Here is a 140,001-nt window from a genome sequence, read left to right on the forward strand (position 1 = left end):
TTTTTATATTTTTTTTCGGCATATATATATATATATATATATATATACTTTTTGTCACTTGAGCTTCTAGCTCTGTTCTTGGTTTACCGGTGGAGCATTAGGACGCATATCGTCCGTGCCTCCGAGCTAAGCGTGTTTCACAGGCGGCTAGAAAGCAACAGCGCGCGATACGGCTGAGTACCAGCAATACCGTCAACTAGCGAAGTAATTTTTTTAAAGCCTCTTTGAAACTGAATGCAAAAGGTTTACTCCGACTTGACACAACAATTACTAATAAAATAACATAGACGTTTCGCCTACTATGCAGGTGGCATCCTCAGGTTGTTGCAAGCCGATGCGTCGCGCCGAATGAACCACGATTCCAGGAGCTTTCTTCCTCCACCCCCCCCCCCCCCCCTCTTCGTTCACGAGCCAGCACGTCCCATTCTTCAGGTCAAAGCCGTGCGCTGTTGTCCAGCAGTGTTCAACAAGGCCCGCCTTTAAGCGCGTTGCATGGGCTGCTTTAGCAACATCCTGTTTTACAGCGAAAGCTGTTATGAGATCACAAGGGCCGTTTTTGGCGCCTTAGTTGTCCGCCGCCGCCGCCGGTGTCCGTAACCACTATCGCTCGAAATAAGAAAAAAAAACGAAAGTAGAAAAAATTTAAATGATGAAACGAGGTTCGAACCGGGGCTCTCTGCGTGGGAACCTAGTATTACCTCAGAGCCATGCCGGTTCTTGAAACTGCTTTGAAAAAAGACCCTATACAGGCTTCATGTCACGAAGGAACCACATTAACATATGCAATGTAGCGTGGTAGAAGAGTAAAATGACAACCACGTGTCACACAACGCGAATTCTGTAACCAGGTATCACACAATGCGAATTTTGCAACGAGTGGGTTGTTGATTGCTTCCAACCCATTACAAGGGGCTCTGCCATAATTCCTCATCGTCATTAGCCACAGCATCAACAAAGTGCACATAATGCTTTACAGGTGTTTAGCAGGTACCACGGTTCTGCGCACAATAACGAAAAATTGCATAGTGGCTGCTTCCCTACTTCACAAAAATTATGATTTATAGCGTAGTGGGTTCCTCGCAAGTACACTTCTATTGGTTGCCAAGGGAGCCCATATCTCCCATGATCCATTTCCTCAGGGTCTCAATAAAGTTAATTCCCTCTCTCTATCTCTTTCTCACGTTAGCATACATGTTATAAAGCGTGGTGGGAGAGTGAAATAACGACCGGGCGTCACACAATGCGAATTACGCAACTAGTGGGTCCTTTAAAGCTTCCAACCCATTACAGAAGGCTTAGACATAATTCTTCATCGTCATCAGCCGTCGCATCAAGAAACTGCACATAATGCCTTACAGATGGTACCTCGCTTCTACGCAGAATGACGAGTAATGTCGTGGTGGGTGCTTCCCAACTTCACAAAAATTATCATTTGTGGCGTAGTATTAGTAGCCACAAAAGAGTTTATAACGGGCTCTAGATATGCCGCTCTACGAGCTTTCGCTGTGACTGTGCTGCGCTTTCCGCGCAGGCCTGGCGTTTTTTCCTGCCTATTTCGCCGATGTAAGTCGCGCGCGTCGCAATCCCTGCATTGTACATATATAACCCGGCTCTGATATAACACCGCAGGTGTGTGGTCTGGGTTTCACGGACATATGTTCCAAGGTATAACGGGGCTTAAAAACGGTTTGTATGCCCAGCGGACGCAGAGCTCCCGAACAGTTTGATACACCTTACCACAGGGAATACACACAGAGGACGTCGCCTTCACTCGTGACGAACTCCCTGTTGCTCTTCATATGCATTTCTGGGTATCGTTAATAAGCATCCTAGGATACTGCTGTCGTTCCAGTGCATCAACTACGTTTTCCAGTTACGGTATCCTAAGACGTTTATGGATGCGACAAAATAAGGCGTACACAACGATTGCTTGTGTTGGCCCCCCTTTTGGGCTTCCTTCGTCTAGGGTTTGGCCACGTGCAAGTTTGACTACTCGCATGCCTTTGTATAGTTTCTGCGGATTCACACTTAATGTTTTTAATGAGAAAATTTTAAGCTTTTAATGTGCACCCACGTACCGCCACATTATTACACCTCCTAGCCATATACATCCTCGCTGTAAAATTAAAAATATGTTTTACGTGCCAAACGATGATATATAATAATGAGTTACGCAGTAGCGAGGGATCCCGAATTGTTTTTTACCACTTGGTGTTGTCTAAAGTGGTCTAGAACCACCCCTAAAGAACACAGGGGAAAGCAGATGCTGCTGTGAACAGCTAGCTCAGCCAAATCTTGCAGTCGTTCGCGGCACGTAGAGTTTACAAGCGGAGCGCGAAGTTGCCACTTTCGCAAGTGCCCTCTCTTTATACAGAGGCCCCGTCCTCACTCACTTCGGTGGGAGGGGCGCCAGCTGTACGTCGTCAAACAACAGATTGCAGCTATTGGCTGATATAGCTGACAAAATTATGAGCGGCGTTTGGATTAGATGCGCTTCTTGCTACGATGTGTCGTCACGTGCTGGCGTAGCATAGAGTCACTCTAGCGTAGCATAAAGTTATTGTATATGCTACCTAATATGAGTTACTTATAGCTACTTAAAGGTAGCATATACAGTAACTCTAGCGTAGCATTAGCGAGCGCGCACGTTGCGCCATTCGTCAACTTTGATTGGCCCAGAGGGCTGATTGGCTTAAAATGCCGCCATTACGAAATCTGACAATATACATAAGTTGCAGCTACGTCACACCGTGGAACTCTGGGATACGATTTCGCGGAATGCGCCGCCATTACCGAGCACATGGCAGCAGGCGACACCGACTCAAGCTGTGCGGCTCTCGCATTTCCCGTCAACGCTGCACATCGCAACGGTGATTTGTGCGATATTTGGCTGCTTCACGAGAAGTGTAAGTCAATAATGAAAAAAAAAAAAAAGACCAGACTCGGGGACATACTGTTTGCCAAACGTGGAACCCGTGCGACCGCACGAAAGAGCTGTCCGAGAAGCGGAGCCGACATGACTCATGCGCGCGTAAACAGGAAGGACTAAATGCTTCTGGTTCCCGCCCTAGCTTGCGTAGCCGGTGACGTAAATTTGATGTCAGGTAGGACGGCATAAACACACGACGGAAGACTCTCCTGAGAGCCCCAGCTGTATCCTCCTCCGCAATGCAATAGCGCAAGTTATGAAAGCGTTGCATAGGCGACTCGCACCGCGGAGAACCTATATACACGGCGCGTCGTGGTGAGGCGCGGAAGATGATCTTCACTGCAGAAGCTGGGGATACATTTAAATTTCACAATCTAATTTTGTGACTTGCGTCGAACAAAACCTTCGCCATATTTGTTGGTTTCTCACTGCGCTGCCGGCAGTGAACGTGCACAAAAGTGGTGGGGGCTCAGTCCCACCGACTTTTGGGAGTGCCCCCCCCCCCCCCCCGGTAGATACGCCTATGTCGCACGTAATGGTTGAAACAACTTCGCACGAGTCACCTAGCGGCGCTCTTCGCCGCCTGCATTTTGCGGCGCTCAAACTGCACAGATTTCATCGCTGATTGCACCATGGCCCAATAACATGTTTGGCACCCAGTCGGGGTTTGTTTCACCGAAGAGCTAAGAGGGCCTCCCGAAAACCAAGGCGCACTAGTACATCAGCGAGACTATTCCTGTCGCAGAGGCAATCGGCTCCCGCGCTTCGGTCATCTGGGCGCGGGCGGAGCATCGCCTGCCTTATGAAATTTTCAAAATCTTTAAAAGGAGCTGAACCACCTTTCCAAGTAATCATCGAATAACCTCAGTATCGGAGTTTATTGTCTCACGGATCGATTGCTGCAAAAATGTTTCGAATCCGTCAAGCGAAATTACAAGAAATTGCCGCGCGCTTCAAGCGCTTTCCTGACGAGCGCGCTCGAATACACAGGCAGCGATCGCACGGGGGAAGAATACGTCGGCGCACGTCATGAAACGTGCTCGCTCTCTACCGTTCTGATCCCAGGAACTATACATAACTTGCAAGTGACGTCAGTTCCCGTCTTCCGTCCGCCATCACCGAGCACATATACGTCTCAGTGACCGCGCTGTGTTTACGTTCGGGAGCGGATCGTTCGGCGTAGTGCGCGTGTTTTGATCGTTCGCCTTGCGCTTATGACGAACGAGAATCGTTCAGGACATTATCCGGCGATTTTTTGGCCATGTCAAAGTAATGGTGCTTTTATGTTCCTCAGACGCTCCTGTTACGGGCCCGATAGCAGAAATACTCGGCAAATTGGAGAATAATTTTAAATAAGCAAAAAAGCGCAACACCGAAACCGAAACCCAACCGAGTGTACTGTCTACGTATGACGTAGACGTTGTTACGAACGAACCGGAAGGCGAGTTTGTAATATGCAGAGCGCTCAACGCATGGCAACGGCAGCGGCGCGCTATTGGCTGCGCGCACACAGGGACGCCGCTGCGGACTCCGCCTAGCAACGGCCGCCACGACGAGACGACGCGCTCTCCTTCTCGGGGTGTCTTTCGCGGGAATTTTAAACGGTGAACGCGGCCGCCGGGCCCCGTGGAATTTTCGTCACCGCTTGTGAACTGCTACTGCTCTCACGTTGACCGAAGACGCCGTCGTCGCCGTAGGGTTCGACTGTGTTTTGTGCATTTTTGTTTTGTTATAACGGTGAAAACGTTCGCCCATGAACATTTGTGTTGTCGCCACTGTCTTTTGTGCCTTGGCGCTGCAGCAAGATGCGATCGGCCGTTGTGTTCTACTGTGCGTTTACGCTTTTTGTCTTTTTTTTAACAGTGAACACGCTCGCCCTTGAATATCTGTGCTGTCTGCTGTGTCTTTTGAGCCCTCGCGTGTTGTCGCAAGAGATAATCGTTGTTGTGTTGGACTGATTGCTTTTGTTTATTTTTTTAACGCTGAACACGCTTTGCCAGTGTTTTTTTTTTTTTGATCTCCCGTTGTCTCAAGACGTGATCGCCGAGGGTTCGAGTGTGCGTTGTGCTTTTTTATTATTTTTTTTTTCGCGGCTGTTCTTGCCAACGCATTTCGCAGCCCTGCAACGCCGGTGTTGTACGGCTATGACCACGGAAAACAGCGCATGAAGTTAAATTACCACGGAAGGTGCCGCAAGTTATTTTTGAAGTTATGAAACACCATTTTTTGTATTACCTTTCACACCTTGTTGTTGACTTCACGAAGTCTACAACCCACGATGTGTTTGTCTTCAAGCCGTAATATTCTACACAGCTGCAGGCGTCTTGTTCATCAGTGATGTTCGCCCGAACCACGTCAACGTCAGGCGATGAACTGTCATTGTCTTCAACGCATTCGATCGTGCGGCGCGCCGACGTCTCACATGCGCTGTTTTCCGTGGTCATAGCCGTACAACACCGGCGTTGCAGGGCTGCGAAATGCGTTGGCAAGAACAGCCGCGAAAAAAAAAACAATAAAAAAAACACAACGCACACTCGAACCCACGGCGATCACGTCTTGCGACAACGGGGGATCACAAAAAACACTGGCGACAACACATATATTCACGTGAAAGCGTGTTCAGCGTTAAAAAAAATAAACAAAAGCAATCAGTCCAACACAACAACGATTATGTCTTGCGACAACACGCGAGGGCTCAAAAGACACAGCAGACAGCACAGATATTCAAGGGCGAGCGTGCTCACTGATAAAAAAAGAAAAAAAGCGTAAACGCACAGTAGAACACAACGGCCGATCGCATCTTGCTGCAGCGCCAAGGCACAAAAGACAGTGGCGACAACACAAATGTTCATGGGCGAACGTGTTCACCGTTATAACAAAACAAAATGCACAAAGCACAGTCGAACCCTACGGCGACGACGGCGTCTTCGGTCAACGCGAGAGCAGTAGCAGTTCACAAGCGGCGACGAAAATTCCACGGGGGCCGGCGGCCGCGTTCACCGTTTAAAATTCCCGCGAAAGGCACCCCGAGAAGGAGAGCGCGTCGTCTCGTCCATAGAGTTTCCTACAATAGAGTTTCCTCGTCGTGGCGGCCGTTGCTAGGCGGAGTCCGCAGCGGCGTCCCTGTGTGCGCACAGCCAATAGCGCGCCGCTGCCGTTGCCATGCGTTGAGCCAGTCTTGGCGGTGCCCTCGTCTGCGTCACTTCCGCCGCCTTCCCAATACTGACGTCACAGACGCAATGTTGCCAATAATTGTGGGAAGCCAGGAGGGCGTTTGCAGACAATCTTTAAAATTCATTTGCAAACAATCTGCGCATGTCTCAAGCCTGTAATTTGGCATAAATGAGGGAAACGTGCAAAGGAACGTACCCAGCGAATTTCATTGAGATCCATCGACCTCGAAAAATCGCCGGAGTGCACGAATTTTTTCAGAAAGTTCAGTATAGCTCGAAAAGAACACGTAGGCAAAAAGTGCTAAGGCTTGCTTAGTAAAATTTGGGGTTTGTATGTGGTGCAATGTCGAATATATTGGACATCAGGACCAAATAACGCGGCGAAAATAACGCAATTACAAGGTACTTTAAAAATGATAAGGTTAAGAATGATAAGCAAGCAAACAAACTTCAGAAATGCAAGCCAAATTACGTAGTTTGACGAGTGCTGCCGTCAAACACGCCACTGCTGCGCTACTCGTTGACTGCATCGCGTAAAATCGATTCCCGAAATGCGTGGGATCTGCCGAATATTTTTTATTATTAGGCTATACTTCGTTAAAACATGCACCAGACAGGAGAGAGTAGGCTAATGCTGGCACGGGAAGCTTTAATTATGCCAGTGAATTCAGTTCAAGATGGCCGAAAGTAATTCTCAGATGGTAGCAAATACCATTTGCTACCAATTTCAGTCAATTAATGTTACTGCAGTCTACGGGAAATGTCTCTGCTTTTTCTTCGAAAACGTACAGGATGAGCGCGCAGATGCGCTGAGTGTTATACTTTTGGGCAGAGCTGACGCGGAATGGCGGTGGATAAAGATCCCACCTTTGCTTCCGAATTAATCTTATTCGCCTGGCTGATCATGCTGTAGCTTCCAACGACCTTAACAGCTTGGATTAAGGCGAGTTTACAGAGCGATGCGCAGGAATAGTTCAGCGACGTTATACTAGCCCTGAAACTATCTATTATACGCAAATAAATCCATTCTCGCCGCCTGTTGCGACTAGCCGCTGCCAAACTATCATCGCGATGCCATCTTCTTTTTCGTTCGACGCAATCGACGGAACAAATAAAGTTTTGTTCGACTAATGCGCGGTTTAGTGCGTACACGTAATTCTGACGTCGTAAGCTTCGCGGTTTGGTGACGTTGCGTGACAGGCAAGCTATTTTAATGCCGATCGACAATTAATAATCAAGACCGAAGAACTGATAGCGAGCAAAGGCAGTATCAGAAATAATTTAGTGCCTTGATGTTCTACCTACCTAATACGTTGGGAGTCATTACGAGATGGGACGTTTTTGCTCCTTTCGTTGCATCGCGCTACGAACAGGCGCTGTGGGCATGACGCAGAAGGCTTCGACCAATCATAAACAGCAATTGGCTCATACGAGACAGAAAAAAAACGCGGACAACTTTGTTGCTATGCCAGTCCACATCTTGTTGTGGTTGTTGTAGTGGTTCTTGAGGAAAAAGAAAAGGGCGCTAATTTCTGTCTGCCTATAGGCGACACGGCTAAGCGCCCTTTAGGGGTAGGGGGATGGCAGTGGCGTAGCCAGGAATTTTGTTCGGGGGGGGGGGGGGGGGGCGGGCTCACTTTGCAGCGCGACCTCCTCAATGAATTTTCGGACGACTAAGTATATGAATAACATGTATTACCAGTGACAATTTTTATTAGATGCTGCAAATCACTTCTTGAATGCTGCGCACTGTCAAGAACGAGTAAGGAATGTGTTTTTTCATAAAAACATGTTGGCATGCCCGCAAAATCTTTCCAGAAATAACCGTCTTCAATCCTTTCAAATTTTGTATTTTGTTTGTGTAAGAGGTACGGCAAATATCACGTAAACTTTGGAACTGAATCAGTTTTAAACTGAAGAAGCGCCCGATAACAAAAAAAAAAAAAATGAAGTCCACAAAATAACCAGGACGAGATCAAATATTTTAATGCAGATTGTTTACGCAAAATGTTCATCTTTTTGCACAAATGATGCGGCCCGGGAAAAACAAGAATGAGAAAGTACACCTTAAATACGGGCAAAACATAAGTCACCGGAAACAGTGCGCTGTATATGCTTACAGAAAACGTCACAAATGTACATTTAAATATGCAATTATATGCAATGCTGGAACTAAGCAATGATCACTATACATAATGCCCAAAATAAGGTAAAAGAACATGCTGCACAATCACAAAAACTGATATGTCCTTGGGCCAAGCTGCTGTCTCGGACGCACCATGTGGACAGAACTATAAAGGAAGAGCGCAGAAATAACGAAAAAAACTATTTCAAAACTATTTGAAAAGTGCGAACCACTATTGTGAACTCAATATAAAAAGGAGGGTTGTCGCTTCTAGTTCAAAAAGCAATGGAGAACAAAAACGACAAATGAAAGTAACAAACAATGCCGCTAGTACGGCTTCCCAATAGCTGAATTTGTTTGGTAACGCCGCGTATGCCGACCTCTCAGTGTACAAGGTGAAGCTGTTGATTGGCTGTTAATGTCCACCCTATGCCCGTATTCGTACGTTCATATTAGGTCACGGCAGGCACGTAGGCAAGGGGGGGGCCCAGGGGGGCCCGGGCCCCCCCCCCGAAATTCGTCCAGCCTTTTATGTTCCCGGGCAATTTTTTTTTCTTTTTGCCATGAAAAGACTTTCTTTCGAATAATTAGGCCTTGGGCCCCCCCCCCCCCCCCGAAAAAAAATCCTGGCTACGTGCCTGGTCACGGTGTTAACTGCTAAAAGGTACAAAATCCTCACGGCTTTAAAAGGTGGTGAACAATATTATTGCGTCAGAATTACGGGCTCAGACCTGAACTCTGGAACAGCGGTGTCTTTTCCTTTCGTTTGCACTGATTTTTGTCCTGCTCGGTATCAATGGACAAAGTTGACCCGACGAGGAAGCTTACTGAAGCGGTCAATGACTTCCGACACGCTGATATCGACATTTCTGTGGGCGTAGAGAAGTGCCAGGCCAACCATGCACTCCTCAGACATCGGGTAGCGTAAGTAGTTCTTAACTAACCTCATGCTTGAAAACGTTCTCTCTGCGCTGGCAGTGGTCACTGGAAGGGTGACGAGAATCTGGAGTAGCTTGTAGACATTCGAATAGAACCTGCTGTCGCAATGAGAGAGAGCATCAGTTCCTGTACAGGGGCGCTGGTTTGCTGCTTTGTTCGCCCACTTTGTGCTACATTGTCGCAGTTCTCCCAAAGCAGCCCTCGTTTCGACGTCATACGCAGAAACGGTCAGGTGATTTTCTGCTCCTTTCTCCCGATCATATTGCATTGGTGGTATTGCGGATGGTACAATTACTGAAAAGTCCTTTAGAAGTGCCCCGTGCTTTTCGAACCGTTGCTATATACGTGTTCAATGAACAGAATCCCGTTCACCGAACGGAAAATCCGCTCGGTGAAGTTGAAAAACTGAAGTTGTGTGAAGGAGTCAATGCTGACGACTCTTCTAGCAACAGAGTCTGTTCGGGCGGTCTGTTCGAATTGTTTAAGGCACCGTAGAAGGATGCGACGTAGAAAGATGAGACACCGAAAATACAACTATCCTCTGAAAAAATTGCTCAGAGACATCTATTCGATGTAATCGCACACTGAGATTTCATTTACAGAGCTCTCGTAAAATTTTTCGATTTTGGGTCAGTATCCCTTTAACCGTCGCGAAAACGTGTCTTGTAAACATTGCAAAGCATTGGTGATGTTTTTCGAGAAAGTTTTTTTTTCAATAAATTGTAGACAACATCATAGGCGTGCGCAGGGTTCCCCACCGGGGGAGGGGGGGGGGCGAATGTTCATCGCAGCGCGCCCCCCCCACTCTACTAAGTCAATGTATGGGGCAGATTTTGCGCCCCCCCCCCCCTCTTATGCGACGAGAAGGGTCAATGGTACGGGGCAGATTTAGCGCCCCCCCTCTTAGATGATTAGCCCCCCCCCCCCCCCCCCCCCCTGTGCGCTCGCCTATGGACAACATAAGTACTGTTCTTCTAGAACGTTTTTGTATCTCGTGTAAGTACGCTTCTTTGTACACTATAAAGGCTTTTACAAACGTGTTGGGTTGTTCTTGGTCTACATATCAGCAGCAGCTAAAATTGTGGTAGTAGTTATAAAAATTACGCTGATAATCCCCATGCGCTTAGAAATTCTTATGCTTGGAGAGAGTAACGCGCAGCTGTTGGAGAGAGGGAAGGAGGAGAGTTGCGCATGCTTAGTGTGAGTGCGGACTACTAGGCCAACGCCGCGGCTTGTCATCAAAACCTAGCGCGTTGCCCAGAGCAGTGCGACGCCGATGCTATCACATTTTTGATGGAGGCGAAAATGTTTCAGGTGCACGTTGAAGAACCCCAGGTGGTCAAAATTCCGGAGCCCTCCACTACGGGCGTCCCTATTATCATATCGTGGTTTTGGGACGTTAAATCACATATAGTATTATTACCGATGCTATCATCTTGTCCATCCGAACCATTTGCTCTACACGAACGCGCAACTTCGAAAGCCATCGCATGTTAGAAAGAGAAGTCCCAGTTTCACCGCGAGGGCGAGATAATGAATCCGATAGCAAGAAATAGGAATTTTGTACGAATATAGGCTAGCAGCTCACTCCTTCAGGAAATGCAGGTGCTGCAGTAAGAGAGGTGACCTATCTATGTAAGGCTTAGGGGCGGATCTGGGTGATTACCTTTGGGAGAGGGGGGAGGAGGTTCCATCATCCGATCAGGCAGGGGGGGGGGGTACAAAGGCTGACGCTACCGCCTCCGCAATGCATTTTAGGGGGGAGGGGTGTACCGCAGATTTACAACAGCCCAGAGGGGATTATGGCGGCGCCTAAGAAGCCTTCTTGGAAATGTGCATAGGGGCGCAGGAAAGGGTAGAGCGATGAGTAGAAAGGTAGAGAGCGTGGACAAGATTCTCTTTACCTCTTTTGGGCAGAGGTAGGCAAAACAACCTGACAAAGGAGGCAAACTCCACAGGCAGCCTGAAAAAGGAGGTGGACGACAGGCACTGAAAGGAGGGGGCGGGGGCTGCAGGCTTTGGGGGGGGGGGGGGAGGCATCGCTCCTACCGCCCCTCTCCCCTCTGGATCCGCTGCTGATATATGGCTTCAACGGAAGTTTTGCAGTAAGAACGCCTACAAAGGTATGAGCCGGGTAAGAACACCTACAAAGGTATGAGCCGTCTGCTGATCCCCTCCAAGCATAGGCGTGTGCAGGGTTCCCCATTAGGGGGGGGGATCAAAGGTTCATCGCAGCGCCCCCCCCCACCCTACTAAGTCAATGTATGGGGGAGATTTTGCGCCCCCCCCTCTTAGGTGACTAGAAGGGTCAATGTACGAGTCGGATTTTGCGCCCCCCCCCCTCTTAGATAATTAGGGGAAGCGGCCGCCCCCCTGCCCACCTGTGCGCACGCCTATGCCTCCAAGGACACCACCGCACACGCGACCACGCTCGGTGGTACAAAGTACGCGCTTCCTGTCGTACTCACGCTGCCCCCCCCCCCTCCCCAATCCTCCGGCTCCTATCTCCATGTGCCCATCGCGCGAAGGAGATGGTCGGCTCGTTTCATCTCTGCTTGAGCCCCGGCGTTCGTCGGCAGCGCTTGCGCGCTTTAACACGCGCGGGGTGATGTAATCGCGATTTGGACTTGCTATGGAATATCATATGGCGTAGGCGAAAAATTCGCTTGGAGTATCTATATAATTGCTATCGCAAAAAAAAAAGCAGAATAGCTGCGGGATGAGATCGCATGAAAGCTGGTAATCGCGAGCTGCAGCCCCTAAAAATATCGGTCGACTGCCTAAAACGTGTTTCAGCAGTGCCGCAGTGCCCTCAGCGAAAAAGAAAGAAAGAAAAAGCTTTCACTTGCTGCAAATGCGCTCGCTCTCGCCTGGAAATTTATTCTATTCTTCACGGAGTCCTAAACAGCATCTTTGAAGCTCGGCATCGGAGCGAGTGAGCTCTCCGATAACCGCCAACAAGCGTCGTCTTTTTTCTCGCCAATCGGGATGCCTTGCAAAATACCAGCCTTCTCGACGACATCCGCTTCCTGAATGATAGCGATCGCTTGCAAGATAACGCAAGCTCGTTGCATCTACTGCTGCCGCCTCTACAACTAATCATGCTTATTGTTACTTGACAAGCGCGCGCCCACAACAAAAACACCATATCGGGCGCTAACGCACAGCACGCGCGACAAAGAATACAGAACTACACCGCGTAGTAGTCAACATTGTGCGATATACGATTTGTCGTGGTTCCACGCATTAGCCAGATGCTCTCCCACTCCACCGCTCCGAAGGCAAGGAGAGCAGAGCCATATATACCCTTCGGGAGAGTTTGGCGATTGTTTCATCTCGCCGCTCTCCGAGCTCCGCCCCAGCGCCGCCCTCTTCTCGTGACGTAAACCCTCTCTCCTCGCCGGCGGCGGCGGGCGGCGGAGGCGACAGCGCGGCGCAGAGTCCGGCGCTGCCGCGACGGAGGGACGCACGCCGGCGCGCCGCACTCGATCGCTGTGGAGCGCGCGTAGGTTACGAAGCTCTTGTGCGAAGCCGCGCGTATTCATGGCGACTGCTCCTCGCATTCAAGCGTGAATTTGTTGCGTGCGGTGGGCTGCTGTTGCGCGGTTGGCTGTTCAAACAGCAGCGCGCAGGGTTTCCGCCTTTTTAGGCTTCCGAAGGAAAAGAAGCGACGACGCCTTTGGATCAGAAACATCAGACGCAGCAAATAGACCCCGAACGACTGCTCCGTGCTATGCGAGATACGTACTTGAGTATTTAGCTTGAATATTGCTGGTATTATAACAGCGTACCATTAACACCAACTTATTATTTGTTGTGCAATGAGGCCCTTTCAGGCGAACATACTTTAAAAATAATTTTGTCACGCTGAAATAAAAGGTTTTATGGTTTCGATCGCTTGGGCAGATTGAAATTTTGGAGCGATCACGGGGGCTATAAGTCTCAAGCGTGATGTGTTGCGTTTATGTAATTTATCGCGCGTTCTGAGCACGAGCTTGGGATGTTACCGTGATGTTGTGAGGGAAAGATTTATTTTGATATCGCAGGTTAGTGCCGCCGCGCGTCAGCTGCGGCGGTTACCTGGCATCTGTTGTACGTTATGTGGTCTGCGTTTCTGTGGCTGTCAGCCTATAGTGTCATTTACCGCTGTGTTGCCACTTGTGTACATGCTAGCAGTTTCACGTTTAATTCGCGCATGTAAATTAATCTGCGCCTCTGTGCTAAGCGAATGTGCCTTGCGCTTTTTAGTCATGTACGTATAGTGCACGATGTCTGTGCTCGTGCAGGAAGCTCTTCCACTATAGCAAGGGGCCCTTATGTGCTCGATCAAATTTCGTGATTCGGAAGTATAGAGCGCGAAGATGTTGATGAGGAAAAATGATTTTGTAAACCACAGGATGTCCGCTATAAGACTAGCCGAACGAGGTACTATTTTTCATTTAACACGCGCCTACTGGGGGCCCTGCACCTGCTCTGACGAAAACCTTAGATGCCTCAGCAAACGCGAAAATTGACCGCCGGCGTCCACGGCGTCTGGCGTCCCGCGTCGGCTGGCGTCAACACGAGGGATGTCAAAAATCATCACGTAATGACGTGACCATACGACCAAATATTGTGACGTCATCATGACGTCGAATAACGTGACTTCACGCGATGACGTCAGCAAATGACCAGGTGTGGTGTAGAAAGATTGCAGTGCCTCCGATCTTGGAGGCAGTGCAAAACAATGTTAGGGCACAAAGCTTTCGAGGGGGGTGGGGGGATGGGGGCGTAGAGGAACAATACATCAACGAAGAAAGGAAGACGGCTTTCGCCTTCGAGTGGTCTTAGGCGAATGCATAAATACCCTGTGAGTTTTTTTTCTCCCTTATTAGAGAGTTATAGTGCCGGGGACTCCAAGCCGCTTCCTTAATTCACCCTCTTACGTTCCCTTGTACTCTCAGCCGCCTCCCATGGGCTATACAAAGGAACGTAAGGGGCTTACGTACGCCAAGGCACTTTGGGGTCCCGGCACTAAAATTCTCTAAAAGGGAATTTTGGGGCTCGAGATCCCCGAGCCGCTTGTGTACGCCCGCTTTTTGCGCTTTTGTGGCCTTAATACAATTACGTGCGCTGGTATCTCTGTTTCTTTAAAAAAAGAGCTGTTTAAGTTGGAGAATCCCCGTTAGTGGCGAATAAAATTGTCACCATCATGAAGCGGCACGCAATCCGTCCTCTTCTTTATATTCTGCTTTGCTGCCAGAACACGTGCAGCAGACTTTTTCGGCCGTGGTATGCAATGATTCTCACGTAACGCTTGTCACGTGACATGTTCCAAAAGTCACACCTGTATATATGCTAGTCACAGATTCACATCACGCATATCAATGTTGGTGTATATCAATCAGCGGAACTGGCCACCATCGCACCATGACCGTGGGCACGTAAGTCACGCTGTACAGTGACACGTGTGTCATGATATTCACATTAACCACTTCCGTTATTTATGTTCGTCACACAGTCATGTCGCGCACTACCAATTTGTTGTATATCGAGCAAGCGAAACGGCAGCCAGAGCTCCATGAGCGTGGCACGTAAGTCATGCTGTACATGACACGCGTGTCACGATTTTCACATTAACTCCCCGTTATTTATGTTCGTCACACAGTGATGTCGCGCACTACCAATTTTGGTGTATATTAAGCTAGCGCAACGCCGCCAGCGCACCATGAGCGTAGCAAGTAAGTCATCTTATACATGAACACGTGTGTCACGATTTCGTATTAACTCCCGTTATTTATGTTCGTCACACAGTCATGTCGCGCAATACCAATTTTGGTATATATATCAAGCTAGCGAAACGTCCGCCAGCGCACCATGAGCGTGGCACGTAAGTCGTGCTGTACATGACATGCGGTCATGGTTTTCATAATAACTCCCGTTATTTATGTTCGGCCATACACTCTCGTCAAGCCATACCAATTTTGGTATATATCAAATTAACGAAACGGCCGCAACAGCACCAAGACTGTAGCATGTAAATCATGCTGTACCATGCATGCAATGATTTTCATGTTAAGACCAGTCATTTATGTTTGTCATACAGTCACATTATGCCATACCAATTTTGGTATACCACCCCATTAACGAAACGGCCAGGAGAGCACAAATTCGTAGGCGGCTAGATAGGTAGATAGACACATAGATACGCTCAAAGTCGTAGAAGTTCGCTAAGAAATGCTTCGCATTTAAAAAAACCAAGATAGACGCAAACCCACAGGTCTTCATAGCTCGAAAAGTCACCGATGATCACGATACTCCCTCATGCGAATTCTGAGAGCAGCTTTGTGTTGAGGCAACGCGAACTGTGTTTCAATTTCTGGCTATCCGCATTGGAACATTCGTTACATATTGACACAGAAACTGCCAGATATCGAGTGCTACACGCACGCCACTCTGTGCATTGCAGGCGTCATCGACATCCCCGTCACGACAAGGGAGACAGTATCAGCGCACCCACCAGCTCTGCATGCACACGAGCTCCGACCGAAGGGCGAGCACGCATGACGGAGGAAGAAAGTGATGTTAGAGGCCAGTGGTTTGTGATATCGACAGAATCTATGTTCGCTGTCTTTCGTCATCGTTCGCTCTATCGGTTACGCCGACTACGCCAACGGCGATGCCGAACAACGCAGGAACAGACGTCTAAGAGCTGCGACCTAAAAGCACAGCGCGTATCACGTCGTGGACTCGAATCGGCGTGCATAACTCAGTTTCACGATGATTTGGACACGTATAATTCACTCCATATTCTTCATTAAATTCGTATAACAATGTTCTTGCACAATTTCGCTTTTGCAATTTGTTTAGTAGCGCTAGATTTCACGAATGAACAGCGCGTACATAGCCTCAGCCGTGCGCCCGTCGCGCGGAAAGACTATATATGGCGGATGCCGCCGGAGCGGAGGCGTGGCGGTGACGTGAACAGCGTCATCGCCGCGCCGCGACGTCACTGCCCCGCCCATTCGCCAGACTCTCCCCAAGGAGAGCATCGAGGTGCGCCCTTTTCCCGCCGGCGCGCAGCGGCCGTTCGATTTGAAAAAAATGCGTTCACAAAATCTCGAGCCAGCGTTATCGCGACTTTCGTTGCCTTGGATTTTACTGTGAATGTTACTGTGGATTTTTCCTGATGGGAGCACAATTTCCCTGAGTTTTCCCTGAGTATTTGCAGACTATCCAAAATCCCTGAGAATTGCCGGTTTTCCCGGTTTTCCCGGTCCGTAGACACCCTGCGTTAGGTGTTGTTCGTCATAATAATGCGCTCTTAAGCGCGTACATGGCATTTCGACGTCATGAGTTTTCAAAGTATACGTAGCTCGTGCGCTGTAGGCAGAACGGGCTTGCGCCTAGATGTCGGCCGAAAAGGCAGTCCTTTTATGAGATAGTTGAGCATTGATACCGCGTTGCTGCATAACTAGCCGCGATGATGTCCGTCATTAAAACGCAGCCCAGAAGTGCACAGTATACCGTTACATCATACATGTCTGTATCGTGTCGAGCATGCCGTTCGTCCTAACGATCATACCGTGCGCTGCAAGTGACCCCCTGCTGCAGCAGCCGCAACAAATAAGATCAGAGAGGTTGCTGGCGCGATTGCATATCGTTGTCTCGTACGACAGACACCGGAGAGGTCGTGCCGACGGAAAGGGAACACCGCGAGATAAGCAGACCGCGTCATCGATAAGGATGCCATTGTCCTAGGGCGCGCTCACGCGCTCCACGCGCGGTCGGAACAGCTGGGGAGACTTGCTCATTGTTCCGTTAACGGATTGTTCGAAGAGAAACGAGACCAGTGGCGCGCGGCGTATTGCAATCTTCATTCGTTGCCTCATTAAACCGCTCGCAGGCGCTTCTTTCTACATACAAGATGCTTTAAAGCGCACTATATCACTCGATATGCCCGCATCCACTCACTTTCTCCTTAATATACCTGTCCAACTCTGAGACATAAGGGGATCAGCTATAAATATGCCCCGAAATATTTGGGCTCCATGCCCAGTTATAAGCAGTAGGCTCATGAATGAACAAAGACGCGTTTGGGATGTCGCAATAATGTGTATGTCAGGAGCGCAGCTCTATCACCTCTAGAGCACCTCGTTTCTTTTTTTTTTTATTTTCAGCAGTCTCCCTCCCTCTTCAGAAGAAAATGTGCAAAAAAGAACATTGCATACCTGTTAAACTGTAACGGTAGAGACGTCAGTTACGGGGAGGGGGTAGTAAGGCAACAGAAGATTTCCCGATTGCGTATTAACCTGCTAGCGGCACTTTCTGATCATAAGAGCCATTTAAGGTCTCTGTACCAAAGTGTAGATCAGGCCCTCTCAGTGCTAAAAGCAAGTCCATCTCTCGCTTAATGTTGACTAGAATCATAGGCTGCGAAGGGTTCCCCATCAGGGGACCGAAAGGTTCATCGCAGCAGCCCCCCACTACGGGCAGATTTCGCGACCCCCTCTAGGTGATTAGGGGGCCGGCCGCCCCCCCCCCCCCCTGCCCCCTATGCGCACGCCTAGACTAGATGCTCTAACTCATTACCTACACTGCCTTCAATATTGCACTTGCACAGTATTGAAATAGCTTTGACAGGGCTTTTCTCTTAATGCGGCTTGTAAGAAACACACCAACTAGAGTAAAAATCCCCTCGATGTGCATGCTGTATAGGAAAGTGGCCAAAGATTGAAGGAAATACCCCAATATATGGCTTTTGCTAGCTACAAGTGCCCACTGTAGCTACCATATCACTACACAGCAAGGGGGTGCATTAAGTGAAAGTGCCATCAACCACCACTCATCTGCTGCAAAACTGGCGATTATGCTGAGAAAAAAAACTCATGAGACTGCACTGTACGTGTAAACGTAGGGCCGAAAGTTGTGATGCAGGATCTCGGGAAAAGTAAAATATTTCCACAGTCTAACATGCAGCCCGAATTTCAAGTGTACCTCGCGCACTATGGAATTATTATGGTTTTATTAGATCCAGCTAAAACTGGGCTCGTGTTAGACTTCCACAGAACCAAATTCCATAAACTTTTTACCATGGCTGTAGTATATTCGTTAACATGACTTCTGTGTGGCTGAAATACTTATTAATTTATGCCGTGGTGAGTGTCAGACTCAATTTTTTTATGCATACGTTCTACCTGCAGTGGTACAAAGTAAGTCTTTGGCAAAGCCCCCCTCCCTTTAAGACCCCATCAAGAAGTACAGCCTAACACCATAGACGAGATCACCTTTAACACACTTTCTCGCAATGATGTTCTCCTCCTAGTCTATTCCACTCTGTAATGGTCTGCTACATTGTCTTGCTTTGCACAAAATTTGCATTAAGCTTCATATGCAACAAATTTTGTCAACCAAGCTTTTTTTAGCACTGCATGTATATTGATCAAATGTGCTACCTTGCCGTATTTCCACCACTGCAATAGCCCAGTTTGGATCTTGTGAAATTTAACGACATGTAAAGACTCCAAAGAATTTAGACACGCAGCATATTTTTGTCTTTCAAGATGTAAATACATAGTTTTTTTCAGAACCATGTTCTAGAGAAAACCAGTCAAAAGTGCAAAGCAAATGGGCTGCAGTACCTGTCCAATGAACTTGCTATTTATGCACTCTACACCAAAAGGCGTACCAAACACAAAGTCGCAAGACATTTTCAGGACTTTTATTAACAGGCATTCTGACCAGCATCGAGTTAGCCAGAGTGTAGCCGTAATTTTCATCTTAAAACAACGACTATTAAAACTTGTATATGAAAAATCTTCAAACAAACCAAATTTCTGCAATAACAATTACAATAGTGAAATTGCACAAGAATCACAATATGGTGTCTTAGAGTGCAACATGTGCGATTGCACCACAGTGTTGGCTGCTCGTGATACAGTCTTGGACACAGCAGGCAGGACCATTCATGTGTACAATGAATTTGTCAGCAAACTAAGGGCGCCTTACAAATGACATGTGCATGTAAGAAACAAATGTTCATTTATATGACACAATACACTGCCTACTGCCTAACATTTCTAGATGCCGCTATTATGTTGTGTGCCACTTTGAGCACATTGGTCCCAGTTGACTACAAAAGATGACTGCACTGTATGGTGAAGACACCTTCTTTATGTGCTCTGAGCTCACAATTGTGAGGATCACAATTCACACTTGAGCACCATGCAGAATATGGAGCCAGTTAAACGAGGATATGCTAATAGAAAATAAGCAAAAATATATAAAATATTAGCAAATACACTTTCTTTCCAAGTACAACAGTAACAAAAGTATAACAGTAAAAGTGCATGCACGTGTAAAAAGAAGTCTAAATATGCCTACCGATGACAACAGGTCGATTTCATACTTTATGGCTTGCTTTGAACCATGTTCGACACTTTTGTTCTACTTGACTAAAGCAGTTAAGCTCCTAAGAGGCACAGTCATTGTTCCACCATCACATTTTCATATAAAAACTCCAAATAAATCACATGACAAGGTAACTCTAACCCTGACGGAACAAGTTTCTCCCACCACCAGTGAAATAAGCACTCGTGACTGGTTTAAAAGCTTCGAAACATAGCGATTTCACCTTTTTATGCAGTAAGTACACTACATAATACTTTCATAAACATCAACATTTATGGTAAAAAAAATGAAAGCAATGTTCTATTAAACAGAACTTGAAGCTTGCAACACAACTGGGAGGGGATGAAAAAAATGAGGCAGGAAGGAGAAACGTTGTGAAAGGAGCAGAAAAACATTGCAGCTATAAGGCTGTACATCAGTTCGCCGCAGAACGGTAGTAATCAGAAAGAACTTTCCAGGCAGATGGCTCCATGAACCCTGCTGGTGGCTCCTGACCATGCGTGCCAGGCTGCGCATCTTGGTGCCAGAGATGAACAAGAAGTCCTCTTTCCGTTCAGGCTCAAACATTGCCATCTTCTTCTTTGTGTCATAGGCAGCAACTTGGAATGGTATGATCTCTAGTTGTGTAAGGCCAGGAGCCATGGTCAACACCTGCAAAACACAAACAATATCAAACATGAAAAATTACACAGTGTTCCCTCTTCACATTAAAAAGACATTAAACAGATGCATATTTATAATCATAGTTGTTCCCCTGTACCAGCGCAGAAATACAATGTAATTAAGGAGTTTTTTTTTCTAAAATAACCCAAACCAGAAACTGAAACTGGGCTAAATTTCACAGAAACGTAAAGCATGTGTAAGTGTCTTTCACTTTAAAAACATTTGAAATCAAAATGGGGCAATTCACGATTGTAACGTGGACTCAAAAAAGCCGTTTCGAATAAAAAATGAGCCAAATCTAGCACCCGTTTCGATCAAATTGAGCCAGATCTATCAAACCAGCGCGGCGTCAACCCCTCATGACAAAAGCAGCCAACATAGATGCAGCCAATCTGTTTCATTTATGTCCTAATGCTTTGCTACCAGGGGCGTAGCCAGAAATTTTTTGGGGGGGGGGGGGGGGGGGGGGTTCGACCATACTTTATGTATGTTCGTGCTTGCGTTTGTATGTGTGCGTGTATATATACGCAAGCAAAAGTGAAAACTTTCGGGGGGGGTTTGAACCCCCCCCAACCCCCCCCCTTGGCTACGCCCCTGTTTGCTACCGTGCTTTCACTACACAATTACTTCTTTATGGTCTTACTGAAGGCCATGATAATGGAGCGCAAAACTCGAATAGAAAGACTAAGAGGCAGATTTTCGTATTCTTTCTGCCACTTAGTGTTTTCTCTGAGTGTTGTGCTACAGTATCATGTCCTTCTTTCACTCTAAGAAGGCATACTTGAAATGGAAGACAATGGAAATAAAGATATTGGGCACCAAACTATACCTCAAGGAAGAAGACATGATTTCAAACGACTTGGCAAAAGCAGCTAAGAAGAAGTTAAGACAAAGAAGAGCTGAAGCATTGGTAGAGGGCTTCAATAGATGCTAAGAATAAGAGAACACTGCCGACTGTCCAGAAGGGTATGCCAGAAGGGTGTGCTTCCTGTTGCCAGGAAGGACCACCCACTCTACAAGTCTAGCCATTGCCATTATGTCCATGCAACAAAGAATGGCAGTGACAAAAGCTCAAGAATAATGTTAAGTTTGTCACAAAATATTTCAATATCATTCATTGCTGACATTTAGATTTCTTTTGCATGGCCAATTCAAGCCCAAATGAAATGTTTAAAGCTATGAGAGCCAAATTCAAATTTTACTTCTGAATACTGATGATACTGGGCTACATACATTTTAACTGCAATGTAGGCTTGAGGTATTTAGGCAATATGAGCATACTGGCAAAAAATTTCTGCAGCAGGATTGACGATATTGTCAGCAGCAAACAACCACGTTTTTCCGAGTTCCACTTAAAGTGGACTTGGCTTTAAAAAAAAAAGAAGAAAAAAGAAACACGCCTCTATTACAAATCTATTCTAACACAGTGCAGCTTCAGTGCTGCTTTCTAGGCTGCAACACTTTGCTGTTGCATGTGCATACCTGCCAAGTTCTGAATTCAAGATCGCAAAAGCCTGTCAAGCAGTGGGAGAAGAAAATTAAGAGGGGGATGATCGTAAAAAACAAGCAAAAGAAATGTGTTTTAAAGTGATGAATGGAGATGCTCCATCACCAAAAGAACCTTTGCGTGCTGCCACTGCAAATAATAAATAATGAAAGATTAATTAAATCCGGGATTTCACATGCCAAAACCAAAATGCAGTTATGAGGTATGCCTTAGTGGGGGACTCCGTATTCATTTGGCCACCTGGGGTTCTTTAACGTGCACCTAACTACATGGGCAGTCTTGCATTCTGCCTCCACAAAAATACAGCTTACAAGACCAGGAATCGGATGTGTCTTCATGCTTAGCAGTGCAATGCCATAGCCACTAAGCCACCATGGCAGGCCCTCATTGAACTAGAATAACATGTATGAGTTGACTACTAAAAAACGTACAGACAAAATATGGTGAATATTATAGTCACTGCAAAAGTGAAATGGCAACCTCTTTATAAACAGTGTCATTAAACTAGTACCAGTATAAAAATATGGTGTCCAACTTGTCATGTAGCAATGTCAAAACTCCTGAAGGGCAACACAAATAATTACAGTGCCTTTTACGCAAGCCATCCATGATGTGGTGGAAAGTATTCAAGTCAACAAAAGCAACGGTCACATGACATCCCAAACAACTCAAGGGCTGGCTTTCTTTCTAGCACAGAGAAGCCTACCCTCCCTTGTCCCATTGAGTGCCGAATGGACTCTAGGGTCGCAGTGGGGGACCCTGGATTAAATTCGATCACCTGAGATACCCTAATGTGCACCTAAATCATGTATATGGGTGCTTTCTATTTTGCCACCACTGAAACGCAGCTGCTGTGACTGGGAATTGAACCCCAACTTCATGTTCAGCAATGTAACACCATAGCTGCTAGACTGTCACAATGGGTACGTATGCGTCAGTGAAGTTGCAATGAAGTTGCAATGCACTTAAGCATTTAGAGCCAGTTGCATTAAATGGTAACATAATTACTGGGTTGACAGCTATATAATAAAAAATAAAAGGAAATAAATTTTTCGTCAGTACTCCTTACAGTACTTTTGGGAAAACTGAGTACAGTGTATGTCTGGCTCTAAATGACACACGTGGGACAGGACACTGCACCTTTGCACCATGTGTTGGGTCATAGAGGTCTTCTTTCGTCTCTGGATGGGGCATTCCTGCTGGGTCTCGGCCTACAATGTAGAAGTTGCTGCCGCACACCATTCTTGCCTTCGCATGCCACTGGACCTGTATGAACAACACACGAAAGTAAGAATGCCGTTTCTTTAAATGAGCGACGTCATAATATTCAAGTTGCATTATCACTGCAAGGGCGATGCAACTAATGTGATAGCAAAGAATTGATAGCTATAGAAATGTGATATAGCATAGAATGTGATAGCTACGATAGTCAGGCACCTGTTGTCTTCGCACGTGAACCCTACGCGAGGCGGAAATACATTGCCGCACCGAAAGTTAAACTGAAATGAGTAATTAACCAGAACTTGTTAATTAGCTTTTTAATTATTAACTTCAGGGCAATTGTCTTATTTAAAAGTTGTAGGACATGACAATTTATGGCATACCCATTTTTAGGAACCCTGAAAAACATGCAATTTCAATCATGAAATTGAAGGCCTCGATCCAGGTGATATCAAAACTGAGCGCGCCGGGTGTGCAGGAAATGTTGCCACTGTGTAATGTCGGAACAAAACTTCATGTGACCAAATTTGAAAAAAGGCGCATCTTATTGGATATACCCGATAAAGTGCATGGGAGGACGACTGCCGCAGTAGCTCAATTGGTAGAGCACCGGATGCAATTAGAAGGTTGCGATTCGGTCCCTGCCAGGGAAAGTTATCTTTCTGTCCACTTTACTTTCTTAACAATATATCATAATTACTACAAATAATGTCTCCTATACTTTCCTTAGCTTGATTGTCTCTTGGTTGCAATTAATGTTGTGTTTAACAAAGAAACCGAGCCCTTAAATTCCCTTTCTTTCGTTCATTCATAGCAAGGGTCTTGTTCTGGCAGACTTCATGCTTTCAGGTAGTATGCGAGGGATTAGTGGTCAGCTGCCAGCTCGTAACATGATCATGCACTACGTCATGTCAGCAGGCAAGAGTGTTTCACACTCGCTGTCATGGCTATGAACAGCGCTGACTAACACTCCCATGTTTAAATCCACAGATATACCTTATAAAGTGCATGGGAGGATAACTGCCACCGTATTTTAATTGGTAAAGCATCAAACGCGTTTTCGAAGGTTGCAGGTTCGGTCCTGCTGGCGGCAAGTTGTCTCTACGTGCACTTTACTTTCTTCACATTTAGAGCATAACTGCTACAAATAATGTCTTGTATATACTTTCCTTGGCTTGAATGTCTGTTTGTAATTTCGTAATAACAGGTTAGTATAAATGAAAGTGGTACGGCTAATTCTTCCATCTTAAGGATGCTCATTCAATGGGTCCAACTTAGTACCTTAGTTTATATATAAGTATTGTGGACACTTGGTTCCCCTAAGAGCGTGTGTGTCGTGCTTTGTAGAAATGAATGCATGTGCATAATACTTTTAAAAGGATTACTCCAGGAGATAGCTGTAGAGAAGACCAAGAGAACAATCACTCCTACTGTTTCCTTACAAATGTGACACTTTCTGGAAGGCATTTTGTTTGTATCAAGAAATGACATCAAGCAGAACAGCTTTGTTCAGAAACCGCAGATACATAGACAAGCTGACAATAGCACCAGGCAAACATTTTCTGAGAAATAAAATGCCAACAATAGCGATAAATAGCAAATCTATCAGTGCTCAAAGCAGCAGCAACACTTCTAGGAATGCCATGGAAAGAATTCCACACAAAAAAGGGTGAAAATTATAAAAGCCATACTACAATGCACTCTCAGGCACACCCTTATGACTGGGAGCATGTAGCTAAAGTGTAGCAAATTAATAATTGAGCAATGTTTGTATGACGGGAGCTTCCATTGACACAGGGAATGTTAATATACTGAGATCTTGAGTGGATTATAGAGGTGTATTTTTAGACAATACAGATTTTTTTTATAAAAGTTCTATGACAGTCAGGCTCCTGTCATTTTCGCACATGACCTCTATGCCGAGGCGGAAAACTCTTTCCCGCAGCTAAAATGACATTGATGTGACTAATTAACAAAATCTTGTTAATTTACTTTATAATTATTGATTTTAGTGCAGCTGTGTGTATTAGGATGTTGTAGTGCATGATAATTTATGGCATACCCATTTTTTAGAAATCACGAAAGTTGTACGTAGTTTGATATATTCACCATCGAATTCAAAGGTGAAATCGAAACTGATCACGCCCGAAGCGCACAAAGTGCGGCGGAACACCGGAACAACACGTGGACAGGAACAGACAAAATTTGAATGAAGGCACGCTGAAGCAGAATCTTGTAAAAAAAAAATCGGCACGCATTCGAAATACACAAGCGACAGCTTAATGTTTCTGTGCTATGGGTGGTGCTTATCGTTTTTCTTAGACTATAAAGAGGCACGAGAAACTATTCCGCCTGGCTGCAAGAAGAAGCGACGCAGTGGCCGCCCTGAGTTTTATGCTTCCCAGACAAAGAAAACATTGATACTGTGGTTTTCTTGTGCACAGTCGAAAAAAAAAAGATAAGCACCAAACATACGCGCAAAAGTAAGGCAATGCGTGGGCACAAGTGAGAAGACTTGCAGCTTTTCAGGAAAACATGCGGCCACAGCGTGCCTTCATTCAAATTTCATCACTCCCTTGCGACGGGTAGTTCCGGTCTGACGTAGCAGAACGATGCGCTTCGTGCGCGCCTTGCGCGATCGGTTTCGATTTTGTCCTCGAAATTCGATGCGAATATCTAACTATGTGCAACTTTTGTGATATCTAAAAAATAGGAATACCATAAATTGTCAAGCACTACAACTTTGTAATCTAAGCACCTGCCTCAGGTAAATAATTAAAAAGTTAAATAGAGTTTTTGTAATTAGTGACAGTGTCATTTTAAGTGAGGGTAAAGTATTTGAGCCTTGACGTGGTGTTCGTGTGCGAAAACGAAAGGTGGTAACTGCATAGGACTTATAAAAAAAATTGTATTTTTTTAATAAAAATTTTTGTATAAAACTATTTTTATAAATTTTAAAAACTTCCATAAAAATTTAATATCTTTAAAATAGTACACAATTTAAAGCAGATGTGCATTAGAATTAGGGCTGTGAACTATGTAAAAACTTTGAACGCAGCTGATGTTATATATTAATAGGCACATTTCATTAGAACACAGTTTGGAGAAGTTCGAATACTTGACAGACATGAAGCCTTAAAAAAATCGGATATATATTGCTTGAAGTGCAAATGCAGACATCTTTGCATTTGCTTCTACTTGATCTGTGCTCATACATGACACTCATGTTATAGTAAAATTTAGTGCTTAAGGAGAGTGTTGCTTAAGTGCTACAGTTCTTTTTTAAGCAATGGCCATAACAAAGCGCACAATGCCCCTATGTAGCAGTTGGGTGCAAGTGCAGCTCTTTTGTCTGCTCATTTGTCAACCTTGGCAGCTCTAGCCATGTTCCAGAGCTTATAATGAGCTTAGTTCCTATTGTTGATAAGAAATGCTTAACAGGCACAGGGCCAACTAAAGGCATTTGAATAATGCACAGGTTGGAAAGACGCGATCGTGCAAATTACACAATTTTACCAATTAGCAATGGTCAAATTTTACTCTAGTGGTTAGCAGTCTGTCTTTCATATTCGCAACGTCACTGCAGCGTTGGGATTCCAACAACGTAAAAAAATGTGCAATAAATGTTCTTGCTTTACAATCAGTGACATTCAAAGTTACTGGGACACTACAGCAAAAGTCCCACTTTTGCTCAAAGACTAAGCATTGATAGCGATGTATTGACACCTACATAGTAAACTTTGTAGCTTTATTGGTCGTTATGCACTATATGGCAATGCTCTTTTTTTTTTATTATTGCTGCAGAATTTGCAGAAATGTCCTCTAAAAGGTAGCATTGTAGTCCTTGAGATCAATAACTCAAAATGTCAGAGATTACTTGCAAGAGAAATCAATATACATAATAGAATAATTACCAAAATTCACTAATGGACTCCAAATTTATTACCTTACAATATATGTTGCAATTTCTTGTGAATTGAATTCAGTATAGTTGAGTTGAGTTGAATAAACTTTATTTGCCCAACGGTTGATATTGTGCCCAGGGCTAGGCTGTATAGATGTCTGCAAGGTATATCCACTTGGAACAAATATTAGGGACAAGTCGGTTTAAAAATATCCATTCCTACTAATTGTATAAGGAAAACAGACATGAGAAAGAAACAAGGAGTAAACAAGACCAGGACTGGCGTTGGGATTTTTTTCATTTAGCCCTTGTTCCTTTTGTGCTTCTTTACCTTAGTCAATTATGAACCAGCTTGGCACAAGAATTTTTACTAAGACATTTCCAAAGTGTGCAACAGAACACATGGGTGTGCAGTTACTTCTAAGGAACCACGAGTACATTTTACATTCGATGATGCATGTCTTGAAACACACACATCCTCAGAATTTGTTTTAATTATGGTTGATATGCCTAATGAACTCTCCAGCTATAATTCCTAAATATCCATGAGCCATAATGTAATAACTTAATAGATTTCCGCAACTTATCAGATTATGCATTTAACTTTCTGCAAATGTACAGTGTTTTGATAATCAGGCTCAAGTACAAAATTATCCTATCTGTTGCAAGCGATCTTCAAGAAAAGTATTTTAAAATCAATGACATACCGGCATTACAAGTTTCAGCACAAGAAAAAAGGCAAAGGAAGTCTGGCTGTCAAAACTAATTTAGGCTCTCTTAAGTGTTCCTTTAGGGTTGCATCTGACTAAAAAAATTATGATAATGACCTAAACCTAAATGCAAATGGCTACAAGCACCATTTTAGGAGAAGTAATGAGGGCACTAGCTGGATGCTGACATTGCTAACAGTCACCTTCAAGAAGCTGGCAACACAGAAAAATGAAAACAACACTTTAAGAGGCCATAAAGAAAAAGAGAGGAAATATTGCAGCTGAAAAAGAATATATGGAGCTTAAATGAAAGGTGCACAATAATAGTCACTAGGCTGCGCATTGTAAGCAATGTGATAATGTATTTAAAACTACGGTTCACATGCGTATGTTAATCATAGTAGTGAACTACGGCACCATGTGGTACTTAAATCAATAGTGAAACCTCGGTGATACATTCTTGCTGTGTTACATTTCCTGGGCTCCTGCGCTCCGAAACTTCAGTCCTGTTTAATTCCCATAACGTATGTATTAGCTGCCGTTTTTTAATCTTCGCTTGCAGGCAGTCATGTCCAAAAACCGTAAAGCAGTCGGTATTGACTGCTGTATGTCACCTCTTAAAATGGTCATATTGCCTGCCATGTGGTGTCACCTTCACAAGGAACACCAAAATCGCCTGTTGTATCTCATCGACACTTAGCAAGGTGGCTAACTGCCAGTTCAAAGGCCACTAAGTATGCATGTAGGCTTCCTAAACTGAGCACATGTCTGTGTGTGCCATTATGGCTGCTTCAACCCCCAGCTTTGCCAAGCGTTTATCGTGGAATCTCACAAATAAACTAAGTGATTGATGGTTATAATGTGGGCTTGCTCCAGTCACTTTCATTTCCTTGCAGTAGTGCACACTAAAAACAAACTTTCCGGCCTGAAAAAAGTTATCAGACGCTATGGTTTTCCCGGATCGTGCAATAATTTTCCACAATTACCTAAGAACGCAACAGCAAGATTCTGCTGTATTTTGTTGTGGTAGTTAGGTGCGGTGTCTCGACTTGCACAAAAAATTTATGCAACTTCAGTGCTGGTTTTAGTTGACGACAAAAGCAGGCACTCAATCCATTCGCCTCCTTCGGTTTAATAGTGAAGGTCTTGACCCAGCATATTGATGGCTTTAGGTGGCATGCTAAGGTTTATTGGTAAGCCACCAGCTCGTAAAAAATTACGCGCTAAGTGATGATGACATCTGGCAACAACATTCCACATTACTGCCATAGCCACAAATTACGCAGGCCAGCACTGCCAGGGTTACACAAAGTGAAATGATTATAGGGATGGGCGAATATTCGGGCGTTTCAAATATTCGAACGAATATTACAGTACTCGAATTCACTTCGATACGAATTTAGATTATTCGAAATTTCTAAGTATTCGAAATGACTAAATATATATATATATACATTTGACCGCAAATACCCTCCTGTAAAGGTGGTTTCACTGCAGCGTCTGGTTGCTGTGCCGTGAAACAACCCATCCAGGGAAAATCTGCACTGCCGCGAAGCTACACTTCAAGGTTAAATGTACATATTTTTTTTAAGTTTAAAAGGTGTTATATGGGCTTATATGCGCTAAGTATAGTAATTTTTAAATTGTAATGTCCACTTATAACCTACTGCTATTCAAATCTGATACTATTCAAGGCTGCTTCATTTCAAACCAAAAAAGTGACATTCACTCATACTAGTTCCAATTCTTAAAAATATTGTGCAAGGGTCTTGAAAAAATGCTTTTTCTTAATAATATGCGGTAAATACTATTCGAACTATTCGATTCGAAATTATTCGACCAAATCACTATTCGCTTCAGATTCGCTTCGAACCTCAAATTCACTATTCGCCCATCCCTAGAAATGAATAGGAACCAAGAAGGTGGACAAGGGAATGATCATCATCGTAGTATAATGGGCAGTGCATGACATGAATAATGTGAAGGTTGTTGGATCAGTCCCCACCGACAGCTACTATAGCTTTTTTTTCATCCTAATTCATTTTCCCTTTATCTGAAGAACTAATCCTTTCGAAAGCACTTTTTCTCCCAGAACAACTTCAGAGTGGAATCGACTGCCTGCTACAACAGTAAGCATATTTGATAACAAAGCTCTTGCAGCCGCTCTTTGACATCTCGTTCTGTATTCAGCTGTAGTTGCTTTTATACAAAGTTTATTTTTTATTACATAGTTTTTCTTTGTTTATATTTGTACAGTGTTTTCTTTTTTTTTTCTCTCCGTCTAAGAAAGTTTTTTTTTTATATTGGCGATTTACATTGGCATTCATATATGCTAGTGTTGCTTCTTAGTGCTCATGATTGTGCGTTTCTTTTTTTTTTCGTTCTTGTCTACGATGTGTAATGTATGGCGTATTTTCATCAATCTTGTTGCAACTGATTGTTATTGTGGACTACTATTGGGTATTCAAACTGCTCTGTATACCCACCCCCCACTTTAATGCCTGAATGGCGCTGTGGGTACGAGAGCAAAAAATAAATAAATGCACTTCAATTAAAACTACAAATAACTCCCCCTATGCTTTCCTTGGTTTTATTATCTGTTGGCTTCGTTAGGTTGAGTCTAGCAAAGAAATGCCCCCTCCCCCGACCCATTCTCCTTCTTTCGTTCTGTAGGCAGACCAAGTGAACCTTGTTAATTTTTCAGCATGCTGAAAGATGAACATACATAATGTTCACACATTAAATTAGCATATTGTAAACTTTGTAAATCAAAGCCTTGGAGTTAAATGACAGGCTCCTAATCACCTCTGTTGGTCCAGCATACATCATGGGGGAAGGAAAGATGGCCAACACTGTCAGCTTGGGATCTAGGACACCACTGTCGAGTACTGCCTTGTGCTGCTTTCATGCGCACTGCCAGGGGTACATCATCATCTTTGGTCCAACCACCTGAGAAAAATAAAAAAGCAACGTCTATGGTGCTGCCAGTCATAGAAACTGTAGCCTTGGTCATTTGCCAAATGAACACCGGATCACTACAACGAAACAGGTACCGCTTCGCATTTGGGATTTCCTATGAAGTCATGTTGAGTTGTAAATTTTTCATTTACTCAGTGCATCGCGTATTCGAGGACATGCCTTCTAATTGTAGACATCAGCATTTCATTCCATCTGTCTAGTCCTATGTCTTCACCAACCTCTCGGTCACCTACCTAGCACACTTATGCCAAACAGCAACTTCAAGTTCGACGCCCAACAGATGAATGTATACATGATACTGAGTCCCTGCATGCAGACAACAGCATCTTGAAGATGGCCGTTCTCATGAATGTTAAATCCATTACTTCAGAGTGAGTCAAACAGTTCACAGACAATCATCATGCAAGGCAAAGATAAATAAATGGTGCATATTTGTCAAGTCAAATTCCCTCAGCAAATTGTGGCCATGAGTAAGAATTTTATATACCAGTTATGGCCATGGCAGAAGTAGCATCAAGTGCCAGCCAAGCATTTCTGCACATGATGCCATTACATGCCACCGTAGCCTTTACACAAGGCTTGTATAACCGAAGGGCAACTGGCTGCGTGTATATGAGGCCATGCCACTCTTGATGCGGCCTTCTTGGTTTTCAAATAAAATTGTTATGCTTACATGTATAGGCAGTCATTGAGAAGGAGACCAGAAAGCAGCCATACAAGGTAACACTTGTTAAAGCTGTTATCATGGAAGCACTGCTCAACATTTACATGCACTATCTGATTAATGCTTACAGCTGTCACTGAAGCCATAGTCAGTTATTGAGACTGAAGATGGTTTTATGGAGTATTGTAAACTGGTAGAAGAATGTAAAAATTTTTATGGTTAATTTTGTCTGCAATATTGCTGCTATTCCTGAAGTTGATTGCACTCTCATATACAGGTGCATCTGGCCAACAACCTTTTATCATTATATAACCATTAAAGAAAATCAACAGTAATTTTTCATTCGATTCCTCAAATTAGTGATGTGTATTAGAAATGGGTTAAGGTGCCTTGCTTCCCAAGTACTCCCAAGTGGATGAAGCAACAACACTGGCTTCCTGTAACCTTTTCTGTCAATGTTTCCTTGTGTCTTGCATGAGCATGCATGGCCATTGTGAACAGGGTCCTCAGTTGAAATGCAACACTGCATCTGCCTGTGAAATGTTTCGGCAATATTGTCACACATGCCCAACTGTAAGCGTAACTTGCGAACACAAGTAACATCTGGTGCTCATTTCCCAATTTTCAATAGTTTTTCATAGCTTTGCATGTGCCAAATATGCACCATCTGAATTTATTGTGCTCAGTCCCTTAGCCAATATAGTGAAAGTATACCATAAAAATATGAAGATAGGCTTAAGAGGAACACACATTAACATCACTTAACAGCAAAAATAGTTAATAACTTCATTTTCCAAGTGAGCTCTGCAGCACTACTATTTTTAACATATCCACAACCATTATGAACATAAATGCAGGTAATAATAATAGTATTATCATTAATAATTTCCGTGGTTTCACGTGCCAAAACTACAATATTATTGTGAGGCACACTGTAGTGAAGGCTTCAAAATTTCGACCACTGGGGTTCTTTAACGTGTGCCTAAATCTAGTACCAGGCCTCTAGCATTTAGCCTCCATCGAAACAAGTCCCAGAGCCGGAATTGAACCTTCGTCTTTTGGGTCAGCAGACTAGCCCTGTAACCACTGTACCACAACTGCAGCCCAGATTTACAAGGTCGATAGCTCCACTAAGCTTTATGGAGCTTTAGATAGACAATATCAAGATTAAGTGCAGTAAAGGATGCTGTAGGCCCTGTTCCATGGGTATGGAAACAGCAATATACGATCCCGCTTATATCGAACTGAAAGGGGTTCTGGAATATAATTACAAACAAAATGTCAGCCTGAAGTTTAATCAAAATCTCCATGTTCCTGACAGTTCCACCAGGTTGTGAAAAGTGGGAATTTATTTCGTATTTGCTTCTCAAAGGCTGCATCAACACTCTAAAGACTGTGCAAGCCTTGCAGGATAAGTTACACTGCAGCACATTTTTATTTGCGATAAGATAGAATGAATGCCTAGCAGGAACAAATCAGCCTGTATGGGTAGGTGCCATGCTGATTAAAGTAGCGAGTTGGGCCTGTCGTACATCTTTGCTAAAAACTGCAGCACAAAAAGGACACAAAGACGACGCTCGTCCTTGCTGTCTTTGTCCGTGTCTTTGTTTCGCTGCAGTTTTTTAGCGCCAAATTGTTATCGGAACATCACATGTCCACACGAGTGGAGAAGGTAATTGTGCTCGGCTTCAGTTTCAGAACAGACTTCCTTTTCAAACCAGTTCTTGCTTCTTGTCTGCCCTAATCCGCACATCTCTTCTCGTGGTGCGGCTTGGCCCTTTGTTCTTGGTCCTTCCTCCGCGTCCATTCTACAGCTTCTACTGGTGGCAGTCAGTCGAACCCACTTATAACGATCCCGGATAACGATCTATCGGTTATAACGACCATACTTGGTGCCTTACGATTTCTATGCTACCCATTGAATTGCGTCCCATATAGTGAAAATTTTCAAAGCCTCCTACTTTTACAACACCTTCAGACCCGGTCGCGGTAAAATATGGCGTATACGAAGCGAAAAAATTTGAAGTAGGCCTTCTGAAGCATGAGAGGCGCGCGCTCAAGCGTGCCCTGGTCTAGTTTACTCGTGACGAAGATACCCGAGATCGGCGAGCACCGCACGCCTGCTTTCCGACGATACAAGCGAGGTCACTCGCTTTCCAATCGTTTTCTGAGTGGCAGAATGGCAGTGGGGATAAAAAAAAAGAAGAAGAAAGGAAGAAATAGTAGGCAGCCTGGAAGCCTGCAGTCACTTTCGCACGGCAACCTTTCCTGCGCTGTTCTCTGCATGCTACGAACCGCCTACGATGAACCATGCCTTGGAGCGCAAGAAGCCATAAATGCAATAAGCGATGCCGCGATAACTTTTCGGCTCTTAAATGTCACTCCCTGCGTCCGCCTCACAATGTGCCGCAAATGTCTTTCATCTTTCGGTTACGGCAGAGACCAGCCGATCAATGATTACGACTTCCGCGCGATTGCGGCGATTCCTTCACGGATAAGCATCAGAAAAGAGCGAAGGCGATGTGGCGGCCGGCGATGAACGTTCCATTATGATTTATCGCCGACAACCTTATCAGTCATCTGCAGCTATCGGCTCGCTGCACGTGTGACGTAAACTGTTCGGGGTGACAACGGCTCGCCGCACCCGTGCACGCTCCGAAGTGAAACGGGCACAAAGAGCGCACAAATGTGCGTACAAATGCAAGCAGCCCAGCAGTGATGGCGTAAGCCGAGTAGGCGACGCACTTCAAGCAACTAGCCAGGCATGATCGGCTCCAAGTAGCGGTACCGCGGTTCAGTGAAACGGTGTCGCTTCACTGCAAAGGCGGTTTAATTCACTCGTGCACGCAGCGGGCCTCGCTTCACAACGCGAAAAGGCCTAACTTCTCACCGGAGGAGTTGTTAGCACTTTTCAATAAAAATGCGCAGAAAAAAAAAGCGACTTGGTCGCTAAATGCATGTTTTTGAGGGTGAGACCATTTTAACCAACTACCGATATAACGACCAGTTTTCGCGGCACTTTCGAGTTCGTTATAAACGGGTTCGACTTAGTACTACCAACACTACACACTGTCAAGATTAAAAAATTGTGTTCAGCTTGCCGAACATTAGAGCCCGTTTACAATTACGTCTAACACTGCAAGGACGAATGCAAAGCATTTACTAGTTCAGTGCAAACTTTGGACCTGCGAATAAGTATCATGCTGCTGTCACTATGGCCTTTCCATGAAGTGCAGATGTGGTGTACAGAGATTCAAAACTCGTACAAAAATTCATCAAAGGGGGTGAAATTCATTTCGGTTTATCCCTAAAATGCCAATCATGGAAAGCACTTGTCCACAAAGACAAATTCGATGGTGCAGGTATTTCCAGCATGGCATCGCATGCATGGAGTCGCACAGTGAAAGATGGCTCTATCCATACTTTCTTGTGGACTGCTTGATGACCAACAGTAGCAATTTGCATAAGTCATGCACATATGTGTGGCGAGCAAAACAGACATGCACCCAACTCATTTTTCCTCCGTGGTGCATACTGCCCTTCAGATTCTTGTTTCAGAGCATCTTCCAAAACATTGACTTTAAATTACTCTGTACTAAATATCCTAATGACATAAGAAGTTATAGTGCCCTGTTGAGAGAAGTGCATTGAAGGGTTGGGCTCAGAACAATGTTTGGTACATGCATAGTACAATGCTACTACACTTTTGCATGAAGGACATATCTGAATATCAGAGTGATATTTCCAGATCAATGGCGCGATTTTGTACGTGTTCTTAAAACGAACGGAGGCGGTCCGTTGCATCTAGCTGCATGCGAATGGCCAATGTGATCCAACCGCGACAGACATCACGGCCTTGCATTGATCAATCGCGTGCGGCTGGATGTAACGGACCGCCTCCGTCCATTTTAAGAACGCGTACAAAATCGCGCCACAAGTGTACTTGAGTAGACAAATTGAACTGTTTCACTTGAAGTGAGCCGTAATGGATTTGTTAATCCAAAGAGCCATATCTGACATGCAAAGGTAAGAGTACATACCCCAAGCTTCGAGAATGCTTTCCTGAGTTCTTTTGGTGAGCCGGTATTCGTCAAGTCCATCATTCCAGCGAATTCGCTCTAGAACTCAAGCTCACCTCCAACAAGCCAGTCACCACTTTCGTAAATCATCTAAAAAAAGAAGCAAGTTTAATGTAGCTGGCAACTGTACATATGACATGCTATGAAAAGACAGGAAGTTTTAGGAGAGGAGAATGCAGCAGTGCTTGAGGAGGTTCAGAGGCCCTTTAACAGCCATGTTATTCTATGTAATTAAGATGCTTCAGAATTAGGAAAGCAAGCCACTTCAAGAGTGCAAAGCTTATTTCGTGACAATGTCCTCATGCACAAGCTACAGACTTGTGCTACAAGATGTATAAGATTCTCACACTTATGTAAGGGTGCCCCTTGCAACTTGTTCCGAACTGTCTTGAGCAGCGTTCCTCCTTGCGGTGGGGATAGAATTCGGGTTGGCGTAAGATATCAACACCTTGCCATTGTACTTTAGCGCAAATGCAGGCTCATTTTCAAGGCGATCCTTATCCTCTGTCGTCACAGGCAGTACAATCGGAATTGACTGGTTGGTAACACCACCTAATGAAGACAAGTAGAAGTCATGATCCAGTCAGCCATATCTTATTACACTTTTGGTAAAAAATTACACCAGAAAGTAGGCCATGAAATAGTTCCTTAGCTAGGCATTCAACCCTTCAATGCCTTCTCACCTTCAAGGTAACAGCCAAAGTGCTGGCTCTGTAGGAATTCAGCCTCACGCATAAAGCCAGTGAGGGGTGTGGCCCAACCTTCAGATAACACCTGGACCCACTGTAGGTCCAGCTTGGAAATTTCCACACTTGGCAGTGCCGCTGCCTCTTCCATCGCAGCTGGCAGGTACTCAGGGCTCACAAAAAGTTCCTTGACACAGTCCACCACACTGCCTGGGATGACACCCTGTACAAATGCCAGTATTCACACAGTGAACCAAAGAATTTACAACAACCAAGCTGCCAAACCTCCTTATACTAAATCCAGGTATTCAGAATAATGTATGTATTGAAAAGTGTAAATATGCCCTAGAAGAATCCCGAATAAAAGTATAGGAGCTTTCAACCAAATGTCAAGCTTTCTTTGTAAACTAGTAAATTAATATATTGACAAATCATTGTGGAGTAAAAAGATACTGTAAGTGCACAGCAGTATACACTGCGCTTTCCCTTGGCACCCTGTAGACATGGCACCACCCGGAATGAATCCCCGACTGCTTCTCGCACATGATGGCTTGTTTAAGGGGCACAGTGTTCCATGAGCATTGTACCAATTCAAACGAAACCTCCACAACAGCTAGCCATAGTGGCTCTTAAATGAGTGGTGACAAAAAATTTGTGAACCTCTGTTTCTTCCTCTTAATCAGTGGCTACTGACTCTAGCGGCAACGAAACTCATTTTGCCCCAGCGCGAGATAAATGCTTAATTATAAGCTCGTATGTTACGACCGGAGGCAGTTTCAATTTCGAAGAGCACTAGGTGGCCCCGCGACGTAGTCGGCCTACTCGTTAACGAATACTATCAGGTGACCGCGAGATCCAGTGAAGTCACTGGCCAGCTTCTGCCATGTTGTCAGTGCTGCTGTTTCGTCTGCTGTGTTGAGCGTTGAGAGTGCTTGTTTCCTCAATCGTCAAACAATGTTGCTTATCTAGTGCGGCGATGGACAAAAGAGCTGGGAGGAGTGTAAAAGTCAGCCAGAAAAGCTCGATTCACTTCACGAATCTCGCTGGTGGCTGCAATTTTGTCCGTGTCGTCCAACTGAGGTGACGTTTACTGCGAGGCTTGGAGCAGCCGCAGCATTAGACGTGCTGAAACATTTGCGCTTCGATCATTTTTAAAGTAGCAGGTTGAGAAGTGACGAAGGAAGCAGTAAAATCCCAACATTTGCGCTCTGTAGCCGTGTTTACGTGCAACATGCAAGTGACGTGATGTACACTTTACTGACTCGTATTTAGAGTGGACAACGCTGCGTTCTCAAGGCATACCAATCCCATGTACGCACATCCGACCGCCGAAGCAGTTATCTGTCCACTACGCAATATGATCCCGGCAGTAGACAGCTTTAGTTTGTCTGTAGACTTCCTAACGTTTGCGGATACCTGGTTACCAGAGCTGTTGACGGCTGCAGCAATAACAGCAGCTGCAGAGCCGGTTGTGACATCTTGTGATGTTTTGTCCAACTACAATAATTTTTTTTTTCTGTTTTCTCCGTCGCGTTGCTGTTCTTGTCGCAAAAAAAAAAAAAAAGCAACGAGAATACTGCGAGTTGCTAATTGTCTCACTGCTAATGCTTTACTGTTATGCTTAAAGCGGGCAAGTTGCTGCAATGTTATGCGTTAGGCTATGCGTAATCAGGTGTCGCCACCAGTGTTGCCTGTTTCAAAGTTGCAGGAAATAAGAGGCGGGCACATGTTTGAACAAGAGATATGTAGCTTCAACTGCATTATAATTTCTTGCATTGCTTTCTAGTTTTCTTGCACCATGTTTGCCAAAAAGGCATTCACTTTCTGATTATAGTGCACAAAATGCTAAACAAGATTACAATGAAAAATATTTATTATATAGCATGCAAGCAGGTTTGGAATCTGTTCCTTCAGGGTGTGGAATGCCCATGCCAAAGGCTAGATGCAACTTTTGCCAAAAGCTTCAAACCTGCCTGTGTACTCAGAGCTGTCATGAAGCCATTAAATGAGGCCTCTAAAAAATGCTTCAAAGCTCTAGGTATGCATTAAAACGTGGTCATAAACTGGTCTATGCATAACAATATATGTTAAGTAATTCAATATAGTGCATATGCAAACGCAGCCACAACAAAATTTCATGAACTTTTATGGCGAGTTGGTTAGACATGCTACAACACAGCTGTGTTACATTGTTGGAACACTCACGGCGACCTGACACAACAGCATGTGCAAGTAAATATAGCACTCTGGTAGAATGCATCGCTCTCCAGCAAGTTATGAGCTCTGTGGCACCCCAGGTGCTGCACAAGCACTGACAGTCCTGTTTGAAGCTCTTGGCACTCCTTGCAGTGGATCTTAAACTCTCAACGAAACATTTCAGTCAGTTTCAATACAAACTAGCAGGTAGCACAAAAGAAGGGGAATTGTTTGAGGCGCTCGTTTCTTTGTTAGACAACCAATGAAACCAACAGATGGACGCGTAATTTGAAGGTTGTGGGTTCAGATCCCACCGACAGAAATAGTGCCTTTTCGTCCACTTTAAATCCTTTCAATTTAGGTCATAATCATGACACTACAGTTAAAAAACAAAAATAATGTCCTCTATACTTTCCTCGGCTTAAATGTCTGTTGGCTTCATTGGCTGAAACTAGCAGCTAGTTACACTTAAAACTGGCATCTCACCCTTTCTCTTAGGAGTTCAACTACTTGTTGCACGCAGTCTTTGATGGTGTCCTTGCCTGCTTTGATCAGAAGGTCTGGTTTGGCAGGTGCTTCATAGGGCATATCTATTCCAGTGAAACCTAAAGAACCCCATAATTTGTTTAAGTCATAAAAGTTGTATCATGTTAAAGTGCCAGAGTTATACATCACATCATGGTCTGTGAAAAGGATAACCAGAAATAAAACTGTACCTAAATGTCATTGCCTTTGTCTTTGCGAAACATGACTACAAACTAATAAAAAGAAAACTGGTGTCTAGCTAAAAGCAGTATGAAGCCACAAAGGCAACCCATATGGAATAGTTACAAAGACTTGTGGTTGAAGAAACAAACTTCCTAAAAATGAACTTACAGGTGAGTGGCAACTTTCACTCTTACGAATCTGACTCCACATTGGAATTTTCAAAAAACAAGTTTATTTTGCTGATATGTTAGCCACAATAGAAAAGCCCCCCCCCCCCCCAAACCCCCAAAGTCACAGTTTCGCCTCAAGGACGAAGCAATGAATGCGATAGCAAGAAATTGGAACGCCAAACGCCACAGAGAACAGCAAGCAGCTAGAAACTTGCTGCGCGCTACTTCGGCGAAACGCTAGAAAGTTTTAGAATTTCGGATCCAAGAAATTTGCGAGCCTCCAGGACGCATGCGCAGAACGCAAGCCACTCCGACTCTTGCGCCCGCGCCGTCCCAAGACCCTGCAGCGCCTTCCTTTGGCGGCGAACAAAACTGGAGAGCGCATGACCACAAGAGAATAATTAAAGACGGCGCTTGGCAGTGGCACATGAAGCCACGTCTCTCGTTCCCGCAGGCATCGATTCTCGTCAGTAAAATAAAACTTCATTTGGGTCTAGTTGTTACATATTCCAGAGGCTATGTCCCTGCACCCATCTGAATATGATTTCATGTCTTCGCGTATCTAATACACTATCATCCCTGTTACAAGTTTTGGTTTGAACTACGTACGTTTTTTTTTCTTTGTGGGTGTCTTGTGCATTTGCGCTGCAATTTTAGCCTGAGGATTCTGGTTCAGCTGTCTCGTTTCTTCCCTCCTGTGTCATAAGTCTACAAGAGCCAAAGCGTTCCCACTAGCTCGCGCCACCACGAGCCACGGGATGCTCTTCTTTTTCCCTGGCCGACTGGCCACAAGTGACGTGGCACTACACCACCAAAATGGAAAACTAGCATGGGTTGCCAGCGATATGACGAAAACACAATGCGGGCAACGATGCAGCATGGACCGCGTCTCGCATAATTTTAATTTCGCCATGTGTGGCGTCCCGTGCGTTTCACCCAATGCCGCGTGCGTTTGTATTCTGCCGTTAGTATCCTGGAAAACGAATGAGGCATGGCGTAATTGTCTAAGGCAGTGAGCTGCGGAGCGAGGGGTAGAACGTTCGAAACCCGATCGAACGCTTCGGAATTTTTTTCTTCTGAATCATTTTCATTTGCGGCTTTTACATACATATACATATCCGGGGCATGACGGCGACGGCAAAAATCCGCCGAGAGTGTCCTATAATTGCTATCGCAATAAAAATCACACGCACTGAGACAATAATAAAAAACATATACAGGTGTGCACATGCACAGAAAAAGCCGATTAAGAAAGTATCCCCCACATTAACAAAAAAAAAACAATATGCACTGGAACTGACCACGATGAAATGTACCAGCACAAACTGTGACTTGCGAGATTACTGGTTTCTTAATGAGCATTTTCTTCACACAGGCATTCTCAAAACATTTTTCTGGCAGTTCTGCAGATCCCCACTCGTACTATATGTGAAATATGCACACATTTCTATACATAACTTGGTTGCTCTCCTTAGCAAGTATGTGAAACTAGTCAATCACCAATGCATTACACCTTCGCACAAAGATGCGAAGACATATTGCTTTCGAAAGAGGATAGTAAAAATGCCATAACACATAGTATAAAATGAGTGCAAATTCATTACTTAGCAAAATGCATCAGCTTGCCTTTAATTTGTCCTGCCCGAGCTTTCCTATAAAGACCTTTGACGTCCCTTTTCTCGCACACTTCCAATGGTGTCGACAAAGCACTCAATGAAGAGCAAGCCGGCTTGTTCGTGTATCTCTCTGGCCATAGTACGGTCCTGCAGAGAAAAAAAAACCACATCCACAAACTCAAGAGTAGCCAAATAAAGGACACACATAGATGCTTAATCAATTCTAACAAGCACTTTTTTCTTGGGAAAATAAGTTTGAGTTAGAATCCAGTACTACAATATCAAAGCTGCAATAGTGAAAAACTCTTGTCACTAACATTTAAAAATGATGCAATCCAATTCACACATCTGCTGCAGCTATTTGAGCTGTAATATTCTTCGTGCCTGCTCTGGAGGTTTGTAATGTGGCGATTGTTGGCAAGGTGTTAAAGAAATGCAGTATACAGTAAAACTTCACTTGAACGAACTTCAAGGAACCCCATGGAAAAGTTTGTTAAAGTGAAAGTTCGCTGAACTGAAATAGCTATGTTTCAACTTGTTATCAGGAGCTAAAGAAAACATAAGTTGTTGAATGAATTTTGAACCCTTTTATTTGCAATGCTGCTTACTTGAATGTGAATACCTGCTTATTTAGCATGTTTTGAAGAATGCAGTACTCTTTTGCTGCACTTGTGCACTTTAAGGCTGCAGTGGTCATAAATTGAGTCACCGTGTTCAAGCTCTCGTAAACCTTTTCCGGCACAACACTCTGTTGGGCAGCGAAGGATTTCACTTTTCCAAGTACATCAGGGCTTCGTTGCTAAATTCTTGGTGCTTCCCCTACAGGGTTTACTTCTTCCGCCTCCTCCTCTCGCTGCAATCTCTTCTGTAGACAGGGTGAAGCATGTCTCATGCGAGAGTCACAGATGACATAGTTCTCAAAATGCAATGTGCTGTCTGTACCCATCTTTTAAACAATTTCTGATCAATATGACGTGAGAGGCATTGGATTGTGTCGCAAAATTGCTCGTAGAACTGAAATGCAGTCTGCACTAAATTCGTTAAACTGAATGCGTTATCATTGGGTCCAATGGCGCTTCGGTGGGGGACTTACAAAAAGTTTGTACAACTGAATAGTTTGTTAACTGACGTTCGTCAAGTGGTATTTTACTGTATAATGAAACCATGAACACCCTTGAACAACAGAATGAACACCCTTGAACAACAGAAGCTACAGGCTGGTGATAGCAATAAGGAGGCCACCTGGTACATCACTATCAGAAAAGTGATGCCCAGTCCACTGGGTGCAATAAATTTCTTTTCCCAAATGATAAATTACTTTTATTCAACAATAAAATCTGGCAAGCTAACAGTTTAAATGTAACATTTGACAAAAATATTGTCTGGCTGGGTAGAAGATTTGGGAAGTTGAAATGGCTCCAGCCACAGTTTGAAGAGAGCCCGACATTCTGGGACCGATTCGGTCCCTACATTTACAAGGAACTACATTTTCCATTTATAGCTGTGAAAATCTAATGTGCTATAAGTGTGGGTGTTAGAATCGATTAACTGCAGTAACACCAAGAAATCTAATTTTCAACTGCAACTAGTCTGATGCAGGTAACCTTAAATAAAGTACAGCCTCCTAAGAAGCTGAGTTATATGACGAGACTGCAGTGACAGTTTTGGAGCTGCTTAGTTAGCTACTCACCCAATCAGCCCCGCTGCTGGCACATGTGTGCATCCCTCTTTTGTCTAGGCAGAGTTCATTGTTTCTCTCTCCAAATTCAATATGCTCTAACAAGTATCTTATGAATAAGGACAGAATGCAACTGACCTTTGCATATGGACTGATGAAACTGGTGAGACATACGACACCACTGTCAGCAAAAAGCTTGGCAACCTCAGCCACTCGTCGTATGTTCTCCTCCCTGTCCTGGGAGGAGAAGCCCAGGTTCTTGTTGAGCCCGTGTCTTATGTTGTCACCATCAAGCGCATAGGCAGGAATTCCATGAAGACAGAGGTACTCCTCCACGCCAAAGGACACTGTTGTCTTGCCTGCACCTGACAGACCTGTGCACATACAAAAGCACACAAAGGAAAATGTTACTTTCCCTTGCAACCATGGGGCTCCATGCCTGATCAATTGGTCATAGCTAGTGCATGTATATGTGTGGCATAAGAAAGTTTTACAGTTGCAAATGTTATGGACTCTCAGCTTTCAACACGTGTGCAGGCTTCCTATCTTGCACAGGCTCTGTGGTTGCATCATGTCTGTAAGGAGGCTGCTTGAATGTTTCTTCACTGTCGCATTCAAACCAACGAGTGTAGAGATAGTTGCAGAATTCTGTATACTGTTACCACACAACAGAGTTCTATGTTCAATGGTGTAAGCATTTTGCCATTCTGTTAACAATGCCGCGACATTACAGTAGACTAGAAAGTGCACTAACTATAGCAGATACACACATTTTTAGCACACACTAAAGAACAAATATATGTCACAGAAGCTGAACCTCGGTACCACTTTAGACGGCAAGGGCTGTTTCCCTGCCTGGGTTCAAACTATGCATATAAAGTAGCTACAACAACAAGGCACTCAGTGACAAGTCATAGCAAAAAGTTGTGAAACAAGTCGTTACAAAGCCAGGCTGGGAAACAGGTACCACTGTTAATGGTAGTAGAAAAGTTCTGCTTTCATGGCTAATTTATTTTGCATACTGCTTCAGCATGGCCCAGAAATTTTAGAGGAAGTTACGTCCTCTTTGAACAGTACTTTCACTTCTCAAGTTATGAGAAGCAATAAAACTAGCTTCAGAGTTTTTTCCAACAGCCGCTGGTACTGCAGACCCACTCTGATGAATCGCCAATGAAAATTTTCACAAATGTGGATCATGGTGTTGGTGTGAATGTAAGAGGCCGTATCAGAAACTTAGCTGCTGCTATAATGGTATGGTCAAAGGCACTGCTACATTGGACACACTGTTTAAGTTTTGTTTTAGTGTCAGCTCACGAACTGTGACCAGGGACAAATGGTCAAAAGCTATCATGCAGTGAACACACTTCATTCCCCCTTTTTTTCTTACAGCGCATTGTCTGGTGGTCTCCTGCAGAGATTTTCACAAATGTGTGCTTCAGAATAAAGTGTTTTGCGTGCTCTCCTTTTTTTTTCTTTTCACTAGTGAAAAGGTTACTAGAAAAATCGCATGATGCCACTACATGGCAGACCCAGAGAGACAGCTACAATTTGAGTTAAAAAAAAAGAGGCTAGACACCAGCAGCATGTCCCTCTGGGCCTTCTTAAGTAATTTGAATTTTATGGATTTGATGACTATCCCTACAAGCACTAAATGTCACATGCACACAGGCTATTTGAAGACTGGCACACTACCTGAAGAGGCAATATGTTTGTCATGACATCAAGAGTTTTGATGGCAGTGGCATAAAGTCAATGAATAAATGGACAACATGTATGCAGTTAGCTTAACTACCTTTAGGACGTTAACAGCAATGAAGAGCAAATGCCAGCATGTAATTGAAGCTCTTGATTATTGCAAAAGCACCATAGTTTAAAAGAGGCAACAAGGGGTTACTACTCATTCCAGTGAAGTGATGTAATGACACTTACAAAGAGGCAGCTGTAATATGGGTAGCAACATGAAACTGTAGCATTGCTATGTAGCCATTTGAGTGTCAATGCATTATTAAGCAGTTTGTATGACATCTCCAGAGACTATGATATATTCACGTAAATGTTCCAGAGATGAGCATGGCGCAGTTTTTTAACATACTTATTATTATTATTTTGTAATGCCAGTAAGAGGAAACAGAGCGAAAATTCCGTAACAAGCAGCTAACCAAGCAGAAGTCTTTATCAAGACACACAAACATTCTACTTAAAAGCTTTGGCATGTCCAAAGGATCTCAGGAGGGTGACAGATGACCCCTACATATATTTTTAAGTGGATGCACCTCTCAGAAACAACTGTTCATTAGGTCAACCTTTTGGACGGAGCCTGGCCTTTGTCTTAAAAAAGGCCTGGCTCCAGCCGAAACATCGACTTAATAAACACTGCATTTTGAGAAGTAGATAACTTTTCATTTATAACCTAGTGGCCACCAAAGATATTTCTTCTACCCCTGAGGTGTACATATATGCCGAGTGTGTGTGCATATATATATATATATATATATATTACACACACACACACCACACACACACACACACACACACACCAGGAAAAAGTACTTCTGAATTAAACATATTTATAGATATTTTGCAACATATGCTTGCTGGAAAATGGGAGGCCAAGAAGTGCCTTCTGGGCCCTAAACATACCAGTGAACCAGATGGTGCAGCCGCGAAAGCCTCCCTTCTGGCCCATGATCTGACCTCGCTTGTCTCTGCTGACATGGTGCTTCTGGAAGACCACATTGGTGGACTTGTGGTTCTGCAGGCAGAAAACAGGACAAGCAAATTACTGTGTTGGAGTCCATCAATGCAAAATACATAGCAGTAAAGTGATGTATGCACAGCATACATCACTTTGCTGTGATATGTGAAACAAATAAGACAACTTTGCAGCACTGATGTCATTTGTTGACTGTCTGTAGTGTAGCCCACATCATTATTCCACATACAGTGCAAAGATAAGCAGCCACTGTCTGGCCTAAGCAAATGCCATTAAGAAAACAGAGAGCAAGCAATTTTAACACCTTACATTTTACTTTCCTGTAGATAACTGAAGATTGGAGCAAGCAGGCAAAAAAAAATTTAAAAATCTCAGCGCACATGGAAATGAAATACATGGTTCAAAATGATGCACCACTTAATTATATATTTAACAGACATGTAAACATAATCACAAAATAATAAATGCATTGATTTCTGCTCTATGCACTACATGATCTACAAAGTGCACACTTCAGCAAATAGTTTAATTTTAGTACTGTTGCCATAACAAACCAAATGACATTTAAATAACAGGCAGCTGGGAACTTTCCTTGCACTTTCATTTTAGTACTAACGTAAGCAGCTTTGTGCACGATAAAGAGAGCATGAACGAGGTTTTTGCACTTTGTTTTAATCATACAGTTCCTCAGGATAAATGCTACTAAATAGCGTAATAACATTTATGCATTCCATATTGCCGATTATAATTGCTGAACTTCCTACTAAGCTTTAATGGATGCCCAATGCAGTGTCCATGCGAGAAGAACTACTCGCCCACGCCTGTACAACCTTCTGTGTTAATTATAAAATTTCGACGTTAACCACAATCACACGTATTTCTTTCATATTAATTAGCCTAAGTTTTAAGTGAATACCCAACTTAATCGAACTTTGTTCGGAATGCCGTCACGGAACCGAGCAATAGCAATTTTCATTCCAAAGAAAGAGTTACAGCACACTGCTTCGCGGTTCTAATAAAATTCACAGTGCTTTGACACCGCTTTAGAGAAGGTAGAGTTTTTAATAACACAAACGAAGCTATCAATTACCTCACAACCAGAAGACATTATTTACTAAGATCGAAGAAACATAGTTCCTTCACCCTTATTCAACACTGGAATATCCCGAGTAAGCATCCCATTTTCCGTCAGTATAACCAGACGTCGCCAGCTGGAGAGCTCCAAGAAGGCCGGCTGCATGCGCGTACGATAGAGCGGTTTTCTTTCACAACATCCGCGACCAATCGGCGCTTTTGGGTCACGGTAGTTGAGCGGCGCAAGGCCACCAAGGAATTACCAGCCGCAAGGCAATTTTGTCTTCGTTGGCTGGAAAAAAAAAAAAAAAGACTGCCACAAGAGCTGCCTGTCCTACTGAAAGCAAAGAGCGAACGAGGGAATGCAAGCCCACGCCTGTGCAAGTGGACCAAGTCGTCACTTTCGGCCGGATGTTAATCAACAAAACGGTTCCCTCAGGTGTGCCGGACACGTCAACAATAATTACGCAATTGCGAGAACTATTGCGATAAACCGACACTCAGAATTCAACATTATCATACTGGCCTCACGTACGGGTGAAAAATTACGTAGACGTAGTCGGGCAACTGCTTATGCTCCTGCTTGAATTGCCCAAAATAAATCCGTATGTGTACTCACTGTCTCAAAGTTACAGCTGATATTCGGCATGATGAAGCTATCGAAAAGCAGCAGATAACACAGTTGCTTTCTCGACGCAGACGTAGCAGGGCTTCAGGCGCGACGGTAAAGTCATACGTTGAAGAGACGATGATGACACACAGTTGCTCTGGGCGCGCTCACGCAGCGGGCTTTAGGTGCGAGTAGTCGGTTATGTCATCTGTTGAGGAGACGCCGGTGAACTGCAGCTGGCTCGCCGAGCGTGGGGCACCGCCGACGAACAACAAGCAGCTGAGGGGATCCGATGCAACGCGCGGAAGACTACTCGCCAACAGAAGACTGCAGCGCCACCTTCCCATAGCAACGGCGGCAACGGCGGTCGGTCGGCGCTGACGCGACGCCAAGGTTACCCGCAGCAGCGACACGTATGCGAAAAATACAAACCGCCTCGTGCCATTTGTAGCCGCATATTTAGCACTTGGCAAGGTTTTCTAGGTGTGGTTGCTGGTGCTAGATAAAATGACCGTCATTTCTTTAACATCTGCGATAACGTCTCACGAAAACCTAGGCAGCTACCACTTTGGGCTGTCATATCGCTACTGTCTGCCAGAATTAATGCGAAATACTCAATTTCTACACGAATGCTTGACGTAAGCAACACGATCCTGGCGTACGTCGGTATCTCCCCCTTATATTTTTTTCCTTCGGTGCGCATTATTTCCGTTTTCACGGAAATGGTAAAGTTTATACAGTTTGGATGGCATCGACAGATGGAAGAAAGCGTTTGGAAGGAAAGCTTCCTATTGTCCGGAATTTTTATGCTCCGGAATCTCGTATGGTCCGGAATTTGAACCTGGGACAAACATCTTCAGTTTCCCTTGTAGCACAGTACAAACAAATACATGGATGACAATTTCCCCCATATGTTTTCCTATGCAATGTTCTTTCTCAAACATTTGGGATACACTGACATAAAATATCACTGCTACGTTTTTACATCGAGCTCCTGGCGGTTTGCACCGGGACGCGATAACGACATGTGTATATTAATAACGAAAAGAAAATATGTCGCCTCGCTCTCCCTAGTAGCACCAAATGTTGACACAACGTTGCCGCAACATTGGGAACGTTGCTTCAACGTAGTGGCGACATTGCGTGCTACTAGGGCTTGCACCAAGACAGTGCTCTTTTTTTCTTGTTCGGGAAATTGAGACAACACGCGATCCATTCCGTCCATTTCGCCAATTCAGTGCGCGCGCACACACACACACACACACACACACACACCACACACACACCACACACACATATATATATATATATATATAATATATAATTATATATATATAATATATATAGTATATATATATATATATATATATATATATCGGGATAGATTGGGGGGGGGTGCAGACTTCGCTCCACCAATTTCACTAACTTTTTTTTTCTTTTTTTTAAGAATGCGCGACTCCTCACTTTTGATACTGATACTGGTTAAGGCACTCGAGGTTTCAGTGTTAACCATCGAAATTCTGACGACGAGAAGCGAAGTACCTATATAAAAGAAATAGTTATTGATGTAGAAGACCCACCGGTAATGCAGCTGCGCCAATATTCGAAACATATTGTGTCTATTCTCTTATATAACAGCGGCAAAAACCTTACCAAATTGTTCATAAGCCCTATATGCTGCAGATACCTTAATGTTATGCTTTTAAAAAATTCAACTGCTCTCACCCTAAGGGTAAAAAAAAAACGTGTTCTCACTGAAAATCAAAGTATTCTTTCAACGGCGAGTCGTCAGCATAGCTTAGTGGCCAGCTTTACTTGGACCATGAACGGCGGTTCAACTCGCGTTTTTGTCAATACAAAGACATGATATTTTAATTTTATTCTGTGTTGGTATTCGGGATCTTGCTTGCGTTTACCGTGTTCACGAGTGCCGCAGGACATATACCTCACTGCGGCATATGCTGCATATTAATTGACCTTACAGATACTGTTCGGCAAGTCGGGATACAAGTTGATCCCCAGCTGCGGCCGCGGTGTTCAGACACAATGAATGCAAAAAAAAGTCCATATGGATATATATGCTGAGTAGATTTCGGCCCATGTTCAATAAAAATTAACATAACTTCGCTACGGTGTATCACTCATATAGGCAAGGTTAGCTCTGGAACGTAGAATACTGTTAATATTTAGAGGCGCCAGTGCAGCGATGAACACGTACCATGACGGCGGAACACGCGGTGAAGAATGTCCGTTCCAATACGTTCGCTCCAAACGTGAAAGCCAATACAATGAAAGAATAATCAGAGCCATCCAGAGAAATTTACATTGAATTTCAGTGAGAATGTAAACATAAAAAATTCTATAGAATTTAAACATCCCCCCCCCCCTTGCCACTGGCGGCGCGAATGGTTGAACGTTGCGACGTTGCGGACAATTTTCAAAATTCTATGAATTGCGCCTAGATTGAAGCCCTAAAAGGTATTCATTTATAACAATATATCGTTTCACAACTATCGAGCGCAACAAGGTAAGAGTTGGTATATAGAATGCATTTTGTTTGGAAGCACTTTAGGGCCGCCTTAGATAGGCACTGATTTCTCGTATGTATACTTGCCGCGGCTGACAAAAAACCTTTCCTATTAGCGAATGACCTGGTCGTTAACACATATATTCGATGAAATTTCTTAGCGTTGAGTATGCCGTATGGGAAGATACACAACGGATTAAGTTTTAAAGCTGTGGGTACATTGAAGATGCCATAGGAGTTTCCCAAATTTAGCATTGTTGTTGCGAGCAAATCGATCGGCTGCAAAATGCTGGTGCGCAGATTGCACCCGGACTTCGGAGGCACACTAGGCTGCGAAAATGTTCCACGCCGGAAATGCGTCTCTCATCGCTGAGAGTGCCTATGAGGCGAACACGATCGAATAACACCGGTCGCTGAAAATTTCGTGCTAAGGTTTGCCTGGTTTCGCAGGCAGCCTCAAACAGAAATATGAGGCCCAATCCTACCGCTCTTCTGGCCTTGCAAGCTCCGTTGAGTCAACGTACTTCTAAGACTGAGTGAGTCTTTCACTGGGAAATCGCTCACCAGAAGACTCAACACCAGGCACAGATCTCATTTCTATGCCGCGCTAAACCCATTAGAGTTCCTGGGTGTTAAAAGCCCCAAAATAAGGAAACAAATTGTGGCCCGCCTTGGATGCTAGAGGACGTTTCTTGCGACCTTGGTATTCCTATGTTCACCTTCTTCTGAAGCGCCTTGCCTGGTGCTCGAACATTTCTATATGAAGTATCCCAACCATCCACATACGGGGACAGTTTCGTCAGTGTGGGACACTAACAGCTGTGCGGTGGCATACTGGATCGCATCAGTTGGGGCAGCATGCTCAGACCGTTTGGACCATCTAAAGTATTCAACGATTGCAGAGATGTGCAGCTATTACTACTCCTTTTTGCAAGCTAAAGAATGGTAACTTAATAGAACTTTTGTTGGGCTAGTTGGTACATGCTTACTGAAAACCAAAAAGACGCGTACCATCAAGGAAAAAAAGGTAAGACAGGACAGAAAGGGCGCCCTTTCTGTCCTGTCTTACCTTTTTTTCCTTGATGGTACGCGTCTTTTGGTTTTTCACTAAAGAATGGTCTCGTACAATAAGTCGTTATTCTCTCAGGATTTCATGTCAATGTAACAGCCAACAACTATCTCGTGGGTCTCCCCCAACAGGTTTCTGCCAACAGTCATTAGCATCGTTGAAAGAGGCTGCCAAAAAAGGAATTAGAATACATTCCAGTGGATGCCCTCGCATGTTTTTATCACCGGCAACGAAAGAGCATGATGCACTAACCAACGAAGCACTTTCAAGGCAACCAAAAATAAGAGCTCCTGTGAATGAGCAACAACCAAAAGAGGCAATACGAGGTCATTTTCGATCTCTATGTAATTCGCCGCATCAGCCCTGCGTATAAGAGGACTCAACCGCGCCGAGTCAACTTTACAGGGCGAGAAGGAGATCGGCCTGCACTCCTGCATGGACGTTTAAAGCAAGTGGTGCTACCTCTCTATTGTGCACGGACGGAATGTAATGAAGTGTAGGAGGAGGAAAAGAAAAAAAACGAAAGGACAAAGGATGTTAGCCAGGCTCAGACCGGCTGGCTACCCAATGCTGGGTAAGGGGAATGAAAGACGACAGAATAGAGACGTCATAAAAAAAGGACAATAATACGATAAACCACACTGCTTACTAGTTGTCCGCAAGAAGCGCAACAACGCTCTCAAAGCTTCGTGCCGAGGACGGTTTCGGCCAGTCTCCTTTTGCTCCGACAATGGCCGATTGTCAAGTCTATCTAACACTTTTGACAGTTTCTTTTCTTGGTGCGCTGAAGCGAGGACACTCACAGAGAAGTGAGATACAGATCACTACATATGGTCCTGCAAGCGCTTTTGCAGTGAAAGCAGGAAGATGATGGTCAGAATGGAAAAAAGGAGTGTTTCCCTACGAGTGCACTGGACAGATTGTGTTTGCAGAAGGTGCGCGGATGGTTCTCCAGGAAGTGTCGGTTGTTCTTTTACATTATTTGAGAAAGGCTGGACTAAAGGGCGAGACAGACGGTACGATTTTCCATGCGATGCGACGTCCGAAACGGCGGTGGGGAAACCGGAATGGTGACCTTCATAGCATCGGAACAGCCACCATTCCCTCTCCCCCACCGCCGCGTCGGCCGGCACATCGCAGGGAAATCATACCGTCTGTCTCAGCTTTAAAAAATATAATACCAGAAAGAGACGCTCGGGCGGAGCAATTGCCGGCCAGGTAGGCCAGGCTAAAACTGCCTGCATCAACAACATCACTACCACCACCACCACAGCGGAATCGCCTTTTTTTGCCGGAAATTGCGGTCGCACTTGGCGCATGGGCGTCTTGTCTCGAGCTTTTCTTCACTGGAACTTAGGCTTGCATCAAGGCTTCACAAATGCGCTCGTATTTTGAACTGTTTGTTGCTATCACACATGATGTAATGTTCTTTCAAAAGAATGTTGCGCAAATCCACTAGGCGCTCATTTTAAATGAGCCAACTTATGTCCAACGACCGGAATTCTCGCGAGTTAAAGCTTTTTCATTATTTCTAGAAATCGCTAACATGTAAATTATAAAATTGTAGGCCGCCTCATGTAACATCGGAATCAAGCATTTATTTCGGGCTAAAATTTGCCTGGTTCTCTCAGCCCCCCCTCCACCCTCCACAAAAAAAAAAAAAAGAAAAAGCCTGCGAAACGTGCAATGATGTGCGCTGCCCCGCGCCGCTATCAAGCGCTTCCAAGCGAACTTTGATGGATGCATGACTACATTCGTTTATCTCGTTTCGCAAGAAAGAGACGCTGAGAAGACTGCGGCAGACCTGAATGATCGTGCTTTGCCGGTCGCCCAGTCTATTCAGAGCTGTCGCCAGTCGCTGACTTCCGTGAGGGCTGCTGTCGTCAGTACGAATGGGGGTAAGTGGCCTTGACGTGCTGAGACCACTTATAACAGCTACAGATGTGCACATTATCCAGTTACGTACCATAGTCATTTAAAATCAAAGGAACTGATAGGTCCCCTAATGCTGCACAAAATGCTGGACCATAGATCACCCCGCTCCGAACTCTATATTTACATGGGGGGAAGATGTGTGTCCTTGCCCCGCCACTGTGGTCTAATGGTTACGGCGTTTGACTGCTGACCCGAAGGTCGCGTGATCAAACCCCGGCCACGGCGGCTGCATTTTCGATGGAGCGAACATGTTGAGGCCTGTGTACTAAGATTAGGTGCACGTTAAAGAAACCCCAGGTGGTCGAAAATTTCCGGAGCCCCCCACTGACGGCGTCCCTCATAATCATATCGTGGTTTTGGGACGTTAAACCCTAGCCTTTGTAAACTATCACCCCGTTAAATAATAATATCTGGGGTTTAACGTCCCAAAACCACGATATGATTATGAGAGACGCCGTAGTGGAGGGCTCCGGAAATTTCGACCACCTGGGGTTCTTTAACGTGCACCTAATCTAAGTACACGGGCCTCAGACATATTCGCCTCCATCGAAAATGCAGCCGCCGCGGCCGGGATTCGATCCCGCGACCTTCGGGTCAGCAGTCGAGCGCCATAACCACTAGACCACCGTGCGGGGCCAATATCACCCCCGTTTATCGTCGTATCGCGCACGACTTCGCCATGTATAGAATGGTTCGATACAGGGGCGTAGCCAAGGGGGGTTGGGGGGGGGGTTCAAACCCCCTCCGAAATTTTCAATTTTGCTTGCGTATACATACACGCACACATACAAACGCAACGCACGAACATACCTAACGCATGGGTGAACCCCCCCCCCCCCCCCCCCGAAAAACATTTCTCGCTACGCCCCTTGGTCGATAGTCTTCGCGACATAACTGACGGGTGAGATAAGCGTCAGCATGTGCTGACGCAACCATGTTTGTCTGAGGCGGCACTGAGCATAGCTTTAACCTTTTGCAGGCCAAGCATCATCAACTATTTAGCATCGAAAACATCATTCGCTGGTCGTATAGCTCCGCAAAATGCATTAAAGGGACATGCGACTACAGAGCGCAAAGCTGAGTTATATTAACAAACAAACAAACAACAACAACAAACAAACAAAAACAAACAAACAAACAAAAAACAAACAAACAAACAAAAACAAAGCAAGCAGCAAGCAACAAACAAACAAACAAACAAACAAACAACAAATAAACATTGCAGGCGCTCCGATCTACAGAACGAGAGAAGTGTGTAATTAATAGTCGTAACTGCGTCGTAACGGTATCCCTGCTTATAAATTGCATCAACCCCAGCCCCCGCCCGACTGCTTATCAATGCGTAAGCGACGTGTTTATAGGCCGGCGACCACCAAAAAGCGTCGAAGCCCCGAGATAATGCAAGGCAGTCCTGTATCCATCAAAGTTCGCTTGGAATTCAGTATAGCTGCAGGCGAGCACGTGTCCAATTTATATCGCGTATTTCGCGGCTAATAAGTGCTTGATTTCGAGGTCATTTGAGGCGGCCTACCCCCTCAATTGACGTGTCAGCGACTCATGCAGTATTTAAGATATTGGGGAATTAAAAACAATTAATTAATCCATTAATACATAGTGAGGAAAGGTACTTGTAAGTGCACATGACTACCGCCAATGTGCAGTCGTAAAGACTTTTCTAGAGCGCTCGGTTAAGGTTTTCAATCTTGGTACAAGTAAGCTGGTACGCCCGCAGTGCATAAGTGGAATGCAATACCACACAAGAAAAACAAATGCGAGGAAAGCTGACAAAGTTACAGTGAGATTACCTAAAGCTGTTTTAAAAGTCATAATTCAGTAATGTCGACTACATCCCCTGACAGGTTTTTCCAGTGTTCACAGGTGCTGGGAACAAACAAATTAAAACACTTCGGGTTGACATAAAGGAACTATGAGAATGATCAAGGGGACTGGTGTCGTTAGAAGTGTCCTATATATATATAGTACGGAAAAGCTTGCGAAAAAGACATATACGAACAATTAATCTGCGGTGTGACAGCGGTGGTAATGACAGGGTACTTTTCGGATGGCAATACGGCACGGTACGGATGACGATTGAAAAACGCTTAGAACAGACCCTATAAATCAGCCTAGAATCCTGAACACTTTCCTTATTATTATTCTTTCATTGAATCGCAAGGAACTCAATGCGTTGTTGCTATACAACGCGGGCGTCAGGAAGTCGACCAAGTTCCGGGACCTCCTGCGCACTCAGGCTATAGCGCGTCAATTATCCCTTTTATGCACACACAACCGCAAAACCTTCCACACGCGTGGCCGCAGTGTCGCCGGCGGCGAAGCGGGATGCTCGCCTGGCAGGCGGTGGCCTTCGGCGTCTGCGCCCAGCCAGCCGCGTCGGTAGCCTTAATGGTGAGCTACGTCCGGACCCTGACGACTCGCGCACGCAGTGGCCGAAGCCAATCGACGGACACTCGCGCACCCACAAGCGAGCGATAACGATGCGAAAATTGCGCACGCGAAGGACGTGGCTAGTTGAAGTCCAAATGCATGGAACAGGCATGTCACTGACGACCATGGGTCTCCTGTTGACAAGGAAGGCTCGAGAGCGCTCCTCCACATCACGCGGTTCAATTCTTCTCGCACGGGTTATCGCCGCCGATAGCGCGGCAGCATACCTCCAGCGCACCACCCGCCCCACACGAAAACTTTCCCATCAGCACCCCGGCTTCCCACAAACGAGAAATGGGTGCTGCGGAACGACCGAAAAGCGGCCCCATTTTCGTCGGCTTTGTTTTCGCTAAGTCCTTTCTTTTACTTTTTGCCGATTTGTTTTCGCTCGCAGGACCGAAAACAAATCGGAAAAAAGTAAAAGAAAATACTTAGTGGCACCTCGTCTATAGCCATTACGCGTGCCATATGAAGTGTCAAATATGGATGCATCAGGGGCGTTGCAAGAAATTCATTTTTGTGCATATATGCTGAAGAGGTTTCTTTCAATGGGCCAAACGTACTTGGGGAAGATAAGAGACACAACTTAGCGGTTAACGTAATTTTATTTGACAATGGTTTCGACCGGTTGCAAATGTAAAATCTAAAACATTCGATGGGGTTGAAACCCGCAACCCCGCTTTGTCTACGCCAATGTGCTCCAATTAACCGTTCATTAGCAGCATCTGATTTAAGATAGCAACGTTCGGGCAGGTTTTGGGGGTCGCATTCTGGGTGACTTTGCGGGATATCAGTTTCAGAGCGCGTTTGACATGGTTAGGAGACTGACATGTCAGATGCATGCATGTCGCTCCAGGGGCGTAGGCAGAAAATTTTTTCGGGAGGGGAGGGGGGGTCACTACCTTGATCTGAAGTGAGGGACGGGCAGGCACATGTGGTCGAGTGTCATTTTGGACTCTATATGCAATGGCAAAAAAGAAATTTTCGGGGGGGGGGGGGGCTACGCCACTGTGTCGCTCCAACGATGAGACGTGACACGCTTGACATACTGCTTGACAAAAGTGACAGTATACCCTAAAGGCGATCGACCGACTGGTAGGGGTTCACGATCGCGTGAGGCGCCGTAAAGCGAAGAGAACCGCCCCCCCCCCCCCCCCCCCCATCCCTGCGGAATGCAGCTGCTGCAGCTCGGAATGATCTCTTGTTCAGCTGTGTCACAGCCGCGGAGTCACCATGGCAGCAAGCGATCGGCCCAGAATATACGCAAGCTGTCGCCCAACTTAATTGCACGTCAGTTCAATACAACGTTCGCTGACTTCGAAGATAACTAAACGTGCGCGCTGAATCGGTGCCGTCGTCTAATCTATAGCGTCACGTATGATGAAGAAGATAGCTCGTAATTTTGTTGCGATTTAGTGAAAATGTGCAACTTCCATTTTCGGCGGCGCAATTGGTCCTCTTTAGCACCAGCCAGTCTGAAAGTACGCGCTTGCACTCTAGATCGGCCGCGTTTTTGTGGACTTTAGCGTCTGGGCGTCGTTTACATCTCCGGCTCGTTCTCTCTCGCGCGCTATGTACTCTCGATTCTCAGGCTTCGCGCAACGATAATTCGGTACACCCGATAAATTGTTCTTTCTTCTTTCTTTCCTTTCCTTTCTTTCTGTTCTTTCTTTCTTTCTTTCTTTCTTCTTTCTTTCTTTCTTTCTTTCTTCTTTTTCTTTCTTCTTTCTTTCTTTCTTTATTCTTTCTTTCTTTCTTCTTTCTTTCTTCCGTGCAGCTCCACTTGTAGCCACGGATGATTTAATAGGGGTCTGCCCAGAGGACCCGGAGCCAGCCAGAGTCCCGGGGAGATGTCGAGGAGAGGAACCAACCCGGAGCTGTTACAGTAACGTTTATTTACAAGGTAGCGTGTTGCTACATGATGGGGTTAGCATCATGGAAGCTCTCGGAGCTCGTGAGAGCTTGAGAGAACTTGTGAGAGCTCGTCGGGAGCGCATCGGCGCTCGCATTTTATTTTCTGGCCTTCCAGGGTTCCCTGTAGGAAAAAAACAATGGAGGCCAGGACAGTCCAATGAAATGTCCATCTTCACCTCCGCCCCAAAAGGGGAAGGTGAAACGCCGCCTCCTTCCCAACCCACGAAAGGAGAAAGAGGCACGTCCAGTCCGTCCCATGGCGAGGGAAAAACACTGCCCATCGCGCACTACACGGCACAGCACGAAGACGTCGAGTCTTACGTGGAAGTCAATTCGTAGGTCTGTTGCAGTGAGGGGTATGCGGCGCCAGGTAGACCACGAATTGTGGAAACAGCGGCAACAAGGCGCCACGGAGAACGTGGGAAATGCATCCGCAGACGGTTCCCAGACGCTGGGCCCTTTGTCCGGGCACCTTGACGACAAAGCAAGCCGCCTCGACGGGCCAACAACTCTTCCATAATCCGTCAGTCGGTCAGGCGTGACCCAAAGGGTTTTACGAGGGGCGCAGACAACCTGAGAATATTAGACGAACGACCTTCGTGTTGTCGCCGCTCTTGGTGCATCTCTGGAACCGCTGACCCGGAAGAAATCAGGGTAGTCCTAGCCGCAACGTCTCAATGCGTCAAGCGGTGCCAAAGCCAGGCAGGCCGATCATAACACGGAGGGAAGGGGGAAAGTCAAAACAATGTGATTTTTCATACTCCAGCCGGCTAAATTACCCTGCTATTGGTGGACAGTAAGTATAGGTTCATTCTAGCATTTGCTTTGTTGCTGGATTTTTGCTTTCTGAGTACGTTTGGCGTCTGTTGGGAAACTAAGGCTCCAACGAAATGCCCAACTCATCGGTCCTCGATTATCTAAATATTCCTAAATTACCCCCCCCCCCCCCCCAGATCATGACCCACGCCACCTTTCATGCCTCATACAAATGAGCGAGCTGGGTCGTGTACTGCCCGAATAACTGCGCCACATTCTGCGGCTGCTCACAGTGCGCGACGTCTGCCCCATCCAGGGCGCGTTGCGCTGCTGTCATGGCAAGGTGCGCGCCGCTCACGTAAGCAGCCTGAAAATTTCCTCAAAACGCGTGCTCCTTCTCGCGTGTATCGTGTCTCGCGCTTCTCCTTGCATGCAGCTGCAGAAACCGAAACCCTCGTCAGTATAAACAAGCACTCAAAAGGGGTATTCAGACGGGGGAGGAATGCTCGGGGGAGACGGGGGGGTTGCGGATCACGTGACCACGACGTCACGGATTAGCGAGTGGGCGTGACCCCCCCGCGCCTCGGAGGAGACGGGGACGTTTTCCCGAAAGGAAAACAATCCCCCGGCGGTGGGGGATGTGCGGAATTTCTGGCTCTGTTTGGCCACATTGTTGCACTTGCTCCTGCAGAGAACGGCAGTGGGTGTCCAGTCTGCAGTTGGGGTCATCTGTAGCTGGGGTCATCGTCGTCAGCAGCTGGTGAAACGGGCGGTACAAGCCACAGGGTATCTGGTAAACACTGGTCTCCCCCTCCGTTCGCCCCGTCCGTGTGAGGGGGGCATTTGTGGCGACTTCCTCGCGAGTTGACGTCACTAGGCTCCGCCTTTACCCCCCGAGCATTTCTCCCCCGTCTGAATACCCCTTTAACCACAGATGCACAACGAGGAGAGTTTTCGTTACAAAACCAGGGTTCATCGCTTCTTCGAAAAACTAATGGACCCGTAATTTGTTTCCTGAATCATGCCGAGTGGGGTCGACGGTGAGCGGGCAGTTGCGAAAGCCGTGTTGGACAGCGATTTGTTGTTGCGGATAGGTACACGCGCAAGCCCGGATCACGATTGTCTGTACAGTGATCATTGGGCCGCCGTCTATTGCGAACAGAAACACTATAGCCGACGCCGAAATGAGACCACGTGCCCCATGCTGCATGCTGCGCAGTTCGCAGCCAGCCACTCGACCACTCTATGTAGAAATGTGCGACATGCCGTGCACAATCTCCCAGCCGTCTTTCCTCACCAACACAGGATCACCATAGCGACCGGAAGCTGCGATGCTGAATGGTTCATGGAACGGGGTTGCACTGCCGAAGCACTGCATGAAGTGCTCGGACAGGAGCAGTATAGGTTTAGCCGGAGATGCACGGCCGTTTTCTGCTTCTCTCTGTCTCTTTTACAGCGAAAGCTGTCATGAGGTCACAACAGCCGAATTTGGTCCGTAGTTGTCCGCCGCCGTGTCCGTAACCGCTATCGCGCGAAATAAGAAAAAAATTGCGGGAAGTTCCCACTAAGTCGCGCAAAGCTTCGCAAAGCGATGCTGGTCGATCCTCAGGTCTTCTTTCTATCTTTTTTCTCTTTTTAATCCTTTATCTATTTCTTTGATTTCGCTTCTTTCTCTGGTTACTTTCTTTCTATCTTTCTCTCTCTTTAGTTATTTCGCCCTCTTTCTTTGATTCTGTTTTCCTCTCTAATAAATATAGAAGCTTGAGCGAGTTGGTACATCATCATGCGTAAAGTGCAGCGCGCACGGGAAACGACGGACGAAAGAGAACAAGCAAGCAGGACTAGCGCTGGCTTTGAACTGAAATTTTATTGGAAAGGAACAATGTAAATTATCACAACCATGCCGGCCAAAACAAAAAAGAACAGTTTTTTTCTCTTTCTTCTCTCTCTGTTTTTCTTCCCTTTCTTTCTGTCGACTTCTCTCTTTCTCTGTCTTTTTACGCTCCATCTTTTATAAAGGTCGTGTTCGTTGATCGCCGAATTGCGTTGGAGGCCCTGCGTTCATATCTTCCGGCTTGATTCGCAAATATTTTTGTTCGTCACAACTATTCCTAATTACGTAGTCGCTCCTTCCCTAGCGTTCGCAATCGCAAGTATACTTGTATATACAGCCTGTGTCCGTTTTTATCAGAGAAGATTTTGCGCGTATATACCTTGTTCTCAAACAACAGACATCATCTGTCATGTTACTTTTTCTTTCGTAAAAACTCTGAGCTATCTACCGTCTCGGTCCAGAATGCTAATGAGATATGCCACGTTGATCACACGAATTCTCTTCGGGGCATGGAAGCGGACGAGAAGCGTTAAAACCGGAAAGGCGCACAGGATAGATTACTATGTTTGGGGACAAGATAAGCCCGAAGAGTGGAAACTCCCTTGTTTTTTTTTTTCAAAACGTGCACAAACAGCACCTCCTGCGTGCGAATCAAGACTAATATATTCATTCTGAATCGTCTGCGTGGGTGTGCGGCACTGCTTTTACGCAAAATTGGATGCAAATCGAATCGTGGCGGTACCGATCGGCATATCCTTTGAAGACCAGTGTAACACTCAACAGAGTTTTCGAATAATCTTCGAAAGATACGTGGCCTGCGTTCATGTTAGATTGGAAATGTTCTGAATGAAATAAGTGCTTGCCTTGTCCTAACAACGATAGTACGGATTCGTAATGCTGTGTTGTTATTTAAAATTTATTTAAATTATTGCATTATGTTGCTGAGGCCACGGGGAAGGATAAGTCGGTCATTATTCATGTGCAGAGAAATCGTAGCATGCACTGGTACTAAGGTCATGTTTTACGTAACACACACACACACACACACACACACACACACACACACACCACACACACACACACACACACACACACACACACACACACACACACACACACACACACACACACACACACACCACACACACACCCACACACACACCCACACACACACACAACAGCAACAATAATAATAATAATAATAATAATAATAATATAATATAATAATAATAATATAATAATAATAATAATAAGAAGAAGAAGAAGAGAAGAAGAAGAAGAAGAATTGTAGGTATACTTTTTATGGGAGAAATTACGATTTGCTCAGAACTATAATGTGTCGTAACGAGGCACCTCATTTGCATAAAATCCAGATACGTTTAACGTTTCTGCTGCTTATATGGGATAAAAGTGTGTGACACCTATCGAACATAGCGACACCTTCTCATGAGCGTTTCACTATGCTGCATGATGAGCCGCTTCCCCAATGAGCAAGCCACGCTGTGCATGCACAATGCTAAGTTGCGCATTTGCCGACTAATAAAAAGCGAAATAATATCCACGACCTACCTATGTGCAGAATGCAATCGAACAAAACTAGCTCTTTGTATTATCCCACAAGTGTATGCAGAAGCGTGCAGGAAGTGTCTTGAACGGGCAGCGCCAACCGTATACTGCTTTCGCTTTGCTCCAGGCAGGAAAAGTGACTCTTTCATATATTCGAAGCGTAAGGAAACGCGCGAGAAAGACTAATTACAGGCAGTGCATTGTCAGTATATCGAGGTATCAGAACAAGTGGAAGCTTAAATCTATAGGCGTGAAGACTTGCGTGAAAAAAAAAAAAGAACAATATATATTATACTGCTTATATCTTGAAGACAGCTGTTACAGCTTAATGCCGTAGTGTCCGAAAAGAAATAAACACTGCATTGCTGAAAATTTTCTTTCACGTCCACGCTATAGCGACTATTTGGCATACGCGGTCAGAGCCTTTTTTTTTCCTCCTCAAATTTCAATTTCGCTATTCAGTTATTGCCGCTCTATTGTGCATTTTTTTGAAGCTATAGTTGGTTCACAAAACAAACCCCAGTATGTTCGATTTGTTATAATTAAACTATGATGATGATAACGTCATAATTATGGCATTCGAATGTTCGAATATTCCCGCGTCCCAACGCCGCACGTGAGCCGACGAGGAAAGTCTCCGCCAATACAAAGTGAAGGAGGCCTGTTTTTAGTAACATCCATTGCGTGGTCATCGGTAGCTCAGATATACAGGATCACGCCTATACGGGCCACACCCTGAATATTGGCACGTGAAGGCACAGCAAAAGAGTCTAAATGAGAATGAGCGCTCGAGTTGCGAAGCTCTCACTGGCCACCCATGTACTTCTCCTATATAGAGAAAAGTGGGGAGGGAACAGCATAAGTGGCGTGCTTGTTTCTACGCGTGCATGCAATCGGAATGAAGCGGCGAACGGGGAATAATTGTAAGTTGCACAGAAACGGCACGAGTTTACGTAACCCAGCTGTTCACGAGTGCACCCATCAGCAAAGTTGCTGCGTTGCCGGTAAGATGTATCGCGGAATGACGGAGTATCCGCCCAAGTAACATTGAGGCTGCGTTGCGCAACGACCGTTCTCCGGTTCCACCTTCGCCGAAGCTAACGACACGATTTCTCTTTCATTACAGGCGCTTCGGGAGCTCGGCGCACCGGCTTTGCAGAAACGCGTGTAACGTAATTCGAAAACGACGGCAAACTGACACTCTTATCAGTGGCTAGAGCCAGTGTGCGCGGCCCTCGTTTGGCATTGTCGCAAAACTTTCGCGGCGAACGATGCCCTGAGCCAGAACAATAGGAACAGGGACAGTATATCCACTTTCGGTGGCACTATCACTTTCCATGAGATTACCGACGGCCTTCACGAGTGACAACGTTTCTGGCACACTGTCCCATAGCACTTGCGGCTGGCGCTGTGCCAGACCGCTGCGGACCGTAGACAGCCGACGTGTGCGGTGCTATACCGTATCGGTGAAATATCGCGAAAGTGAAAGTAGGCTCCGCAAGTAGCGATCGCCCGGTAATAACGCTCCACAACAAGATAACACATTCTATTTTCGTGCAAGCAATCGTTTAACTCTCACGTTTCAAGTATGCACGCAACCTAAGGCTGCTTTTCAAAATTCGTTCTTTTTTGTCTCCTTCAAAATAAATCTCTTGCGCGCCTGCCGCGGTGGCTATGGTGAATTGCTCTGGCGTTGGGTCGCTGAGGTCGCTGGTTCGATACCTGACGCGGTGGCCGCATTCTGATAGGGGCAGAATTCAAATACTCTCGTTACTTAATAGCGCTTCGATAAAGAGAGAGAGAGAACATAACTTTTAAACTTTCTATAGAAAGGGCTATAAACGAGTCAAATAAAATCGGGTTGTTGGTTTGCGCCTATGTTTTGTCTTTTCTTGTCGCGGTGTTTAGCGCAACTCCTAAGAGGTTAAAGCCTTTGCCAACAAGCTCAATTTTCAACCCTTCTGAACTTGCATATCGGCTGTTTTGCCTGTGCTTTGTAGGCAGTCTCAAAATTCCTATGTTTGCGGCTGACTGACTAAAATAAATACCTCACATCGGTGTCACTGGCAGCAGGGGCGTAGCCAGAAATTTTTTCGGGGGGGGGGGGGGGTTCAACCATACTTTATGTATGTTCGTGCGTGCGTTTGTATGTGTGCGTGTATATATACGCAAGCAAACTGAAAAATTTCGGGGGGGGGGTTTGAACCCCCCCCAACCCCCCCCCCCTTGGCTACGCCCCTGACTGGCAGACGGAAGCTTCGACAACTGCAATCATTCGCTATGCGTGATTTGCTCTATTTCACTTTCGAGATATGTTCTGCCATCCAAAGACCAACACGTGAGTAATTATGATGCATGATATGCGAACTCTCTTGTTGCATGAGCATTTATACTGTAAAAGTGAGATGAGGTATGCGGTTGTCCATACATGTGCCAATTTCGTACTGCTTTGTGATTATTCACGACTTCACGATGACAACTACCATGTAAGAGAAAAGGAGTAGTCGGAGCCACACCTATAGGCACCAACCTCCGCTCAAATGTATCTATTAAAAAATTGTTCTGCTTATTCCGCTTAGAAAATCTTGTACCGATATCAGACATACTTGCACGTAACATGTTACGAGTGTCGGTTACTTGTAATGATATATAGTTTTGTTAGTTCACAATTTTTTCCCCCTTCAGCAGTGCCGCGTGGATGGCAATTCAATTGCACTTTTCAGTATGATCAATCCTAGTCACGCTAGTCCTTCACTTTATTCACATACAAATAGTAAACAGTGACACTACAGAGGCGGAACAGTTAATGCTGCCAACGAGAGCACTTCTTTGCGCAGTACAACAAAGATCGAGAAGCAAGAAAGCACACTCAGATATGCCACGAATAGCGAGCCGGTACATTTCGAAAATACGCAAGGAAACATATATACGTAAAGAATAGAGGCGTCAGTTACGAAAGGGTAGAGGTGGGATTGGGGGGTGGGGTGGCGCACTCCACCCCCCCCTCCTTTTTTGGGGTCGCCTACCATCATAGGCGTGCGCAGGGTTCCCCTTCAAGGGGGGCGAAGGTTCGTCGCAGCGCCCCCCTCCCAATTATGTCAGTGTATGGCACTGACATTACGCCGCTCCCCCCGAGTCGCAGCGTGCCCCCCCCCCCCCCCCCGAGCGCATGCCTATGCGTACCGTAGCAACCCTAATCAGCGGATGCATTTTGTTCTAGGTGCGCAATCTAATGCTGCAATGAATCTTGCACAAGCTTCCATATTTCATTCACAACAATGACAGGTTTATTTTATGTAGCTCTATCTCAATTCTGTTTGTCCTAAGGGACCTTAGTTTGTCTGGCTCAACTGCCAACCCCCCCCCCTTCATGCAAATGGGAAGCTACCCCTCCGCACAGCTGGAATTGGAACTAGATCAGAAATCAGCTTAAGGGCATTTCGACGGAAAACAGCGCAGAGCTCTCAGCTAGCTGAAGCTCCCGCGAGGAACAGGATTACGGAGAATCTATACATGCAATGTCTGCCAAAAACAGCCGGAGAAAATTTTGCGGCAAACAGGGCAACCGCTAAAGAAACAACGAAAGAAAACAAACGAACGAACCATGGACCAACTAATTTTGCAGCACACATGTTTGCGAAGATCGAAAGAAGAGCAAAAGCTGCTTTTTTTCAATTGTCCAATATCTTTTGAAATGTGTCATGGTAAAGGCACTCAATTCTGTTTGAGCAGAGCACTTGGAACTGTCAACTTATTATTATTTATTTATTTATTTTTTTTGTAATGCTGTACATGACAGACACCTGAACAGTATGGTTCAAGTGTGTAAAGAAATTCTAGCTTGAACAGAATTCTGTTGTCGACACAGTTGATATGCATCCATAAGCTGGAACCCTAGAATGAACGCCGGAATTTTGTGTATTTAAATCATTAACGTGGAGGCCTTGCGTATACGGGAATAAGCTAACGTTAGCTAAGTTTAAAGAGAAGGAAAAAAAAATGAACTGGTACAATATACGGTTATGAGGCTTACGTGGTGTTCTGTCATCTGCCCTCTTCCGTAACATTTCTGTGAGCTGATTGCTTCACTAATTAGGGAAAAAAGTTAAACGATCAGCATTAGTTGGCTAACATAAGTTTGAACGTAGTATAGAGATTCCGGGTGGAGTTCGCCTATCGTATCAGTGACATGACATCCCGAAAAGGCAACTCGTAGGAGCGCTTTCCGTTTTCCAGCAGGTGTGGTTACTTTCCGCTAAAGAGAGCAGAAATAAAATAGAGGAATAGGCAGAACGAGCAGCGGTTGAGGCATGCAAGCAGGACGTGTTCTAGGGGCAAGCGCAGCTGGCTGTGTTTTAATTCCTTTTCAGCGCGCCCACAAGCGTATAGCGGTGGTTGGGCGCGCTGCGTCGTGTTCTGTGTCCGGAGACAGACACACACGCAGCTGTGTGTCTACTCGCCGAGTCCTCGTCGTGCGGAGGACGGTCTGCCCTCGTAGGCAGCCTTCCGATAGCGGTGCCATTGGGGGCACTGTGGCCTCATTCAGCTCCGGCTGTGTGCTCGCCAGACAAAAGAAAAACCAACGGCACCGCACGTTCGTAACGATATCTGTCGCACACCACGAGAGCCGTCGATGCTGACGAAAGTGCTCCGAGTTTTCCTCTCTGAGCGCATGCTCTTTTTTTTTTTTACGTGCACTGTTTGTCGTCAAAACGTCTGTTATCCACCACACTGAGTTTACTCGCGCTCTTGAGAGTCACGGGAACGTACGCATTCCCGCTATCTGCAGCGCGTCGTGTTCGTGTCACTGTGTCTTAGGCTCACGTATGGATACCCAACATTTTGGACGTAGAAACAGCCGCGGTCGTCGCAGAATTGGTTGAGCAAGACACGCAAAATGCGGAGTGTGCATGCTCGGCTCTCTCCGACAGAAAGGTGTTTTTTTTTTCGTTTTCGTCCGCTTTCATTCCCATTTAGCTATTATTCTGTTAAAACTACACCTACTCAATGACTCCCTTGTGCTGATATCTCTATGTTGACGCGATGGAAGAGCTTGCGTGTCGCCATAAGCGTGCGCAGGGTTCTTCATCAGAGGGGGGGGGGGGTTCCGTCGCACCGCCCCCCTCTTTTTACTAAGTCAATGTATGGGGAGACTTTGCCCCCCCCCCCCCCCCTCTGAGGTGACTAGGGGGCGCAGCCGCCCCCCTGCACCCCCCCCCCCCTCGTACACGCCTATGCGTGTCGCAATGACAGCAGTAGTGCACCAACTGTCTGCGCCACATTTGTTGGACAGACCATAAAGATAGGTTCAGATTAAACGGGATATCTTGACCACATGCAGGCAGCGGTACAGTAAAAAACTGACAGGGTTCCTTATGCATTCACCTAAGACGACACGAAGGCGAACGCCATTCTTTTTCTTCTCAGTCAATGTATTGATCCTGTCCCGCCACCCTCCGAAAGCTTTCTGCACCTAACGTGGTTTTGCACTGCCTTCAGGATCGGAGGCACTGCTCTTGGTTTTGCACTGCCTCCGTGATCGATCCACCTTTGACCAAGGTACGATGACAGGAGATGACGTCATCATGTGTCGTTACGTTACGTGACGCCACAGTGGCGGCATAATGATGTCACAAATTCTGTCGATCTGTGACGCCATGATGACGTCATCACGCGATGATGATATTTAGCATCATCGTACCCGACGCCGCTGGACGCTGACGGTCAATTTTCGCGTTTGATGAGGCGTCCTGGCTTTCGCCTAAATATTGGCACCAGGTCAGGACGCTTAATTTTGGTTCAGCTGGCGTTGGGTTCAGCTGCTCCAAGGCGTTGCTTTACCGGTTGTCACACCACGAAAGAAAAATAAGTGGCGGATGTCTCCGTTATTTACCTATTTTCGAGGAAGACGCCATCGGTGGGAACGCAGTGAATAAAGATATATGCTCAGTGGTTTTACACCACCCTCCCCATCCCAATTCCTCTCGAAATCAAAATTCTGGCAAACTACTGGCTGTGTTGCCCGAGGGTGAGTCCACCTGGGCAGAAGGCGACTCATCGGCTGCTGGAAAAGTGCACGCAGCTGTATCGAGTTGAGCAGTACGTTAGAACGTTTCTGGATAGAAGACTTCAAGTTCGGGGAGTGAGCTTGTCAGTAACAGAAGACAAGCAATTCAAGAGCTGTGCGATAAACACTCGGAATGTTAGAAGTATGTTTTCAAGAAAAGCTGGAAACAGTGAGGGGAGAGGTGTCAAGGACAGGCAGAGAAGGAAGCGCCTGTCCTTGTCTGCCTTGTGTTTGTGTCCGTCTTCATTTGTGCTAATTTGACTTTGTTAAAATGCAAGACCAATTAGTCCACAAGTATATCCTGCTGAATCTGTGTTACCAACGTTTGTCTTAACGAGCGCTTCTTGTACTGCGGATAGGTTTCTTAGCAGAATTATAGGATTTTCGAGAATATACATTTTCTTTAAGGTATCCACGAGCTTGAAGGGGTTAACGGAGGCACTAACCTTGCTATAATCCTCAAAACAAATGCAAATGCTTTTGGTATTTGGTACAACAAACAACCGGCGTACAGTGCCGTCCATTGCTGCGTAGAGCGCGCGAGCGAGCCGGATCGCTCTCCGGGGCCACAAGTGGACGTGGCTGCCGAGTCCGAGACTGTGTGTCTAGATGAGGACGGTTAAGAAGACTGTAGACCCACAGACGCTAAAAGGTGCAGATCACTGTATGAAATCGAGCTGAGTACCAATCTATAAATAGTGCACCATTGTCACAAGAAGCAGCAGCCAACTTACACGTGAAATAATCGAGGCAGAAATGATTAGTTTAGCATTCCAAGCCATCGATTGCTTTATCTTTTAAGGGGCCCTGAAACACTTTTTGAACATAGTCAGAAAATGCTTCCGATTGGTAGCCGAGGCTCCTGCGAACATGTGAATCAAACATTATAGCGCAGCGTGCGGCATGGAATTTAAAATTGAATTTCAAAGTCAGCTAGAAATCGCTTGCTCTACTCTCGATAAGGGATACTGTATACCCAAAATCAAGCGCGTCATATACCCAAAAGCACATGGACACGGCCATTGGCTGATTTTATCAACGCGTGCTGCATAGTTACCGTGGCCGCCGCGGTGTGCCGCGACGTGCCCGCGCCGCGCTCTACACCAGCGCGCTTGTGGTCACGCTTAAAGTGAACCGCGCGTTCAAAGAAAACAAAAAAAGCAAGTAAATTCTCAAGGTCATGACGCGCGCTGAAGTACGGACGTAGCTTCATGCCCTCCCCCCCCCCCCCCTGTATAACTTCCAGGGCGCTCGCTAGGACGAAACGAAAGGAAAGTGCTTATAGAGGGCGTGACAAATACTTGCAACTCCGATCTTGACGAATTCTAAGAATTTTTGCGGCAGTCAATTCGTTAGGTCATTCGATAATTACTTGGAAAAGTGTTGCAGAGCCCCTTTAAAGAATTACAATACTTGCGTCGTCATGCTTCTTATGCTGAATGCCCTTGCGTGTTGTACGCCCATGAGTTGCCTTATATATTCCTCTTTGCGGTAATCAATAAAACGTTGCAAGTAAACAGCGCCCATGTGTCTGCCGTCTTCGTCACCGCGTCCTTGTTTGGTTGTGCACGAAAATGTTTGGCCATGTCTTTGAAACAGGCCCAAACAGCCGCTTTAGTGTGCGCCTATAGGATAACGCGCAGCTAGCAGAGATGTATACAGGACAGTTTTACGAGTGGGGACGTTGATAAGCGCCTTCATTTCACCGATCACGCACTAGATCTTATGGCAGTCGCGCTTTCGCTGTAATGTGGTGACATAGATTAGAGCGCGTGGGCTGATAACGCACGCCCAATTGTTTCACAACAAATGGTAGGCGCTTACTGAGCGTTCCAGGTACCGCTCCTATTACACTGTCGTTCGAGAAGCCATGCCAAAACCACTTCAGCAAGGCATGTGGCTTTTGTGCAGTTATTCCAGCCGCTAACCACATTACGCAGACAATGGTTGATTGTTGACATTATCTGCACTTTTTTCATATCTGTGTCATGCCGAATCACACGCGAATCAACCTACGCGCGTGTTTCCATTGTACCCCAGCGCAGTTAGCGTCAACAGACAATGCGTCCTTTTTGCGAAACAGCGGCTACCGACGTCACCACTGGTTTCATGCAATGCGTGCAGTTTTGCAGGTTTGTTAGGCCGCGCATGCTGATATTGGAGTGACCAAGAAATACTGGTGTTCTAGATCCAAGGAGGTTTAAAAAAAAAATCTGGAGTGGAAGCTCTCGAAACACCTTGCCAGCGAAAGTGAAGCCAGCTTTTGCCCACCAAAGAGCTCGGAAACTTGCTCTTTTCTGGTGGTGCCTACTTAGAGATCAAATGGCTTTGATCTGTTAGTGTAAATACTACGTTAATTATAAAATAAAAGATCGTTGTTGCCGACAAAAGTAACCCGTCGAGAGAAGTATTGGCGATTGATATCCAATAAAATTTGCCATGACTTTGAGGCTTTTTTACGAAAACTAGTAACACAGACACACTTGCAGCAGTATCTGACCCGTAAAAGTTGCCATATTAAACTTCTCTGACGTCTGGAAAACGCTCGCTTTCCTTCGCCAAACGCCGATGGTTTATCGTGCCCCTACTAAGATGGCGGGCGCAGCCGCCATCTTTTGGTGGGCACGGCTTCACTATTGCGCAATAATCGCCACTCCAGCAATTTTTTAACCTCCTTGTCTAGATCACTATTATCGGCGCAATATCTCGCACTCGCCAAAGCCCACGAGGCGCCGCCCGTAAAGCGAAGCGGGCAGCTCGCGCAATGCACATCTGTGGAGGGCACCACACGCAACATAACCCAACTTGGGTGAGAGACAAGTTAATACGCTTGATGTGAACGCGTGCGTAAAATAAAAGAAAATAGACAAGAAAAAAACTTGTTACTCCGAAAACAGCAATGCGCATCGACCGAAACTTTTCTAGCGTGACAATCTCTCATTTAGGAATCGCAGCTCTTTCTTCCTAAGTGCAACAGACGATTTTGCTTATACACATTTCCCTTCGCTATAAATATGAAGGGCTTCCATAGTATTCCGTGTGCTCTGGTCATTATGGTGAAACAAAAAAATAAGTTTTGCTTAGCTAGCGGTTGACACCCATCATCATCATCATCATCATCATCATAATCATCATCAGCCTGTCTACGCCCACTGCAGGGCAAAGGCCTCTCCATGTTCCGCCAATCAACCCGGTCCTGTGCTTTCTGCTGCCACGTTACACCTACAAACTTCTTAATCTCATCTACCCACCTAATTTTCTGTCCCCCTCACGCGTTTGCCATCCCTTGGAATCCAGTCAGTTACCCTTAATGACCACCGGTATCCTGCCGAGGTGCTACGTGCCCGGCCATATCCATTTCTTCTTGTTGGTAGAGGGTGTGGGTTGACACCCACACCCTCTACAATGCATGTGAGTGCAGGTGCAGACCGCCTGAACCTTTCAACTAGGGACAAGTGCTTCCCTATTCTAACGTGTGCATATGGTGGCTACCTCAGCCACCATAGTGTCACAACGGCCGATTTGGCGTATACATAAACCTGCTAGCATAACAGCAGCAACCTGCGAGCAACACGTGATTGACAGCGAATGTAACTATATTTGATAGCTTCTCAGAACACATACTGCATGTCGTGCCAGAGCCCGAAAATATTCTATGCAAACCGGGACAAATAGTGGCAAGTTTATTGGGAGCGGATATGACCACACGACAGCGAAAAGCAGAAAATGTGTATAGAATGACAGGGAGGCTAAGAATAAGTATAATTTTAAAGGGTATACACAACATATAGCCTATAGAAGACAATGAAATAGGAACTTTTTTCGTATTTGTTTATCCTTTACGGGCGCCAAGGCAAAATTGACACACGCGAGAACACAGTCAAGAGAGGCAGCTCGCTTTTTCGGTACACGTATGCGCAATTGCGTATATATAGAGAGCAATTTGCCACAAGCTATATATAAGGCACATGGGCTCTTCTGGCAGAACTGTGATTCCAAGAGCGCATTGTTTTGTCACATATTATATCGTCGTGAGTAGGGCTGATACACTAATGCACCAGTTGTACATGGTATATACCAGTGCATGTGCTTCGGATGTATCATGTCTAAAACACATCAGTGTCTAGGTCATAAGACTCTCCAGATCTACGTTCGCACTGCGCTTAAGTTAATTTGTTCTATGTTTTCGACGCTACGTGCCGCTGAATTCCCTTGCACGCTTTTGAATGCCGTCTCCAACTTCATCGTGGAGACGAACGCACATTTTTGCCTATTCTGTCAAACATCGTCAGCTCAGAACACGGAGGCAACGACTGTCTCCCCTCAGCTATACTTTGGCAAGCCTGGTAAAACAAAGGAGCCGACATGAATTTTCGTGCAAAGACGTTTCGATAAATCTACGGAGACGAGGAAACCACGCCTATATGCCGCATATTGCACTTCTCCGGATCTGTAACGTATGCGCGCATCTGTTATATTTCTTGGTGATTGTTTGCAACGCTACATGCGTAATAATATGCAGGCACTGATTAAATTAGATCCCCGAGTTTTACTTGTCAGAAACACGAAACCAATATGTGGTCCGTCATAATGGGGAACTACGGATTAACTGATTAATTTCGACCACCCGGAGTTCTTGAATGGGGATTTAAATCTAAGTATACGGACATGTTTGCATTTCGCGCTCTCTTCATTACGCGGGAATCGTCTTCAAGAATGGAAGCCGCTCCCTTGTGCTTAGATAGAGCATAGCCGTATAGCCACCCCGGCTGGTGTCGTGCATATACTCTGTTTGACCTTCCAAACCTCGCTAATCCTGTTCTGTAGTGATGAATAACTGGACCACGCTCTCTGAAACTGCACTTCGGTGCTTTCGATAAACGGATCATTTTATAAACGCAGTGTAGATTACTGGGAACTCACAGAAGCGGTTAAGCATCAACTGGCAGAACCACACCTCTCAGAACCATATCCACGAAAAGCTCTTATGGTAGAATGATTTTTGTAAGATCACATTATCGTGAGATCCCGACACTGGGCGTATATTATTAGAGAATGCGACCGACCATTCACAGAGAGCACTTACGCGAACGAAAATATCCGTAAATTCGACCCCAGTCTTTGGGGAGAGGAACTTGTAGATTTTCAGTATTGGAGTGCTGTTCGACCAAGAATGCGCTTATCGCAGGAACATCGTTACTTCAGCTTGCTCCGGTGCATAACAAGCTAAACATGCATGACAAGTTTAATTCCATTTCGATGAAAAATGTAAACTAGCAGGCATAATGTCAGACATCTCCTCGTAAACGAAATGGTAGGAAATATGCGAAGGCACCCCACTTGGCTATCGTAAAACTCAATGCACGTTCAGCACTAGCACAGAGCAACCGAGAAGTCGAATGTATATACGCAAATACGATGCATGTAGTATATAAGTTCAAGGTGGCTTAAGAGCAACTAAATAAACGGGAAATATGTAGCGAGCGCTACATACTTGCAGCGGTCGTCTATCCGCTAAGCGGATAGACGACCTCGTCTGCTTGCTGAAGACCGCTCTGGATGCATGCGCATTGACTACTGCGAGAACTACCGACATCGGTCGCTAAACACAAGCAAACCCATATCCAGTGGACGACGGCAATTCACGTGAGCGATGCGTGCGTATTGAGGACGCGTCCAGCATGGACGAGCATGCGTGGTGGACACACGGTCGCCTTGTGTATCGCTGGGACGAGAAGACCCTTGAACTGATAGCCGGGTGCAATGTTCGGGCTCTCTGAGGGGGTGCTGTTGCCCTAGGTCGCCGCCCATCCTCCGGTGACGACAACGATAACGGCGTCACCTTCCGCGTTTTGCTGCCGTCGCTAATGGTCGCACAAAAGAAAGGTGCCCCGGATAAGACAAAACCTAGAAACATGTCGACATACCTTGTGCAAACTCATCTAAATACTCGTGTAGAATAAAAGACCAATTCGCTCATTGCCCTCGTACAAGAAGGCGCTGACATACGCAAATAAACGCAGAAAATATGACTATATAGGCGGTGCTCCGAGGCGCGTGATCCGGCTAAGTTCAAACAGCGCACGTCAGCAGTGCGCCGTCAGGTCATGTGAGTGAACCACAATGTGGTCGGCATTGCCGTCAACATTACAAGCCGATCGAGGGCACATAGTTGCTTCAATCTTGCCTTAAAATATACAGTCTACATAGGTCATCAAAGGCGGAATGTGAACAATGACCAACGTCGGAGTGAAACGTTCGATATTTCGATCGTATCGAGCAGCCTAACCAGAATGGAACGGCTGGACTGTATATACTTACGCTGGTGAAGTGTCTTACACGTAAAACATAGAGAACCGTACAGGGGTATAGTCATCTGCGAAAGCTTTAATGAAGGCCTGGCAGGGTCTCGGTTTAGCCCCGCCAGCAGGTTACAATATATCGTCGAAAGTTTACGACATGCTGCTCTTTCTTACGATGTTATAGGAGGAGGAGGAGGAAGGAAATGAAGGAAAGGCAGGGAGGTTAACCAGACGCGCGTCCGGTTTGCTACCCTACGCTGGGGGGAAGGGATGAAGGGATTGAAAGAAACAAAGAGGAGGGAAGAAGGCACTGTCAGGGTACATATGCACCTGTCCATGCTCGCGTCGCTTTGCTGGCCTGCGGCGCGTAGGGCCACGATCCCAGGATCTTCTCTTCGGAAAACGGTCTGTCGTCTAACTTGTTCAGCGCATCGCGCAGAACGTTTCGTTCGTTCACAAAATGTCCACATAGGAATGGCAGACACCTCAAAATGTGACTCGTGCAATAGCAACGAAACGATAGAACATCTACTTACGATGTTAGAGGATCGCGCTGTATGTAGGTCCTATATTGGAGCGCTCAAGCATTGCAAGCTTTTCTGGCCAATTATTTTAACGCTTGGACATGTCTTAAAGTAGATTTCTTTCATGCTAGATCTGATCTATTTGCTTCTTTGAGAATCATTTGAAACAGCAAACCACTCGCGCAGTATGGCTGGCACTTTCAGCTTTCTTCAATGTATCACCCCCTCTGTTATTAAAGGAGTACTGACACGAATTTTAAGAATTTTCAGATTGTTGCTCTAAATAAAAATACCGGTGTCGAGAAACCTAAAATGAGTATGTGGTGCCTGGGAATGCGTCGTATATTTTAATTACCACTACCTTAAAAAGACACTTTCAGTTTCGATATCGAGGGGGCGGCTTCTCAGTGACGTTTCATAGCAGTGTGACGTCACGGGGATACAGAAACTCGCGACGTACTAGCGGCAAATCCGCCACCTGCTCTTGGTGCACACAAACAACGATGAGTGAATTGTCGTCCAGTGACCCTGACAGTGATTTATACGATTTAGGCTGCATGCAGGACGCAGAGCTCGCAAACTCGGGGGAACTGTCTTGACTCGTCGGGATAATGTCCATTGCAGTGGGGCTGGCTTCCACATGCTCAGCGACGAAAACTTCAAAGTCAAATTAAAATATTCTTTACGTGTTCTCCGACCCGGGTGTGGACAGCGTTGACACGGCATATCAAGGAAACAAAAAATGTCCCTTTTGCGATGTCTGAAAATCGTGTCAGTACTCCTTCAAACAATACAGATTTAATAAAAAGAAAGATGGAGGGACAGGCGGCCTGCCGTATTTGAAATTTATCGCGCCGTAGGAGCTTTGTGACGACCGGGCGAACTGAGATTATGACTACAAAGCGAACATTGCGGAAGTGACTTGTCCTCTTGGCTCGATTTCAAGGACCTGGAAACGCGCTCCCGCCCGTTCGGACCTGTGTAATGAGTGGGGGATAAAAATAGCGCCAATACGTGAAAGAACTCTCTCGTTTTGGGACCGCGCAACAGCGATAACGTCCTTGCATTTGCTGTCATTATACACAGTTACCTATTTAGAAGGCAGTCGACCAGCACGTTTCCTTCCTAGCATCTCATTTTATTTATTTTTTTCGTACTGTCTTCATTCCTCCGTTATTTGCTTGTTCTGGGTGTACTGTAGCCAACCACTTAATTTCACTGAAATTACTTGGGTTAATATGAAGGACTCTCTTCGATTTACAGGCAACAGGTGTCATTCAGTAAAGAGTAAAATCGTGCGGCTTTCGCTGCCCAAGCGGAGTACTAAATACTTGCAGAGGAAGAGAGAGATAAAGAGGGAAGGGAGGAATGCTATTCAGGAAGGCTTCTGATTGGATTACGATGAGGTACACGGGGACAGATGAATAGAAAGAAGAGAGAGAAAGAAGAAATCGGTGTATGTGCGCGTGTGCCACAATTGGAAGCGCAAAAAATGACGCTGCGTGGTGACGACGCTATAGCACACGAGTCCAACGCCGACCTGGTTGCACGGTGTCTTTGTCGGTGGAAGAAAGCGACAACGGGCTCCCTCCACGCTACTTGATAACTTCCCACTTGAAACGGTGGCTGCGCTGGCAAAAAAAGAATAAAAATACCAAAAAAAGAGAGCGAAATAAAAAGAAAACCAGAGAGGCTATCGTTGCCAACAGGGGGCGGGGTAGCTATTTTTTCTTTTATTTATTTTACCGGCTATCGATTGATGTCAAGGCTGATGTGTGCACACCGAAACAGATCTGAACACTAGCTATATAGCGACCTTAATTTTAGTCTAATTCTCTCCTTGAAATTGAAAGGACACTATAAACAAAACCAAACGCGTCGAAGTGAGCGCTTTTATGGGATTTCCTGGTGTTCATTTTTCCCCCGTTCATATGCTGCAGGTGCGGGATGGTGTCAGTTGTACTGCAAGTGCTCTGCCCCTGAGCGGCCAACGGATGTTCAACATCCGCTCGTGCTCGGTCCAGGGACAAATAGAAAGCACAGAAGTACCTGGATAGGAAAGTCGGCCTAAAAACTGTGCACGTGTGTTCGCCGACGGCTCCCAAGTAGCTTCCTAGTTTCTGCATGAAGCGGGATTCCATGCTCTCGTTTTATTATTACACTTGCCACGTTGTCGCATGTGAGAAACGAAAATGAATTGAGAGTTTACGTTTGCTACAAAGAATACGCCCTTTACATTAGCGTGTTCTCATCATGAACGCGATATTAGGCGAAAATTTACGGTCTATATAATTGCACCCAACTCGGTGGCGTGCGTTTTGTAATGTTGCGCTTGTTCCGACATCGACAGAGTAATAATAATAATATATATGGGGTTTAACGTCCCAAAACCACGACATCGACATAGTAGACGGCGAACTACAAATAGACGAAGCGTTTAATCGTGACCAGACGCAGATCGTCCATCATAGTACACGTCGAACAGAAACGTTCATTCCACACATCACCCAGTTTTTCTTGATAGGCGGACCGACAATTTTAATGTTTTCGCGAAACGCGGTTATCAGACAATAAAACTTTTGCCATCTGGAAAGGAGAGATTCATACAGGTGGGTCACTACAATAAGGCCCCAATAATGCGGCATAATCGATTGCTTGTCATTTTCATTGGACATGTTTGGTGACGAAGGTGACATCTATAAGATGTGGATAAGCTTATTTGAATAATTACGCTATGCATCACAAAATGTTCACCCTAAATAAAAAGAAAGAACTAAGCAGGATAGTTACGACTAGGGAGATTACACACCCGAAAAGGCCGAAAGCGAAGCCAAAAAGCCAACAAAAAGCAATCGAGATATCAGCTTTATGGAGGCTCTACGGATAAGTTTAGCGAAGCGAGAAAGAAGTATAATGATGAAAACCTTGCCGACCTTTGTGCAATATTCGCGTCATCGTTTCTCGGCGTAACGGCCCGGGCGAAAAAAAAAATTAGGGCTAGCACATTCACTTTTAGACAGTTCTAGCTTGGCCTCTCTTTTAATTTGATCTATTTGGTTATGACGACTTCTGTTGCTGACGAGCTAGTAGAATTTTTTTCAGTCAGTATTAACGACTGTCCTAACAACATTGACACACATGTCCCTCTCCTTGTGAGTTATGACGTATGAGCGGCCAACTCTGTAATATGCGGACATAACATATGGGACCCCTCGAAACCGGGACAAAAATGAGAAAGAATGGTGGAGGAGAGCTGCCCGATTTATTCTTCGAAATACTCTCGAGTAAGTAACAGAAGAAATATTACGCTTGCTAGAACTTTCCACATTAGCAGAATGTCGGTAACTGGCCAGGCTAAAATTCTTCAACAAACAATTGGCTAGGCATAGACATGACAACGATTTTAACACCACGCCGAGAGAAAAAAAATAGAGGAATAAATGACATATGCGTACGAAGCACTCTAACAGCGGTCAATGTATAAACAAATCGTTTCTTTTTTTTTTGAAAAAAAAAAAACAACTCGAGAATGAATCATCGCCATTGGAACTTTTATTTTGCCCGTTCGCATGATATTCCTACGGTATGACCGGGTCAGGGTATGAGCCCGAAGAAAAAAAGAAGAGGTTCGGCTGGTTCTACCTTTGGACGCCATCACCACCTACCATTGCCTGACTTCATCTGTAAATAAACGCAGTTAACCTCAATCGAACCGTAACAATATTATCTGAAGTTTGATGTACTGATTGCATTGCCGTACCATTTGAATGCAGTATACTGCACCTGTAATATTGTGTAATACTGACGAAATATTGTGTTCTTATATGCCGCGGGACGAGTGATATGTATTGACATTTGAAACTCTCACTGCAGCCCACACCTGTAACGGCCTGAGGGCCAACAGTACGCTGCAATGAATGAATGAATGAATGAATGAAGATGAATGAATGAATGATGAATGAATGAATGATAGCGTAATCTACAATTTCCGCAGCTCACACAAACTTGTGAAATTTTTTAGTTTCAGCCAACCGAAAAACTTAATTTTACGATGGTGCCCTGCACTCGAGATTACAAAAACAAAGGACATGGCTGTGTCGGCTAAGGTTGTCTGTGAGCCGGCATCGCACATATTTTTTATGTCGCACACAACGAGTGTGGTTTTGTTCTGGCTCTGCATGGCACACCCCCAGACAGGGATGACCAAGTAAATACCTGTGTCCGACATAACGTGTTGAGCTTGCAACATAAATGCACACGCAAACGAGAGCATTAAAACAATGAACGTTAAAACACGGGTAACAAGTAACAGTTGTATGCTTATTTTGTCATCATATATAAAAGTTCTCAAATCTTCTATTTTAGTTTGTAATGGCTGTGGGTCGTTGGCCGACCAACTTTCCTAATAATATGCTCGATCTTGTATTCAAGCGCTTAGGACATACCTCGCGGCTGTGTTTGTTAACGACATTCATTCATACAGGCTCTGTAGGGCCGATTTTATAAAACTTCACTGTATTTAAAAAAAGGGGGTCAGGAAGTTTTTAGTAAGAGCAGGTATACATGAATCATGACATTTCACATGTTACCAAATGTGGCTGCCTACACATGGATACAAAATAATTACCACAATAACAGAAAAGTTTTGTGAATCCGACCAGTTTTCTTCGTTCGTAAGAGCTCATAGACGTTGAATGGCCGGTTTCATATAATGTTATGTTCACTGTAAGCGGCACTTGTTCATACGAACCTATCTAGCGTATGAGGTAGTCTATGCACGCAGGTCCTTAAGTAAGCATAACGACGACGGTGAGTGAGAGTTAAGTGAAAAGGGCTCGCACTGTTCCTGTTGTGTCATCTTTCACCGACCTTTGCGCGCTGTTTATAACCGCAGGCCCCGTCTTTCCCCTCCCACTCCCTCCAACACGTCCAGCTCTCTATCCTTCGCATGTACAGCACCATATAATATATATATATATATATATATATATATCTATATATATATATATATATATATATATATATATATATATATATATATATATATATAGATATATATAAAGAGTCTGTCTTCCGTTGCCGTAAAATAAATAAGAAAAAGGTATACCCTACTAAAAAACTGTTTATTTGTCGACGTGCGATCGGAGGTCTTGATGAAGATCGGCTCCGATCGAAACGTCGGCAAATAGTTTTTTAGAAGCGTACACCTTTTCCTACATAATATTATATATATATATATATATATTATATATATATATATATATATACTGAAGAAAACTGAGCTCTCGCAAGCAAGTTGCATATGGCATATACTGCACGAAAATAATAATATCTGGGGTTTAACGTCCCAAAACCACGATATGATTAGGAGAGACGCCGTAGTGGAGGGCTCCGGAAATTTCGACTACCTGGGGTTCTTTAACGTGCACCTATATCTAAGTACACGGGCCTCAAACATTTTACCCCCATCGAAAATGCAGCCGCCGCGGCCGGGATTCGATCCCGCTACCTTCGGGTCAGCAGCCGAGCGCCATAACCACTAGACCTCCGTGGCGGGGCATCGCGTTCTAGTAAGAACAGTATTCATGCAGAAAAACGATACTTTTCACGAGAAAAATCCGATAAACTCTGATTTTAGAAGGGCATTTTCAACGTTCAAAGGATATTTTCAAAGCTGAGAATCATCAAGCGAAAGGAGCGCACCTCCATCAGTGGCAGCAACCTCCTAAAATATGCTTGCGTCTATTACAACAACCTTTGAGTTTGTAATACCAACAAACGTAGGTGTTTTGTATTCAAGTATTGGGCTTTCAAACCTTCCAGACATCTAAATACTTAGTGTGTTGGCATGTTTTCATGTTCAGATATAATTTCATCTAAGATTTCGGAGTATTGAGAATAATAATAATAATGGATCCTTTATTTACATCAAGAAGATGAGGGAGGATGGGAAAAAAAGCTGAGAAGCAGCTTGTCTAGCTCCTGCCCCCCCCCCTTAAGAAAAACAAAAAATACACTTTGGCGCGTTTACAGCTGTGCACACCAACAGCCTTATTAACACGGTAAATGAACAGGGGGTGAGAAAAAATGAAAGTACGGAGAAACAGGATTATCAGCAACAATGCAACGTATTTTCATTGGAAATAAAATTAATAAGAACACATCGTAACAATTTATAATGCAAAATTAAACACCGAATTTCAGAGAATTTGGAGATTACGTGAAATAAATTGCGATAAATGCCGAATTTCCTCCCCAAAAAATAAAATCAGAAAGACACCCTCCGAATTTCTAGAAAAACAAGCTCCGGAAACACAGAGCCCTAATTATAATAAACGAACAATCGCAGAATAGAGCTTTCTGCCACAGTCAGTGTAGAATAAATTCCTGTCGCTTTATTAGCCACGATGTCCGCTCTAAATACTGCCACGTGTTTGGCCACAACGACACAACCTCTCTCACTTTTTTTTCTTCTCTCTTCGCTTGACTGATAGCTAGGAACTGCCGCTTTAAGCTGAAAAAAAATTGCGGTACATTCCACAGCTGTACGTGGCTAAGCTCAGCAGGATGTGCCCTGTCAGTGACCCTTTATATTTGCACTTCATTATGAAACTCGCTTCGCGGAGCGACTATTCGCGTTCTGCGCTCTTTCTTTTCGTATTTGGCATCGCAGGTAGGGCTCTGCCTTCGTACGCGCACTCAAGCATAGATGGCAGCACTACTGCGTTGTGCATGTCCTATGTATTCCTTTAGTTGTTCCTACCTTTTATTTTACTCTAATTGGTAGGCAGTAGAGCGTCCTGTTGGCTAGGGCGTGGTTTCCACGCCCACCCGATTCAAAGGGTTGGCCGCATCGTCATCAGCACCACTGACATCTTATTGCGATCACTAAAATGCCTTCAATGTTATTGTAGCCATCGTTTCAGTCCTCTGCAAACTGCGAGGACCGAAATGAATTAGTATACCCTAATTATAAACACGTACTCATAAAACGATAGCAGTATGCGCGGGAATGACTTTTTATCTACGAACAGGACCTGATGTATCGTGAAAAGCCAGCAATGTAATAACCAAGGTGACGAGGAATGACGAGTACTCCTCGTGCTCGAACAGCTTCGTGAACTCACGAACAGGGCGTCATTCTTTCAAATAGCGTTGCGCAAGAGCAGCACGAAGGAACGACGTTCGAAGTAGTCGATGTACATGAATGGCAGGGACCACCACTCTCACGAAGTATAGGGCTCGGGGGAGCTAGGACCGGTCGTATTCATAAAAATTTATTGAGCTATAGAACTTTTCGCCGAGAGCCGATGCGAGCCAATGGTGATGTTGAACTCGTCTTTTGCTGAGGCAATGGCAAACGACCAATGACAAACAGCATTCACAAACTAAAAGCTTTGTGAAGTAGGTCGCAGGTGCACTGGCGCAGCCAGAGGATGGGGCTTAGGGGGGTTCAAACCTTCACGCCCCCCGGCATTTTTACATTTTGTATGTATATAATATGCATGAAGACATAAAAACACCCCACGTACACACATAAAGGCAGATCGGACGACCTCTCCAGCGCCCCCCCTCCCGCCCCCCCCCCTCCCAAAGAAATTAATTTTGGCTACGCCCCTGGTCGCAGGGGCCGTACTCGCGAAAGTGACTTAGCTAAAATTGTTCGTAAGAAAAAAACTTCGACCGGTCTTGATACTAGACGTATCATTAGTGAAGCTGCCTGCCCAATAACAAAGAGCAAAAAAGGAAAAGCTTTGTGAATTAAGCTCCAGGGCCTGAATTCACAAGGCCTTCTGATGTTAGAATTGTTCACAAGAGAAATTTTCAGCCAATGATGACGATGAACGTATCACTAGCGAAATTGTCCGTCCAATGGAAGAGAGCACGCACGAAAAAAGAAAACAAAAACAAAAGGTTCGTGAAATGCGACTCAGGGGCCGATTCACAAAACCATCTTACGCTAACAAAGTTCGTAGAGAATGTTTCAGCCAATCTTGACGCTGGAGCCTGGACATGTTAGCGAAACAGCAGCAGGCTAATGACGAAGAACACTTGCACGAAAGAGAAGCTTCGTAAATTCTTGCAGGGGATTTCTTTCTTTTACTTCTTGTCCGTATTTGCAAAACTTCCTAGCTTCAGCAGATTGTGTGAGCAGGCACGGCCAATCGTATAGTGAACGTAATGTGAGCCAGAGCGACCGACCAATGAGAGCCGATTCTAAGACTGAAAATATTTATGAATTCGGCGCCTGGACTTTCACCTGAAGCCAGCGGCGACGGACGAATCACGAACGAGCTGTGTCAAGCGAGCGACCTCCAACGATCATGCCTATACTGCTTATGCGTGCTGACAAGTGAGCGATACCGAACGATCGCTTGATAGCGCGTATACCGGGCCTTATTGGTGCCGGTTCACAAGAGAGGGTGCAGCTGCACTCGGCGACCCCATCGTATCGCCATCGTTATCGGCAATGTTCCGGGACCGGCACGTCCTCCTCCTGTCCGCGAGCAGGGGAGAAGAAGCCGATCCCGGGCGTCTCGTGCACTCACCCTGTACTGAAAGGCGACGCAGTTGATCATCGTGCTGCTCGGCGGCTGCAGTTGGCGGCGGTGCGCGCGCAGTGGAGGTCGGGCAAATCACGACGGCTCGCACTTGTTGCGGGGCTCAAATAAGCCACGTTCAGCCGCCTCAGGAATCTGACGCACACTGTCTCCGCGCACACAGCCGCTCCGGCCGGCTAAGTCAGCTGCGGCTTCGATATCAGCTGACTTGCGTCAGTATTTTTCGAGCCCTTATAAAGAAGAGCGAGAGAAAAAAATGGCGCTGTTACAACTGTCCTTCGTCCTGTCCTCGCTGCTCATTTGCCCACAGCCCGCCTCTCCCCTCCTTCCGTGGCTCCCTCCGTGGAATGGTCGCACGTGTTTTTTTTTTAAAGCGATATCAACCGACACGCTGCTATGAATTGCATAGCGATAAGCAGACAAAGATGTCGCGGAGAGGTGCGCTCATTGTGCGGGGGCGCTCGTTCATACCTCAGTGCGCATGGCCGGCCTATCGGGGGAAAGTGGTCCCGCCAGGTGCAGCCCTCCCTCTGAGGTGACACGCGAGCGAGCGCGCTAATTGCCGCGAGCCAGGATCCGTGTTCAAGGGACGATAGCACCAATTGCGGGATGCGACCTGCGACTGTCTGCAACTTTTATGGAAGTGTCTACGCCGCGTCAAGTGACCGCCGGAACAGCTTTCGAGACAGAAAGCTCGTAATCCGGACCCACAAGGGGGGTCCCTCTTCCAGCGACGTCTCTGCTGGTAGCTACCTTGTCCTACAGGTCTCTTGGCGTTCCGTATTTCTTCTTGCTCTCTTCAGAGAGCCGCACGAGGTTCGATCAATTCTTTCGCACTCCTGAGTCATGCAGTATTCACAAAAATATCCGTACGACAAACTGTTCGTAAGAGCGCATGCCGGTCAATAGTGAATCATATATATATAATTATATATATATATATATATAATATATAATCTATATCTATATATTATATATATTATATATATATATAGGTGTATTCCTTAGCTTTCGACGCTTAGTTAATTAGTAAAATAATTGCCCAATTATTAACTTGCACTTGCAGTCCTGCGAGATTTCCGACATCGCTGCGGTCCCGCTCGCGAGAGGCGTGGGGGGTCTTCGCAACTTTCTTCGCCCATTGCGCCACAAACCTGAAACGCAAGGATAGTGATGCAGAGGGGGCCGGAAGTTATTGAGCACGTCGTTTTCGAATGCGGTGCAGAATGTGATACCAGAATTTTTCAGTTATGAAAATAAAATAACTACTTATGCAATGAAACTCGCCTAATTAACTTACGCTTACAAAAACAGGTGCAACAGATATATGCGCAGGGTTATCAGAAAGAAAGCGCCGTTGGCGCATTGGCATCTCGCAGTACTCTATTTCTTTAGCTGAACGCAAGTCGCCAGGACACGCTGTACACCATGCAGACATGCGCGGGCGCTGCAGCAGACGGCTGGCATGATTCTTGCGCCTTTCGCGCCTGTTCAGCAGTGCATCATATATAACTGGCAGTCGAGTGTGACGGTGTGCGAATCGTGTCTATGCAAATTCGCATTCTGGTGCTCATTTATCTTCTGTCCCATATATCGTTACTCCTGCGTAGCCTGCAGCCTCCTATCTTGCTGCTCCCTCTTCCTTTGTGCCGTTGCGTTAGGCGACCTTGGACGAGTTGCGGTACACCTATGAGACCGGGAGCGAGAATGATGCGGCAGACAGCGACTGAGCTCCGCAGTTCGCAATCACAAACGCCCTGTGTAGCAAAAAACAATACCGTCAAAATCGACGAAGGCTTTCGCTAGCTAAGTTATACGGAAACCTTCTCGGCAGATCCGCGCGGTGTACTCATCGCTGCGCGTGCAAGCGGAGGCACAGCGCGGGGTCGCTAGCGGTATATGCTGGAAATGGTCTTTGCGCATGACCAGGTCCATGATAAGAGCCTGTGTTGTGACTTTGTTCGTCCCTGTTTCCTGAATTGCGCGGCTGTTTATAGATCGCGTGCAATCAGATCGCATCGAACCTAGCTAAAGGTGAGTGTATAGGGACGCTGCAGGTAAAAAAAAAAAAAGTAAAGGAAGGAATACCGGATCAGGGTTGCCGTTGGTGACTATACTTGCGCCAAATTGGCTACGTTACGACCCCGTATATGGCGACGAAAATTCAGGTTGGCTCCATGGCTACATTCTGGCTTCTTCGAGCTTCTGTTTCGGCGCATTAAGTAGCAATTTTTGTTATTTGCCGAGAACATACAGTTTCCAAAGCTTTTCTGTCGTGTCAGCCGATGCGCGAAGCGGAGTGGCGAAGTGGCGCGCATGTTGGTGTAACGCATGACTCTGCTCACGCTGCCCGTCACCTACGCTGATGGCTACATGCAAGTTTTTAATTCGGATGCGCAGCAGTGTTCTCGTGCGAACTGACAAATGCAGAGATCAGCAACAGAATAAAGATGGGCTATTCGTCTTGAACCAGATTTACCATCTGAAGCTTGACTAGTATTACGGTAACTCTACTAATTAAATTCAGTCAGCGGATTCGAGAAAAAACTGCTTCAACGTTTATTGTTCTGCGACTCGTTGACTTTAAAATCCAAAATTACTTCGTATTTCGCAATAACTCTATCTATTTTACATGAGCTATATGCAGGTGCCCTAAATTTATATAGTTTATTCATTTATTTGCAACTTATCTGTGGCTGAAGGCCAATCGGAAGAGAAAAAGCTGCGCTCTGTTATATGGTCTCGTTTATTAAAAACGTATATTGATAATGAATAATAAGAACTCTACTCTTCTTTATTGTGGCTGCAATATGGAGACAAAAATTAATGACATGGCTACTTGGCTACTTTTGAAAGCTCTGGCTCCTTTTCAAATCTATCAACGGCAACCCGGACCGAAAAGATACGAATGGAACATAGAGGAAAGAGCGAACGTACGGTTTGCAGAAGCACTGTGACGGATATTCGCACTTTGCACAGATGGCAATTTATTGTCCCGACTACGCCGAAAAAGCAACTAACAGTGTAAGGTCCCCCTGGCACGTTTATAAAACACTTGAGTGAAATGTCTTTTGGTGAGCGTCTGCCCCCGCGGAGAGCAATTTCGCGGTGGTTATCTGAAATATGTACTAATCGCCTGTGCGTAAGATTGATTACACAAATAAGCCGTGTGTATACAGTACAAAACTCATACCCACGGTTTTTCCTTCGTAAGGGCGCATTCTAGCAAGGGGTGGCAAACCGCGGCCCGCGTGCTGGATCCAGCCCGCTAGGCATGCGCGTCATTCGGGACCCCCGCAGGCATCTATACCACCAGCAGATGTATGCCAGCGGCACACTCATTGCTGCGTGCGTACGGTGCTATGTCTCTTGAGGAGAAGTAGAGATTTTTTGTTTTTTTTTTCATAATTGAACCCCAATGGGTCCCTCCGGTCTATTTCATTGTACACGGACTGGCATGCTCCAAACAAGGCTGCTGTTCAGTTACTCGGACAGAGGGATGTTTGCCCCCCCACGGCCATATAAGTACAGGGATTTGGGGGTTCGCATTACAAATGTTTTCCTTGGAAAAAAGCTGCTCAGGAATGATTGCCTATATTATATATACGTTCACCAGTACAACTGGTTGCAACAGTTATACGATGGCAGTTGCATTTAAATGCTTTGTGATATGAAGCACTGGCTATTCATGATAACCCGGTCTCTTCAGGCTATAGGTTCAAATATAAAGGGAAAGTATTTAAGATTGCATTTAAGTTTGACCTATCAATGGCCATATTCCGGGCAATGGACGGGCAAGAGCTTTAAATCAGAGGAGCTGTCAAGGCTAGACCAGCCAGATACCGTCAGGTGCAATGCGACGGTCTGGCTGTGTCGTCTTTCGTGCCTCATGAATGGAGGTGCCAACCAACTTTCCTGACTTTCTATTGCCACCGATCATCACCAGCTCTTAGTGGAGGATTCGCTGTCACTTTAGGACGGTCCGTACAGTGAATAGGTTCATCGCACTGAATTCATGTTGATTTATACAGAATAGGAACGTGCCGACCGTCGGGTGTTCAAAACTGATCGAGCTTACTACCCACGTTGTCATAAAATTGCTTCACTGTCGAGAGGAACGGTATGTTTCACAACCTGAAAATATTGTTCCGTGTTAGTGCGCAACAAAATGTTCCCCGAAAAACGGATAGAGTGCTAAAGAAGGCCTTGCTCTTCCTTTTTTCTTTTTCTAATTTCTACGTGGCCCTTAATTGATGGTCACTCAGTAACGCCTTTGAGTCACAGAAGTTGTGTGTGCTGTGTATGTGCACCTTACAGCAAATTATTGCGTTGTGCTGTTGAACGACGAGCTCGCAAAGGTCGTCGGCCTTCTCTCCTTGCCCTCCGCATGCTGCGGCGACGCGGCACCGCTGCTGTCAATTCCGTCTATGCGGCACAGTTGCACACCGCGTGCTTCTATTTCGAGCACGCACTTATCCGTACTGTAAAACGACTTCAACGACTCTCACACTGACGGTACCTTTGGCCCGGCATCGATTACAGCGGGTCCCGTTGCAAACGGCACGCTTGTGCACACCGCAGCTATCGCGCACGCAAATTGTACTGCGGTTGCGTAAGCTCGCAGGGAGGCGGTTTTTACTCGCACTGCCTGCGATATTACGCGACGCAACGCTGCGACCTTCGTGGTTGTGTTCTTCGGTGGCTGCAGAGGCAAAGTGTAGTAGATAAGCCAGACTGCTTGGTTACTTCCCGTTAATTTACCCGAGTGTTCATTCGTGCTGTTTCGACGTTAGGGTTGCGCCGTACCCGGACTCCGTCTGTATCGTGACTGAGTCTCGGGTTGAGGAACTGATGCTCGCAAGTTGGGTAAACGAAAACAAACAAGTTTACTGGCACTTTTTGTACATTATTACATAGTGAAAAGGTAAGAGTTCAGTGACAAGAGAACTGGATGGGCCATTAACCCAAGGCCAGAGCGTCTCGTTTCACTCAGCACACCTCAGGCTGGCTCCTCTTCTGATTGTAGCCAATCACGCACACGACATCACCCACCAAGACGCCGGCCAATACGCGAGGTCGTCGGCACTCGTGATGCAGCAAAGTTCCTGCGGTGGTCAATGTCTCTTGGTGGGTCAGGCCGGGAGGAGGGGAGATCGGGCGAGTTCTTCCACCTCTCCCCAGAAGGGCAGGAAAGGGTTACGCCGACTTGTCAAAACATACGCGGCAGGTCGGCACCGTAGCATCTCAAGGAAACCACAAAGGCGGCACCAGCGTTGACGTCGCTACGCTGTCCATCGGCAGTTCGCAAGATTCTCTTCCCTTTGTGGGGCGCTTCCCGCCGGGGGAGCCTGCTGCTGGGAATGCTCAAGGGGTCCCGAGTTGTGGGAACGCTTCTCCCGTCCACTCTCATAGACAACGCGTCACCAACGAGGTCAGTCATAACAGTGCCCGCTGGGTGGACATGCGTATCGCCGCAGTCCGGCTCACCGCGACACAATGATTACGTCACTGCCACGTGACCTAATGCTATGACGTGCTTGCTGTTTTTCCCTAAGTAAGTTTTGAATTTTCCCCAGTTCTCCGTGTCGCCACGGAGTGCCTAGTATGTCACGCGCTCGTGAAGTTCCTCCCTAGTGCCATTTTCACCTCGCCGCAGTTATGGAGGTGCCATCGCGCAGTGTCATTGACGTGTCTCCATGCGTGCCTAGGATTACATGCCGCAAGAAAATATACGATACGCTGCTGTGTTCGTTCTTGATCACTCCGCGTAGGATGCCGCAGGTTGACTGTGATCGAGCTGCCACTGGCGACAAATGCCGTCTTTGCGTGATTTTGTAGTAGGCTGTGGCTAGGGTTACGTCCAGAGTAACTGTAGTCACCGCTATTTTTCTGTTGCTCAGTGAAGGCCCTCTGCGCCCTTCGGGCGCGGAAAACTAATCGTGGCTTCGCCCCTCGCTTCGCGAGTGCGGCCATTTCGCTAACGCTTAATGGCCGGTTGGCAGGGTCTCCGTCACGCGCTACTGGCCGCTGTCGCGGCCACGCGCTGTTTTAGCCCGCGCGCCTGCCCATTCGGGGCAGGCGCCCGTCCGTGGCAGCGTCCGTGGTGTGCCCGTGTCACTGGGGCGCACGTAAAACCACTAGCCGCTTCGCGCTTCTCAGTCTGGTACAGACTAATGCAACACTGAACAATACCCTGCGGAAAAAAAAAAGAAAAAAAAAAACGACAGTAGCGATGTTCGAACCAACGTCCTCGCAGTTTCGAGCGCGAGCGCGACACGTTGACCGCTGCGCACTAGGGCCCGTCGGTTCGGTAGGTTTAACGGGCTGCATTTGTATTTGACGGCAAAGGCTGGGGACAAGGACGAGGAATCGTCGATCGTTCCTAGCTACAGTAGTCACGACTAGGGGCAGGGAGTCCTCCCTAAGGTCACGTCATATCCGGTTTCGAGCCAAACCGGGGAGAGCCAGACTCCGGCGATAAGCTTTTCCCTGGGTGGGTGCTGCAGCGAGCAGCTGAGATACTTAGAAATACTACGATTCGCGCACTTAAATGGGGGGGGGGGGCAAACTTCGTTTTCCTACTTTTATTATTTTGCAAGCAGCCCACGTAAGCTCGAACATCTCGTTTAAATGACTATGAAAGGACATGCGCGAAAAGTAAGTGAATAGTCGATGAGTATAGTCGAAAAATATATGCGTATACCTTCGTCGCTAAGGTACAACAGCCGTGTTGCATTGTGCGTTTATATGACGGCTCGAATACGTTCCATGTAATAAAGAAAAAAGAACCGCTAGATAGAGACACCGAAGCCTTCTCTGAAGAAGACGAGGGCAGCCTTCGAGGTGATTCGATTGAGGAACTTTAGTTCTTTGCCACTTGTGGGACGTGTGGAACCTAACCGGAAGTGTATTATATTGTTTTTTTGATTCTTTGATTTTATAGCAAACTCTTCGTAGCTCGTATGAAAAACACGCCCCCGATATTACGAAAATCGACCCCTCAGTGGCGTTTCATGAAACGAATAGATGGGAAAAAAGGAACCGTTCAATACACGACCCCGCATTGTAAATGTCACTTCTAGCCGTATGCGGTGAGTAACACACTCCGTAACACGGCCATGGAGCACGGTGCATGTCGGAAACAGAGAATGAGCCGGTCCACAGTTAAAACGAAACGACTATTCATTGTATAGTGGATAACCGATCGCAACCCTTGACAATACACGTCAACATCGTGAGCTGTTAACGCCGCTGGTTCAGTCACCTCTGGCATGACGCCAGAACTCTCATTAAAGACCACCTTCGACGCCTCTGGGGCTTTATGCAACGTCTTCTTCGTATCGTCACTCAAGTAGGCCCGGTGCCAGCACGTGAAACGGTTGAGAAAACTCGGCCACTCATGCGCCGCAATGCTCTAATTGTTTATTGCCCGCTTGCTCGAGAACGTACAATATCAGTCAGATGAAACGAAGGTGCCGCGCCTTCACTCACCACGGGCGTTACTCGGTATCCTGCGGCGGCGCTCACTGTGCTCTCGCCCCTCGATCCTGTATAGCTTTCTGGTCCAGCAGTTGCGCGGGCTTGAAAGCTCTCCCCCGTCGATATCAGTAACTCGCAAGCTTCAGGGGATTCGTTTCATTCGACTAAATGTGGTTGGTAAGGCATAGCAAACCATGTATAGAACAGTATAGCAGGGGTGGGGAAAGGGAAGTGATGGCGAAGAGGAGAGAAATACTATAACAAGACAGCTAGTTGGGCGAGTTGGTGCGTATCTATTCGAAGAAGAAAATCAGCGCACAGAAAAAACGAAAAACAAAGAAGAGATGAAACACACACAGCAGCGCACAGAAAAGCGAGGGTGAGAAGGGAATTATAGCGAGGGTGTGAGAAAGGAAAGTCAGAGTGAGGACGAGGGGACAGGGTAAAAGCATGGGGAAGTGAACGTGAGGAGGAGTGATGTGAGTCAGGATTGGCAAATGTAACCGCAAAAGCACACGGGACACAGAGAGAACACGAAGCGGTACTGAACTCCTTCTGTGTCCGTGTGCTTTTGCGGTTACCTATGGTAATCATAAATGACCAGCTGGCTACACCACACTCTTCTAAGTGATGTGAGGGTTAGGAGGATGGAAAAGAGGAGGGGGAGAGGGTAAAGCATAGCATAGCATGTATGTCATAGTATAGCAAGGTGATGGGAAAGGGAAGTAAGGGTGAGGAGGAGAGAAAGCAGGGGGGGGGGAGAGCAAAACATTGCGTAGGCATGTATTGTAGCGGAGGCGAGTTGGAGGTAGGAGACATGAAGGTGGTCAAGCGGAGAGGAGCTTCCTTCAGTGCTAAACCATGCCCACGTTCGCCTAGCTTTGCATCACTTTCAGTGGCGTAGCCGGGGGGCGGGGGGCACACCGGGCCCGTGCCCCCCCCCCCCGAAATATTTTTTTGTCATGGCATACAGAGCTCAAAATGACACTCGATCATATCTGCCTGCTCGACCCCACTTCAGATCAAAGAGGTGCCCCCCCCCCCCCCCCGAAAAAAATTTCAAACTACGCCCCTGATCACTTTGCAATTCATCGCTGCTGCTTCCTCAACTACGCTGCGCATTGGCCTTTCAGAAGTTGAGTCAAAGCCACGCATAAATTGTAGAGTTACGTGAGATCGTATCCAAAAAGAGCTGCTAGCCTTACTTCGTATAACATTACTTTTTTTTTGTTGAAATGATGAAATAGGAGAGGTTGGTGCCATATAGTGGCACGGCTACTCCTTCTCGCTTAGAAGACAAAATATGTAGTAACAAAAAAAAATAATAATAAGGGCACAAAATGCAATACAGTAGAACACATAGGAAAATACGCACAGCCGAACATCACATGGCTGTTCATGTACGTTTAATGGGTCATATGTACACAAGTGTTGTATCAAGTTCAAATGGGAAAAGTCAGTTCACATGTATACATTCAAACTCAAATATTCTGTATTGCTTGACATACACAGGAAAACACACTGACACAAATGATGACACATAAAATCAAACGCACTATCTCAAACATATAACACAATTCCTTCAGTATGAAGGGAAAGTCGACATCGTGTGCAGTCGGTGAATATTTCCATAAAATATTAGATTCTTCAAGAAACTTCTTGAAGGCGACAAGCGCTCTTTTCTGAAGACTTGCCGTGGCCATGGACCTAGTATTTCTGTAATGTGAAAGGCCTTCTATCTAAAGTAGCAGACTTGTTCGTAATATTTTCGCTGTGATTCATATTTTTGCACTCGATAAGTAGATGATGTACATCTTCGTCAGGGTGGCCGTAGGAACATTCTGCGGCCACTTCCTACACAGGTTTATCTGTGTAGGAAGTGTCGCGTAAATGCTGTGCCAAGCCGTAGGCGGTGGACTAATGCTTAAATCTCCTATTTTCTCTCAAGTCTGATGGAAGCATAGTTTTATGCCAGGGTCTATTGAATATAAGTCTGAACTTTTAGACTTTTCATCGAACCATTTGCCTTTGGTGAGGCTAGAGGTGTCTGTCTCAGGAGCAGGCGGATTTCATTGTGAGAAATTGGAAGGCTAATGTCTCTTCGTTATTGTGTGCCCGATTTGCCGCGGCGTCCGCGCAGTGTTTCCTGGAATGTTGCAGTGACTGGTATCCATTTGAATGCGATCACGCGATTCATTGCTTTTGCTTTTGCGTGTTCTTTTAGGGTTTCATATAATAGGGAAGAGTTTAGAGAATCATTTCTAGTACTTTGTAAAGACGCTAGAGCGGCCTGTGAATCGCTAAAAATAAACCATTTTTGCTCCTTTTTTACTGATGTTATAAAGCGCAACGCGGATAGAATTGCAAAGAGTTCCGCAACGGTAGAGAAGACGTCACTCGTAATTTAAATGTCTGCTCTACTGCCAAATGTGGAATGACAAAAGCCGAAGAGGAGGAATTTGCATGGCAAGAACCGTCTGTATACACGTGACTATACTGTGGATATAGGGTATAAATCTAGAATAGTGCCAGCTGCAGCGCGAATATCATGAACATGTCCTTTTAGAGATTATTCCCTCAACCGACAACTGTATTTTGGTCTTGGCAGCATCCAAGGAGGGAAATTAATATCTACTCTGCCTATCTCATATCTCGATAATAGTGCTTTATGTTCTTGAACAATATGTGAAGCTTACATTTATTTTTTTCTATAAGTGCGAGGTTCAATGGATGCGTCTCGTGCTGAGTTAAAATGCGGTAAACATGTCGACAAGTTTCGACTGTTCGTATGACTGAAAATGGCGGGTGACAAGCTTCAGCTATTACGAGAGGACTCGAAGTTGCCTGTGGGACTCTAAGCACCCTTGGCCCCTTGCAGTAACCTCTGAAGGCGTTCTCGGTAGTTTGCGATAACCCTTGGAGAATAGGTGCCGAATAAGCAATTTTGCTTATTAGTGCGTTATGCACTTGCAATAGTGAAGAGACTGATCCCCCCATGCTGTGCCAGCGAGTCGACGGAGTACGTTTACAACTATGACTTGTTTTTCTAATGCGCGCATGTGCGACGCCCACGACAGCTGTCTGTCAAGGATAACGCCAAGAAATTTATTTTCTTTCACCAACGTCAACGTTTGTCCTTCCAGTGTAAGACTGAAATTATTCATCTGTCGTCTAGGGAAAGGTAATACCGCTGTTTCGCGTACGAGAGACTCTACCTCTTTCCTTCAAAAAATTGTCGATAATGTTAAGACCCTGTTGCAGCACACTGTTTGATCTTCGCGTATATGACTGAGGGCCATATGCAGATGTCATCTGCGTAGAGTGAATACCGCAATCAGTTGATAACTTTCCCGGTAACGCTGCCATTACACAGTTGAAAAGGAGTGGGCTTAGAACACTCCCTTGTGGAACGCCTGTGTGACGGAATGGTAATTACTTTGTCCCTCAATTGTTACTTGTATATTTCCTTTCACTTAGAAATTTGAAATCCATCGCAGCGATCGACCACATAATCCAAGTTCTAACGTCCCAGCCAGCACGTGAATGTGACGAACAGAGTCGAATGCCCTTTGAATGTCGAGAAAATACCGCAATTGTGACGTTCACACATGCGTTCGTGCTCAACGCATGTGACAATATCTAATACCGCATCCATTGTGCATCGCCTTTGCCGAAAACCTGTCATGTAGTCTGACAGCACTTTTGTGTTCACGCCACCATTGAAGTCGACTGTTTACCATTATCCCCATCTACTTACAGAGACAGCTTGTGAGACAGACTGGGCGGAAGGATTCAAGGATAGAGGGGTCTTTCCTGGTTTTAGGACTGGAATTATACGACCTAATTTCCATGAATCAGGAAGAGTCTCGGATATCCACATATCGTTAAATAGCTCTAGCAGTGACATTCTACCGCTGGTCCAAGGTCTTCAGCATCATATACGTAACTCCATCTGGTCCGCAGCTATCTTTGTACGACATAACTCAAGACCACTCTTCAGTCGTCTAAGCTAAACTCACAATCAAGTTGAGGGTGTTGCGACATAAAACAGGCACGCACCTTTTGATAGCAAGTGCTTCGGAACTTGTAAATTGTGGCATGTAATTGTGATTCCCGGTCTGGTTATGAGCCGACAGAATTCGTCAGCAACATCTGCTTGCGGAGTGTTAAGGGCTATGGCAAGAGTCGGAAAGGATGCTCTGGGTAACGGGACCGCTGAAGGATCGGACAACCGCCCATATCTAGGAACAGGAGTGAAAGGACTCAACGACGAGCTATTTGCCTAATTCTGTAAGCCTAATTCTCCTACCTAATTTCTGTAAGCGACGGTGTGATGTTGAGTGAGTTTTTGTGCCGTCTTGCAGTCCTCGAGTTTCCCGCTGCGACGGTAAGCCCGTTCTGCTCGTCTTCTGATTGCTCTTAAGCGTTCGTATTCTCCGTCAACTGCAGCATACTCATTGGGACAATGACTGCTTGGTGCTAATTTATAAGAGTCGCACAGTATAGTTGTAAAAGTTGCTAAGTTGGCTTTTCGCCTAATGCACTCGTTATGCGATGACGAAAATGCTGCCAGTTAGTATATTTTGAGTAGCGCTGAGTCCTTGTACTCCGCATAAGCTGATGTTTTACCAGAATCGGGAAGTGCCTCCTGCCGTAGTTGGTAGAGACGCCCTGGAGAGCGCAGCGAAACCTCACAATAATGCGCGAGATCTTCAAACGCATATGTATCCCTCAGAGTGCTGTCTCTCTGGCCAGCAGTGGGAAGTCTCAAACCAGCACTTGCTCTTCAAAAAACAGAGAAAGAACAGCTCACCAAAGAGGGCAGCAGCCGCTCGGTGGATCGTCTTCTTCTCAACATTACAATTTGTTGTCAATTTGTTGTCTCGCATTCATGCTTCGCTCTTGCGGCGAAAACTGTTGATTTTTTCATTGATAATCATACGGGGAAGGGTAAAACAATAGAAATTTACACGAATGTTCGAAAAGCGAAATTTTCGAGCTATGTCGAGAGAAATGTTAGGGAAAATTGACCATCGTATATGTATTGAATAAAGCGAAAGACTTTGTAATCTTTCCCGCGGGAAAACTCTGCATAATTGATGCATTCACACAACATCTGACCGGAAGGGCGGGATGACGTCTGGCGCACGATTGAAATCAACGATAAAAAGAAGAACGTTAAATTGTAGATGCGTCTATTTCGAAGCGCTGTACTCGTTGAGTTAAATGCTACGGTATCGTGCATCCAGGGGCGGCGCCGGATTTTCACAGCGAAGTTATTAAAGGGATACTGAACAAAAAATGGCGAAACCTGACGAAAACATCGACATTCTACTGGAAGACGCGACTGTTCCGATAAACACAGTTATTTCACGTATTTTTGAACAGTCGGCTGTATTTCTGGCGGATTGTCAGCGCGCGGCGGCTGCACACGAGCGGTAGCCGTAATGTCACATTCACGCGGCGCATGCCGGGTGCACGGTTCCTGTTATCCCTTCCTTTTCTACACCTCTCCTTCACCCACGCTCCCCTTCCGCAAAAGCACTGATGCTTTACCCAGCCGCGAACGTTGTTCGCTGCCGGTGCTGTTCGTAGTGGTTCTGGGAATCGTATACTGGGAGCTGAGCGGGTGAGAGACGCGAGCGACGGCTGGCATTGTTGGCATCCCGTTTCCGGTGTATGATACGTCACCTCTCTAGTTCACGGCGCGGCCGCTAGGCGCGGCAGTCTAGACGCGGCAGAGTAACGTAGTTGACGTCATGGGTAACGGACCAGCTAGGGACAGCTTTTCTCCTCCGAGGTCAGTGGCGGCATAGAGTTTTTTGGCGGTGCGTGCGCACGTCCCCGGGGACCCGGGGACGCATGTGCTTGGGGCTTCGCGCATGTGCAGTACCACCGCCCCAACGTCTGGGTACGGAAGCCGCTTAGGTACCCAGCAATAAAACTCTCTGATGATAACAGCATAATGTGCGTCCACGCCCGAAACTAATGTTCATAAGAAATGCCCTACGATTGAACTGCTTGCCACAGGAGGTGATGGACAATCGTAGTACAAATCGGTCAGTGACAAAAGATGGCAGCAGATCCAAAGTACCCTGTTGGAATGCTATACGTACAGGAAAAGCTTCGTTTCGTAGCTATCGAAGTCGCTCTCGCTTGACGCGACGTTCTTTTGCCCGCTTTCTGCTGCCCTGTCCGGATTCTTTTTGCTCCTAGTTGGCGAAGGCTGTCATGCACCTTGGAACGCAATCAGCCTTTATTGTTTCAAAGAGGTAAGCTGACTTTCTGCGCCATTTGTTTCGGGTGCCCGGCCTTTCCTTGGAAGCGTTCACGAGCGCTCACGCGGCTGCCGTCGCCAGCAGGCAGGAGCATAACGTCAGTGCAGCGCGAGGCCACTTTTTGCGGTTCCCTGCCGTCGCCACCCCTCGCCATTCGCCAGCGGCCATAGTCCTGTGCATGCGCATACCGGCTTCCCCTCTACCGCAACCCTCGATCAGTCAGGGATTGGTCACATCGGCAAGGGAGCAGCAGCAGCAGCACACGCATCAGAAAAATCAGGCGAGCTAGATTCGAAAACGAAACCTTCGCTACGAACAAAAAGCTTGCTAATTATGCTCCTTTTTTTCTTGTATCGACTGACCTGTGAAGCTGGTGAAGGTGGTGTTCCAAAAAACCGACCACCGCGGAAAAAACATGTGACGCGCTCACCCGAAAGCCCTCCTCACCCACAACTGGCGCGCATCAAAGAAATAATAAATAAAACGAAATAAATGTTCTTTCCGGGACAGGGGTTTCAAACCGGGTTCGCCGGTGCGAAAGCAAGGGTCTTCACCACTAGGCTACGCGCCCATAATTGCACAGTGTAAACTGAACTGAAGAATACCAAAGCAAAAAAAAGAAAAAAAGAAAGCAGTGCACTTGGTATGGGCGCTTCATTGAAATATTTTGTGTTGGCGGACAAAAAGCGATCTGCTGGACAACGCGTAAGGTCGATATCAAGAATTACACATTTCATGAAAATTCTGACTTCGAGAAAATTGAATTCCTAACCCTCGATTCCATGATCGCGTGATGGTCCTTTCGTTGGGCCGTTCTAGGGGCTGACGAACACTGGTAAGAACACGAAAGACGCAATGCCGATTCAGCCCCAAAACAGCGTTCCGGGGATGGCCGTTATAATTAAACTGAACGGTTACATTAAGAAGGGAGCATTGCGCAACGCGAAAGGAAGAAATAAATAGAGAGAAAGAAAGAAAAGCAGTAGGTCGGGCCGCGCCATTTCCCATTTCCCGATATGGAAGGGCTCCTGAATTTTTTGTTCTTTTTTAATAGAAAACGCATACCACAAAATAATGAAATGTCGATAAATAACTGAAGATTTTTGTCTTATGGAACCCGGTGTAATAAGTGGTTGATGCCCGAAGACATCAACAAAACGCCTCTGTATTTTTAATCGTCGTCAGTCATTCCTCTCCGCTAAGTACGTCATAGCTGGCTCAGAAATATGTGCTGTCACTTCGCATAAATATCTATAGGTACTAACTTGTGCAATAACCTTGGTTGGCTCCGCTCACTTTCCCAGCATTAGCAACGAAGCCTATAATGCGCTATACTTTCTGTGCCGCAATTTATGCTCGTTCGACCTCCGCTAAAGTTACTATAGCATTTTACTCTTGCTAGACCAAAACTAGACCCATATCAAACTAACCTCTCAAAACGCTGGAATCCGTGCAAAATTGCGCAGCAAGTTTATTGACTTTGACTATCCTTAAAGGGGGCCTGCAACAGTTTTCCGAGTAACCGTAGAATGGCTGCATTAAAGGAATTGATCGCCCCACGAATCGACCGCCGCAAGAATTTTTAGAATTCTTCAAGTACGAATGGAGTTACAGAGATTTGTTGCACGATGTAATTGCTTTCTCTTCTATCGTCCCGACGAGCGCGTTGGAAGCTAAGCAGGGAGGGATGGCACTGGCGAAAGAAGTTAGGTCACGCGCGCGTCATGACCCTGAACACTTTTTTTTTTTCGAACGCGCGGCTTACTTTCAGTAGGATCGCGATCGCTCGCGCACGCGGGCACGTGGCGGCCTTAGCGGCAACTATGCAGCTCACGATGATCAAATCAGCCAATGGCCGTGAATTTGGGTACATGGATGGCACGGTCATTTGGGTATATGACATCATTTTAAAAAGAAGAGGAAATGATTTCTAGGCGACTTTGAGAGTTAATTGTAAATTCCAGGCTGCGTGCTGCGCTATGATGCTTGGCTCGCGTGTTCTCGGGATCCTCGACTACAGATCGTCAGCGTTTTCTGACTATGCTGAAAAAGTGTTGCAGGGCCCCCTTTAATTATCTTTGAACCTGCGAACCCTCGAGCAGCGCCTCAAAACTGCGTAATTGTGCTTTTCTCATATAAGTTTACTGCATCAGACTACACCCTGCGCATCGCACCTCATCCCGTCATAGCCATCCAAAGGCCGTTTATTCCCATGCAGCTCGCACTGCCGTTTCCCTGAAATCTCTCTTCGTTTCACGCCTACAAAGGACCGGAGTCGTCTTCCTGTCAATGCTGCGCACCACTCCCGCTATACATTTTCGAAGACAATCATGCAAGGCCATTACCGACTAGATATGCTCACCCCCTCCTGTAATACCAGGAGGCATTTGAGGAATAAATAACTAGATAATAATAAATAAATATAATAAATTAAATAAATTAAATAAATAAATAAATAAATGCGGTAAGGGAATAACAACGCACGGGTTCACCGTGAGTCGAGAGGGAGAAAAAAAAAAACATGGTTGATCCCTCCGTCATAGGAATCGGAATGACACGAAAGTAAAGCATATGCCCTTACAGAAGTAACTGAATGTTTACTGTACATCAATTGATATAAGAGAAGTTTGCACAATGTATATTGATGTCTGGCAGCTATAGCATCGTTTAACGTGGATGTGCCCACATTGATGATTGGTGGTACATATCCATCCCGACGATTAACGTACATGTTAAATGATTAAACAAACCCTTGTGGTAGCTGTAGTAGTTAGCGGTGGAAAGCGTAATCAGAGAACGAGGTGTGATAGCAGAAGAGCGTCGCATATTGGGCGCAGAACTTGGTCGCCATCCCGCGGCATGTTTGATTGAACACCACGGCCGGACACGAGGGGAACGCAAAGCGCGTTGTGCGCCCCCGGTAGCCCAGGTAGCCCGGCCCGCGATTTTTCTAGGGGCGAGCGCGTGAGCGGGGAACGCGGTGTAACAGCCATGTGAGGCAGGCGCGTGTCGCAGAGCTATGAGCAAGGACGACGCTTTTACGACGACGCTTGGCTAAGGTCGCCACCCTCGCGGTGTGTTAAGGGCACTGACAAAATTGAACTTCAATTGAAAACGCGCCGAATGGGAGGGACGTGTAACGCGTTGCAGGTGCTAATCGCGGAGGCCACAGTAATGACGAATTTATTTTACTGCTCCCAGAGGGCAACACCACCCCGCCGACCGGGAGAGTGGTAGATATAAAGGCGCGTTTGTAAGGCCTCTAGAGTCTTGTGACTGTGGCGCAGTGGTTAGCGTGCCCGGCATCTGTTGTTGCTGACCGTGCGGTCGTGGGTTCGATGCCCGTTGACGGAACTCTTTTTCTTTGCCATCTGATCGTGTATATTTTTTCTAAGTTATTTCCGTGACGGAAATACGTCACTGAAGTCTTGGTGGACCCCGGCGTAAACACTTTCGTGTTAAAACAAGTTAAAAACCGATATCGTTACACCACTGTGTCACTTCTTTTCTCTTCATCCCAGCTGTACGTTTCGCTGGCCGCTCGATGTAATCGCAGCTTAGGTTTCACTCCTACTGACGGTAGCCTCATGGATGAAAAAACTGCGGTCCATCAACGGTGCTTGTGAAGGCCATTATAGCCATGAATGTTAGTCCGTAAGGAGCAAGTGCTTGACGAGGCTTCATTAGTGTAATGACCCCAAGGGCTCCTCGCGTGCAGAATCAACTCTACGTAAGGTCGCTTGGGGCACATATGGGAAGGAAAACGCGACGAAAATGGTTAAGGCAGTGCCTTCAATGGAATGGTCAAGTTAAACCACCCTCAGCGGCCTCCGCCGAAGTCGTTAGCTAAACAGCTTTTTATACCAATCTAAAGTTAGATCCGAAAGCACGGAAACCCGTCGTGGTGTTGTGCTGCTACGCTCGAGGACGCGGGCTTGATTCGCGGACACGAAGGCCGCATTTCAACGGGGGCGAAATACAGAAACATCCGTGTACTAGATTTAGGTGCACGTTAAAGAACCTCAGGTGGTCAAAATTATTCCAAGTTCCGCACTCTACGGCGTACCTCATAATCATATCGCGGTTTTGGCACGGTGAAAACCGAATATCTAATTGAAACATAGAATGCCATATATACAGGCTTGCGTTATCAAGTTAGCTAACGGGTCTTTTTCTCTATACATCTGAATCAGAAGCAATTGACGAAATGAAGACCAACGCCTTCAGTAGCTCCGAGATGGAGAGACAGGCCTGAGCTGAAACGCCGCCTTTCGCAAATCTACTCAAGCAGGGAGGGGCTCGTGGCCAGAATTACATTTTAAAAAAGCGCACTTGTTGTTCCAGATGGCCAGACATTACGTCGTCCACCTGAATTATTGCAGTATATGTAAGTTAACGTAATGTTAGTCTGGTATGAAAGGCACTGCATGATTTTAAAGACAGTGTCTTCCTATAGCTTTTTTCACCTACATTCTGTAACGGCGTTGATGACGTGCAATTTCTGACCGATAAACCGCAAAAAGATACTTCACCGCCTGGCAAACCCTGAAATTGGCAAATAAAGGTGGCACGCAGCTATACGGAGGATCGATGCTGTGCTTCTACTGTCGCCAGTGAAAACTGTCCTCCTCAAACTGAAGGAGGCGTCCAGGTGGCAGCCACCTGGCCCTCCACGTCAGCCCTGCCTTCAGTATCCTTCCGTGGCCGAGACAACACACCACTTGCTCAGCGGCTGCCCTTCTTTCGTCAATGCCCGGGACGCGGCCATCCGGATCCTGCATGGGGAGCATGCAGCGCGCCATCAACCCCTGAGTATAGTGGGTCTCTCCTCCACTGAACATCGAGGACGGCAGGGCACTGCTGCGTTGGCAAGCCTTTCTGGCCTATACTTCCGCGACACCGAGGGACCTGGCCACTTCTTCGTCGAGGGCCTCGCCTCTTGGTCATCGTCCGATGTCAGCGCGGAGGAAGGCGTACAGAGGCCACCAAAGGAGTGTGGGGCGATTGCCCCTGCGGCGGGCAGTCGACCCAACTCTCTGATGATAGGAAGTGAACAGTTATTAATGCAACATCAGGGTTCCTCGGTCGCCATTATCGTCAAAAACCTTCATGGCCATAACCACGCCCTTTAACAATGGCGGCACAGGTCAGACTGAGTGAAGGTGTGGGGCAAGCCTGTGATTTCGCCACGCTGTGATGCTTCACTTACCTCTTGTTTTCCTACTGTTAATCAGCACATGAGATTACTCTGTATAATGGTGGTTACATCTATGAGTTCAACTATTTTCTGCGTTACTACACGCTAGTATTTGGACTTGTTGGCTGCATTTGCATTTGTGTTGACCTGACTTATTTTGTTCGTTAAGTTCACACAAGATGTAATTTCAGTATATTTCGATAAATGTTTTAGTTCTCTTGTTGTCTAGTGTTATTACTTGTTCGAAACCTTCTTTCTTTCCTGTTAGCAAGTTGCCTTAACTTGATTTGTTTACTTTTTATTAGTACAGGAGGTCCCCCTGCAGCCTATAGAGCTTTGGGACCTCCTTATTACGTTGCTGTGTAACATTCATGATTGAATGAATACAATGCTTCTTCTTCTTCTTCTTCCGCATATGGTTTCCTTGATTTGCTTTGCGAAGAATATTTCCAGTCTAACAGCGTTCACTGGGTGAGCAACGCGCGCAGCCGGTGAGCAGCAACAGACCTTCGCAGTCGGCTGCGCGTCGAGATCGCCGATATACACCCCCGCTTAATGGACAGCAGTAAATGGCGGCTTACTGACGAAATCTGCGAGTACAATGGGCTGCACTCTATAAACCTTCTGTCGGGAATATTCGCTTCGCGCTCCTATCTGACAAGTCGTGATTCAGCCAAAACGCCAGAGTAGCGCGTGGATCGACATATGAGGCAAATGCATAAAAAGATTTCAAGTGGACACTGAAAAATGTTGAATGCCACAGCACTTGAATGCGTTTTCTTTGATTTGTTTTGTTTCGCGTGCTCGTTTCCTGTTCTGCTGCAGGGAAACAAAACGAGAATGGTAATCGGGAGGGGCGCGCGCACGCACACACACGCGCACGAACACACACACACACACGCACACACACACACACACACACACACACACAAACACACACACACAAACACACACACAAACACACACACACACACACACACACACACACACACACACACACACACACACACACACACAGCACACACAGATGGGGAAGGAATTGACAAGAACTTCTGTTGAGTTGAAAGTGTAGACACACTCATATAGCCCTATTAGTAAGGTGTGTTATGTGCGAGTACAACGAATTCGTTGTACTCGTACAAAGAGCACGTGCTAAAAGAGGACAACGTCTCAGCGGAGAAGACAGATGCGAAGTAAAAAGTGCGCCGACCAAGCCTCTTCATCGCTCTGACCCTCGTTTTGTGCGAAAAAAAAATCTCGCGGATCCACTGTAACAACCGGCGGATCATTCCATATTTGCGCTGCCGTCTCCCAACAGCCGCTGACGTCGGCACATTAGGCTCAATTGCTGGAAGTTTTCCGTGCCAAATGCGTCTGCAGTTTTTCTTCTACTGAGCGTTGTCGATATTATCAAGTGCAAGAGCGAACCGCGCGTTAAATTGCCGTTGCTGCACGCTACCACACAATGTTTCCGTTATACAGCCGCATCAGCAGAGCGGCTTCCATCTTTCAGGATCAGAGCACCGCTCGTGTTCTGCCAAACAGATGCCGATCGGCGTCCAATTTCGCGCGCAACTTTCGGTGCCGCCTAGTTTCGCTGCTAACCGATCTAAGGTGGCAAAAGTGCGGCAGTTTTCGACGGCTGAGCAAGCCCCGCTGCAGCTGCCAAGCGCCCGTTCGTCGACGCCCCATGCGGTATCGGCCTCCGGAAACTCGCGCCTGCGAGGCCCCGGCGGAAGCAGCGCAGAGCTCGGCTGCCCAGCGGTGCCGCGCCAGACTGTGTGTGCGAGAGGCGTCATTAGACGCGCCCAAGGACAACTACGTGTACGCGGTCCGTGCTGCCCTGTCTCTCCTCATACTATACGCGGAAGCCAAGCGCGTGTCCTGGCTGCATGCGTCGCGACTCGACAAGTTGCCACGAATTGGAGAGAGCGAGAAGCCCGGCTGACGCTATGCGCGACGAAGGACTGCGGTGTACGTGAAATAAATATGCGGTTGCGCAGATCTTACAGTCTGCAAAGGCGAGCCAGATACAGAACTAATAATAGCCAAGCGGTGACAGCGTATCGGCTAACATTTGGCGGTGGTTGATCAACCAACTGCCGGAAGCAACTCCGAGATATCTCTCTCTTTTTTTCGTTTCTTTCCTCCAGTTGCAAGCAGCTGCAAGGGCCGTCACCAACGCGACACTTGAGAGTTTCTTGCAAAAATGACTCGAATAAAATGCACCATACGCCCTACGCCCCGTTGCTCTCTGTCTGGCTCCAATCTTGCCGTTAGTGCACGCAGACTCCGTAAACGACGGAGTCTGCGTTCGTTAACATTTGTGTACCCTAATGTTAGTGAGGATAGGCTTCTTTCGAGTGACTGTAATGACGCAATGAAATTGCCACGCCAGCTACTTCTGTTTAGTAGAAGAAGGTAGCGAAGAAGTTGTTTGATTGCTTTTGAGTAATTCCTTTATGTCACTTTCTTAGGACCAGCATTAATAAGAACTGACAGACAATAATGCCAACGAAAGTATAGGGAGGAGGAGGAGGAGAATAGGAGGTGTTATTTGTAGTAATTAGAATATAAGTGTGAAGAAAGTAAAGTGGACGAAAAGATAACCTGCCGGCGGCAGGTTATCTTTTCATCCACTTTACTTTCTTCACACTTATATCCTAATTACTACAAATAACACCCTCTATACTTTCGTTGGCATTATTGTCTGTTAGTTCTCATTAATACTGTGTCTAAAAAAAAACGAGCTCTTAAAAGTCATCTTCTTTCCTTCTTTCTTAGGACCAGTAACTGGTCACTGTAATCAATAGCGTCTTTGAAGAAAGTTATTCGTACTCTTTAAATTTATTGTGAACAAGTTTGGCGTTACAATCATTTGAGGGACGTTTTCTCGACCAATTCGAGTGAAAGAACATTCCGCATTCGCAAGCGATGCGCATGCGAGTGATGCAGGCGTCATGCAACGCTTCTCCATAGTTTCGTTCCTTTCCCGGGCAGTGTACGTGTAGACCGCTGTACCTCTACGCTTCCCTGCTTAAAGAAGCACCGCGAATATAAGATACATGCGTCACATTACACAATGATTCCAAGTTGCTTCTCGTACCTGCTTATTATACACGAGGACGAGCACTTGGCATCTGCAACCTCTTTTATATAGCGAAGGTGAAACCGAAAGCGCCTGCATAGGGAGGCTCGTGCAGAACGACATTTTACCTTTTCTGTTTTTTTTTTAATTTCCTGCGGGACGGATTTCAGTACCACATAGCGAAAAAACGGTTTTCGTCTGCTCAGTACAAGAGAGACGAGTGAAAACCGCATCGCGGGGATTTGTGTCTGGACGGGTATATGCTTGTTTGCCCACTTTCTTCTATGCATATAGCCGAGATAGCTAGACTATATGAGAGAGAGTGAGAAAGAAACTTTTATTTATGCAGGCCTAAAGGATCATCCTCGTTGGATGGAGCCCTTAGTTCAGGGCCCCATTGGCTCGCGCCACACCACGTACCCGCTGGATCAGCCGACGCTGCTCCTGCAGCTCTGAGCTGGTGAGCGCAGTCTCCCAAGAGGAATATGAGATAGCCCGGTGGTTGTGGACATTCCCACTTGCAGTGATACACCGTGGGCTTCGCTCCACAATAGGGGCAGTATGAGGGATATTGTGTGGGGTGGAAGAGGTGAAGGATGTAAAGGCAGGGGAATGAATTAGTCTGAAGCTGCCGCCAGGCAACAGCGTCCTCTCAGTTGAGTGATTTGTGTGGTGGCGGGAAGTACATACGGCTTTGTCGGTAATGTTGTAGGGTTTCAGTGTAGTTTAGTGCTTCTATTGGTGCATCGTCTCGGTTGGACAGCTCTTCTGATGGCGCCCGGCCGGTTTGTAAGCTCTCGAGCTACCGCATTAGCGCATTCATTGCCATGGAGAGAGGCATGTCCAGGTGTCCAGACGATACGCACCCTGTGTAACAAAGTGGGGTGTATTGATGTCAGGATACGGTGTGTGTAGGGTGTGACCATTCCTTTCGCTATGTTCCGACAGGCCGGTGCTGGTATTTGCGAAAGCGTGTATGACAACAAGGGCGATAGCAGCCTCCTCTGCCGTGCCGCTGGTGTTAAGCGTAGCCGATACTGTTACCGAATCCGTATTGTCCACTACGACCAGACACATAGCTCGTTTCTGTGGATATCGGGCCACATCAGTGTAAAGGACTGGTGCGTTAGATGTGCGGTCACCTACGACTCGCATTAGAGCTTGAACTCTTGCCCGTCTCCGGCCTTTATGTCGATCAGGGTGCATACCGCGGGCCATGGGGGCTACTTGAATTTTCTTCCTAATGTCAAGTGAAAGATGTTTATATGAACTTCGTTACTGCAACTTTCATCAACAAATGAACATTACAAAATACCTTTTTTTTTAAATCCTGTGGTTTACTCGCCATTTATAATATCCTCCACCTTCATGGAACGTATTTCTTACGTATCTTCTATTACACGAGGTGCGATGCGCCACCTGCTGTAAGTGCTGCATTACGTGTGGTTTTGCGATCGTAACTTAAACCGGCGTATAGTAGACGATATGCAACGCATTTTATCCGTGATTATTACAGGCGTAGCGTGGCGGGCGACGATGTGCTGACACCAGGCCGTACACGTTCGTGCAGTTTGATCACACGGCAAGAAAACACCTCTTAAGGTGCGTCCGAATTCACAAAACACTTCGTTCATAAATGCTATTGTAATCGGCCGGCCGCCTTCGCTAACAATGTGCCCAACACAACGGGCTGGCTGTAGCGTATAGACTTTTTCTTTGTGAATACGGGCCATGAGGCTGAGTTGGCTGAGATTTTCTTTCGTAACTGTTATTAAGCACGACGTGCTTTTAGCTTCCCTTGTCAGCGACCTTAAAGTGACATTGAGCCAAAGCCAGAGCTGTTAAGCAGGCACTCAAACGAGAACATCCGGGCATCCAGTCAAAAGTTAAAGAATGCGGTCTCTGACCTGCAACACCTTGTACAGGACCACATTACATACACAAGTTAGTGCACGGTTTGTGCAAGTTAGTGCAAGTTAGTGCATGAAACGCACGGTTTTCTTTCGAACTGCTTCCAGCCTGATTATGTTATAAAAGGATGGAAAGTTGGGCGAGTTGGTATGCTTGCATGGCATGATGCAAGAGTCAGCGCGAATTTAATGGATATGGTTGCACAAGTCAGACGTCCATCGCTCCAGCTCCGCAAAAGGTGGGATATTTTAATATATCGCTTGACTAACTTAACGCTTCGCAGCACGAGTTCTCCTTCAAATGACCCTTTGCTTGTTCCGCGCTTTTTATATGCAACCGTTTTTCTGTGATTTAACGCAGTTGTGAGTCAGCACTCGTCCTGCGTTTTTCGGCTTGTCACTTAGTCTTTGTAATTCGCGCAGTTGTTTCCATCATGCTTATGTTGCAGTGTCCACATATATAGGTAACCAGACCAGGGCACTGGATAAGACACTCGAGTGACGGGCCACCTCATTATTATGAGGCGGCCTGTCACTTAAACAGCACCGCTATCATATTACGGGCGCTGTCATGCAGCTGCTGTGCTATAGCCTCCGGGAGAGAGTCTATAATGACGACTCAGCATATTTTAGGCGTGAGTGGACTGCCCGTGTCACTCGGGCGCACGCAACATACGGTTCGGCCCAGGCCCGTAGCCGGGAGACCCCCCCCCCCCCCCGAAATTTTTATGGTACATGGCGTTTTGCCGAAAATAAATAATGAAAATAGGCGTTTTTCTCAAACAGTCAAGGCTTTCAGCAAGTGCCCCCCCCCCCCCCGAAAAAAATTCCTGGATACGGGCCTGGTTCGGCCACTGTTCGTGCATAAAAACTATTGCCCCGTCATTATATAGCGCAGTTGATAAAGTTACGGGGCCCCCTCGTTAGAGCCCGTTCCAATTGATAGTGGGGCGAACAAGAAATTTATACATTAACAATCTCATATAATTTGTACTGTATTGTATTGTACTGTATATGCATATTCAGTAACTCTAGGAGTCTTCAGCACAGTGCGACGCAGTTATCCCAGTCCTTTTCGAGGCCTGAGGACATATACTTTAAATAAATGTGAGCAGACCATGAGAGATCGCGAGTAGATGTTACGGTGATATATTAAAACCGGATAACTTTGCTTAAAGATGATCCATTGAAAGAATATGTTGCAATAATTGGCATCGCTCTTTTTAGTATAAAGCTGTACCAACTCGCCCAAATCGAGGTATTGTTGCTGAACAAAGAAGACGCAATCATCTGCGTGAAGAACAATGCTGGAGGAGACACTATTTGGTAGGTGATTGACGTAAATTAATAACAATAAAAAGGTCTAGGACAGATAAACCCAGAGCCAACTTATAGAACTGATGGCTTTGTGGAACTTAAGTTAACGTGTTGTGACCGCTGATAAAGGAAACTAGTAATCCAATCGGCAAAACGATAATTTCTTAGAATCACATTCAATTTTTGCAAGAACTGAGAGTGAAGTACCGAATCAAAGGCTTTAGAAAAATCAATAAGTATAGCGTCAATATGAATATTATGAGTGAACTGACAAGCAATGTCATTGGCCGGCTGCGTTCGCTAATAAGTCCAACGTTAGAACTGGTTGAACTTCTATCTCACTGATAATTTTATCGTAAGTTCTTGTATGATACGGGGGCAGCTAGGGGTGGCTGTCAGGTTTCGAATGTCGTGATAACTGCTTGTATATCTGTCGCCACAGCGCAATGCCACCGCGAGTTCGTTTTTTGACAATGGTATTCTCAGTAAGCCTATATTCGGGATTACTTAACAGTTTTATAACACTGCGGAGGAAAGGATCAGGGAACAAAACTTCGGCACACTCCCCCCCCCCAAAAAAAATAAAAAAAAAAAAAAACAAAAAAACAAAACAAAACAAATGAGGGCTAATCCATCGGGAGCGCATGCAACCAAAATTAGGGAGGATAACCTGAGGAATCGGGGAGCTCAATTTTTGGTAACAACTGCATTGTAAGTGATATTTTCTTTTGTAATTGATTCGAGAGTGTGATATAAGGTAACGGTAACTTTACCTGTTATTCTCTAATTCACTGATTGCTGGTCCTCCACCTAGATTCAGTGACGCGCGCTGGAGTGTCACAGTTAATGGGTAACATTAAGATTACAAGCTTGTTACCTTAATACATCAGCCCAGAAAGCCACACGAGCCCTCCTGCAGTACTTGAAGGCGACAGAATTGAGCGACCGCCTGTGATACACTGAACTGTGTATGTGTTCTGAAATGTGTCTCTCTCTCTTTTACTCCCTTATCCACCTCCCCATGTGCAGGGTAGCAAAACGGACTTTGTATAGTTAAATTCCCTACCTTCCCTACATTCCTTCTCTCTCATATTCTTTCTGCGTGTTTTTGCCGGACTCGCACAACACCCTACTGAACAACGTCTCTATTACAGCTTTCGCAATATACGCACCTCTTTCAGCATTCCTATGGGTACTTTCGAGCGTGCACTCTTCTTACCTTCGGGACGATACTTAAACAGCGGCCATGTTGGCAGCCTTCCAAGGGCAGTTTTTCTTGCAGTGGAAGACATTTTTACTAGCACGGTCCGACATTCGTCCAAAATACGAGCGTCGATTGCATGAACGGTGACCAACGATTGTTGTTGATGCTTTTTTCCTCTCTTGTTAGCATTTGCAATCGTTATGGTGTACCTTTATTTCACTTTTCACTTTATAATTTATTTAGTATACGAGAGGCGTACCGCTTGCAGCCTCTCCAGTTGAACTTTATTGGACCTCGCCTACGAACATTGGACAGCCTGATGAACCACACAGCGCGAGTAAACAACGGGGACACAGGAAGGGAACACACACAGCGCTGACTTACAACAAAATTTATTGAAGCAACATTTCACATATATACAGGGGATCAGCCAACCACTGCGCATGTCATAGCAGATAACTTTCTAATCAACTTGGAAAAGCCGAACGGAGAAATTGCAATTCTTTATCTGATAAAAATATCGACGGCGAACTAACACATTTGTCACCCAACCTTTGAATCATCTCTGCTTCAATTATTTCACGGACATATTTATTTCTATGTTTACAAACCACGTCAGCTTCCTGAAAGACTGGTTTGCACGTGCAGTCATTACAGTGCAGAGCGAGAAGGCCACCCTGTCCTTTCGTGACATTGCTGGCATGCTAACGGAACCTTTCATTGATACATCGGCCCATTTGGCCGATGTAATGTTTACCACAACTTAGCGGCATAGAATAACCTACGCCTACTGCGCAGTCTTGGAAAGGCGCTCGGTGTTTCTTTGCGCAAGAAACTTCTTCATCGATAGCTCTGTCTGGTTGAGTTAACCTACACAAAGAGGCCAACTTAAGCGGGGCAGAGAATGCAGTTGGAACATGTGACTTCTGAGCGATTCGTTTGAGATTGTGTGCCACCTTATGAATGTAAGGTGGCACACAATCTGCGTACTTGCTTTTGCGTACTTGCAAAAGCAAGGCGTGTGTATTGGGTCGGTCATAGCACCAGTGTTAAGTGATTTATTTTTAGCAAACGTTGACAACGACCTGTCCAGAAGGATTGAACAGAGTTCTGTTAAAAAAGTTTTTAGATTTGTAGACGACTACTTGATTTTATTTCAGTCTAATTGCGCCTCACTTGAATCAGATGTTGCTGACATTCTTAATATGACTCGGGATTGCTTCAATCCTTTAAACATTACCCATGAACTTCCGGTTGATGGAAAACTGCGCTTTCTTGACTTGTTGAATTTGGTGCTGAGCACGTATGTTGGCGGTATGATCCTAGGGCCGGTAAACCGCTACTGCCTTTTCAGTCAGCTCACTCCAAATTGGTGAAAAGAAGTGTGGCTTGTTTTTGTTTCAGAAATTCTGTGTCAAAGTCATGTGCCCATCTAATGATAGAAGCAGTGCAGCTCCAATCTGAGCGCTTATCTCTAGCGGGCTATCCGATGCACTTGCAAATTTCAGTAGCTGAAGGACTACTAAAAAAACTGGTGCGACCACCTGAGGCGCGACCAAGTAACACGAAGAAGAAAGTGGTCATCCCTTACATTCATAAGGTGGCACACAATCTCAAACGAATCGCTCAGAAGTCACATGTTCCAACTGCATTCTCTGCCCCGCTTAAGTTGGCCTCTTTGTGTAGGTTAACTCAACCAGACAGAGCTATCGATGAAGAAGTTTCTTGCGCAAAGAAACACCGAGCGCCTTTTCAAGACTGCGCAGTAGGCGTAGGTTATTCTATACCGCTAAGTTGTGGTAAACATTACATCGGCCAAACGGGCCGATGTATCAATGAAAGGTTCCGTGAGCATGCCAGCAATGTCACCGAAAGGACAGGGAGGCCTTCTCGCTCTGCACTGTAATGACTGCACGTGCAAACCAGTCTTTCAGGAAGCTGACGTGGTTTGTAAACATAGAGATAAATATGTCCGTGAAATAATTGAAGCAGAGATGATTCAAAGGTTGGGTGACAAATGTGTTAGTTCGCCGTCGATATTTTTATCAGATAAAGAATTGCAATTTCTCCGTTCGGCTTTTCCAAGTTGATTAAAAAGTTATCTGCTATGACATGCGCAGTGGTTGGCTGATCCCCTGTATATATGTGAAATGTTGCTTCAATAAATTTTGTTGTAAGTCAGCGCTGTGTGTGTTCCCTTCCTGTGTCCCCGTTGTTTACTCGCGCTGTGTGGTTCATTATGCTTAACCAACACGCCCAAGTTCACTCTACTGGACAGCCCTCAGGCCTTCCACTGATTGTGTACTTTCAGGTTCAAACATAGTGGGCCTGCTGCGTTATATGCAGACCCAGAGCACTGCACAATTGGAGAACGACGGGCCGACCAAACGATGCCTGCAGCTCGCAGTAGCCTTTTTGCAGACCAGATTTTTCTATAAGCGTCGCCATCTACCGATGCAGCACACATCTCACTAGCAGCGTGGATAGCCTGACTGCTAACTTTCCATATACTTGAAACACAGCAGCAGGTGTTCTGCGGCGGCCCTGCCATTACGTGCGAGAGTGGTGGACGCTGACCTTTTCGTTGGAATTCAGCCGCAGCCTGGCATTGCCTGAATAGATTCTATTTCGGGGGCACATGTGCATTGCTTGGCCGCATGACAGCAATCACTATACAAGGGTCATGCCGGACAAGCTGCAGCGCACTGCTTGTGGCTCGAGAAGAAAACGTGGTGTTATGTACGTATAATTGTTAAGACTCCTCCTCGTCATCACCTTTAATCACTGCGCGGGACGTATTACAGTTGAAATTTGATCTAACGGAGTAATGAGGACGCTCGAATTATTTCGTTAAATCGAGAAGGAAAGAGATTTTTCGATTCTTCGAAATCTAAAATTGTAACGTTGTGACAGCCAAAAGCTACCAGGCCATTGTTCTTGCCACCAATCTACTCCTGCACATGTGAAAAGTCCGCGAGGACGGCCCGAGGGCGGCCCTGACATGGAGCCTCCCATGTCGCCCGGACATTGGGGGCACCATGTTCGGGCGATGCAGGCAGAAAGAGGGTTACGTGAAGCAATGACGGGCGAACGGTATGCGAAGATGCGGAGAATGAATGAAGTGATTGAGCGAGAAGGCCGAGCCAGAAAGTTGCAAGGAGACGATTATTGCCGTGAAATCACGAAACCAACCCCCGCGGCCCGTAGCACCATCCGTTACGTAAGAGCGCTACTGACTGCCGATTGCATAGCTCCATGCATGCATGGGCGCGGCGTGCAGCCTCGTCAAACTAAAGCTAGGGCCGTGAGTAAGGCGCCTAGACGTTTTAATGCGGTAGCGTTAGAGCGCACGCTCGAAGAAATACCCGTCTCTGCAAAATTGGAAGGAAATCACCGCTTTTTTACTCTGTTATATTGGAAAAGCTTCGTTAAATAGGGTTTGGTGGCCAAGCTAGTTCGTTAATTCTGGTTGATGATAACACTGAGCCCTATGTGTATTTGCTGGGGAAGCGAAATTTATTCGTTAGATCGGGAACTACGTTAAATCTGGTTTCGTTAGATCCAGTTTTAACTGTAGATGTCGAACACATCAAGCAGTGCGCCGGAATGCCCCCGTTTTCTTCGTATATTGGTGCGCGAGCTATTCACGTTCGGAAATAACGAAAAAAAAAAAAACAGGTTCATCAGAGGGCGAAGCATTGAGAGCAACAGCAAGGTTTAGCGTTTCACTGAATGCGCTTCAGGAGGCTAGTGTGAAGCGCGTCGCCAATAACATTTCAGGCGTCGCACTTCGGTGGTGTACGATGTGAGAGAATCATCGGTATTCGTCAGCGCCAAAAGAAACGATGAGATGACGTTCTCTTGCCGTTGCTCTCAGTCTAGTCTATGCACTACGGCATGGTACGTGCGCCCATATCTCAGCAGGAACGCTAATATAGTGTTTTAGCAGCAACGGTTCTCCGTACGTTAAGTACGGTAATACCGTATACCGTCGTGGTCGGCATGCCGCTTTTTCAGTATACAAAACCTCTGTTAACCACTTTGATAATCTTATCCTGTTATACAGTACACAATGAGATACTCGCGCGGCTTAAAGGTTTTAAAAATCTATACGTGCCGAGGTGACCACGACAGTACGGTATTACCGTACTTACCGCCTGGTAAACCAGCACACCCTAATGTGTTAGCGCACAGCGCTTTCGGCAACAGCGGAAGGCAGAGAAAAAGAGGATACGCTAAACATCATTTTCACTAAACATATTTATTGAAAAAAAAAAACAAGCAATGGGGAAGAGTCTTTAGTCCAAGACGCCTTTACCTCTTCCTACTTCAACACCCTAAATACTAGCCATTGCTGATCGTCGAGGTTGGAGTTAATCAGGGCTCTTTCCCAAAGTTCGTGAGAATGATGTAAGCGATAGGCGATTACGGAGTTCTTATCGCACCAGCCTACCATATGAAAGAGGTCCCGGGAAATCTACAAAAACGCCGAAGGGGGAATACAGTGTGAGGGACGTAATAATAATAATTGTTGAGGTTTAACGTAGTGACACAGAACTATCGATGGTACTATCGATAGTTTATTCACTACTGAACTATCGATGGTAAAAAAAAACAAACATCGATAGCGTTATTGATAATAAGTTTGATAGTAATACAGATAGTATAAAATCAAGCGCGCGAACTCATTGCAGCATAAACTTGGTTCGCCTATTGTGTGGTAGAACGAGGAGCAGGCTGAAGGGCAAGAAAGTTGACATGCTTGCGCCCCTTCGCCAGAATTCTTGGCTGACACATGACAATTAACTTTAATTGTTGAGGTGTACAGGAAACGAAATCGTTACATTTGACGGTAGTGTGCGGCTTCAAATTTATATTGTAGTTTGTGATTTCAAAATAAAGATATCAAGAACTAGGTTTGTTAATTGTAAGGTGTAAATGGTAACTGTTGAATATGAATTTATTGATGGATATACTCGTGCATTTTCACTGCTGAAATAATTTTTATTTCGCCAAGAAATTGCTCATAAATTAAGTAAACTGAGTATTGCCGATAGTATGCTATCGCAAATGCTTTTTGGCAATATCGCCGGCGTCCAACAGCATAGTTATTCACAGTATAGTAATGATAGTAATGTTGGTAATAATACTACCGACTGTACTGTCGATTGCACTATCGGTAATATTATCGATAGTTTATCGATAGTATCCTATCGATAGTTTCTTTACACTATCGATATTTGAAGCAAAACTATCGATAGTCGATTGTGCGAATAGTTCTGCATCACTAGTTTAATGTCCCAAAACCACCGTATGATTATGAGGGACATCGTATGGTGGAGGGCTCCAGAAATTTCGACCACCTGGGGTTCTTTAACGCGCGCCTAAATCTAAGTACACGGCCCTCGAGTATTTTCGCCTCCATTGAAAAGTGGCCGCCGTGGCCGGGATTCGAACCCACGACCTTCGGGTCAGGAGTCGAGCGCCATAACCACTCAAAAACTGTGGCGGGTCAGTGTGGGGGAAAAGATGTGGCATTTTGTATATATAAATGGGAGAAAGTGTTCGTCTGAGGGGCACGGAGTTGTTGGGGCTGGTGAGTAGGTTGGTCGTTCTGACACACACACACAAACACACACACACACACACACACACACACACACACACACACACACACACACACACACACACACACACACACACACACACACACGCATATATATATATATATATATATATATATATATATATATATATATATATATATATATATATATATATATATATATATATATATATATATATATATATATATATAGTGTAAGGAAGATAGCGCCGCTATTGCAAGGGCGCGCGCTAGGCAAGCGGGAAGAAGAGAAAGGCGAGGCAGAGAATAGAACAGCCGGCCTAGCGAACAGGCGTTGTGTCTATTTGTCTCGTCATTACAATATATATATATATATATATATATATATATATATATATAATATATATATATATATATATATATATATATATATATATATATAGTGTTGCGTGATCTCCTGATACGTGATAAATGGGATCAGCATCCCCTGCTCCCCTCTCGAAGCCCGGCATAAACCGCGGGACAAAAGGTGGGCGGCTACCTTGCTCGGGACGTCACAGTGGACGTGGTATCCATCGTGATCTTGATGAATGTGCCCAGCTGGTGCTTGGAGATGATCTTTTGAGCTATGCAGTGAATTCGCCCGCATGATAACTTACGGCACGCCTGCTGAGAGTCCGTAATGATGGCTTCAGCTGTATACTTTGTGCAATGACGATTCGTCTGCTTGTAAGGGCTTCTACATTAGTGTAAAGCTGGTGACATGCTCATTGTGGTGGATGACTATGGTCATCACCGCCCTTCTGCAGGGATAACTGGCCATGTATGTGGTGGTAGCTTTATTTCTGAACGACTCGTATTTGGCTTTCTTGTCGTCTCCCTGCGCCCGTCGTATAGTACTCCCGGTAAATGTTAGGGGGAGCGGTGAACGTAGTTTTCTGATGCCTTGACAGTGGTTCATAACCTCAGAATTGTGATGCTGTGGAGGGGCTGTGAGCCCCCGACGAAAGAAGAGAATACTCCTTGCATCTGTGGCGTCCAGCCTCATTCTTTTATTCGAAATATTGTGTTTTACGGACTCTCCACCCGTGTTGTGGAGGCCGAGTTTTAGTATCTCGTCGTTAGCCGTGCTGACCGGAAGTCTGCAGGCCTGTTTGTAGTCTTTCCTGATCATGGCATCCACCCTCTCAGTTTCCAGCTCGTCGAGGCGTTCATAAGGTTTGGCGCACGTAGTAGTCGTAATACGAGAGATTATACGCTGCCTTGATTTCGGCCAGCGCCTCAGGAGGCGCTGTTTCGGCATAAAGCGCAGCTTCACAGTGCGTCCGCCGTGGCTTCGTCGCTTTCGCAGCCAAACTCACTGCACTGCACGCCTCTGGGCTAGCCGTTCATGCGCCGGCCATGCATAAGCGTCGATACCGCGATATCATGACAACGCCGGCGCCGATGGCGGCACCAACGGTAACGTCGCAAACGCGCCTGGAGCATCCGTATAAACGCTACGGCAATATTTTTATGCGTGTATCCAGCGCTTCATGTTCGCAGTAGCTTCCAGAACGACATCTGAAAAAATAAATAAATAAATACAGAATTGTTTTCCTGCACGAATTGCTTCCGACCATTTCTGCTGACCTAAAATTGATTTTTCTTTTATGCGCAGCCACTTTGCGTCACTGACCTTACTTTGGTTCTTTTCGCGCCCCCGAAAAAAACGTAAAGTTCGCGTCATTTTTGAAAATACTATTTATAAATATATTCGCTATACGGAAGTATAGATTTGTGCTACAATATACGATGTTAATTAATGTGCGCGGAACGCTTCAAATTAATTCGGGTTCTAATTACAAACTATCAAGATTAAATGTTCCACATTGGGAGAAACAGTGCAAAGTGCTTCGTATCCAGCCTTAATGCACAAAATTAGATGGTTCAGGTGAAGGTATGGGAATCGGTGCAGTTGGTAGTTGAAGTACGAATATTTATTTAGGGAAGTCTACCCAAAACAATTTTTGCTTATATCGACAGAATGGCACTTAAAGCCTATAGTGCCATCCGATAATCCCGCGCTGGTTTCTATTAGAGGCGCATTGCGCGATCCAGCTGGCGCATTAGAGGCACATTGCGCGGTCCATGTGGGCAGGCGGTGCGGTCGGGTTGGTTGATTGATTGGGCTTAAATTACTGCTGACACGAAACTTTTTTCCTTCTCATATTCTTTAGTGATTAGCTGTCTCCGCACACATTTTGGCATGAAGCTTAAGTTCCTCAAGAACAAAGCAAGTCATCAATGACATCACCTGTCAATGACACCACTCCAAAATTCGCGGCGAGTGCAGCATATCTTCGGTGTGAAGCAAGATGTCAATTACGTCACGAAAATGGGGAACGGTAGTTACATGGTTCAACGCAGTGCTCATTATGGCGCACGGTTCCTTCAGCGACATGGTGATTGCACCGGGCTGAGAGGCACGAACGTGATTTTGTTTGTTGCCACCAGCACCTCCCAACGTACGCGATATAATGAGCCCTTTGCTTTGACGTCCGAAGCCGCGTTGCACATTTCTCAAGTTCTGAATTAGTCGCATTAAAAGCCATGTAATTAATCGTTGTTGCGTTCTACAGAACTGTGGCTTTGTATCAGAACTGTAGAGTAGATAGCTAGTGTCCGAGAAGCAATTTTTGCGGTCGTAACGTTCAAAAGCAATGCCGCAGAAGAAGCTTTGGTGGAGGCGAATAATTTTGAACCCCGAGGTTCTCTAACGCGTGTATTCGTTTCGCCTTCGACAAGGCCGCAGCGACCGGGAATCAAACCCGGTGCTCAGAAGCGCAACGGTGTTATCGCGTTATGCTTCCCTGGCGTCACTTCAGATTCAGAGATTTCTGCTGCCACCAGGAGGGATGTGAGCCCACGGCGCATCTTGGAAAATGATGGAAAACGAAAATTTTAACAAAAAAAAAGAATCCTTCTACTTCTATGTGTTGAACATGTCTTAATGACGCACAAGAAACGGAAATACTTGCTTTTTTTTTTCTCAGAGGAAGAGTTACTGTGGTGTAAATGTATAGTGTAACGGGTATAACCTTTAAAAGGTTTTTATCAGTCATGCCACGTTGCGAACGCTGCACCGTGTCACCAACTCCATCGCAATCTTCTTTCATGTCGTGTAAAAAAATATGTCATTTAGCATACGAACCATAGCGGATTTGACCGATTGAGTTAGGCTAGCTCTGCGGTCACATTACGATAAAAAAGTGTGAACAATGAATTTTGCTTGAAAACTTCTCTTTAAAATTTCTATAATTACGTTCCGAAGCGAGAACAACCGCAAACAGCTGATTCAACTGGTAACTCAAGCCTTCTGTCAAAGTGAATGGCAATAAAAGCTTAGGGGGAACGCGATATAGCGTTGCGGGCCCCGTTCGCATCACCTCATTCGCTTGCCATGCTTCGCTTCGATCGGTGGACATCTCAACCGTTCTGTGAGCAAAGGAATGCCTCTGCGAGTGACATTTGCCGTAGTAAACTCTCCTGGGGCGCCCACTGCAAGTTCAGTTGCGAAGTGCCCACTATACGCCATAATTTACCATTTTTGCGAAGTAGCGAAGTACCCCATACACGCGTATCTAAGGCAATACGTGCACCGACGTAGCTGCACATTTTGTTGTTGCTGCGGCTGATGATGATAATGATGAATTATGAATGAGCCCTTTGTAATAGGTGGGCAGCTTTAAACCACTTCCTCGTTACACAATTCACATGGTGTGACGCTGGTGCGATCTTCTGCCACGCAACATTTACGTCTCTTAACGTGACTCCTCGCCCGATTTAATACCTGCATGGCGTCTCTTTCCAAAGCAGTTTTGAGCACAGTCGTGGCTCTGTTGTAGAACACTTGACTACCACGCAGAAGGCCTGGGCTCCATTCTGGCTCGAACCCTGATTTTTATTATTTTCATCCATCGGGATTTTTCGTTCACGGACAACGCCGCCAACGCGGACAGCGCCTTTTCTGTGGCATGGGCTCTTTAACGCTGTCGCGTTAAAACAGGCGCACCATGTTCATGCCTGTTCATGCCATAAAATCTGGGGCCAAGTTCACAAGGCCTTTCTTTCGCGAGTGCTCTTTCCAAGTGACCGGTCGATTTCATTCGTACGATGTTCATCGTCAGGATTGGTCGGGATTATCTATTATTCTAGCCAAAGCGCTTTTTGTGAATATGGGCCGAGGTTTTCTTTTCTATTCTTTCTTGGCCACGAAGGAGCCAGCTGTCCCCGAAGCAACAGCAAGCGGTGTTGTCAGTACAAGTGTAAACTTCAAAACTGATCTACTTATCTAAAAAATCTTGGTACCTTGCTGAAACACCTGTAAACAAATATCGTTGAATTGAATAATCAAACGCATGGCCTTTAGGGAATTGTAATAGTTGTCGGAGATGTCAATTTTTTTTTGCAAGCTTCCGGATATCTCTGGCTCAAAGATTTTCAAATTGAAAGCTTCTGATGTTCTAAGAAACAGCGTGACTTCGAGTATGTTCATCTGCCAAATGGAAAGACTCAAAAGAAATCTTGAAGATGAACTGTAACGCTGGGTGTGCAATTCATGCCCCTGGAATTTTACAGCGCGCAAGAGATAAATGTATTTCAAACAAAGAAAACGTTTCGAATAGGTTTAGGCAAGATGCTATTTCATCATTTTCTTTCTGCATACATTACCGCGTGGATACTGATAGCGTATAACGGTGGCTAGAAATAGAAAACACTTTGCCAGTGATAATGCAGGCAACGTTTCGCAGAAGGAAATCTGAGGCAGTCGATCACACGGCTTGGTGCGTTCCGTACTTTTCTTTTTTTTTTTTCGTTATCTTGCCTTTTTCCTCTACACAGATAGCAGGCTGGAGCACACTGACTCACGGCCGAGCTATCTTATTTCGCTCATGGTGCTCATCAAGCGCGTACGCCATTCTCACGCATGTTGTTCCGAGTTTGTAGATGCATCACAAAGGTTACTTTTGTTTTGTACTTTGGCAGCGCGTGCATGCAGTTACTGAAACTGCGACAACCATAGCATCAGACTGTTCGTCTGAGCGCTGTTAAACTCGAAGGAAACAAAGACACCTCAAGAAGTCGCAGCCAATGTTTGTCTTTTGGAGGATACGAAGAAATATGGCCATTCTGCAAATATTTCGGGATTATAGAAGCTGTCGGCGAGGAGAGCTGTCTGTGTTGTGAGCTGGAGGGATGATCTCCCTCTTATGCGATCGCATTCCTGGTGACACGGCCACATTTCTTCGAGCGCCTCACAATTGCTCTAGCACTCTCAATATAGAGGCCTGAGCATGATGTTCATGAGTCAAGATGGTGGTACCGTATGGAACCCTGCGGTCGAGAATATTGCCTTCTGCGCCCCTGCACGCTTTGTTTGCGCCCTTTGTGGGGCAAGGACGAACGCAGCCACGCAGCTCTGAAAAGCCATTGAGCCAACAGGAGAGCCGTTTTCACGTGTGCCTTGGCTGTGTTAGTTTTTTTTTTCTCTTTCAGCTACAGACTTCCATAGGTTGCAGCTGTAGTGAATTATTGTGTGGGTTGAAGGCAATTACGCTCGTGGCATTCGCGCACGCCTGACATAAGGATGGCTTCCAGAGGCTTTCTCTATTCGCACTGTGCGATGCTGCCTGCGCATGTTTTGATGAATATGCATATATACCCATCAAGAAGGTCTGCAACTAACACAGAACCGACGTGAAAATGAGCTTTGTGTCGCCTATTTTAGCGTATGCGTTTTTGGACAATAAGGGACACATGGGCCCACCTGATTCTCTTTAACGGTGGTGCTGCGTTTGGCCCACATCGAAGTTCTATCGGTGCGACCCACTGTAGACGCTGCCACTAATATGTTCAATTGCTGAATGCCAGAGCTGCTCAGATATAGCGGGGCTGTAAACGTGTGTGGACGGGCGTGCCGGCCATCTAACCCATGCAGGTACAGATTAACACTCTCAAAAATAAAAAAAAAGGTAATAGTACTTGCTAATTGTTCAGGTAGTAACTGCTTGTCACATATGTTACTAGCCTGTTAGTAACTGCAAGAGTAGTGACAGTTACTACTCTTGCCGTTACTGACAGCAATTAGGAACTGTTACTACCCGAGGCGTTACTAGCTATGGATAGTAAAATAATGGTTGTAAGAAAAGAAGGTGGTAACCGCTACTACGTGTTCATTTTGCCACACTATTTGCCGATTTTTAATGATAGTCAAATTCATAAGGTCACATACGACACAACTTCGGGTAACCTTGCTTGGAGTGGCATGAATGAGAAGAGCACGCAAACGTAAGAAGTTCACTACGCGACAGTACCTCATGAGCAATTCGAGGAGTATTTATAGCCCGTATACCTTGGAGATGCATATGTGGTACCGGTGAGCGCCTGTGTTTTAGGATGAATAATAACAAAAGTGGACCTATAGTCCTATAGCCTATTACCTGATTATGTGTGCCTGGAGAGTAGCAAAAGACTGTTAATCAACCGTAGTGAAAACAAAACAAACAAAACAATATGTCATGTCTATTTTTTTAATAAAGCTGCCACGACAAAGCATTAAATACAATGTCCGAGACAAGGCACTAAACTTACTAACATAGCCTCAATGCACTTGAATGGATCCCTGTGCTAGTACATAGGCAGTAAAAAGCTAACAATAACCATTTCTGTGATTTTACGGGCCAAAACCACGATATGATTACGAGACACGCCATAGCGAGGGACTCCGGATTAACTTTGACCACCTCGGTTTCTTTCACATCCGCTTGTCATGTCTGTTAGTGGCAATTTATATTGTGTATTAAAAAGCGTGTAGCACTTTCCTATAGTTCATTAACTTTGGCTCCTCCGTTTTCACAATAGCAGCATGATGCTTAGACATTGCGGTTGCGTAATTTTAAAAAGAAAAATTGTTGTTTTCATTGTTGATCCATGGACATTTTCTTCACCAATTTCCGATTAAAAGTGATATGTCGAGACGATACCAGTTATAACTTAATATATAAATATTAACTACAATTTTAGATTAAGTGGTTAACGGTCGGGTATACCCGGCCATTAACAAAAAAGGTTAGCAGAAAAGGATAGCAAAAAAGGTAGTAACGATCCAAGAAATTTAGTAACGGCTGCAGTTACTGCCTATTTGCTTTCATTTACCAACTGTGTACTAACGTAGGTAGTAAACAGGTAGCAAAAAGTTAGCAACGGTTGCGGCTAGTAACTGTTTACTAAAGTTGGTAGCAAACAGGTAGCAAAAGGTTAGTAACGGTCCAAGAAAGTTAGTAACGGCTGCAGTTACTACCTATTTGCTTGCAGTTACTAACTGTGCACTAACGTAGGTAGTAAACAGGTAGCGACAAATTAGTACCGGTTGCAGCTAGTAACTGTTTACTAAAGTAGGTAGTAACAAGTAGCAAAAGGTTAGTAACGGTCCAATTAAGAAAGTTAGTAACCGCTGAAGTTGCTACCTATTTGCTTGCAGTACGTTACTAACTTTTTACTAACTTTTTTTAAGAGTGTACGATAGGGTCATGGAGTCAGCACGATGTGCTTAACACCACATTTTAACACCGCTTAACAAGCGATACGTGGCAACTATGGTCGGAGGTCAGGCCACAACGGGAAAGAAAGAAGAGCACTGCCACACTGCTCAACACAGAACACTCACCGTATTTCAGGAAAGCTACGGCACTTTGGACAGCTGAGTCGAGCCACGTGCAGGCTACATGTGAACACTGAATGTAGGCCAAAAGGAATTTTGACATACTATAAAATCAGAATTGAACTCGTTACAGAAAGAAAGTGACGAATTACAGTTATTTTCTTCAAAAATGAATTATTTTTAGTGAATTGAGCTTTTGCTAGACAAAGCATGGTCATAAAAAACATGTTTATAAGCATCTGGATCCGCAGCATCATGCTAGTGTAGGCACATGCAGCAAATACGTGCATAAGCTCGTAGACAGGAGGCGCATTTCTACATTAGTTTAACAGCACATTAGGTTAGCATATACAAAAGAAGATTGCGATAAGCAATTACTGCCCGAAAATGTAATTTAGGAATTACTCGGAAATATAATTAATTACTTCGACTACACTTTCCCCCAACTATTATTAACATTACACAAATACGTGATGCGAGTTGAATGAGCTAGCCTGGCTACCTTATTGTGTCCTCAGAGCCATTCAAACATTGCTTAGCTTCACTAATCATTGCTTTCCATAAATTTTTGTCGGTCACCATCCCTCAATTGTGAATATGTCAGCGGCGACACTGAAAAGTAGCTCTGTGCGCTGTATGCAGGACAAGGCGATGTTTTAAGGTACGAATCGCTTGCGCACAAAAGTGTGGTTACATTGCCGAGATGCTTGCGCATGGATCCTTTATGAAGTATGGCGCTTTAGCGTTGCCAGGACTTGCACTCCACCGAAGAAGGTGCTCCTGGTAGGGTCATTTAAAAGGTGAAGCAGCCATTTATATTGAGCCATAGCCCGCAGGTACAATTAGGCGGTTGTTAGACGGTTCAACTAGTCGGATCGTCAAGATGAGAGAGACAAAAAAAAAAAAAAAACACAGCGCCCAAGATTACATGTTCTAACAAGACTAACCGCGAGGCTGCTCTTGGTACGCTCTCAGGCGCCCTACTGCAGTTGCACCAAATGTAATTGCTCAAAGCTACATTGCCTGTTGTACCTTCCTGTCAATAAAGGACAACGGATTATATGTAAACGATCACTTGTACATGTCATGGTGAACTTACATGGCATTATGAACGAGGAATGCATACCGAAATGTCAGGTAATCCTTCTGACTTGGCTAGTGACCGTAATTTTCATTTGAAATATGCTACCAGACCCAACGAGCTTTCGTCGAACTATCGGCTATATATGTGATCGATTATTAAAAACGTGATTGAATAACAGTGAGCACTCCGAGTGAAAAGTGGTTGAATATTTACAAAGGTGCTAGAAAATGTAATTAATTACAAGTAACTAATTACACGTAAACCACTATGCACAAGTCTTGCTAGAGCTGAAATCACTGCAAGAATCTTTCACTGGCAATATGTGTACATTCAAGTTTCTATTGCGACAAATCGGTTGCACATGCCTTTGATCACGAGGCTCAAATTGCCCGCCGAAGATAACAGAAAGCTTGGCCTACTTCCACGCGCCTAATCCAGGGAGCTTTATCTTAATGACTGAGTGCAACTTTTATGACGTTCTCCACAAAAGATAATGCGTACGTCAGGCATTCTTACGACGGACTTGCGATTGACCAACAAAAAGAAAGGGGGGGGGGGGACATGGGAAATGTACCTGCGTGCGAGATCAACTCAAGAAATGTGCCGATTTTCTCGACCCTTTATGTGTGAGTGGCATACGCACCATAAGTGTACTCATACGTTTATTTTAGCCTCGGAAGCCATGTTCCTTGAGCAAGCACTTTCATGAGCTACCACTTTCAATCTTCCGTAAGAGCATGAAAGTGACTATAGCTGCTACGGACGATGATTTTCTCGTTGAGCGTTGTGTATCAGTGCATCAATGCGGCAGTTTGGGTATGTTGGTGATCGATTTTGAAGACAGCTAAAAGCACATGGAAAACACGGACGAAAAGAGTGCTCACACACACACACACACACACACACACACACACACACACACACACACACACACACACACACACACACACACACACACACACGCACGCACGCACGCGCACACACAAGGCACAAACGCATGCACGCACGACACAGGCGCTGTGTGTGTGTGTGTGTGCATACGTGTGCATTTTTTCGTCCGTGCTTTCCGTGTGATTTTATCTCTCTTCAAAAGTGTTTCATTACCTCATCGCTCTCATCACAAAACATGCATCAAAAAAGAAACCAATGCGACCTCCTTCTATGCGATAGCTTTGTCTGGCAGATCGCTTCTGTGGAAGCCCGTAAAACTTGTAGCACCCGTTTGTAGCACAAAGCAACTCACGATATACTTTTTCAGTGGATTCCAAGTCACTGTGAAATCGCAGGAAATGTCACAGCTGATCGTATGGCACATGCAGCGCATCAAGAGAGTGATTTATCTCTATTACCTCTCGCAGCGAGCGATGCGTGATGTTTGTTGAACAAAATATGCGGTCTATTGCCCAAAGAAACTTTCTTCGCAAACGGTGCGCAGAACTCCCAATTATATAAAATCGATCCTGGAATCAGGGTTGCTGTTGGTGGCTACTTTGCACCAAATTAGCTACTTTTCGATCCCGTTGGGCGGCGAAAATTTCCGGTTGGCTCTCCATGGCTACTTTCTGGCTACTTTTGAACTCCTTATTTGGCGATTAAGTAGCCATTTTTCTCATTATTTGCTGATGAAATACATTGCTTTGAAGCTTTTCTGTCGTTTCAGCCAATGCACGCGCGCGTCCTCCACCCATCAGCAGGATGGTATGCATCGAGGCACCCTTGTACAAAGCTCGGCGTGCCTTGAAATACGGAATGGCGAAATTGCGTGCATTTTGGAAAAACGTGTGGCCAGCACGCTGCTCATGCAGCCCACCATCTATTATGATGCTACGAGCAAGTTTCTACGAGTAATTCTGGTGCGCAATGCGTGTTCTCGTATAAACACGACAAAAAAAATCTGCAAGAAAATGAAGGCGCTGTGTTCATCGTTAACCAGATTTCTCTATCTGAAGCTGGGCTCCCACACCCCAAGGAAAAAAAAAAAAGAGTATAGACCAGAATTTCCAGCGCTCGTACGGGGCCGCCATGTTTGGCCGACCGAGGCGCCGCGGTGCGAGCATTTGCTTGGGGGCTGCTGAAACGCGCTAGCGTACAGCGCGGTGCACCACGTTTGTGGCTCTCAGTAGCGGGCGATGGCAGATTCACGAGCGCTGCAGCCGCTCAGTCTTCTCTGAATGTCGGAACGTGCATCTTCTTTCATACGACTACATTTTAGAACAGTGGAATTGTGCCAGGGAGCTTGCCAAACATCGCGAGAACGTTCAGCAACATCGTCACGAAAGTTTGAATAGTTGCAACGCCGTGCAGTTGTCCACTCTCTTTTTTTTAGAACTGTATCATATCAAGAAACGTTTTAAACTTACGCATTTGCGTATGATAACGGCCAGATGAAGCCTAGTAAGCTGTATCTTCTCTTTTTTTTTTCCCGAAAGACAGCAGCGACAGATATTTTCGTGCCGCGCTACCGTCCGACTTTGTGCTGCACGATGGCTGTTTTGTGCTCTCTCGCAAAATGCAACGGGATGAATTTAATTAGGCGACTATTTCAGTTTTGAACGCAGAACGCTGTAGCGGAGATTACGTTTGAATGCGATAGTGATTGAGTTCGATCCTGACCAAGCAGCGCACACGCGTGCACTTTCTGTCGCGACGTGCCTCGTTCAGGATATACTTAACTGCAATTGAAGGATCGCCCCTGCAATGACAAGATCCCTGTCACACGGGCACTTTCGATCACAATTGAGCCGGATCAGGATTTATCGCCTCGACCTTCCTTTGCTGTCACAGTAAAACTTCGTTGTTATGAAACCACAGGTCGACATGCCTCGCGGCTATGAGGTTCAAAATACATATCTTCTATAGACATGAAGTTGTAAAAGTGAAACAGTTCGTTACATCGAGGTTTACCTGCGCCTTTTTTGAACAAATTTACAACCAAGGTGGTCGCATTTTGGATTTCAGAAGCAAGATTAAACAACCGCGTGTTCAAATTTCTGTGCATGTTAATAACTGAAGCTTTTTTCCACTCGGCAGCCGCGGTGGCGCCTGTAAGTCTTCAGGCAAAATTAAGAAACATTTGTTAATTGGCTTCGCAGTTTGAGAAAATATCTGGTGAGGTGCATGAATACTGTCTTTCTCAATTCAAGATTCGTCGTTGTCGTTCTAGTAATTCAGTTTATTATTATTTTTTTTTCATCCAGCAGGTGGTCCTGTTTTAACCCATACACTTGCAGTGCAGCCCTTTGAATAGGTAGAAAATATGGCCTCCTGAGCAAAAGCACCAGCTCACATATTACTTAACGAAATCAAGGGCCTTGAAAACGTCTGGAATACACGCTGCACAAACACAAGCCGCTCGTGTTCCCGTGAACGTCGCAGGTCTGTTGCATCAGCCGCTTTCTTTTTGTCTCGGTGTTCGGGCACCCAACGACGGCGCAGTGCCACCCGGACGAATTTTTATACATTGTACTGCCGTTCCGAGTGTGCGGCAAGCAAGCAACTGAGACCGCAACTTTCTAACAGCTCCGAAAGCACTGACACAAGCGAACACGCGACGCAAGCGCGGCTATTACCTCCCGCCATCAGCAGCCCCCGCCGTCGTCTGCACCACCAGGCGGCGCCTGGTGTCGAGAGTAGCGGCGCGGCTGACACTCGCGCTACGAGGCTAAGAAAAATCTGGTGTATAGGTGACTCTTTTCGGAGAGTTCTGACTTGCCACGTATACGACTCTCTTAACTCTTGGTGGGTCAGAGTCAGCGCGCTCTAGGAGAGCACCGTGACCCTCTAGGAAGAGTGGAAGGACTCTTAGCCGAAGGATCACGTTACCACTTTTGAGGGAGTCAGACGACTCTGGCCGGTAGCACTCCTACGGGAGTCAAATGACGCACAACGAAGCGTCAAGCGACTCCACAACTATTTTATGTTACTCAATTGACCCATTCTCTACTTTTGCGCGACTACTGTTGGAAATAGTCAAGTATTCATTTTAAGCAAGTCCAATAATACTTGCCGTTGTGCCCAGCGACTGCAAAAAAAGAATAGTTCAATTTTAGCATTATTTTAATGAAACTCGTCAAAACAACACACCTTTTCCAGCAAAGTAATCTAGAAAGCACGAAAACATGGTCTGTGATTTCCAGTTAAGCCGTTGAGGTAACAATTATTTACATGCTTGTATGAGTATAGCCAACCAAAATGTGTGACAGTGATGTGCATATATAGAGTCATATGGTGCAAAATAAACTTCAGAAATCTGCATCATGTCTCCATATTTATTCCTAGTGATTATGAATAAATCAAAAAAGTGGTGACGGCTTGAGGCATCAGACTTGTAACTTGCTATGTTGTCGCTCCTGTTCAGCGTGAGCAGCCATGAAATATTGTATCTGAAAAGCAGAACGTGATATTACGATGAGAAAACGGAATTGCAGTAAGAGTTTGCAAAACCTACACAATAAGTGATTTACACAGACATATAATGAAGGCTCATAACAAAACAACAAATGCACACAGGCTTGGTAAGGAACCAAGTTTTTTGCCGTTATCGTGTAAACCAGAATTTGCAAATACTAGCTTTTGTAACATGTCACTTGGCGACAAACTTGCAGCACAAGATGATGTGAGCCTCTTTTAAACAACAAACGAAATTGTAAACGAATTGCAAAGCTACAAGAAAGGCAACTGACGCAACCAACGCAACCCGCGCAAGCAACGCAACGCATTCCAAAAGACCGAGGAGACTGAGAGAGGAGGCGGAGGCGCTGCGCCATGCCGGCTCCGTCGGCGAGCTATGGCGCGCGCGCCACGACGGTGCCAAACGGCAAACGCGCGATATGTACGGCGTATACAACGGCGCCTTCATCACGGAAGCCAACTGAAACGCACTTCACGAGAGTCTCGTGACTCCTGCAGAAGTGCTACCTCCCTTTTTCTGCTTCTAACTTCCAAAAGGGGTCAAATAGATATTCGGGTCACGGTGCCGTGACCCTCTTTTGACTTTTTTTCTTTCTTAGAGTGTATTACGTAAACTCTACTAATCAAATTCGGTCTGCAGCTTCAAGGAAAAGCTGTTTCAATCTTTAATTTTCCTACTCACTTGCTGGCTGGAATGTTCCAACATTATTCTGTATCTGGCAAGAATTCTATTTTTCCTGCATAAGCTGTATACACGCGCAATGAATTTATTATAATTTGTTCACTTATATGCAATTTATCTGTCGCTTGAAGACCAAGGAATAGGGGAAAAATCGTGCTCTTATTGCTATGACCTTGCTTATTCAAAATGGTATTATTTATTGATCAATGCTAAATAGTCTACTCGTATCACCACTTCTGTTTAATTTGGCTACAAATATGGCGATAATATTAAATGGCACTCCTATTTTGGCTACTTTTGGCTTGAGTTCTCTCTGCTTTTCAACGGCAAGCTTGCCTGGAACGGAATTTAATATTTCGATTAAAATTGCCCGTTCTGTCCAAACAATAATTCATAGACTTCGTCTAGGCCCTGCCTACACTAAGAGCTTCCCGTATAGCAGGGGTCTCAAACGCGCGACTCGCGGGCCGCATGCGGCCCTCGAACCTTTCGCTTACGGCCGCGGCTTCGCAAGGAATAAACTTTTGTGACTTTGCTAAATGGTATTCGCATTATTTTCTCCCCTACTGCGATTAAAACTTGAAGGACGCTTGAGCTTCGCCTTCAAGAGTACAACGCGATAGCTTAATCGGGCCCCGTGCGCATCGCCTTCTCAATTGCTAGCATGGCTTCGGTTCTCGGTGCATGTCTCAACCATACCGTAAGAAAACGAACGACTGTGCGCGTAACATTGGCCGTTTCAAAGTATCCTAGATGCTTACTGCAAGTACAGTTGTTAAGTGCCCACTACGCCATAATTATTTCCTTTTGGCGAATCAGCAAAGGGCCCACTACGCGTCCGTATGGAAAGACGCGATCCTACGCAGCAGTTCACATTGTTGATGCTTTTGCTGCTCATGATGATTAAATATGTCTGAGCGCTTTGTAATGGGTGCGCCCTTAAAACACCCACTCGTTGAGCAATTCAAATGTTTTGACGCCTGGCGCGATCCTACGCTTCTGCCACGCAATATTACATGCGTTAAGGAGACTCCTTCCACTACACGACATTCATATAGTGCTTCTTTTCCGGAGCAATTTCAGGAAAGAATTAAAGAAAAAAATAAGAAAGAGCGTGGCTTTGTTCAAAAGTCAGAACAGCCTCTTACTGTAGGCAACAATGTGGGTGTTCTGCATGTTAAGGTAATTCTAATGTGACGAAGTATGTAGTGTGTGGTTCACAGCTATAAAGGGTCATCTTTCCATGAATTAAAGAAAAAGAAAAGAGCGATTTTTTTATCTTAAAGACGTCTGTCACCCATTTCTGTTGGCAGTTCTTCGAAACCGTCTGAGTTACCATCTTCCTTTTCTTTATGTCACGACAGATGTTGCCAAGGAATCGCAGTTGTCGGGATTCTTAAAAGAAATTGTTGATACTGTCAACTTTTTGAAAACCAGATTTACATTAGAGTATTTATATAATATAGACAGAACAACGCTAACCACTGCACTTGTGAATGACCTTTTCCCAGAACCTGTATACCGACTGCCATATTTGCTTTTGCCTGGCCATGATGTATTATTCCGTGTACGTAGGATGTGCATATCGCCAGCAGCGAAAACGTTTTTCTTTAAACTGCACACATCCACTCTACCAGTGAAGAAATGGCTCAATGAAAAAGCAATATATGTGCCCTGGACTGTAAATTGTCGACTCTGTGACCAACCTGAGATGATAGAGCATTGTTTTATCCATTGTCGTGACGCATTTTATTTCTGGGACATTCTAAAGAGAACAATCAGAAAAGACCTTCCAATCAGAGCTCATGGTATTCGGTTCCTCCCTTTCAAAAAGAGCCCCACCAATAATACACCGTATGATTTATTTATGTTATTAGGACTTTATGCGCTATGGAAAAGTCGCATGATCGACAGGCACGCCGAGCCACCACGATCGACGAGGTCTGTCTTCCGAGAAGAAGCTGCTCAAGTGCGCAGTGTTGTTGAGACTTTTGAGCCCGTTCCGGAGTGGCTTGCACTTCTGGACGCTTGTGTGTGTTTGCCTGACTTTTGAACAGCCTCTTACTGTAGGCAACGATGTGGGTGTTCTGAATGTTAAGGTAATTCTAATGTGATGAAGTATGTAGTGTGTAGTTCACAGCTATAACGGGTCATATTTCCATGAATTAAAGAAAAAAAAAAGAAAAGAGCGTGGCTTTGTGGTAGAATACCTGCTTGCCACGCAGACAGCCTGGGTTCGATTCTCACTCGAACCCTAAGACTTCTATTATTTATTTTACTTGCATCTTTATCGATTATTGATATAGTGTTTTTTTTTATTGGAGCAGTTTCAAGTAAGGGCGTGGCTCTGTGGTAGAGTACCTGCTGGCCACGCAGACTGCCTGGGTTCGATTCTCACAGGAAACCAAAGATTTTTATTCGTTATTTATTTGCATATTCCTTGATCTTTCGGTCACCGACAAGATGTTGATTTTTCGCTCACAACCAACGACGCCGTCGCCGACGCCGACACCGGAATTTCTGCGAAACGAGCTCTTTAACGCTATCGCGTTAAAAACGCTTTGTTCGGGGGAGCTACAGAGACGGGACTGGTCTCAAGCATTTTTTTCCTGCTGACGCACCCCATGCGGTCACTATATGTTGAAATATCACCGTAGAACAAAAGCTATATTTCAAAATTTTAATCATTCTGCAATTTGGTATCGATACTTTTTTTTCGAAACCTACGTCAAATCCCCTGCAGATATGACCCGTATATGGGATATGGGAGAGGCATTCTTTTAAATGGCAACGTTAGATGACATTTCGTTCAATATTGTTCAAATCTCCCTCCTCCCCCCCCCCCCCCCTACTGAGACTTTCTTCATCGCCCGGCCCTTGTTGGACTAGATTTCGAGACTGCGGCCCGCTACCAGGTATGAATTTGAGACCCCTGCTGTATAGGATAAGAAAAACTAACGGTGCTACATGCACATGTGAAGAGGCAGAAGAAGACATAGAAAACCTTCTTCTCCATTATAAAAATTATGCTGTTCCCCATAAGAATTTTTTAGAAAATCTAAATACGTTGAATAGACATCCACCATCGCTAGCAAAAATTTTGGGCCAGTGGTCAACAGACATTAAAGTTTATTGTCTGTCTGTCTGGTCAACATAAACTTTTCAAAACATCGCTGCGCTTGCACTAGTACAGTTTTTTAGAAGAATCAGGAATATCAGAAAAATACTTATTCACATGAACAAATAATGTTCACATTGTTAATTGTTGCCAGATATACTTCTGGTCGCATGTTTCGCGTGTTTTCGTGTGTTTCATGACAGCTGTGTTTAAAGCGCGGGCAAGTGCCAAGTGACTGTTATGTGACGCGCCCTTTGGAAAACTGGATCATTTTCACTCATACAGGTTAAATATTTCACCCAATTCTGATTAAAAATTAATTTATCAGAGTGAGCCTTTAAATTTTGATTAGACCAATTTTGTTTAGAAATGTTTTTTTTTTTAATGTGGAAGAAACCTCCACGTCCCAGTCAAATTCATCGCAGTTGCGGCTTCTGAATCCGACTGCTCTTCAATAAAAACTCCTCACCAACTGGGGGATTTAACAAGGCGGCGATCAAACAGCGGCCCTAGCACGTAGCATCAACCACACGACACGAGCCTCGCGCAGCGATGGCTGATGCGCGAGAGCGAGCGACTACTGCCAAAGGGTTGTGAATCCGGAGCTCGTTGGTCATCTCCAGCATAGAATTGTAACGGTGTCTGCAGTGGTATGCCAAGCGGTGGGAACCAGTATACGTGGGGCTCGAACGTTTCCTGTGAATGACGCGAACCGTCGGCGGCAGAAGCGCGCCACATGTCCCGGTGTGCGGCATGCGTAGCAGATTGGGCGACTGCCTGCAATTCGCCAAGGGTTTACGCTCTGCTGCTGTGCTTCAAAAATTGTCGTCCTGGCCGTCGAGGCAAAGGCGGAGGAGAAAATATCGACAGCCGACGTGCCGAACGTGAGTGCGAGCACATCGGCAGAGGAGGAACTTTTGCTGTGGCTGCAACATACGCCATGAGGACGGCCACGGCAGCCGGCCGACATGAGGACGAAAGAGATTCGCTGACTTGCTATTCAATAATCTGTCGGATCAATGGCGTCAAACAGTCTGAAGGCTTCCCAGTGGTTGATGACACCGAGGCCTATCGCGCAACCTCTTCGCGCACGAATTATTCCATATGCGACAAGAGTAATGCCTGGCCAACATAGGGAAATGCCGCCAGGGAGTCATTCATAGTAAACTTAAAGGGAAAAAAAAAACACGGTTGATCCCTGCATCATAGGAATCGGTATGACACGACAGTGAAATACACTGCGGTATACGATCACTACAAACACATAGGTACACGAGTCATTACCGTTAACAGTGCTTTGCCACATGTCGGATACGTATAGAAGATTTCAATGCAACGAAGCGATATTGAAGGCTCGCTGACACGCGTGTCTCCACTCTTTTGTATGGACAAAGTTTCAACGATTTCGTACTGGCGTTGTTCCACGTGTTTTTATAACACTGCAATAATCAAACAAAGGTTTGCAGTTACAGTTCTTGCAGTGTTCGGCAAGATGACTGCTGAACTAACCTTTTAGGTAGTAAGCATTCCCACAGATTCGTTCGTTAGTACATCGACTGATTTGACAGTTGTAGCAACGCTCAATTAAGATGAATTCCGTCCGAATTGTTGCACGCGTTTATTTCTGCAACGCGGTTTATCGCCTTCACCGTTGATCTTTTGCAGAGGCCAATCAGCTTGCTGTGAGTCTTAAAACCTATTAGTATTACGGATTTTTGTGTCCCTTGAATCTAGGGGATCGAAGCAATGTTTTTATGCTGATCTTTTTCTTTTTTTTTCAGCCTTTTAGAGATTTGCTGAGTGACAAATGCGAGAAATCAAAGTAAAACCTGTTTTACGTTGCTTCTGCAGTGGACATTGGAAACCGGCCTTGAGTTAGTGGTTGCAGGATCCAGAAAGAGCTGTCCACGGAGAAGATTTTGCGACGTCACGTTTCACCGACTTTGAGTGTGCTGAAGTGTAAGGAGGTATGTCTTTCCAAGAACGGAGTTCTTACCGCTTGCTAATGTGGTCACTGCTAAAATCCATTTGTATGTCTAAAAAATCTTAATCTATTGTTAATCAAAGTTAGCTGCATCATTTAGGAGTGAAAGGCGTCAGAAATATTACGAACAAGCTGCTGGTAATCGTTTTGGTTGCGACTATACTCCATTAAAATGTCGCCCACGTACAGCAACACCACTGCAGTGTTCTTCATTTAAGGAATTGTCATAAGGTGCCTATCATATCGTGAAAGTAAGAGATTGCTGAGTATGGGCGACAGGCATGACCCTATCGAGATACCTCGAAATTCACTTTGGATGAAGAAAGTCTCGCGATGAAAAATGACAGTATACAGTGGAGTGAAGATAAAACCATTGTAATTATAAAAACTGGTAGCATAAACCACACGAGACAAGCTCAAACCTTACGCCAGAGAGATGGCAGTGTCCATAGGAGATCGAATCTTTCAGGAATTAGGGAGCTGATATGAACTGAAACGGGGCACTAGTTCTAACGAATTCATTTTTTATGTATACCTAGTCAGCCAGTCAATGAAAAGGAATGGTGTCGTATTTATTGTCAGCAAGGTAGTAAAGAATTCAGTGCCTCGCTATACAGTCAGCAAACGTATAGCTTCTCTCAGGATAAAAAATTTGCGCAGCTTACACTCATTGCGCAAGGCAGAGGCAGAGCTGAGCTGGTCCGCACTCGGCTCGTCCTGGCTTGTCTAGGCACACGGGCATTCACACGCCAATGCACGAAGTGTTCACGTGATCACATTGTAAAATCACGAGTATTCGCAAGGTATCGATTGAGTTCGATTTAGAGTAGCTTGATAATCTCAGCAACAAGTAGCTTAATTACCTTAATTAGATTATTTAGCTTAATCGGTATAATTTGAATATTTGGGGCTTAGTATCGATTAGCTTGCATCCCGAGCCAACCTAGGCTTAATTAGCTAATTTGCCTAATTAGCACTAACTGCGCTCAGTCTTAGTTAGTCTTAATTAGACTTAGCTCGGCTCATCTTGCCGAGCTCGCCATGACTGGGCACACCAGAATCTCAACTAGGCTTAATTAGGACTAATTAGACTTCGACCTAATTTGTTAAATTATACTTAGCTAATTAGGTATTACCATGCTCAACTATAGGATTAATTAAGCTTGGCTATGATTAACTTGGCTTAACTAGGCACAGCTATGCTTCACTTGGCTTGACGTGGCGGCGCCGGCATGATGATGATAATTTCTTGTCTACATCGCGAACCGGACAAACGGCGGGCATAACAGCTCTGCTGTCAAAGTCGCCCGAAAAGACTACACCCTGAGTCAAAATATATGTTTCAACTTCAGAAGCTAATGAAGAAGAAATTGAAGAGTTTTACAGCCAGCTGCAATATGTTTCAAAGCCCGCATAAAGAAAAAAAAATAAGCGGCACATAAAGCGAGAACTAATTAGGAAGAAACACCAGCTATCAGAGAAAAAAAATTTGGATTAGGAGATCGGATGGAATGCGGCAAAGTCAACGCCACATTTTGCTCTGCCAAAAGTTTATTTATACTGTCAAATGCTTTCTTTAGGTCGCATCAATGCTGCACATACACATGACCTGCCCGGATGGTCAGTACAGAAATAAGATTACCTATTACCAGAGATTAACAGATGTAGAAGCTCGGCAATTAGCCGAAAAACACCGTGCACATGGAGCCGATTATGGGTCTGCACTCAGGTCATCGAGTACTGATCGCAGACATACGTGTTTGAATACGCAAGGTCGAAAAGACAGCTATACCTGCTCGTAACAACCTTGGTCTTTGGTTGTGTACCTTTTGAATATCATGTTTCCGTCAGCAGTCGATGTAAAGATGTGGATCTCGTTGATAGGATAGCAGATGAGATCCAGAATGATATACAAATATTGTAACCGAAGTGACCGAAAAATACATTCCGCGAAAGCAAGCGAGGAAAGAAAAAAATCCCCGGCTCCCAAAGGAAGCAGTTATTATAGAGCAAAACAAATTTGCCACAGTCAAGGGTGACGCAGCCCATACAAGGTCACTAACTGCCAAGTTTAAGAAACAGACAAGGAAGTGCACTTAAGCGCACAGTGTAAACAAATCCAGGAAAGCAATTCGAAGAGAAGAACGAGAGATCTCTTCAATAAGGCTAACGAAAGTACAGGTGTGTGTGTGTGTGTGTTTTTTTTTTTCAATACCGGAAATATTGTGGTCATTAAACCGTATAGGAAAAGCATCTCCCGATGGGGAAATGCATGTAAGGAAAAGATCGAAGGAATACACAGAAAGTCCGTGTTTAAAGATACAGAAATGGAGATAGACCATAACACATGAACTAGAACAAGAGTTTTCGAAGACGAGACAAGATTGGCTCTAAAACAGCTACTTTAGAGTAGCGTCTAGTAGAATACTGGCGCCAAGTTAATAAAAAACGGTACTGTCATACATTAACAGCTTTTGTACTTATCGGCAACGCTGAGACGCGCTCATAAAACATTGACGACGTTTGGTCATCTTGTTTCTGTTCACGAAGAAGGTATTGCTCCTTTGCTGCATATTTTTTCTCCAAAATGAGACAAATGAAGTCTTATAGGCGTAAGGGGAGTGAACTCACTGGGACATGCGGTGTATACGTGTGGACCATTATGTGTACAAGGAAACATTCCCCGGCTTTTGTTTTTACTCGGAAGGTTGCCCTTAGGCCGAACATATTTGCATAGCAGTCATATTGAGATGGCATAACTTCGTCTCATATCGACGTAACTGCCCACTGCGATGAGGACTGCCACGGAGCGCAGCTCCTGTATATTATTGCGTAAGCGATAGGACAGGCAGCGGGATTTCAGCTCTGGGTGTCTGGTACCGAAGCCCGAAGTTTCGGCCGCTACAGCACAAGCGCATGTCTCGTCAGGCGGAATAGAACACCTTTGAGAATGACCCGCGTGCAAACATCCGCGTTCAGACGCTTGGAGCGTTTCCACAACGCTGAAGATTTGTTTTCGTGCAAGGCCCGCACCGCCAGTGACGGCGCTGTTGGCGACTCTTGCTCACGGAACACACGGGAAGATTTTAGAGTATCAGTGAAAATTGGGAGAAGGGAGAAAGTCAGAACTGAAAACTTGTTAGTACAAACTACAGAGCATAGAGCGGGCCAATAAAGAGCTTGGTGGCATTAGCCGTCACCCCAATTCAAATGGACTGCAACATCCATCCACCCATCCATCCTCGACCACGCCGGTACCCCGATCCCCTCACTAATGCTACCGCATTTGTCTCACACTAACCGCTAAATCGGCACTGACGCCTTTTTTTATTTTCTATATCTCTCACTCTTCATATTTCATATAAACTCATGAACCTGAAAGGCAAAGGCGACCAGTCACGAAAGGAAGCACCGCAGTGCGTCTCGGAGACTGAGGTGCCTCCGATAAGCTGCGTGGCGAGGCATCTGATACGAGAAAGCTGTTGGTTTAATGACTTTTTGATAGGTGAATGGGGGTGGCACGTGTGTACGAGGACCACGATGAGCGGATGTGAGCGATTCCTTGTGTATAGGAATCGTAAGTGACGCACACCGCGTTCAGCGCGCAGCTGGATGCCAGGAAATCGGTGAAACAAAAACAGGACTCGTCAGAGGCACGGGCTGCAGAACAACAGCCTACTTTATACGTTTCTTATCATTGTATTTTTCATCATGCGTCCTCCTGCAGTCGTCATACTGTGGTGTACTAGTCTGTAATTTTTTTTCATACATATCGCTGTATAGTTGTTTATGCTAATGACATTAAAGCCTGCTGTGCGGTGCGATAACCCGAGGTGGTCGAAATTATCCGGAGCCCTCCACTACGGCGTCTCTCAAAGCCTGAATCCCTTTGGGACGTTAAATCCCATGAACCAACCGACCACTAAAGCTTACAAAGCCTACAACAAACGAATCACGACGACGCAAAGCTCGGAATCGTTTCATTTTTGGAGTGACATGGCGGAGTCATATGGCGGGATGTCGTTTCCTGCGGGAAATTCTGGCCAGGATGCAGAGCGCACAAGAGCACAAATCAAAGAAAAGGAAAAAGAGTACAAATATATATGAGTAGGCAAAGCCTGGAAACCCTGCCGTTCCAAAGATTGCGGACAACAACAGTGTAGCTATTTTTGTTTGGACTCCTTCCTGTTCTTTTTTTTTTTGTTTTCAAAATCACTAGAAAAGAAGGATATATGTGCACTACGTCAACGTAATCAGTTGCTATGCAGTTGTATGCAGGCGAAGGGAACATGCCATAGTAATTGAAATGATCTACTAAAATGCGCAGTATCACGTTTTGACATATTGCAAAATCGGCGTGTTAGCTTGGGATGTAGGCTTTACATTACCAGAGTTGCCGCTGATAGCCCATAACACGCTTGTTGAAAACGCAATGTCTACTCACCGATTCTCCTTGATTTGGTGATTGCGTAATGCAAGTTATGCATTTTTTTTGTCGACCAGCTGCTTGTAAACATCGTATTATCGTTGCACAAGTTCCGGTCGTCGGTTTGTTTCAGGACGGATCAGTTAGTATTTAGGGGTGCAAGAAATTTTCATCCAGAAACACCAACCATTAACCTTATTAGTCAAGTCAAGTCGAGGCAGCTGCTATACGTAAGACGCCGTATATATGTCGGGTTACTATCGTTTGGTATTTACTGCGGGCCTGTATTAGGCTCAAGCAGAAATGGCAACATGATATAATTAATCAACAGTACATTGTAACAGTGCAAAATCAGAAATACAGAGGATACAATCACATGCAGCAAAGGCTATACAGAAATCAGTGGCGTCCTGCAAATGCATGCAAAATAGGCATATTGAGCTCAACGAAAAAAAAAGTTTCAAGCCCCTTTACAAAATCGTCACACTCAAAAACATTTGCTCGCAAAGAGTTTCAGTCATGCACTGTCCTTGGAACAGATATTTTTGAAACCCGCAGTACGAGCAAAAACTGTGGTTAACAAATATTTATCGTGATGTTGCTGTTTTCTTAGGAGCAAGAGAAGAGGTTTTTGCACAGTTTGGCAGGTTAGTTGTCACATCTCCAGAAAGAATTTTATGTAGGAACGTTAAGCAACATATTTTCTTGAGAATTTCTGGTCTCTCGATGACGCTCAAATTCATAAGCTGCGTTGATGAATCATGTCTTTAATATTTGCCGAAAATAAACCTGACTGTTTTTTTTTGTACTTTTTCTAGTTGGGCAACATCTTTTTTACTGTGCGGGACCCAAAATTTTAAGCATAGTCAAATTTAGACTTAATGTAAGCATTAAAGGTTTCCCCTAGTAGATCTTAGTTTTCTCTTCAGGAACCACATTTTTTTTTAGTGCAGCCGAGATGTTTAAAATGTGGTTTCACCAAGCGCGTGTCTTAGTCAGTGTGACGCCGGGATATTTATAATTATCTACTTTCTAGATTTAGATATTGCGAAGGCAGTATGTAGAAAGGCTGGGAGAAAGGCGATAGTAAACGGTGGTTTCTTTGCCCGCGCTCGCTACAACTTGCACCGTCACGCGTACCAACTGGCTGACGCAGGCCGAGAAACCATCGCCAACTTATCGGCCTGCCACTGCAACGGAGCCGGCGAGTCGCGGCCGCAGCTAATTTCGTTCGCTCAAACCACGGCTGAGAGCAGCCCCTTCGCTGCGCGCGAATGCGCTAGTCACGTGGTTTTTTGTATTTCGCGGGCTTTCTTTGCAGCTTGGAAAAAATGATACACGTGAGACTTTCTTTATCGCAAATAATGCAATGGGAGTTTCTGAAGACGCTCTAGAACTTTGCAAGTCACATTTGTTGCCTAAAGTCAATATTTAGCAATTTAGTAAAATAATCCTAATTAACAAATTAATTCATTACAAAACAAAAAAATTGTCTGTTGTGCGCAAGGTGGCTGCCAGCAATTTGCAACTGATTTCACTTGCCTGCCTCTAATGTATTTTTTAACCCTCGGCTAAAGGTAGCTGGGACACCCGGTATATCTACCGTAATAAGTGTGAACGAGACATTTTTTTCTTTTAAATGCGAAGCATTTCTTGGCGAACCCAAGGCACTTCAAGCTTATCCATCCATCCATCCGTCCGTCCGTCCGTCCGTCCGTCCGTCCGTCCGTTTATCTATCTATCTATCTATCTATCTATCTATCTATCTATCTATCTATCTATCTATCTATCTATCTATCTATCTATCTATCTATCTATCTATCTATCTATCTATCTATCTATCTATGTCTTCATGCTCTCGCTACCGTTTCGCTAACTAGATATATACACAAATAATGAAATCGCATTAGATGAGTGTACGACGAACATAAATGACAGATCACAGCGTGAAAATCATGTCATGCATGTCTTGTATGAGTCATGATACACACAACATGGTCTTGCTGCTCTCGTGGCCGCTTCATTAGCTTGATATACAGTCAAAAACCGATCTAACGAAATCCCCTTTTACGAAGATCCCGATCTAACGAAGAAATTTTCATTCCCCGTCAGGCACCCATAGGGTTCAATATTATAATCAACCAGCTTGGCACCAAACCCTATTTAACGAAGTTTTTCCTGAAATAAAGGAGTAAAAAAACAGCGATTTCTTTCTAATTTTCCCACAGACTGGTTTTTCATCAAGCGTTCGCTCTAACGCTATCGCGGTTAAAAATTGGCTCGCCCTAGTAACGACCCCAGT

At 45.5% G+C, this 140,001-nt stretch overlaps 1 pseudogene; it reads right to left on the minus strand.

Moving 5' to 3' along the window:
- Window positions 1–18,853: 18,853 nt before the first annotated feature.
- Window positions 18,854–82,460, minus strand: LOC119377375 (bifunctional 3'-phosphoadenosine 5'-phosphosulfate synthase-like; annotated as a pseudogene).
- Between the last annotated feature and the right edge of the window lie 57,541 nt (window positions 82,461–140,001).

Source organism: Rhipicephalus sanguineus, unplaced genomic scaffold, assembly GCF_013339695.2.
Source record: "Rhipicephalus sanguineus isolate Rsan-2018 unplaced genomic scaffold, BIME_Rsan_1.4 Seq442, whole genome shotgun sequence".
Taxonomy (NCBI): Eukaryota; Metazoa; Arthropoda; class Arachnida; order Ixodida; family Ixodidae; genus Rhipicephalus; species Rhipicephalus sanguineus.